General features: G+C 37.7%; 1 long non-coding RNA gene across 1 annotated transcript; it reads left to right on the top strand.

Moving 5' to 3' along the window:
- The first annotated feature begins 53,019 nt into the window (after nucleotides 1-53,019).
- On the top strand, nucleotides 53,020-142,930 carry LOC103890939 (uncharacterized). The gene is made up of 3 exons (XR_008526272.2): nucleotides 53,020-53,113; nucleotides 59,580-59,711; nucleotides 142,831-142,930. It is a non-coding gene; the product is annotated as an uncharacterized LOC103890939 (long non-coding RNA).
- Nucleotides 142,931-144,179: the final 1,249 nt, after the last annotated feature.

Here is a 144,179-nt window from a genome sequence, read left to right as displayed (position 1 = left end):
CCTCCTTGTACCTCTGGTAGAATTCGGCTGTGAATCCGTCTGGTCCTGGACTTTTTTTGGTTGGTAAGCTATTAATTATTGCCTCAATTTTAGAGCCTGTTATTGGTCTATTAAGAGATTCAACTTCTTCCTGGTTTAGTCTTTGGAGGGGTGTATGTGTCAAGAAATGTATCATTTATCAGTGATTTTTAAACAAGAGTTAGTGAGTTTTAATCATGATTTAGAGGCCGTAAAGAACTTTCCTGACAATTATGATGAGTAAAGCAAATGATGATAGTGGTGTAATTTTGTGGTTAAGCACAGGAGCTCTGAAGATTAAAAAAAAATAAATAAACAAAAATTCCTTAGATTTAATCATGACTGACAGAGTGACTAACTTACTAACCTATGACCATGTACCAATTATTTTAACCTCTCTATGTCTCAGTTTCCTTAGCTATGAACTGGGGTATAGATAAAATAGAATTACGTATATGTGTGACATATAAATAAATAAATAACATTATTAGTAGTAATAGTACTAGTAATTATTATTATAAACTATAAAGACAGATCTTCTGAGAGTTATGAAAGCAAATTTTTTATTAGATCAGATAAAAACTTAGTTTAACAACCAGAATATAATCTCAACTCTAGGATATTTTTCACCAATTTGGAAGAACAATTAACTTTGACTCTTTTGTTCTAATCACTTCCTCTTATCACTATCAGTGAGGGAGGGATTCCCACTTTAGATAAATGGGAATGCCCAAACACAACACCCAACATTGGAGAGATGAGATCAACAGCAGTTTGTTAGTCACATATACTCACTGCCAAGGGGAGGAAGACACCACACTTCCTGCAGAGCCACATGGCGGTTGCACTCAGGAACAGGATGAACAGCCAAAGGCTGTTTTGTAGTATCAGGAGGGTGAGATGCCCTCTGGTTTGTGCAGGAGGATGTGATTGACTTGTTTGAGTAATTCCTTAGACTGGCAAGGAATTGAAACCCACTACTCAGGAAAAAGCAGGAACTGTGCCTATTCTCCTTGATAAGGAGGATTGTTTGGCTAGGAGTCCTCATCTGTGGAAAGAGAGTACAGAGAGGACTTGCAATTAGGCCAGAAAAGGCCTTTCTGATTGTACCAGATGTCAAGGCAGCACATAACATTGGGCTTTAATTTTGGCTCTATTATACATCACATCTCTTCTCAATATAGTCTTTATTCTAAATAAAGTTTTTTTTTTTTTTTTTTTTAAGAAAACCTTAGAGATACTCAGTTAAGTTGACTGAGTGTTGTCAGGTTCAGGAGTTTTGAAGATCTGCTGAGATCACTCCTTTAGGCATTGCTAAGCCTGACTTATGGGATGGAAGACCATCCACAGTTATGTCAACATGCTTTGGAGTGAGATGGAGACTTGGCCGTTGTCTAGATATATTGGGGTGTGGTAAGGTAGCTGGGTCAGAAAACCCAGGTTCGCAGATAGGCAAATATTCTGCTTGCACTCTGATTAATTCAGATCACCTATCTTCTTGGTAATTACATGGTTACATAATCAATATTTATATCAGGACACAGAGAAGGAAACAATAGACACCAAAACCTACTAGAGAGTGGAGTATGGGAGGAGGGTGAGGATTGCAGAACTACCTATCGAGTACTATGCTGACTACCTGGATGACAAAACTATCTGTACGTCAAACCCCTACAGCACACAATTTACCCATGTAACAAACCTAAACATATATCCCCTGGACCTAAAATGAAGATTGGAAAGAATATATAAATATATAAATATTTATGTATGTATATTCTTATATATATAGTCTCTATATAGATATTCCTCTATATATTATATATAGTATAAATATTCTTATATATGTTATTTATATATTCTTACATAATTTATTTATATGTAAAAAAGAATATATATTAACTATATATAAATATTATATATAAATAAATAATACATATATCTTTCCAATCTTTAAATATTTATATATATATACAATTTTGTGGTTTACAGACTGGCTCTACCTCATTGGCTTCTCAGCCAGCTATTTGTAGATGGCAGAAGAGCAAAGAACTAATTGCTTTCTCCATTTTGTTATCTCATGACTTTAAAAATGTGCTTTCCCATAGGGAATATTCTCTGCTTCAGTGAGTCAAAGGTTGGGTGTCCTCATTATACTGTTATTTAGGGAGACATCCAAAACTAACCATACTTTTCCTAATGACCAGTACACTGTAGTTGTTTCTTTTATCAAGTATTTCCATTTTTAAAGGATGAAATGTTTTGAATGGCCAAGATATCATTGGGTGTTCATTTTTCTTGTGTAGGTATTGTTTCTCCTGGGTATATAAATATGGTGAGATTTTTAGCTTGTCCCAGAGTTCTTAAAAAACACAGTGTTTACATCTTAAGTATGAACACTAATTCTCCAATCCTCAGAAACTCTCCTTAAACCTTCTTTCAAGAGATCAACACAGAGCAGCTCAGTGTGCATGTATGCAGAGGCCATGCCTCATAATTTAAAAGCCAATGGGTTATATTCTTTCTGTTCTTTCTACTGCTCTCAAGATTAGGCTTTGGGAGTTTATATTTTTATTAGTATATCCATAAAAGATTTTGTAGGAGACATGAAGAAAATAAAAAATTAAAAACCATTAATTTTACTATTTTAGCAACCCTGGTTTACAAAAAAATGTAAGAAGAGAAAATTTAAAATGAAAAATGATGGATTATTGTGGAATTCAGTTATATGTTCTAACCCTGCATCATAAATATATGATAGAGCTAGCTCTATGGTACTCTGTCATTTATAAAGTGGCGCATGGCAGATAAGAAGGGGTAAGAATGTATATAGTGTTTTATTTTCAGATTGATTTAAGTTAATTGATACTAAAATTAATTAAATAATATTTCACACTAATATAATCACTATTTAGCACTAAAAATGTGTTGTGCTACATATACAACATTAGTTGTAGACTCTGTAGTTAAATATATATTATTTAACTTCAAAAATTTTGGTGTTATTTGACTAGGTATGCAACCTAATTTCTTTGAATCTCAATTATAATTCAAATGAGGGACTGTAGGATTCTACGAATTAACAAATAACCCAAAATGGCATATTTTAAGAGCTAAAATAATAGGAGCCAAACTAAATATTGTTTTCTAGCTTATAAATGCAATAGGATTTCAGATGAATATTCAAGAAAGGCCTCAATGAAAAATACTAAAACATCCTGGAATTTGAATGCTGTAACTTAATCTTTGTATCAATCACAGAGTAATCAGGGAAACAAAGAATTTTGAGTATTTACAACACAGGGGCTTTAATGTAGAGATTGATTCCATGGGTGATGGGATATCTGAGAAATTAAACAGGTGATGGCAAGGTAATCAAAGTTGGACAGTAGCAAGAAGGCATTACCATGTGTAGGCCAAAGACATAAAGGAAGGAAGGGCAATTAACGTTGCTCAGGACCAGGGACACCTGGTGAAAGATGGAATCATAACAAGGAGCAGGAGCTGGAGTTGATAGCCACTATGGAGTCACCATCAGAGGCACAAAAGGAGAAATAGTCTGGATTCTCCCTTCCTTGCCTTCCAATCTCTGATTCCGCTTCCTATTTGTCAAACCCCTTTAGAAACCAGCTTATATGGGAGCTAGAAATATTCCCTGAAAGAGCCGGCACTCTACTTCACCTACTCCATCTTCTCTCCCCTTCCAAATCCCACAATACAGAGGACAGCAGGAGAAGAACAAAAAAATGAACCTAATGACAAAGGTCTTAGGACTGAAACTAGCATAAGTGCTAAATTTTCATTCTCAAAAATCTAGTGTTCTCATCAGCACATAAAATGCCTAATTATGAACTTTTCATCAGAAAATTATATAGCAATATTATGTACATTTTTCTAGAAATAGCTGGAAAAAAATTTTCAAGCTGTATTGTCTTGAAGAAAATATTGTGAGTTACGTCATCTTCTGGGTGCTTGATGCAGGTCTGTACATTGTAATAGTGTTATATCATCCTAGTAGTTGGGAGAGGAGTGCATTATAATATTCTTTATTAAGTCTATTAAGTATTTTGCTTTATAAAGCTCAATTATTTTCATAAAAAGTAAGTATAATAATTTTTTAATTAAACATGCATCTTGACCATGACCCATTGCCTCTGAAATGCATGAAATTCATCAGTTTATTTCTGAAACACTAACCTCTTCACTTGACAGATATCTGTCTATCTATCTATCTATCTATCTACCTATCTATCTATCAATCATCTATCTATATATATCTATCGAGATAAAGCTCTCCATCTTTCTATATATTGTAAGACTCGTTTATTGAGATTCTTAAAAATTCTTTTTCATTGGGCCTAAAATGCTAAAAAGGATTTCTTTAGATCCAGCATGGAGCATTTGATGTCCTTTCACTCAATTTCTTCTCTTAACTGCAGAATATTATTTCACTGAATCTTTTACTTAATAAGATGTTTCATTATAGTTCTATAAACTAGATTACATCTATACATCCCTTTGCTGGACTGCTCTGATTTGTGTTTTGTAGTCTGCTTATATCAGAAATGCCATGTTGGGAAGCTTAAGTAGAAAAAGAGCTTGGAAGAAGAAGGCCACCAGTGAAAATGTTGAGAAGCTGTGTAATACAATGGAGAAAGAAAGTACAAACTCTGGGCTGGGAGTGAGGAAGCCCACATCAGGTGACAGAGTCTGGAAGCTTAAGCAAGTCACATATTTTCTCTTAGTTTCAGTTTCCTCATTTATAAAATAAAAAGAATGGAATATAGAAGACTGAGTTGACATATTTTATCAATGACCTACACATACTGAATAAAATATAACCAAAGACAATCTTATAGAACAAAACTGGAAATACTCAGGAACCAGAACTCAAAGCCTGAGTGATAAGTAGTGCTGAGTCAGTGGTCGCCCATGAGGTTGTATGACTTAGACATTGGGTGCAGGCTGGGGGCAGTTTTTAAAGCTGTAAAGGAGCTTCATCTATAAAGACAGGGCCTCAAAGGATTTCTTCTCTGAAAAACAGGGACTAAAAAACTCCACTCATAGTTCAGGATCTACAGGAAACTTCTACTAGAGCCCTAAGTAGAAATAATATATACATAAAATATCAGAAACCCAATTGTGACTCTTGAGTATATTCAAGATTGGTATTCATACTACTCCTGTGATACAGGAAGCCCATGAAGATAATTTAAATCAGAAACTTGTTTGGAACCAGCAACATTCCTAGGGCCCCATGGATGTAACCAGACTGCTACGAATAATAAAACTAACAAACAAATGACAATACTCTACCATGAGGGAGAGTCATAAGATGTTACAACCAGGAGAATCACAGCTCCAAAAATGGTAAATAATATAAAAAATACAAAAGGTAAGAATTACATAGTGCTGTTTTTACTGTATCCCATAAGATTTTATGTTGTATTTTCATTTCCAGTTGTCTCAGTATTTAAAAAATTCCTCTTTAAGTTTTGCTTTTTGCCCAATAATTCTTCAAGAATTATTTAAACTATTTAGTTTCCACCTACTTGTGAATTTCCCCATTTTCTCACTCTTATTCATTACAAGTTTCATTTCATTGTGATCTGAAAATACACTTGAAATTGTTTTTTTCTTAAATTTGTTAAGACTTATTTGTGGCCTATCATGTGATCAATCCCAGAGAATGTTCTGTGTGCACCTGAGAAGAATGTGTGTTCTGCTGTTAAATGGAATGTTATGTGTATATCTGCAGTTCCATTTGGTTTATATTTGTTTCCAAGGCAGTTGTTTATTAATTTTCTGTCTTAATGTCCTATCCATTATTGAAAGTAGGTTATTGACCGGGCATGGTGGCTTATGCCTGTAATCCCAGCACTTTGGAAGACTGAGGTGCCTCGATCATTTGAGCTCAGGAGTTTGAGACCAGTCTGAGCAACACTGTGAAACCCTTGGGAGGCTGAGGTGGGCAGATCATGAGGTCAGGAGTTTGAAACCAGCCTGGCCAAGATGGTGAAAACCCGTCTGTACTAAAAATACAAAAATTAGCTGGGCTTGCTGGTGGGTGCCTGTAATCTCCCTACTCTGGAGGCTGAGGCAGGAGAATCGCTTGAAATCGGGAGGCAGAGGTTGCAGTGAGCCGAGATCGCACCACTGCACTCTAGACTGGGTGACAGAGCAAGACTCCATCTAAAAAAAAGCAAAAAACAAACAAACAAAAAATTCAGCCAGTCATGGAGGCACACAACTGTAATCTCAGCTACTTGAGAGGCTGAAATGGGAAGATCACTTGAGCCTCAGAGCTTGAGGCTGCAGTGGGTCATGTTTACACCACTGCACTCCAGCCTGGGTGACAAAGTGAGATCCCAGTTTTTTTAAAAAAGTGGAGTATTAAAGTCTCCTACTATTTGGTATTAGTTTTATTTTCTCCATTCAGATAAGTCAATATTTGTTTTATATATTTAGATGATCTGGGTTTGGATGCATATTTATCTTTCTTTCTTTTTTTTTTTTTTTGAGACAGAGTCTTGCTCTGTGGCCCAGGCTGGAGTGCAGTGGTGCGATCTCGGCTCACTGCAAGCTCCCCCTCCCAGGTTCACGCCATTCTCCTGCCTCAGCCTCCCTAGTAGCTGGGACTACAGATGCCCGCCACCACGCCCGGCTAATTTTTTGTATCTTTAGTAGAGAGGGGGTTTCACCGTCTTAGCCAGGATGGACTCGATCTCCTGACCTCATGATCTGCCCTTCTCGGCCTCCCAAAGTGCTGGGATTACAGGCGTGAGCCACCACGCCCGGCCGGATGCATATATATCTTTACTTGGTAACACTTTCCTGTTGAATCAATACTTTTATCATTATATAATGATCTTCATCCCTAGAGACAGATTAAAGTCTATTTTGTCTACTATGACTACTGCCACTTTGCTTTCTTTTGGCTACCATATGTGTCAAACATATTTTTCCATCCCTTCATTTTCAGTCTATGTGTGTGAAATCTAAAGTGAGACTTGTGGACAGCAAATTGTCAGGTCTAATTTTTAAAAATCTATTCTACCACTCTAAGTCTTTTGCCTAAGGAGTTGAATCAATTTACATTTAAAGAATTATTGAAAGGTGAGGACTTACTACTATAAGTTAAAAATAATTTTCTGTTTTGCTATTGTTTCGTTTTCCACTAACTTTCTTGCTGCCTTCCTTCGTTATTTGATAATTTTTTGTAATGATTTTATTTCATTTTTTGCTTTTTATATTTTTAGTATCTATTATAGGCTTTTTCTTTGTAGTTTCCGTAGGCTTGCATAAAATATTTAGTAGTTATAATCATCTACTTTAAGTTGACAACAACTTGACTTCAATTGCATATAAAACTATACTTTTAATGCCCCTTCACATGTTGTTTTATTGTAGTTAGAGTATAATCCATTTTATATTGTGTATTCATTAAGAAATTTTTATAAATATAGTTATTCTTAATCGGTGATGATTCAGTATAATTCAAGTGGGGTAAAAACAATTTCTCCTTCATAATGGACTCAAAGAATGAATGGCTGGGTTTAGCTAAATACGTACCAACAAGGGGATTACATATGGAAATAACACTCAAGAGCATTTGCCTGGTTGGGAGGCAGGTTATAAGATTCTATAGGGGAGAATTTTAAATGACCAGTAGTCTTTGCCCAATTAGAGAACCACTCTAGGGTGATGGAGTAGGATGGAGTTATTGTTCACATAATGGCATGAATTCTCAATTCTCCAGTCAAAAAAACTGTCTCAACTCTTTCCTTCCCTTTGTAGTCTCTATCAGATGCATCTTCCTGAAAACTTTCAAAGTGAATAATTGGTTATTTTATTAATAATATTACCCAAATTGGTAAGGAAGGTGAACATGCAGAAAGATGATTATGAGGTCATGTCTACAAGTTACTAACCTACAAAACAAATAGTCTTTTGAATGCTATGCAGATGGGTTTATAGTCTTGGTAACATCAGATAGGAGAAGTTTTCCCTAAGCTCCAAACTCAAATGTTGGACATGTTAGTCCTAAAGTGTAGTGAATCTGTGAACTATAGCTGTCTAAGTGCAAATAGCTATAACCAGCATTATGTGGAAGTTAAATAAAAAGTTATTTTCAACAAGTGGTTTCAAGACTCTGAAAAACCTCCATTCATCCATCAAACTCTCCCATTACTGGAATATCTGATTGCTGAGATTGTACTATTAAAGATTCATTTTGTGGTTTGAGTTCCTTCACTGCCAAAATGCAAAAAGTCTTCAGGAAGTGAATTCATTAAGCATCATCAGTTATTTAAATCTTAATAGGAATGAGAGTGCAGGACCAGCTCTATACAGGCATACCTTATTTGATTGTGCTTTACTTTATTGCACTTTGCAGATATTGCATTTTTCACAAATTGAAGGTTTGTGGCAACCCTGGGTGGAGCAAGACTATTGGCACAATTTTTCTAACAGCACATGCATACTCTGTCTCTATGTCACATTTTCGTAATTCTTGCAATATGTCAGACATTATTATATGTGTTATGGTTAACTTTGATCAATGATCTTTGATGTTACTATTGTAGTTGTTTTGGGGTACCACAAAGCACACTCATAAGAAAACAGTGAAATTAATCAATAAATGTTGTGTGTTCTAACTACTCCACTAACTGGCCATTTCCCCATCTCTTGCCCTCTCTTCGTGCCTCTCTATTCCCTGACACACAAGAATATTGAAATTAAGCCAATTAATAATTCTACAATGACCTCTAAAGTTCAAGTGCAAGGAAGAGTTGCATATACTTCCTTAAATCAAAACCTATAAATGGTTAAACTTAGGGAGGGGAGCAAGTCAAAAACTGAGACAGGCAAAAGCTAACCCTCTTGACCAAACAACCAGGCTATGAATACAAATGAAAAGTTCTTGAAGAAAATTAAAAGTGCTATTCCAGAGAACACATGAATGATAAGAAAGCAAAACAGCCTTATTGCTGATATGGATGAAGTTTTAGTGGTCCTGAGGTAGGAAGCAGGTCTCAACTCTGGAGGTAGGGCTTGGACACTGGACCAAACTGAGGACTAGCTAAAACAGGACAAGGTAAAAGAAGCTTTCTATAAGACACGTGCCCCAGTATGCCTTGTCAGTTTACCATTGCTGGGGAGACACCTGGAAGTTACCACCACTTTCCATGGCAACAACACAATGACCCAAAAATCACCACCATTTCTCTAGAAATTTCTGTATAACCTCCCCCTTAATTTGCATATAATTAAAAGTGGCCATAAATATGACTGCAGAACAACCTTTGAGCTTCTACTTTAGGCACACTGCCTATGGGGTAGCCCTTCTCTGCAAGGAGCAGTACCTCTGCTACTGTTGTACACTGCTGCGTCAATGAAAGTTGCTAACACCAGCAGGGCTCACCCTTGCATTCTTTTCTGGGTGACGCTAAGAACCCTCCCAGGCTAAGTGACAGTTTGGGGCTTACCCGTCCTGCATCAGTATGGATAGAAGATCACACCAGCTACAATACTCTCTTAAGCCAAAGCCTAACGCACAGCAAGACCCTAACTCTTCAATCCTGTGAAGCCTGGGAGAGTTGAAGAAGCTGCAGAAGAAACACTGGACACTAGCAAAGATTGGTTCATGAGGTTTAAGGAAAGACACCATCCCCAAAATATGAAAGTACAAAGTGAAGCGGCAAGTATTGATGGAGAAGCTGCAGTAAGTTATATAGAAGATCTAGCTATAGTAGTTAATGAAGGTGGCTACACCAAACAAGAGATTTTTTAATGTAAACAAAACAACATTCTATGGAAGAAGATATCATGTAGGACTTCTATAGCTACAGAGGAGAACCCAGTGCTTGGCCTGAAAGCTGACTTTCTTGTTAGGGATTAATGCAGCTGGTGACTTTATTTGAAGCCAAAGCTCATTCCATTCCAAAAACCATTCCAAGAATCCTAGGGCCCTTAAGAATTATACTAAATCTACTCTGCCTGAATTATACTAAATCTACTCTGCCTGTGCTCTATACACAGAAAAACAAAGCCTGGATGACAGCACATCAGTTTAGAGCATAGTTTAATGAGTATTTTAAGTCCACTTTTGAGACCTGCTGCTCAGAAAAAAAAGGTTTCTTTCAAAATATTACTGCTCATTGACAATGTTCTGGGTCACCCAATAGCTCTGATGGAGATGTACAAGGAGATTAATGTTGTTTTCATCACTGGTAACACAACGTTCAGACTGCAGCCCATGGATCAAGGAGTAATTTTAATTTCCAAGTCTTATTATTTAAGAAATAATTTTGTAAGTCTGTAGCTCCCATACATAGTGATTACTGTGATGAATCTGGGCAAAATGCAACAAAAACCTTCTGGAAAGAATTCATCATTCTAGATGCTATTAAGAACATCCATGGTTCTTGATAGGAGTTCAAAATATCAAGATTAATAGGAGTTTGGAAGAAGTTGATTCCAAACCTCATGGATGACTTTGAAAGGTTCAAGACTTTAGTGGAGAAAGTAACTGCAGATGGAGTGGAAATAGCAAGAGAACTAGCATTAGAAATAGAGCACGAAGATGTAACTGAAATGCTGCAATTTCGTGATAAAATTCAAATGGATGAGGAGTTGTTTATTGATATGGAATCTCCTCCTGGTGAAAATGCTGTGAACATTGTGGAAATGATGACAAAGAATTTGGAATATTGCATAAGCTTAATTGATAAAGCAGCAGCAGAATTTGAGAGGATTGCCTCCAATTTTGAAAAGCTTTATTGTGGGTGAAATGCTCTCAAACAATATCGTATGCTACAGACAAATCTTTCATGAAAGGAAGTGTCAATCAATGCAGAAAACTTCATTGTTGTCTTGTTTTAAGAAATTGCCATAGCCACTCCAACCTTCAGCAACTTCCATTCTGATTAGTCAGCAGCAATCAACATTGAGGCAAGATTCTCCATCAGCAAGATTACGATTCACTGAAGGCTTAGATGATCATTAGCATTTTTTAGCAATAAAGTATTTTTAAATTAAGGTATGTACATTGGTTTTGTTAGACATAATGCTATTGCCAACTTACTAGAGTACAGTATGGTGTAAACCTAACTTTTATATGGATTGAGAAACCAAAAAATTCTTGTGACTTGCTTTATTGTGATATTAACTTTATTGCAGTGATTTGGAACTGAACCTGTGATATCTCTGAAGTGTGGCAATATTATACTTATAGAAATGATCAATTTTAAGGTCTTTAAAACTTAGGTATCCTATGTACTCAATAACTTCATTATTTAAAAGAAATTTGCTGAAAATTCTTTTTAGGGTTTTATTTTATGTATCGAGAACTCAGATAATATTTACATGTTCTAATCTGGCTTCAATATTCCTTTAGATTATTTGTTAATGAGGCAAATACTGGAAATACTAAAAAAATACACACGAATGTGGTTAGTCCTAGAGTTGCACACACATGCAAGATGCATTCCTGTGTTTACAGCAATTAAAGTTCATAGCAATTACTTTTAGTAAAGATTTTTTTTGCCTTTCATTACAAATTTGATTAGGTTGAACAAGTGAAAGTCGTAGATAATCTAGCTTTCTTAAATAGTTTGAGATTGAATGTTTAAATTCTGCAAACATAACATATTTGAAAACAAAAATCATCTTAAAATATATTTACCTGAACTTACTTTAGTATTAAGTTTAGCTTTAAATTAAAATTTTAGTTTGATTTAAGCATTATTCCCCATTCAAAATTAAAATATCTTATAGGAGATAGAACACCTTAAAACATATAATTGAGTTGAAAACAGAAAAAAATAAAGAAGAAAATTATGTATAATATCCTCACTAAAAAAAAAAAAATCAGTTAGCATTTTGCAGTACCAGTTTGTGTTCTTCTAGTTTTTCTCATATGCATATATATAAAAACATAGCTACAATCAAAGAGTAAATTGAAATTTTATATTGTCTTCACTGAATCTCCTAAGAAGAGCAATTTTGCATGTTTTACTTGGGCTTTGTATCTGTAATTTTAATTAATAACAAAATATTGCCGTGAATTTCTTAAAAATTCCCCTCTGGTTTTAATATATAGTATTTAAATGCCAACTTTCAATTTATAAATGGTGATGTGGTTATGTTCATGAATGTACCTTTTGTACAAATCTGTGATAGATTTTTAAGAAATAAAATTGAGTCAGAAAAATGTGTGCATCTCTTAAAACTCTTGATACATATTGTCAATTTTCTTTACAAAAGTTTAATTTTACCAACTTAGGCACAGTAATGTTTAAGAATTATCACCATATTAACAGTGTTCATTAAGTATAGTTTACTCTTTCTGATCACCACGATTATCAGTAATCTCTGGGAACAAAGGGTTAAAAGGTCAAGAACCTCTGAAAAAATTCTGGAACTTAATGATAGAGAAATGTTTTTTACCATTCCTTCCTTCCTTTTTCCTTCTTTCTTTTTTTTCCTTTTCTCTTCTTTTCTTTTTTGTGGCAATAAAGGATTGTAATTTCTCTTTTCCTTATTGAGGTGAATGAGATGTGATTAATCTATTAAAGAAATGTCTTGCTACGAAATCTGTCAGTCAAAGCTGAAGTAACCTCCATTTAAAATCCACCCTTTAGAAAATCAGCTTTTTTCATTATTGTTGTTATCAATGTGCTTTGAATTGCAGTGCCATTAAAAATATAATCTATGTTTACTAAGTGAGTCTACTGGTCTGCAGGCATTTTCTGTAAGCATATACCCAGGGTTCTGTCTGTTGACCTTAGTTTGCTGATTGAGCCAGATTCTAACTGAATTTCTCAGTATGGTACTGTCATTGTGTCAAAACAGAGCTACTGCTACTTGGTTGTTGCTTTTAGAAGGGCTAATAGATGCCATTAGCAGCTTCTGATCACTAATTGGGACTTTTTCTCCTAATCTTTAGAGTTTATTTCTTTTCCCTTAGGACACTAGATTTCTTTATCTCCACTTTCTGCCCTTTCTTGAAGAAATGCTTGCTATTCCTTTCCTTTTTTTTTTTTTTAATTAGTAGACAGCTGGCCTCTGCTACTCCTTTCCATGTATTCCAACCCCAGATCCATCATTTACTAATGGCATAATCTATGCAAGGTTAAGTTTTTCATTTAGGTTTCCCAATCTATAAAATAGAAATTATGTTATCTATTACATAGAGTTGTTGTGAGTGGAGAAGTTCTGCATCTTATTCTCTAAATTCATGCAAGAATTTAACTCTATTTTCTATAAATCATATTAATTTCTCACTCTAAGCCTCACTGCCTGGCTGGTAGTGAATCTCAACCCAGTTATTATTGGACCCACTCAGGCCAGAACTGCAAAGGCTTCCATATTGTCTGGAAAATGGGGAAGGCAGAATAGACCACTAAAGTCTTCAAGATTTCATCAGTATGTCTGATATCCTCTATGTATAAACCAACACTGATGCCTGGAACACAGCAGCCCTCTAGTTTCGTGCCAAGCTTATGATCCAGTAATCTTTGGCAAGCTAGGGACCCAGTACCTGCAGTCATCTTAGACGCAACCCAGAGCTATTTCTCCTCCTTGTGGCTTCTGACCTGGACAAGGTCCCTTTGTGTCTGGCATTGGTGGGTTCTTGGTCTCACTGACTTCAAGAATGGAGCCGCAAACCCTCACGGTGAGTGTTACAGCTCTTAAGGTGGCGCGTCTGGAGTTTGTTCCTTCTGATGTTCGGATGTGTTCGGAGTTTTTTCCTTCTGGTGGGTTCGTGGTCTCGCTGGCTCAGGAGTGAAGCTGCGGACCTTCGCGCTGAGTGTTACAGCTCTTAAGGCGGTGCGTCTGGAGTTGTTCCTTCCTCCTGGTGGGTTCGTGGTCTCACTGGCTTCAGGAGTGAAGCTGCAGACCTTCACGGTGAGTGTTACAGCTCATAAAGGCAGTGTGGACCCAAAGAGTGAGCAGCAGCAAGATTTATTGCAAAGAGCAAAAGAACAAAGCTTCCACAGTGTGGAAGGGGACCCAAGCGGGTTGCCACTGCTGGCTCGGGCAGCCTGCTTTTATTCTCTTGTCTGGCCCCAACCACATCCTGCTGATTGGTAGAGCTGAGTGGTCTGTTTTGACAGGGCACTGATCAGTGCATTTACAATCCCTGAGCTAGACACAAAGGTTCTCCACGTCCCCACCAGAGTAGCTAGATACAGAGTGTCGATTGGTGCATTCACAAACCCTGAGCTAGACACAGGGTGCTGATTGGTGTGTTTACAAATCTTGAGCTAGATACAGAGTGCCGATTGGTGTATTTACAATCCCTGAGCTAGACACAAAGGTTCTCCACCTCCCCACCAGATTAGCTAGATACAGAGTGTGGACACAAAGGTTCTCCAAGTCCCCACCAGAGTAGCTAGATACAGGGTGTTGATTGGTGCATTCACAAACCCTGAGCTAGACATAGGGTGCTGATTGGTGTGTTTACAAATCTTGAGCTAGATACAGAGTGCGATTGGTGTATTTACAATCCCTTAGCTAGACACAAAGGTTTTCCAGGTCCCCAGCAAACTCAGGAGCCCAGCTGGCTTCACCCAGAGGATCCCCCATGGGGGCTGCAGGTGGAGCTGCCTGCCAGTCCCGTCCTGTGCGCCCACACTCCTCAGCCCTTGGGTGGTCAATGGCTCAGCACTGGGCTCCATAGAGCAAGGGGCGGTGCTCATCAGGGAGGCTCGGCCACACAGGAGCCCACCGAGGCGAGGGAGGCTGAGGCATGGCAGGCTGCACGTCTCAAGCCCTGCCCTGCAGGAAGGCAACTAAGGCCTGGCGAGAAATTGAGCACAGCAGCTGCTGACCCAGGTGCTAAGCCCCTCACTGCCTGGGCTTGCAGGGTCGGCTGGCCGCTCCCAGCGCAGGGCCCGCCGAGTCCACTCACACCCGGAACTCGCGCTGGCCCACAAGCACCACACGCAGCCCCGGTTCCGCCCACGCCTCTCCCTCCACACCTCCCCACAAGCTGAGGGAGCTGGCTCCAGCCTTGGCCAGCCCAGAAAGGGGCTCTCACAGTGCAGCGGTGGGCTGAAGGGCTCCTCAAGCATGGCCAGAGTGGGCGCCAAGGCCGAGGAGGTGCTGAGAGCGAGGGAGGGCTGTGAGGGCTGCCAGCACGTTGTCACCTCTCACCTTGGTCCCCTTGCTTGGGAACCACTGACCCCTCTCTACTGTCTAATCCAGGGAACACATGTGTATGTTTAGAATGTTGAATTCCTATTATGTCTGCAAGAAGATTTTTACTCCTGAATCTTTTTGAAATCATAGCTTAAAGACTATTTTTTAAAATGGGTTTAGCTTTTTAGAAACAAATCTCGAGTCTTGTTGGCTTTCTTTCCTTACTACTGTTCCCTGAAGAAATGACACACAGAATTTGCTAAATTTATGAGTGAGGGCTATAGTTTGGCTGTTTGTTCCCTCCAAACTTCACTTTTTTTTTTTGACTTGACCTTTTTTTTTTAAATTTTATTATTATTATACTTTAAGTTTTAGGGTACATGTGCACAATGTGCAGGTTTGTTACATATGTATACATCTGCCATGTTCCTGCGCTGCACCCATTAACTCGTCATTTAGCATTAGGTATACCTCCTAATGCTATCCCTCCCCACTTCCCCCACCCCACAACAGTCCCTGGTGTGTGATGTTCCCCTTCCTGTGTCCATGTGTTCTTATTGGTCAATTCCCACCTATGAGTGAGAACATGCGGTGTTTGGTTTTTTGTCCTTGCGGTAGTTTGCTGAGAATGATGGTTTCCAGCTTCATCCATGTCCCTACAAAGGACATGAACTCATCCTTGTTTATGGCTGCATAGTATTCCATGGTGTTTATGTGCCACATTTTCTTAATCCAGTCTATCATTGTTGGACATTTGGGTTGGTTCCAAGTCTTTGCTTTTGTGAATAGTGCCACAATAAACATACGTGTGCATGTGTCTTTATAGCAGCATGATTTATAATCCTTTAGGTATATACCCAGTAATGGGATTGCTGGGTCAAATGGTATTTCTAGTTCAAGATCCCTGAGGAATCGCCACACTGACTTCCACAATGGTTGAACTAGTTTACAGTCCCACCAACAGTGTAAAAGTGTTCCTATTTCTCCACATCCTCTCCAGCGCCTGTTGTTTCCTGACTTTTTAATGATCGCCTTTCTAACTGGCGTGAGATGGTATCTCATTGTGGTTTTGATTTGCATTTCTCTGATGGCCAGTGATGATGAGCATTTTTTCATGTGTTTTTTGGCTGCATAAATGTCTTCTTTTGAGAAGTGTCTGTTCATATCCTTCACCCACTTTTTGATGGGGTTGTTTTTTTCTTATAAATTTGTTTGAGTTCATTGTCGATTCTGGATATTAGCCCTTTGTCAGATGAGTAGGTTGGAAAAATTTTCTCCCATTCTGTAGGTTGCCTGTTCACTCTGATGGTGGTTTCTTTTGCTGTGCAGAAGCTCTTTAGTTTAATGAGATCCCATTTGTCAATTTTGGCTTTTGTTGCCATTGCTTTTGGTGTTTTAGACATGAAGTCCTTGCCCATGCCTATGACCTGAATGGTATTGCCTAGGTTTTCTTCTAGGGCTTTTATGGTTTTAGGTCTAACATTTAAGTCTTTAATCCATCTTGAATTAATTTTTGTATAAAGTGTAAGGAAGGGATCCAGTTTCAGCTTTCTACATATGGCTAGCCAGTTTTCCCAGCACCATTTATTAAATAGGGAATCCTTTCCCCATTGCTTGTTTTTGTCAGGTTTGTCAAAGATCAGATAGTTGTAGATACGCAGCATTATTTCTGAGGCCTCTGTTCTGTTCCATTGTTCTATATCTCTGTTTTGGTACCAGTACCATGCTGTTTTGGTTACTGTAGCCTTGTGGTATAGTTTTAGGGAAGTTCTGGCCAGGGCAATCAGGCAGGAGAAGGAAATAAATGGCATTCAATTAGGAAAAGAGGAAGTCAAATTGTCCCTGTTTGCAGATGACATGATTGTATATCCAGAAAACCCCATTGTCTCAGCCCAAAATCTCCTTAAGCTGATAAGCAACTTCAACAAAGTCTCAGGATACAAAATCAATGTGCAAAAATCACAAGCATTCTTATACACCAATAACAGACAAACAGAGAGCCAAATCATGAGTGAACTCCCATTCACAATTGCTTCAAAGAGAATAAAATACCTAGGAATCCAACTTACAAGGGATGTGAAGGACCTCTTCAAGGAGAACTACAAACCACTGCTCAAGGAAATAAAAGAGGATACAAACAAATGGAAGAACATTGCATGCTCCTGGGTAGGAAGAATCAATATCATGAAAATGGCCATACTGCCCAAGGTAATTTATAGATTCAATGCCATCCCCATCAAGCTACCAATGACTTTCTTCACATAATTGGAAAAAGCTACTTTAAAGTTCATATGGAACCAAAAAAGAGCCCGCATTGCCAAGTGAATCCTAAGCCAAAAGAACAAAGCTGGAGAAAAACATCATTTTAAAAATTAATTCCCAGTGTGATGATTTTGGAGGAGGGACCTAATAGAGGTGTTTGGGTCGCAGGGATGGATCCCTCATGAATAAATTAATGCTTTCCCTGGGAGGTGGAGGGAGTGAGTTCTCAGTGTGTTAGTTTCCATGAGAGCTGGTTGTTAAAAAGAGCTGGGGACTTCCCCTCTCTCTCTTGCTTCCTCTCTTGCTATTTAACACAGCCAGGTCCCCTTCACCTTCTCTATGTGTGGAAGCATCCTGAGGCTCTTAACAGAGGCCCAATTTTGTACTTTTTCAGATATCATAATTATGAACTAAATAAACCTTTTTTCTTTATAAATTGCCCAGCTTGGGTATTCTTTTATAGCAACACAAAGTGGACTAAGACAGTGAGTGAGTAAAAAGACAGAGGAACAAATACAAGGAGAACACATCTAATTAATAATCTCAAAATATTATCTAGCCAAATGGGGATTTCATAAGATTTCTCCTCCTTTCTTTCTCCTCTTTGCATTTTCTATTTTTTGCTTCTTCTGTTGCCTGCTTGTTAGCTAACAAAAAAACTGATAGAAGTGCAAAATGGTCTTTTATCACCCTTGCAAGCCAATCATAATGCTCATTTAATTATAAGCAAATAACTGACTCATCACAGTGTATCCAGACTTTGGCTTTTTCTTTCCTGTCACTTATCAATTACTGAAAATTCGAGATGCCATCAAAATAGGTGTTTGTTCACGTTTTTTTAGAAGCCAGAGATCCTGGGTATCTAGCCGCTGGGAAGTTGAGGTTTTCTGTGTTAAACCGCTACATATTTTCTCAGGATGAATTGACCAAAAGGTTCAGTGTAGTACACACTTTTGCTCTGTGGGCACTTAGCAAATACTTATTAACTAATTGACTACAATTCCTGGTCTACTGGTGGGAAAATGGAGAGGTAAAATAAATTAGCTAGGCCTCCATGCTTCCTTAGTCACCCAAGGGAAGAGTTATTGGTGGCTACATAACAGTGACTAAAAGTAGACATCTGGTCGGGAAAATCTGAAGAGAAAGAGACTATCGGGGCTGCTTTTGGTAAACAGTTACACAAGATACTTCACAAGATATGTGAAGAGAGTGTTTGAGGTAAGTTTTTTTTTGAATTATCAGAAAAAGTCCTTATTACCAACAGAGAGGTCACTGAAATCTAAATTATTAGTTTACAATGGGATGCCAGAGAACTTTCTCTTTTCTTCCTTAACAAATGAACAGGAGGCTACCCCATGAGGTAGCCAATCTTATTTTATAGAACTTTAAAGCAATATTCAAGGAACAATGGTCAATGCTTATTTTTTGTTTGTTTGACAATGCTAATAAAGCTATCTCTAGTAAAAATAAAAATATAGCTAAACATAAGGTTACTTCGATTTCTCTTAGAGCCTAGAATTTTTGTTACTATAGAATATACATTATAAATACACTATAGAAATACATATTTCTATAGTGTATAGTATAGTGTATTTATACTATAAATATATATACTATATATTTATATATTATATATAAATGTATATAAATATATACATTATCAATACACATTAGAAATACACTATAAATACACGTGTATTTATAGTTTCTGGATAGAAAGTCTTTTCCTAAGATGAGGCTCTTGCCCTGATGCCTTTAGCCAACATTTGGGGTTCTAGCCAAAGCTCTCAGAAAAGCTGACAGCCTGATTTATCCCTATAGGGTATTAGTCACCCTATAAAACTTCAGAACTCTGTGTATCTGCTATATGAAAACATCTCTTCTATCTTAGAGAGAAAAAAAATCAAAAGTCAAACTGAGACAATGTAAACCTTCATGTATGAAAGATCACCTTAAAAATGATTTGAAAATGGCGGGCCTTCTGAGTTCCACATGCATGTGTAACCCATGAATCATATGCACTTTATTTCAGTTCTTTTTAGCTTTTACAACAACCAGAAGAGCTGTTCTGGGGTCACTAACTGCTTTCTGCAAACTACAGCTGATCAACAGTACTAATCAAATGAAGAGGGACAGGAAGCATAGAGAGGATGTCACTTGGAGGAGGGGTGAGCAGGGTGACTACAATCTCCACATTTCTACAGTTTGAGGAAATGTTTCATGCCAATGCATGCTTTATGTCAATCAAACATATAAAAGTTACTGTGGCTGCATAAGGCCATAAAGATGCACTTTTAAACTCTTAAAAATAAGGTACCATAATTACATCTTATAGAACTGTGCGTCCCTTGAGTCTCTTTGCTGTTTTTAAGATACCCATGGTGAATGAGGTAAACGAAAAGGGAGGGAGTAGATACAGAAATCCTTTGAATTCTGTGTGCAGAAAAATGCAAAAGCTGGACAATTTGCATGCAGGATCTCTCTCTCTCTCTCACTGATTTATTAACTTTAATAACTGTGGGATTTCTCTCAACTTTGGGTTTGAGAACTGAAGTCATTACCATTTAAGATTTTTTTTTTTTCCTGAAGTAATCTCTGGTGGTGTCAGTCATCTGGGAAAGTGAAAGAACTTTGTTTCTTTTTATTTCTTTCTTTTAACCCCTAACTTTCATCCTAGAAGTTTCTGCTTGAAATTGAACTTTGTGTACTCCCTGTTACAATATCTGTTCAGCAGTAAATAAACTTGGACATCAGAAATTTTTGTCATTGAAGTTTCTACTGTTATTGAACAGCTCTGAGGGTCTCATTTCAGATAAATAAGTTCATTAGAGCTAGAGCTCAGCAGAGATTAAGTTGTGGGGAGAAGGGCATTCCATCAGCCTTCGTGGTTGAGAGTCAAGTGATCTGGAAGTGGTGAGACAGTGTCCTCTTTCTGATGCAGAAGGATTATATGCTTGCCTTGCTCTGTTTTGTGGCTTCTAACTCTCTACTCATCTTAAGTTTGTCCAAAGTTTCATTAGGCAAGAACAATGACCTAGTCTCAAGAGTTTATGGAGAAAGTATTGGCATTGTCTATAACTAGTGATGTGTAAAAGATACTTTCTTCTGTTAGTTTCATTTGTATTTCATGTAAAAAGCTGAATTAAACTAGATGATTACAAAACTACTTTGAACAAACCTTCAGGTTCTAGTTGAAGACAAACGTGTGGGGAGGCCCAGTGGTGTGGGCTCTATTGACAGATCACTATACTGCTGCAGATGCAATGCTTCATGTGATTCCAAACGTGTCTCTCAGGGGGACAGAGTTCTCAGTTTGAGCATGTAGTGAATATGCTTAATCAGCATCTACCAATTCTTCAAGAGAGGGCCTGGCTATGGGGCACCATTGGTCTGATGCTACTGCTAAGAAAGGCCTTGGAAGTTGTGCTGTGATCTCTAAGCCATGAGAGATATCCACAATTCAACTAGAGGTCACTTGTATGGTCCTATTAACAGTTAAAAAAAATTAAATAAAATTTTAAAAAACCTGAAAAGCTTATTTAAATTTAAAAATCAAATAAACAACCTTCTCTGAGTTCAGTAGAGATGAAGACTACATCCCTAGTGAGGCCTATAAGACCAATTTAAGGAGTTTAGTTATGAAGCAGTTCCTGCTACAAACCCATCAGTGTCACCATCAAGAATCTAGTAGCATTTCTGGTCATCATACAACTCCAACTGGATAAGAAGGAACTCCCTAAAATTTGCTTGGTAAAATATAATGTTTTATTAGCAGGCTGGCATCTTTGTAAAGTATAAAAATTCTTAAAAGAATCAAATCCACAGTATTAACATTTTCTGCTAAATAATATGCACATATTTAATAACTTACATATTAAAATACATAATATAATTTTACCTATTAAACAGGTCAGTTTTTAAAAAATTTACATTTAGAATGAATAGTTGGGTAATTACTTTAGACTTGTGATTTTAGGTTGAAATCTTATTAAATTTATGTACAATGTTAGAACATTTAGGAGAAAGTCTCAGTATATTTATAAGTTTAAATTATTACATATATGAGTCCTGTCAGCATTTGGGAAAGTTTTGTGTAAGTCAACTAATTGAGCTATTCTCTGAATTCAAATATATTAAGTGTATATATGCCATTTAACAGATTTTTAAAAATTCTATTAACCAAATTTCTTTAAACAGTAAACATAAAGTCTCTTAAAAGTGACTGCTGAATATTTACTGGATTTCTAAATAATAAGATTGAAACCTAAACTTAGAAACTTAGGAAAGAGCTAGGTTTTGGATTTGTAATTTTAATAACTCAAACAATAATTTTAAAACAAAAGAAAATTTCACAAAGGTATGTTTTGGTTTTGCTGTTTTTTAGTGCACAAAACCTCCTAAAGAAAACTAAGAACACTTCACATTTGACATTTAATATAGCTTGAACTAACTTAAAACTGAATGCTGATGGTTTCACTCTCCCTCAAAGAAAAATAAGTATTTTGTAAATCTCCTCCATGGAAATTACAGTTCTACTTTAAAGCACAAACCCCTTTGTCCTTCCCAAAAGGTAGAACAGGCTATATAGTTGTAAAATATATATTAGCCAGCTAGCTGCTATTGAGAAACATTATTCTTCCAAAACCTCTGTGGCTTAAACAACAACAACAAATAATTCATATTTACTGACATAGTGAGCAGTTCTCTGGAGCTGGGAGGTGGAGTGGGGAGAGCTTTCCTCCAAGTCATATTTAGAACCCAGGTGGTTTCACCTGTAGCTAAGTTGTCAGGGTCATGCACATCCAAGATCATGGTGGATGAAAAAGAGATTGTGGTAGAGGTTTTGAAAGCCAAGTCTAGAAGGACATGCACCACCCCCTGCTTTCCCTTCATTGGCCAGTTGACCACATGGTCAGGAAATGAGCTACCCATGTATCCAGGAGGAACAAAGAAATGGTTTGCTGTACTTGTAGCGTTGTGTCTGCCATACTTTACAAGTTAATTTGTTTTCCCAAAACAAAGCCATGATATAAATGTATTATTTTCATATAAAATACTGATTGTGATTTGGGTGAAAGTAGATATTTCCACAACAATGTATGTAACTGAACAAGAATGCCAGCAGTGAATTTCATCTTCTTATCTTGGGGTTCTAAAGTTTTTAAAAGTATTGGCCATTGTATTAGTTTGTTTTCACACTATTGATAAAGACATGCCCAAGACTGGGAATAAAAAAGAGGTTTAAATGGACTTACAGTTCCACATAGCTGAGGAGGCCTCACAATAATGATGGAAGGCAAGGAGGAGCAAGTCACATCTTACATGGATGGCGGCAGGCAAAAAGAGAATGTACCAGCAGCAGAAATGCCAGATGCTTATAAAACTATCATATCTCATAAGAAATCACTCTTTAGCACAAGTACACTATGGGGGAAACTGTCCCCCATGATTCAATTATCTCCACCTGGCCCTGCCCTTAACACAAGGGGATTATTACAATTCAAGGTGAGATTTGGGTAGGGACACAGAGCCAAAACATATCAGTCATGTTAACACAGCAACAAGTGAAAGGGAGGCTTGGCAGTTATTAGTTAATGCAGGTATTTAGAAAGACACATGGCCAAACTGGATAATTTGGGTTGTGGACCCCCCTGAAATATCCTCTTGAGTTATCTCTATCACCTAAATTAAACAGACAATTGCTGTATTATCTTTGCACTTTGTGTTCAGTAATCATAGGATAGAGAAAGTAAAGAATGTCTTAAATTCCAGTACACATTTTGGAGATATTTTTCTAATAAATCATTTAGGATTGATTCAACTATTTCACTCCGATGGAAACTATTTCTTTGAAATGGAAGCTGTTGGGTATTTTTTGTTTTTAAAAAGGGGGAAACAATTTAGTTACATGTACAGAATTAATCATTTATTATTTTTTCAATAATGCTATTTATCTCATGAATGATGTACTTATTTGTTGGTTATTTTAAGCCATGGAAAGTTTTTCTTGACCTTTCAATAGTTATAATAATAAACATGTAGTAAGCACTTACTGTATGCAATTAAGCACATGTTTTATTTTGGCATACATTTTCATAAATTATTTCTAAACCAAATTAATAGTCTGAATAAGTCAAACCCAATTCTATTTTCTGTCTGACTTATATTCAAAAAAATTTTGCATATAGTTAAATGTTTATTTATTCACTCACTGAAAAAGCATTTCACGTGTAATTACTGGGTATTAAATCCAGTAAGGGTCAACGTGAGAAAGCAAGAAAAGTAGTCCTTATTCTTGAGAGGCTTAGTTTCAGAAAACCTCAGAACTAGAGGATCAAAACTAAAAAGCCCCATTTGTAGTCCCAAATTACCCATTATTCCATAGTGTTGACTGGCATTGAAAATACTTAAATTTCCAGTTCAAATTTGGGATAACTTAGCATTAACTTTGGAAACATAATTTTAAGCAAGTTAGTTGACCAAATTATGTCCAGGAACATTCAAAATAAGCAGTAGAACAAAACTTAAAAATTCTCACTGGGAAAAAACATTGTTTCTAGTTTTCTCATAAGAATTTCCATATTGCCAAAACACATTGCAATAAACAACTCCTACAACTTTCAAGAATCCATTCACTTGGGCTATTTTTCTATTTAAAAGTTATTTGTGCTTTATGTTTCAAAATATATTCTTTCCAGTATAATTTTAAAGACAAAAATTATTCTGCATTTATTGCTATATGCTGAAAACACAAAAGTGTTATAGAATAAGTTGGCAACGTCCTCTGAAAGAACTACAGTTATAAATAACTTCATGATAGGGATACATTCTGAGAACTGTGTTAGGCAATTTGATTACATGAAAATCATACTGTACTTACACAAAGCTAGATGGTATAGCCTACTACACACCTAGGCTACATGGTACAGCCTACTGCTCCTAGGCTACACAGTATAGCCTATCGCTTCTAAACCACAAACTTGTACAGCATTTACTCTACTGAATACTGTGGGCAATTGTAACACAATGGTAAGCATTTGTGTACTGAAACATAGAAAATGTACAGTAAAAATACAGGATTAAAAATATCATGGGACTACCATCATATACATGGTCCATCATTGATCAAAACATTGTCATGTGGAACATGACTGTATTATAACAATTATGCCTGGCTACTACTCAAGACAATTTGCAAATTAGTAGATTATTTTCCAGGAATAATGATTTTGTTATAAACCTAATAGTTGGTAATGTCATGTTAAGAGGGCCCAATAAATTCAAGCATTGATTTTCCAAATTCATGACAATGATAAGTAAAACTTTGAAAAAGAAAATTAAGGCTGGGCGCGGTGGCTCACGCCTGTAATCCCAGCACTCTGGGAGACCAGGCGGGCAGATCACGAGGTCAGGAGATCGAGACCATCCTGGCTAACACGGTGAAACCCCGTCTCTACTAAAAATACAAAAAATTAGCCAGGCGCCCGTAGTCCCAGCTACTAGGGAGGCTGAGGCAGGAGAATGGCGTGAACCCGGGAGGCGGAGCTTGCAGTGAGCCGAGATGGTGCCACTGCAGTCCGGCCTGAGCGAAAGAGCGAGACTCCGTCTCAAAAAAAAAAAAAAAAGAAAAATTAAAAAATACATAGGTTGACTCAAATATAAAACCAATATCACTGTGGATCAGAAATGGAACAACGTACCAAGTATAGAGCAGATAAGCCAAGAAATTTTAACCAGTGTTGACTAGGGGAGTTTAACCAATGTTGGCTAAAAGGAACCAAAACTGCTCCAAGTAAGAGAAGGACAGAGCCAGGTCCACTGATTGAAGCCAGGGCCTGGAAGCACAGAGCATAAGCCACGGCCCCTTCCCCAACTCTGTTTCACGAAAGGACATAGAAACAAAAAAAAGCCAATTACTGTTTGGGGCTATCTATGGCTTAGAACAGTCCCAGGCAGTGAAAGGTCAACACATATTAGACATCATCCTATAAACAGGAATTGAAACAAATGGCCTACTAGCTTGGTGACTCAGACATATCTCCAATGTTACCATGGGCCAAAAGCCTGGACATGCCACCACAAGATCTGATTCTGGACAGGTCTCTGGAGAGGTCAATGGAGGTGGAGAAATATTAGTAGGGAAAAAGGGAAACACATAATAACAAGGAATGCTTCACCAGGAATATGTTAAAATTATGTACCCTATATATACCATTGAGCTCTATAAAACAAAACAGAGAATCATAAGGAGATGTTGAAAAATTCATAGACGTAGAAATTTTAATATTTTTTGCTTTGTAGCACACATATGTCACATCAAGATATCTAGAATATTTGCTAATTCCCCATCACTGGGTTCAATCAGCATGATGTCATCAGTATAGATGATCAGCATAATGTCCTGCATGATAGATGATGCCATAGAGATGGACAGATTATGAAAAACAGTAAAAAACTGGCATGGCTCTTAGATGAAACTGCGGAGGGTGCTGCTGTCCCTGGTAGTTGAAAGTAAAGGGTGTCTGGTAGAATTTTTTAATAAATAAAGAGAAAAAAATTTCTCTAAATCAATTTCTGCAAACCAAGTACCACAGCAAGGGTTGATTCTATTCAGCAGAAGAAGACTGCATCTGGAACAGCAGCTGTAATTGGAATTACATCTTGATTAACCCATGATAACCCATGTCATGCTCCAAGGTCCTCCTGTTTCCTACACAGCCAAATAGGCTAGCTTAATGAAGATGTAATAAGAATTGCAAACTCTGCATTTTTAAAATTTTTGATAGTGCATTAACTTCCTCAGACATGTGGTGTTGATTTATTTATTTTTTGTTACTTTGATAGAGAATGGCAGCTTTAGAGGCTTCTACTTGGACCTTCTACCAGAATAGCCATTTCTCTGCAGATCTAGCAACTAATATGGGCATTCTACAGGTAGCTGGATATGTCTACTCCAGTTATGCATTCAGGCATTGAGAAAACAACCTTGGTCTGGATTTGGGACGCCTGGACAGACCTAGGCCAAAAATTCATTTGTTATGTCACCTTTTGACTATTGGTCCACCATGTGATTTGTGACCCCTGGGAATTAGCAACAGTTCAGAGCCAGTATCCAGTATTCACTGAAAGTCTGAAAATGTACATTTTTTCAAAGACAAGTTACCTTGGTAAACAGCTACAGCTAACTTTGAGAAAGGCTAGGAGGAACAGTCATGGTATAAATTTTCGGAAATTTAACTGAATTTTTCCTCAAGAAGACCCTGCCCTTTCTTCATCCAAAAGGGTCTGGCTCAGGCCTGAGAATTAAGTGAGATCATGGTTTTCCACTACGGTGATACAGAACAGGTTTCTATTTACCAGACTTAAGAGTCTTTGCCACTTATTAACATCCTGTAAGACTTGTACAGGCTGCCTATCTATTTCAATCAAAGGGACACCATGACCAATTAACCACAGGAAAGCTCTGTGTGAGTCAAACTATTCTAATTGTTTCTCCAGCCCTAGTACCGATTAGAGTAACCACACACACTTTGTTTCTGGTGGTTAATTGCTGCTGACATCATTGAAGAAAAGATCCAGTTATCCCCAAACAATTCAGGGAGACTTTTTCAATGTCAACACCTGCTACTGTCATCCATAACCTGCACAGAAGTGTCACTACAGGGCCTTTCAAGGATGCTGGTGCTCTTTTTCCTAATGTACTTTTCAAAGTTTAGGTGAAAGGAATGCCTACTGGACCCACTAGAAAACAATTAAGCGGGGGCGACCTTGTTACATCCAATATATCCACATTATTTCTAGCGCTCTGCAACAGAAATGTTATAGAGAGCTGTTTTGCCTCTTTATGCTATCTATGGTTTTCTTTCTTTATAGTTTGTTAAGGAAGTTGTAGTATCTCGCTCTTTATTTATTTAATATAGGCAATCATTTAATATAGCCAATCAACCCATCTGTTAGATACTAGGTCTGAAAACAGGGTAAGGTGATATGAGTTCTTGAGGATAATCCACTTTCCCTTGCAGGAAAATTAGTCTAGTGGGTGTTGTTGATACTCTTTAGATAAGAGTAGGTTAGTGGCCCTCAGGGGAGCAAACACAGCTCATAGTAACAAGGGATGCCAGTGGGATATGTGATTCAGTGATTCAAGTTACACAGCTTCACCAATATCTACTCAAATGTCCCAAAATCAATCCTCAGAGTTTCACTCTATCTGAATCAATGCCATAACTTTAACATAAGAGGCATAGGAAGGTTGTAAATTCATTCAGTGTTGTGATTTGGTCACCTATGGTAGAAGGCCTTCCTTTTTAGAAATTTCAGCCATACAGCTCCAGGAAATAAGGATTCTCTCATATCATTTATAGAAGTTGTCCAGTTTTTCTGTTTGTGGTTTAAACTGTAAATTCAATCACCAAGCTTGTCTTTTTATTTTGCATCTGCAGTGCAGTCGTAAGTAGCCAGTCCAATGCACAGCCCTACCTTTTTTTATCTATATTTTATTTAAATGATACATGGTTTCTCAAATCCTAAACTTCTTTAGTGATTCAACTCTGACAACTAGTGAAGAAAGTTTTTAATGTAACAGTTTTATAATACATACACAACAAGTACACAAATTATAAGCAATCATTTTGATGAACTTTCACAAAACAAACACACTCTTGTAATCAATACCCAGGTCAAGAAACAGGACATTATCAAAACACCAGAAGCCACTCGTGCCCTGCTTTAGCCAATAAAACATTCCAAAATAAAAACTATCTTGACTTTTACACCTATAGGCTAGTTTTACCTATTTTTAAACTCTTTATAAATTAAGTATACAGATTATTTTTAAATTTTCATTTTTATTTTAGATTCAGGGGTACATGTGCAGGTTTGTTACAAGGGCATATAACGTATGGCTGAGGATTGGCTTCTACTGGTCCCATCACCCACATAATGAACATAGTACCTACTAGGAAATTTTTCAGCCCTTGCACCTCCTGCCTCCATCCTCCCTTTTGGAGTTCCCAGTGTCTATGGTTCCCATCATTATGTCCATGTGTACCTACAATTTAGCTTCCACTTATAAGTGAGATCATGTGATATTTGGTTTTCTGTTTCTGCGTTAATTCGCTTAGGATAATAGCCTCCAGTTGTATTCATTTTGCTGCAAAGGACACGATTTCATTTTTTTGTGGCTGTGTGGTATTCCATCATGTACATGTACCACATTTTCTTTATACAGTCAACTGTTGAGGGGCACCTAGGTTAATTCCATGTCTTTGCTATTGTGAATACAAGTATGCACATTTTAAAATCACCTTTATAGTCCTAGAATAAACACTCATTTGGTTTCCTAATTTTTTATTACTTTTGAATTTATGTTCATGACAAAGACTGGTTTCTAGTTTCCCTATATTTTATTGTCCTTCTGAAGTTTGGGCATCACGTAAGAGGCATAGGAAGGCTTGGCATCATGGTCATGCTGTACTTATAAAATTAATTGGGAAACAATTCTGCTTTCTTTCTATTATCTAAAAGAATTTGGATCAGACTAACATTATTTCTTCCTGAAATATCTGGAAGAGCTTATTAGTGAAGCAATCTAATCCTGGAGTTTTCTTTGTAAGAAGATTTTTGTTAACAGCTTTAATCAATTGGAAACATATAAGGTATAATAAATTTCTGTTGCTGCCACAACAAATTACCACAAATTTGGTGACTTTAAACAACAGAAAATTTATTCTTTCATAGTTCTAGATACCAGAAGTTTTCAAAATCAATGTGTCTTCGTGGTCACACTTCCTCCGAAGACTTCAGGCGTCAGTCTTTGTCACTGGATTTTGGGCTTACTCAGATAATCCAAGATGATTTCATCTTGAAAGCCTTAATTTAACTATATCTATAAAGAACCTATTTCCAAATAAGGTCACACTCACAGATTCTAAGTAAACATATCTTTTGGAAGAGGCCAGCATTTAACGCACTACATAAGGCTAATCAGATTCTTCTACTTATAAATAAATATATATACACACATAATTTTTTTAAAAAATGTCTACATCACAAGATATCAAGCAAATAATTTTACAATTTTGACTCTATTCTTAGAGTTTTAGTAAGTTTTGTTTTCTAATGGAAACTTCTATTTTGGCTTAGAGTTCAAAATATATTGATAGAAAAACATTTATTATTATCTTTTTAATGTCTATACAGTCCATACTAATGTTCCCTTCCTCTTCCTGTTGATGGTAATTTGTTTTTCCTCTCTTTTTCTTTTATTAGTCTTGCTAGAGGTTTATCAATTGTATTTATCTCTTCAATGAACCAACTATTGTCTTCAATGATTTTCTCTTCTAAATTCTTTCTGTCTTATTGATTTATATTCTTATCTATTATTTCCTTCTCTTGTTATTTAACTTTTCTGTTCTTTTTCTAACTTCTTGAAATAAAGCATAAATTATTAATTTTGATCTTTTAGAATCTTCTACTATATGCACTTAAGCCTATATATTTTTCTTATACAACTCATTTGATACCATTCTCCCACTTTCAATATTACACATATGAATCATCTTTGATTTCAAAACATTTTAAATTTGCACTGCCATTTATTTTCGGATCCATGTGTTATTTAGAAATACATTATTTAATACCCAAGATAGCAGGAATTTCCTAGTTTTTAAAAATTATCTATGTATAGCTTGATTCCATTATGTTCAGAGAACATACTCTGAATGATTTTAGTCCTTTGAATTTGTTGAGGTTTGCTTTATAACCAAATATTGAATCTATTTTGACAAATGTTCCATGTGTACTGAAAATAATATATATATTTTATTGTTGAGTGTAGTGTTGTATGTATATCAATTAGATCAAGTTTCTTATTTATTCAAATCTTATATATCTCTACTGACTTTTTATCTGCTTGTTTTATTAGCTATTGAAGGAAGTATGTCAAAGTCTTAGCAAGGAATATGTATTTAAAAATTTTTCTTTTCGGTTTTCTTTATTTTTTCATGTCTTTCTTTTACGTCTATATTATTTATTCATAGAGGTTTAAAATTCTCAAGTGGAATGATTTCCTTATCATTATATAATATAAACATCCCTTTTATGTTAAGTAAATGTTCTTGCCTTAAAGCATACTGTATCCAAGATCAACATAATTTTACCTAATTTTTTATTAGTATGTTTATGATATACATGTTTTCATTCATTCATTTACTTTCAACTGTACTAGCTCATAAGCATCATACAGCTTTTGATAATTCAATATAATAATCTCTATTATTATTTCAACTCAATTTATATTTAATGTAATTATATATTTTTATTTATTGTAGGCTTTTCCTTTATCATTTATTCATCTACCTTATACATATGTATGCATAGGCACATAATAATTGTAGATATTTATGGGATGCAGTGTGATGTTTTGATACATGTATACATTATCTAAAATTCAAGTCAGAGTATTTAGCATATCCATTGCCTCATACATTACTTTTCATGTTATTTTTCTTCTCAGTTCTTGCATTATTTGAATGAATAATATGTTTTTATTATACCATTTTTCTTTTCTCAACCTTATAGTTATATGTTTTTTAGTCTTGTTTTAGTGATTTCCATAGAAGTTACAACATGCATTTTGACTTACTGTGGTCTATTATAAATTATTATTTCTACCACTTCCCTGATAATGTGAGAATTTCAGAATAATTGAATTCCATTTATTTTCATCCTCGCCTCTTGCATTCTTATTGCTATGCATTTTAGTTCAGCGTACACCTCAGGCCCCACAGGCCATTATTATTATTGGTGGAGCCAATATTTAGTCAATATTTATTTAAAATTTTTATTGCTCTTTACTCTTTTTGAAGTTTTCTGTTTTACTCTCAGATAACCTTCCTGTTCTTTAAAAATTCCCTTTATTGTCTATTTTAGTGTATGTTTGCTAGTGACAAATTATTTTTGTTCATTTGAATATATTTATTTCACTTTCATTATTGAATGATACTTGTGAATATAGAATTCTAAATTAAAGGTTATTTTCTTTCAGTATTTTAAGTATGTCAGTGTCTTTTATCTTTATTCTTTTCTATGAGGTCAGTTCTCAGTTTATTATTGCTCCTTTGGAGGTAAATCAGTAGACCAGGAAAAAATCGCCCTTCAGTGTCACTGGGCATCATCCAATTCATTGAGGGCCCAAATAGAACAAAAGGTGGGGGGGGAGGGTAAATTTGCTCCCTCTGCTTTAGCTGGGACATCCTCTTCTTTTGCCTCAAACATTGGCACTCCTGGTTCTCTGGCCTTTGGTCTTGGACTGAAGCTATACCACTGGCTCCCCTTGACTTCCAGCTTGTGGACAGCAGATTGTGGAATTTTTCAGTCTCCATAAACATATGAGCCAATCCCTCATAATAAATCTACTTACCTATCTATATCTATCTATCTATCTATCTATCTATCTATCATCTATCTATCTATCTATCTATCTATCTATCTATCTTATCAGTTCTGGTGGGGAAAAAAAAAACACCACTCTGGCTAGTCCAGAAGATTATGTGTCTTTTTTTTTTCTGGTTGCTTTAAAAATATTTTCTCTGTAACTTTTGTTTTTAGCAGTATTATTATAGTTGATCTAATATAATTTTATATACTCATGCTTGATTTATCTTGTTTGGGGTTCACTGAGTTTCTAGAATCTGTGAGTTGAGAGACTTCATTGGTTTTAGAAAATTAATGGCCATTATCTCTTCAAATCTTACTTCCTCCCTGTCCTTCCTATCATTTCCTTTTGGAACTCCAATTTTATATATGTTAGACCATGTTGTCTTATTGCACTGTTCTTTTCTGTGGTTTATTATTTTCCCTGTGTACTTCAATTTGGATAATTTTTATTAAGCTCTTTTCCAGTTTAATTTTTCCTTAAATTAATCTCTTTTCCATCTAATTTTCTCTTAATTTAGATATTGCATTTTCCAATTCTAGAATGTCCATTTAATTTTTGTATATCTATATTTTTGTTCTTTAGTTACTTTTATCTTTCCATTCATTTTTTTGTCCATTTTTCCTTCTTTTCTTGAACATGATAATAATAGTTATTTTGAAGTCCTTGTCAGATAACTCCAATTCTTGGATCGTCTTTAGTTCAGTTATTACTGTTTGTTTTCTCTCTCTCTCTATTTTTTTTTTTTTTTTTTTGGTTATGAGGTCCTGTGTTTGTAACAAGTTTCTTTGTTCTTTTTGAATGCCAGTGGTATATCTGCAAAATTGTAGACATCTTAGCTAATAGATTCACCCGTTCAATCCCGGCATATCTACTGGTGTCTGATTCCCTCTATAAATCAGGGATTGTGTAAGTCAAGGCTGAATTGAAGATGTGGTACTAATCAGTCTACCCTTAACTAATCAGAAAACTGAATGTTCCTGGTTATTCAGTTTTCAACTCAGAGCTGGATGGATCCTAAACCATAATTATTAGCTTGCAAGACTTTTGAAATCTCTGCTCTGCTTTGCAGATGCTTTTCACTTTGACAAATGTACTGAAGAGAGCAATTGTATTTGAGTTTGAAACCTCCCAAATTCCTTCTGGGTTCCTTGTCAATATGCCATATATTAAGGTAGTATTGCTACTTAGTAAGCATAGCATTCTTATGGATTCTGCTTGTAATTTTGAGGTCTCTTCACATTTCTCTTTTGTCAATTGGCAACCTGCTAATTCTTCTAATGGAGCCAACAGAGGGTGCTATAAATCTAGGGAAGCAAGTGCTATGAACAAATCAAGAGAAGAGTATGTTATACATCTAGAGGGAGTGGGCAATACTGGGGGAGGATAAGGAATTTGTTTATTCCTGTTTGCTTTATGTGAACTTCCTGTTTGCTTCTCATTCCTGCTTATAACATCTCAGGTTCACTTCTTGACACCAACTATGGCAATTCATTTCAGTCACAATAGTTGAATCCAGCTTGCAGTTTTTTAATTCTTGGAAGAACTAGCCTGCTTGTGCCCCCTCAGAGACACCAGAACCAGCCAGCTGCCACCCTTTTCTCTGAAATTGGGGTTACAGGCTCAAGGGTACCTTCCTTCAAACTCAGAGACATTAGCACCAACTGAGCAGCATTCCTTTCTCAGAGGTCCGAATTTTGATGTCCTGGGGTCACTCCTCTAAGCTTTTACATCTTATAAATTCTAATCTCTTCTGTTTAGTACCCCCAAGTCTTGGGTGTAGTAGGTGCTATTTTTTAAAAAAAATTATTATAAGTTGGCAACTTATAATTGTATAAATATATGGGGTACAAAATAATGTTATAATTTATGAACACAATGTGGAAACATTAAATAAACTAGTTAACACAACCATCACCTCAAATACTAAACATTTTTGTGGTGGGAGCTTTTGAAATTTACATTCTTACTAATTTTAAAATACACAATAAATATTATTAACTATATTCACTATGCTGTGCAATGGATCTAAAAATAAAATATATTTCTCCCGTCTAGTTGAGATTTTGCACCCTTTGACCAACATCTCCCCATTCTTTCCTTCCTCAAACCTTTGCAACTACCATTCTATCCTCTGTGTCTATGAGTTCACTTGTTTTACATTCCCGCTATTGTTATCTTTACCATGCATTAGTGCTCTATTTTTTGTCTTTCAGATCTTCCATTCATAGTGTATGTATACTTTTATTAAAACAATTGGTATGGGTTCTGTTTCCTGACTCTACTCTAATATGGCACATTTATGGATTTGCAGACAAAATGATTGTGTACGTAGAAAAATCTGAGCAATCAATAGAAAAGCTGCTATTATTTTTAAATGAATTTAGCACAGTCACAAGCTATCAGGTCAAAATATAAAAATTATTTTATTTTTATATACTAGTACTGAAAAAAATGGAAGGAAAAATTCATGTGTAGCAGCATCAAAAAACCCAAAATACTCAGGCATACATTTACCAAACTATATGAAAGTCTGTGCACTGAAAGTTACAGAACATTACTAAGAGAAACTAAATACCTAAATAAATGGAGAAATATACCTTGGTGGTTTTAAAATATGTCTACAAATTTGTTGATATTCCTCCCTTCCAGAGTTGAATTCTATTTCCTCTTCCTTTGGATGTGGGCTATATTTGTGAGAATCATGCGATGACCATGAGGACACTGAAGTAGCCCTATTGAGAGATTGAGAGGTCTACATGGTGAAGAACTAATGTCTCCTGCCAAGAGCCAGCGAGGAATTGGAGGGCTCTTGTCAACAGCCACCGATGTGCATGGTAACAATTCTTCAGTCCCAGTCAAGCCTTTAGGTGACTTCATCCCCAGCTGCCATCTTGATTGCAACCTCATGAGAAACTCTGAGCCAGAACCATCCCTCAAAACCACTCCCAAATTCTCAAGCCACAGAAAACATAAGGTGATAAATCCTCATTATTTCAAACCACTAAATTTTGGGGCAGTTATCTACACAGCAATAAATAACCAATACTCATGCTCATGGATTGAAAGTCTCAATATGTTAAAGTATCGATTCTCCCCAAACTGATCTTTAGGGTCAATTCCAATCACAATCCATTAAAAAGCTAAAGACATGGTTTTTTTTTTTTTTTGTAGAAATAAAGCTGATTTTAAAATTTATTTGGAGATGACAATAACCTAGAATATCAAAAAAAGCAAAGTTGGAAGATTTTTCACTACCTGATTTGAAGACATTTGATAAAGCTATTATAATGAAGACAGTGATGAGGATATAAGAATACATATAAAACTTAACGGAACAGATGGAGTCAAGAAATAGATACACACATATATTTTACCAAGATAATTTAAAAAGGAGGAATATGTAATATTTTCGACAAATGAAGATGGAACACCTAGAATTCCATATGGAAATAAAATTAAAACAAGTCTCAATCCTTATCTCATACCAAGTAGAAAAATTTACTTGAAAGCAATCATGTAAATTTGTTGGAGTTCATTGTAGATTCTGGATATTAGCCCTTTGTCAGATGAGTAGGTTGCGAAAATTTTCTCCCATTTTGTAGGTTGCCTGTTCACTCTGATGGTAGTTTCCTTTGCTGTGCAGAAGCTCTTTAGTTTAATTAGATCCCATTTGTCAATTCTGGCTTTTGTTGCCATTGCTTTTGGTGTTTTAGACATGAAGTCCTTGCCCATGCCTATGTCCTGAATGGTAATGCCTAGGTTTTCTTCTAGGGTTTTTATGGTTTTAGGTCTAACGTTTAAGTCTTTAATCCATCTTGAATTGATTTTTGTATAAGGTGTAAGGAAGGGATCCAGTTTCAGCTTTCTACCTATGGCTAGCCAGTTTTCCCAGCACCATTTATTAAATAGGGAATCCTTTCCCCATTTCTTGTTTTTCTCAGGTTTGTCAAAGATCAGATAGTTGTATCAGACAGTTGTAGATATGTGGCATTATTTCTGACGGCTCTGTTCTGTTCCATTGATCTATATCTCTGTTTTGGTACCAGTACCATGCTGTTTTGGTTACTGTAGCCTTGTAGTATAGTTTGAAGTCAGGTAGTGTGATGCCTCCAGCTTTATTCTTTTGGCTTAGGATTGACTTGGTGATGCGGGCTCTTTTTTGGTTTCATATGAACTTTAAAGTAGTTTTTTCCAATTCTGTGAAGAAAGTCATTGGTAACTTGATGGGGATGGCATTGAATCTGTAAATTACCTTGGGAAGGATGGCCATTTTCATGATATTGATTCTTCCTACCCATGAGCATGGAATGTTCTTCCATTTATTTGTATCCTCTTTTATTTCCTTGAGCAGTGGTTTGTAGTTCTCCTTGAAGAGGTCCTTCACATCCCTTGTAAGTTGGGCGAAGGACATGAACAGACACTTCTCAAAAGAAGACATTTATGCAGCCAAAAAACACATGAAAAAATGCTCACCATCACTGGCCATCAGAGAAATGCAAATCAAAACCACAATGAGATACCATCTCACACCAGTTAGAATGGCAATCATTAAAAAGTCAGGAAACAACAGGTGCTGGAGAGGATGTGGAGAAATAGGAACACTTTTACACTGTTGGTGGGACTGTAAACTAGTTCAACCCTTGTGGAAGTCAGTGTGGCGATTCCTCAGGGATCTAGAACTAGAAATTCCATTTGACCCAGCCATCCCATTACTGGGTATATACCCAAAGGACTATAAATCATGCTGCTATAAAGACACATGCACACGTATGTTTATTGCGGCATTATTCACAATAGCAAAGACTTGGAACCAACCCAAATGTCCAACAATGATAGACTGGATTAAGAAAATGTGGCACATATACACCATGGAATACTATGCAGCCATAAAAAATGATGAGTTCATGTCCTTTGTAGGGACATGGATGAAATTGGAAATCATCATTCTCAGTAAACTATCGCAAGAACAAAAAACCAAACACCGCATATTCTCACTCATAGGTGGGAATTGAACAATGAGAACACATGGACACAGGAAGGGGAACATCACACTTCGGGGACTGTTGTGGGGTGGGGGGAGGGGGGAGGGATAGCATTGGGAGATATACCTAATGCTAGATGACGAGTTGGTGGGTGCAGCGCACCAGCATGACACATGTATACATATGTAACTTACCTGCACGTTGCACACATGTACCATAGAGCCTAAAGTATAATAATAATAATAATAATAATAAAAAGAAAAAAAAAAAAAGAAAGCAATCATAGACCTAAACATAAAAACTAAAATTTTTAAACTTTTATTTTGGGCAGGCAAAGGTTTTTTGTTGTTGTTGTTTGTTTGTTTTAACATATCATAACACAATTATGCATCTAGATGTTTACCCAAAAGAAATAAAAACAGATATACACACAAGGAGTTTTATACAATGTTAATTTCAATTTTATTAATAATAGTTCAAAGCTGAAGCAGTCCAATTGTCCTTCAACATTTAAGTACATTTAACAACATAAAAGATGTTGAGTAAATAAATGGATAAATAAATATGGAAGAATATACTATGTTTATTAAATAGAATGCTTAATAATGTAAATATATTAATTTTCCTAGAGTTGATCTTCAGATTCAACAAAATCTCAACATATGAGTAATAATGTAGACTTCTCACTTTGAAAGTTAAATATATGATTATGATATCTACTGGCATTAGAAAGGCGGTTTGTACAGATTTTGAATGACTATTGAGGAGGTGGGTTTTCTTGCTGAACAAGAAATGATGACCTCTGAGTTTAGATTTACATCTTGCTACTCAGGTAATGACTAGTGAGCTAATTCAACAATTGTAGCATAATTTATGATCAATGGCTAATTACTATAAACAAATTAGTTGTGCAACAGCCCACGCTAGTTACTAAACTGGCAAATTAAATCCTAGCAGGGCTAGAAATGATGCATTTCCAAAAGTCTGAAACACAGGTGCTCCAACTAGTTTGCCTTTTACTTACTGGTGAATTACTTGTAGCATATACAATATAATAATTATACTGGTTGTTTATGGCAAGATGGGAGCATGAAAACTTTGGATTTTTACTGTATTGTATTTAAGGAGACCTCTTGGAAAAGACAACCTTCCTAAAGATGAAAATGGTTATGGATCATTTGAAGACTATGACAATTATTAAAATGCTAGCATATTTTTATTTTCTTTCTTTCTTTCTTTTTTATTTTTTCTTTTTTCTTTTTTTTTTTTTTTTTGAGACTGGAGTATTGCTTTGTCACCCTGCTGGAGTGCAGTGGCGCGATCTCAGCTCACTGCAACCTCTGCCTCCTGGGTTCAAGCAATTCTCCTGCCTCAGCCTCCCAAGTAGCTGGGATTACAGACATGCACCATGTCTCTTTCTTTTCTTTTCTTTCTTTCTTTCTTACTTTCTTTCTTTCTTTTCTTTCTTTCTTTTTTCTGTCTTCCTTTTTGCTTCTTTCTTTCTCTTTCTTTCTTTTTCTTTCTTTCTCTCTCTCTTTCTTTCCCTCCCTCCCTCTCTTCCTAACTTCCTTCCTTCCTTCCTTTTCTTTACTAATTTTTCTTTCTTTACCCGTCACCTAAATGTAAGTATTCACCAGGGTTTATCTTGAATACTTTTATTTTCTCAATCTATACCCCTTCCTAGATGATCCTATTCATCCTCTTGCCTTCAACTTTTGCCTATATCATGATAGCTTTCCAAACTGTTTCTGACATAGACATTGCCTGGAAATCAAATTGCCTACTAAAAATTTCCACTTAAATGTCCTATTAGTTGTCAAATTCGACATGTCCTAAACAACTCATTATCTATTCCCTTCTCCCCCAATGACTTCACCCGATTTTCTTTAACACAATTGGCAATTCAACATCCACCCAGTCTCCCAAACCTGGAAAGCAAAGATATTTCTAGTCTATTTTCTCCCTCCCTGGTCATATCCAATTAAACATTAAATCTTATCTATCTCATCTCTCAGATATCTCTTAAATATAACTCTTCCTGGTCATTTTGATTGCCACTGTCCTACTTCTGTGTCTTTCCATCTCTGGCATGGACTTTGGTGTTAAAATCTTCTCCCACTCCCATCTTTTCTTATCTGTTAGGCGAATTGTCTTATTAAAATGCAAATCTGATCCTTCTCTACTTTCAGTGCTACTATGTTTCCTCATTATCCATGTCCAAGCTCAAGCTCCTTACATCCTCATCTGGCCATGAGTGTCTCTCTAGCAGTATTGATTTTTTCTCTGTTTTTTTTTTTAATTTTTAATTTTTGAGGGTACATAGCAGGTGTATATATTTATGGAGTACATGTCATATTTTGATACAGCCTTACAATGTGTGATAATCACATCAGGGTAAATGAGGTATGAATCACCTAAAGCACTTATCATATTTTGTGTTACAAATAATACAATTATACTCTTTTGGTTATCTTAAAATGTATAATAAATTATTGTTGATTATAGTCACCCTGTTGTGCTATCAAATGTGAAATCTTATTCATTCTAACTAGATTTTTGTGCCCATTAAACATGCCCACTCCCCTCCACCACCCAACTATCCTTCCTTCCCAGATTCTGATAACCATCATTCTACTATCTATCTCCATGAGTTCAGATGCTTTAATTTTTAGCTCCCATAAATGAGTGAGAATAAGTGTAGTTTGTCTCTCTGTGCCTGGCTTATTTCATTTAACATAGTGACCTCCAGTTCCATCTGTGTTGCTGCAAATGACAGGATCTCATTCCTTTTTATAGCTGAATAGAATTGTGTATATGTACCACATTTTCTTTATCCATTCATCTGTTGAGTTGCTTCCCAATCTTGGCTATCGTGAATAGTGCTGCAATAAACATAGGAGTGCAGCTATCTCTTCAATATACTTATTTTCTGTCTGTTGGGTATATATCTAGCAGTGGGATTGCTGGATCATATGTGATATGGTTTGGATCTGTGTCCCCACCCAAATCTCATATTCACTTGTAATCCTCAGTGTTGGAGGTGGGGCCTCGTGGGCAGTGATTGGATCATGGGGGTGGATCCTTCATAAATGGTCTAGCATCATCCCCTCAGTGCTACTCTTGTGATAATGAGTGAGTTATCATGAGATCCAGTTGCTTAAAAATGTGTAGCGTACACCTTCCTGCCACCTCTTGGTCCCGCTCCTGTCATGTAAGATGCTTTCTCCCACTATGCCTTCTGCCATGAGTAAAAGCTCCCTGAGGCCTCCCCAGAAGCAGATGCTGCCATGCTTCCTGTACAGCCTATAGAAGTGTGAGCCAATTAAACCTCTTTTCTTTATAAATTACCTACAGTCTCAGGTATTTCTTTATAACAGTGCAAGAATGGACTAATACAATATGGTAGCTCTATCTTTAGTTTTTTGAGGAACACAGACAGTTCCCCATAAAGGTTGTACTAATTTATATTCCTACCAGCAGTGTACGAGGGTTCCCTTTCCTCCACATCCTTGCCAGCATTTGTTATTGCCTGCCTTTTGAATAAAAGCCATTTTAGCTGGGGTGAGATATCTCATTGTAGTTTGGAGTTGCATTTCTCTGATGATCAATGATATTGAGCATCTTTTCTACACTTTTTGCCATTTATATGTCTTCTTTTGAGAAATATCTATTCATATCTTTTGCCCATTTTAAAATTATAATATTAGATTTCTTTCCTATTGAGCTGCTTGAGCTTCTATATATTCTAGTTATTAACCCTTGTCAGATGGATAGTTTGCAATATTTTCTTCCATTTTGCTGGTTCTATTCACTTTATTGATTGTTTCCTTTACTGTGCAGAAGCTTTTTATCTTAATGTGATTCCATTTGTACATTTTTACTTTGGTTGCCTGTGCTTGTGGAGTATTACTCAAGAAATCTTTGTCCAGTCCAGTGTCCCAGAGAGTTTCCCCAATGTTTTCTTTTAGTAGTTTCATAGTTTGAGGTCTTACATTTATGTCTCCAATCAATTTTTACTTGTTTGGTGTTCTTTGTATATGGCCAGACATAGGAGTCTAGTTTCATTCTCGTGCATATGGATATAAGTTTTCCCAGTAACATTTATGAAAGAAATTTTTCCCAGTGTATATTCTTGGCACCTTTGTCAAAAAGGAGCTCAGTGTAGATGTATGAGCTTGTTTCCAGGTTCTCTATTCTGTTTCACTGTCTATGTGTCTGTTTTTACACCCAGTATTTTGTTATTTTGATTACTATAACTCTGTAGTATAATTTGAAGTCAAGTAATGTGATTCTTCCAATTTAATTCTTTTGCTAAGGCTAGTTTTGGCTATTCTGCATCTTTTGTGGTTCCATATAAATGTTAGGATTTTTTTCTATTTCTATAAAGAATGTCATTAGTATTTTGACAGGGCTTGCATTGAATCTATAGATTGTTTTGGGTAGCATGAATATTTTAATAATATTGATTTTTCTAATCCATCAACATGAAATGTCTTTTCATTTTTTTGTACGCTTCCATTTCTTTCATCACTGTTTTACAGTTTTCTTTTTTTAATATTTAATTTTAATTTTGTGGGTGTATAGATATATATATTTATGGGGTACATGAGATGTTTTGATATAGACATGAAATGTGTAATAATCATATCATGTAAAACGGGGTATCTGTTCCCTCAAGCATTTATCCTTTGTGTGACAAACAACCCCATTATACTTTAAGGTATTTTAAAATGTACAATTAAATTATTATTGACTATAGTAACCCTGTTGTAGTATCAAATACAAGGTCTTATTCATTCTTCCTATATTTTTATACATTTTAACCACCCCCACCTCTCCACCACCACCCACCCACTATTCTTCCTAGTCTCTAATAACCACCCTTCTACTCTCTATCACCACACATTCAATTGTTTTGACTTTTAGATCCCACAAATAAGTGAGAACATGTGATGTTTGTCTTTCTGTGCCTGGTTTATTTCACTTAGTATCATGACCTCCAGTTCTATCCAGGTTATTGCAAATTACAGAATCTCGTTCTTTTTTTATGACTGAATAGTACTCCATTGTCTGTAAGTACCACATTTTCTTTATCCATTTATCCGTTGATGGATTTTATAGTTTTTTTTTTTTTTTTTTTTTCTCTTTTTTTTTTTTTCTTTTATTATTATTATTATTATACTTTAGGTTTTATGGTACATGTGCACAATGTGCAGGTAAGTTACATATGTATACATGTGCCATGCTGGTGCGCTGCACCCACCAACTCGTCATCTAGCATTAGGTATATCTCCCAGTGCTATCCCTCCCCCCTCCCCCCACCCCACAACAGTCCCCAGAGTGTGATGTTCCCCTTCCTGTGTCCATGTGTTCTCATTGTTCAATTCCCACCTATGAGTGAGAATATGCGGTGTTTGGTTTTTTGTTCTTGCGATAGTTTACTGAGAATGATGATTTCCAATTTCATCCATGTCCCTACAAAGGACGTGAACTCATCATTTTTTATGGCTGCATAGTATTCCATGGTGTATATGTGCCACATTTTCTTAATCCAGTCTATCATTGTTGGACATTTGGGTTGGTTCCAAGTCTTTGCTATTGTGAATAATGCCGCAATAAACATACGTGTGCATGTGTCTTTATAGCAGCATGATTTATAGTCCTTTGGGTATATACCCAGTAATGGGATGGCTGGGTCGAATGGAATTTCTAGTTCTAGATCCCTGAGGAATCGCCACACTGACTTCCACAAGGGTTGAACTAGTTTACAGTCCCACCAACAGTGTAAAAGTGTTCCTATTTCTCCACATCCTCTCCAGCACCTGTTGTTTCCTGACTTTTTAATGATTGCCATTCTAACTGGTGTGAGATGGTATCTCATTGTGGTTTTGATTTGCATTTCTCTGATGGCCAGTGATGGTGAGCATTTTTTCATGTGTTTTTTGGCTGCATAAATGTCTTCTTTTGAGAAGTGTCTGTTCATGTCCTTTGCCCACTTTTTGATGGGGTTGTTTATTTTTTTCTTGTAAATTTGTTGGAGTTCATTGTAGATTCTGGATATTAGCCCTTTGTCAGATGAGTAGGTTACGAAAATTTTCTCCCATTTTGTAGGTTGCCTGTTCACTCTGATGGTAGTTTCTTTTGCTGTGCAGAAGCTCTTTAGTTTAATTAGATCCCATTTGTCAATTTTGGCTTTTGTTGCCATTGCTTTTGGTGTTTTAGACATGAAGTCCTTGCCCATGCCTATGTCCTGAATGGTAATGCCTAGGTTTTCTTCTAGGGTTTTTATGGTTTTAGGTCTAACATTTAAGTCTTTAATCCATCTTGAATTGATTTTTGTATAAGGTGTAAGGAAGGGATCCAGTTTCAGCTTTCTACATATGGCTAGCCAGTTTTCCCAGCACCATTTATTAAATAGGGAATCCTTTCCCCATTTCTTGTTTTTGTCAGGTTTGTCAAAGATCAGATACTTGTAGATATGTGGCATTATTTCTGACGGCTCTGTTCTGTTCCATTGATCTATATCTCTGTTTTGGTACCAGTACCATGCTGTTTTGGTTACTGTAGCCTTGTAGTATAGTTTGAAGTCAGGTAGTGTGATGCCTCCAGCTTTGTTCTTTTGGCTTAGGATTGACTTGGCGATGCGGGCTCTTTTTTGGTTCCATATGAACTTTAAAGTAGTTTTTTCCAATTCTGTGAAGAAAGTCATTGGTAGCTTGATGGGGATGGCATTGAATCTGTAAATTACCTTGGGAAGGATGGCCATTTTCATGATATTGATTCTTCCTACCCATGAGCATGGAATGTTCTTCCATTTGTTTGTATCCTCTTTTATTTCCCTGAGCAGTGGTTTGTAGTTCTCCTTGAAGAGGTCTTTCACATCCCTTGTAAGCTGGATTCCTAGGTATTTGATTCTCTTTGAAGCAATTGTGAATGGGAGTTCACTCATGATTTGGCTCTCTGTTTGTCTGTTATTGATGTATAAGAATGCTTGTGATTTTTGCACATTGATTTTGTATCCTGAGACTTTGCTGAAGTTGCTTATCAGCTTAAGGAGATTTTGGGCTGAGACAATGGGGTTTTCTAGATATACTATCATGTCATCTGCAAACAGGGACAATTTGACTTCCTCTTTTCCTAATTGAATACCCTTGATTTCCTTCTCCTGCCTAATTGCCCTGGCCAGAACTTCCAACACTATGTTGAATAGAAGTGGTGAGAGAGGGCATCCCTGTCTTGTGCCAGTTTTCAAAGGGAATGCTTCCAGTTTTTGCCCATTCAGTATGATATTGGCTGTGGGTTTGTCATAAATAGCTCTTATTATTTTGAGATACGTCCCATCAATTCCTAATTTATTGAGAGTTTTTAGCATGAAGGGTTGTTGAATTTTGTCAAAGGCCTTTTCTGCATCTATTGAGATAATCATGTGGTTTTTGTCTTTCGTTCTGTTTATATGCTGGATTACATTTATTGATTTGCGTATATTGAACCAGCCTTGCATCCCAGGGATGAAGCCCACTTGATCATGGTGGATAAGCTTTTTGATGTGCTGCTGGATTCTGTTTGCCAGTATTTTATTGAGGATTTTTGCATCAATGTTCATCAAGGATATTGGTCTAAAATTCTCTTTTTTTGTTGTGTCTCTGCCAGGCTTTGGTATCAGGATGATGCTGGCCTCATAAAATGAGTTAGGGAGGATTCCCTCTTTTTCTATTGATTGGAATAGTTTCAGAAGGAATGGTAGCAGCTCCTCCTTGTACCTCTGGTAGAATTCGGCTGTGAATCCATCTGGTCCTGGACTTTTTTTGGTTGGTAAGCTATTGATTATTGCCACAATTTCAGCTCCTGTTATTGGTCTATTCAGAGATTCAACTTCTTCCTGGTTTAGTCTTGGGAGGGTGTATGTGTTGAGGAATTTATCCATTTCTTCTAGATTTTCTAGTTTATTTGCATAGAGGTGTTTGTAATATTCTCTGATGGTAGTTTGTATTTCTGTGGGATCGGTGGTGATATCCCCTTTATCATTTTTTATTGCATCTATTTGATTCTTCTCTCTTTTTTTCTTTATTAATCTTGCTAGCGGTCTATCAATTTTGTTGATCCTTTCAAAAAACCAGCTCCTGGATTCATTTATTTTTTGAAGGGTTTTTTGTGTCTCTATTTCCTTCAGTTCTGCTCTGATTTTAGTTATTTCTTGCCTTCTGCTAGCTTTTGAATGTGTTTGCTCTTGCTTTTCTAGTTCTTTTAATTGTGATGTTAGGGTGTCAATTTTGGATCTTTCCTGCTTTCTCTTGTGGGCATTTAGTGCTATAAATTTCCCTCTACACACTGCTTTGAATGCATCCCAGAGATTCTGGTATGTTGTGTCTTGGTTCTCGTTGGTTTCAAAGAACATCTTTATTTCTGCCTTCATTTCGTTATGTACCCAGTAGTCATTCAGGAGCAGGTTGTTCAGTTTCCACGTAGTTGAGCAGTTTTGAGTGAGATTCTTAATCCTGAGTTCTAGCTTGATTGCACTGTGATCTGAGAGACAGTTTGTTACAATTTCTGTTCTTTTACATTTATTGAGGAGAGCTTTACTTCCAAGTATACGGTCAATTTTGGAATAGGTGTGGTGTGGTGCTGAAAAAAATGTATATTCTGTTGATTTGGGGTGGAGAGTTCTGTAGATGTCTATTAGGTCCGCTTGGTGCAGAGCTGAGTTCAATTCCTGGGTATCCTTGTTGACTTTCTGTCTCGTTGATCTGTCTAATGTTGATAGTGGGGTGTTAAAGTCTCCCATTATTAATGTGTGGGAGTCTAAGTCTCTTTGTAGGTCACTCAGGACTTGCTTTATGAATCTGGGTGCTCCTGTATTGGGTGCATATATATTTAGGATAGTTAGCTCTTCTTGTTGAATTAATCCCTTTACCATTATGTAATGGCCTTCTTTGTCTCTTTTGATCTTTGTTGGTTTAAAGTCTGTTTTATCAGAGACTAGGATTGCAACCCCTGCCTTTTTTTGTTTTCCATTTGCTTGGTAGATCTTCCTCCATCCTTTTATTTTGAGCCTATGTGTGTCTCTGCACGTGAGATGGGTTTCCTGAATACAGCACACTGATGGGTCTTGAGTCTTTATCCAGTTTGCCAGTCTGTGTCTTTTAATTGGAGCATTTAGTCCATTTACATTTAAAGTTAATATTGTTATGTGTGAATTTGATCCTGTCATTATGATGTTAGCTGGATATTTTGCTCGTTAGTTGATGCAGTCTCTTCCTAGTCTCGATGTTCTTTACATTTCGGTATGATTTTGCAGTGGCTGGTACCGGTTGTGCCTTTCCATGTTTAGCGCTTCCTTCAGGAGCTCTTTTAGGGCAGGCCTGGTGGTGACAAAATCTCTCAGCATTTGCTTGTCTGTAAAGTATTTTATTTCTCCTTCACTTATGAAGCTTAGTTTGGCAGGATATGAAATTCTGGGTTGAAAATTCTTTTCTTTAAGAATGTTGAATATTGGCCCCCACTCTCTTCTGGCTTGTAGGGTTTCTGCCGAGAGATCCGCTGTTAGTCTGATGGGCTTCCCTTTGATGGTAACCCGACCTTTCTCTCTGGCTGCCCTTAACATTTTTTCCTTCATTTCAACTTTGGTGAATCTGACAATTATGTGTCTTGGAGTTGCTCTTCTCGAGGAGTATCTTTGTGGCGTTCTCTGTATTTCCTGAATCTGAATGTTGGCCTGCCTTGCTAGATTGGGGAAGTTCTCCTGGATAATATCCTGCAGAGTGTTTTCCAACTTGTTTCCATTCTCCCCGTCACTTTCAGGTACACCAATCAGACGTAGATTTGGTCTTTTCACATAGTCCCACATTTCTTGGAGGCTTTGCTCGTTTCTTTTTATTCTTTTTTCTCTAAACTTCCCTTCTCGCTTCATTTCATTCATTTCATCTTCCAGGGCTGATACCCTTTCTTCCATTTGATCGCATCGGCTCCTGAGGCTTCTGCATTCTTCACGTAGTTCTCGAGCCTTGGTTTTCAGCTCCATTAGCTCCTTTAAGCACTTCTCTGTATTGGTTATTCTAGTTATACATTCTTCTAAATTTTTTTCAAAGTTTTCAACTTCTTTGCCTTTGGTTTGAATATCCTCCCGTAGCTCGGAGTAATTTGATCGTCTGAAGCCTTCTTCTCTCAGCTCGTCAAAGTCATTTTCCGTCCAGCTTTGTTCCGTTGCTGGTGAGGTACTGCGTTCCTTTGGAGGAGGAGAGGTACTCTGGTTTTTAGAGTTTCCAGTTTTTCTGCTCTGTTTTTTCCCCATCTTTGTGGTTTTATCTACTTTTGGTCTTTGATGATGGTGATGTACAGATGGGTTTTTGGTGTGGATGTCCTTTCTGTTAGTTTTCCTTCTAACAGACAGAACCCTCAGCTGCAGGTCTGTTGGAGTACCTGGCCGGCCGTGTGAGGTGTCAGTCTGCCCCTGCTGGGGGGTGCCTCCCAGTTAGGCTGCTCGGGGGTCAGGGGTCAGGGACCCACTTGAGGAGGCAGTCAGCCCGTTCTCAGATCTCCAGCTGCGTGCTGGGAGAACCACTGCTCTCCTCACAGCTGTCAGACAGGGACATTTAAGTCTGCAGAGGTTACTGCTGTCTTTTTGTTTGTCTGTGTCCTGCCCCCAGAGGTGGAGCCTACAGAGGCAGGCAGGCCTCCTTGAGCTGTGGTGGGCTCCACCCAGTTCAAGCTTCCAGGCTGCTTTGTTTACCTAAGCGAGCCTGGGCAATGGCGGGCGCCCCTCCCCCAGCCTCGCTGCTGACTTGCTGTTTGATCTCAGACTGCTGTGCTAGCAATCAGCGAGACTCCGTGGGCATAGGACCCTCTGAGCCAGGTGCAGGCTATACTCTCCTGGGGCACCGTTTCCTAAGCCCGTTGGAAAAGCACAGTATTCGGGTGGGAGTGGCCCGATTTTCCAGGTGCCGTCTGTCACCCCTGGAAGGGGAACTCCCTGACCCCTTGCGCTTCCCGAGTGAGGCAATGCCTCGCCCCTGCTTCGGCTGGCGCACGGTGCGCTCACCCACTGACCTGCGCCCACTGTCTGGCACTCCCTAGTGAGATGAACACGGTACCTCAGATGGAAATGCAGAAATCACCCGTCTTCTGCGTCGCTCGTGCTGGGAGCTGCAGACCGGAGCTGTTCCTATTCGGCCATCTTGGCTCCTCCCTCTATAGTTTTAATTGTAGAGATCTTTCACTGTTTTTGGATAAGAACTTAAATCCTAAGTATTTTATTTTATTTGTAGCTATTGTAAATGAGATTACTTTCTTGATGTTTTTTCAGATTGTTTGCTCTCCAGCAACATTGAACTGCTTCTTCCATGAGCTTGCTATGTTGTTTGGGTCCCTCTGCCTGTATACATAATGTTTCTTTTTCCTACTGTGCTTTTCCCCCACTTTCCATCCAATCAACTCCTATCTGTATATACTTTAAAACAGCTTCTGGGCAGCTCCTCCTTGACAGCACCAATAGGTAGTTTTTTTGTTCAGCCGCTTATCATCTCCATACTTCTATTATTAGTGTTATCATAATGACTAATAGTTACTTTTTACATTCAGCCTCAGACACCATATTGCAAACACCTTGAGGACAGGAGCCTGCCTTATATATTATTTTCTAGTATCTATCACAGTGCCTAGTACAGAGTAGGAACTCTAAAATATTTATTAAGTTGAACTAATTCTATGTAGATCTCTAGCAAGAGCATGATCTTTCATAAATGATTAATAGATGAAACTGACTGATTAATTTAACAAAAGTTTACCGACATGTGGTGTGTGCCAACTGTGCTGGCTTCTGAGGACACGGAGCAAATGAGAATCATAGTCCTTGCCTGCATGGCACATAGTCTCCAGGTCCTATCAGTGTCATCCTTGCCACCCTGCCAAGACCTTGGCTTCCTGCTCTCCAGGTTGTCCTGATTTCTCTCTTCCCTGATTCTTGTGGTTTGTTTGTATTTTTTGCTAATCTAAATTCCTCACGAACACCTTCCATCACCTGTTCACTGAACCATGACCTGTTCTTTCGACTGAATTGCATTTTAAAGGTCCCTGGCTTGACTTTGCTGGTCCTAATGCTGACTGCCGTGAAATGACCTCCGTCCCAAGTGACTATCATTCATTTTTTTCCCTAAAAAATACAATGTACCTACAGTGTTAATGCAAATAAGCCCCATGTCATATTAACAGATATCGTAACTTCAAGACCAGTAGACCAGAAATAGCATGCCTCTTGTTATCTTATGCAGTCATGTGCACCATATTGGAATATTTCTTTCCTCAAAGGTGGGAACTGAGTCAGAGGCCATCTGTGTGGCCCTTGCTCACCAGTTCTGAGCAGCCAATAATTAATTTAGGCTGAATGTAATTACTCCCTTGTTAACGGTAGTTTTTCTGCACTTTCCTCAATCAGCTCTGGAGACACACCATTGAGAGTGATGTATAACTCCTGGCACAGAATGAAATCTGAGCCCTATGAAAAGACACAGGGAGAATCTGCTCTGTGCCTTGCTAATGGACTCAACACTCTTATCTAAAGTGCATTGGTGAGGTGTTCTTAAAGAAGATGCAGCAGCCCAGGCTGCAAAGAAGAAACAGAACAGCTTCACTTTTCTTTGACTTTGAATCCTATTACCTCCATATGCATATTACAACAATTTACACCACTCTAAGGTGTAAATTGAAAGAGGTGTGTTTGTTTAAGAAAGGAAGAGCCTAAAGGAGAGGCTAGTTTTAGTAAACCAGTATTTTTTTATTAGAAGTTATAAAACCAAATAATTGAAAGTTTTTCAACATACATTTTTTAAATGATGAGAAATCATTCAGCTACTCTGCTACCAAATCACATTTGTATATTTTTTTGACTTTTTGTACATTATTTGTATATGGATTTTATAAAATGGGCTTTTTTTTTTTTTTTTTTTTTTTTTTTTTTTTTGAGACGGAGTCTTGCTCTATTGTCCAGGCTGGTGTGCAATGGCGTAATCTCAGCTCACTGCAACCTCTGCCTCCCGGGTACAAGCCATTCTCCTGCCTCAGCCTCCCAGAGAGCTGGGAATACAAGCATGCAGAAATGGGCATTTTTAAAGACAAAAATTGACAGTGTTTCATAGCATTCATTCCCTGGACTGTAAAGGCATATTATAAAGGAAAGGGGAAAGGGGAAGGAAGTTGGAGAAGGAGAGAGGAAGGGAGAGAGATAAAGATAAAAGATGGAGGAAGAAACAAAAAAGGAAGAGAGGGAAGGAGGGAGGGAGGGAGGGGGGAAAATAATTTTTACTATGTACCAAAGTTAGGAAAAATGAAATCCTCCTGCCCCACCCTGCTATGCAAATGTCTACATTAGGACCATGGATGCTTGTACAACCAGGTCAATCCCTCCTCTCCTGAAGATGGTTGGAGGCATTCTTTTGGACTTTCAAATAGTCCATGTAGGTTCACCTCATCTTTGCCCACATATCTGTGGGGCACTTCTCACAGAGATCTAAACAAGGGTAAAAAGGCCTAGCTAGTATGAGGTCCTGGTTCTCTTTTTCATAAAGAGTTATAAGAAATACAAGTTTTTCATTAAACTATCATGAATTGATTAGAAGGATTCCAACACGGGATTTGGACTTTTTCCACACAGTGTAACTGCTGAAAGTTATTTCTGCCTAAAGTGAAGCTGTTTTAAAACATATTCTGGAGCTAAGGTCTTGCTTGTGTTAATGCCCTCCAGCCTAAGGCCACCAGGCACACCACTGGAGTTGCATAGGCTGTTTTTTGACTTGTTGCAGTGAGGAAGAGCATACACCAAGGAAATGGTGGGCCTCTGAGCAAGAAGGTGTTAGACATTACCAGAGTATTTGGGCTTGTGTTAGGTGACTTGGAGAAGAGTTCTTAGAGGCAGGACTTTGCTTTGAATTGGATGAATAATGTCAGAAAGTTGGTATAATCCTATAGTTAAGCATCTTAGTAAGTTTGATCTAGTGCGGGGAAGACTAGAGAGGGCAAGGGTATAACTGGCGAAGAAGCAGTATCCACTCATGTGGTACAGATAGGGGGATACTTTGTCACTTTTGAGGTTTGAAACTATTCATGTCTTTTTTCTGTGTTCAGACAAGACCAAGGAGTGGTCTCGTTTTTGTATTTATTCACTATAGACACAGTGTATCTTACAGGATGTTGGTATTTTTGATACTGTTTATGTACAACAGGAGAAAGGCAAGGCTTAGCTGCAAATGCCAGGCCAAATCGAAAATTTCAGGGACCATTTTTTCTTTTTCACTTGGAAGCCAGAATTCACTGAAGTAAAGGCAAAATGATAGAATTTTGGTTGATAATTTAAAGGTTAAAATAAACATGCATCTTTATTCTCATTTTTCAAAGGCATATAAAGGGAATATAAATTTAAAAGTGAAAAGGAGGTGGAATAAACTAGAGAAGCTAGTTATCTTGAGATATATCTAACTTAAACATTTTAAAAAGTAATCATTATCTAATTTTTTAGGAAATGCTTAGAATGATTTTGCATATTCACATTTTTGTATTGTTATTACATTTTTAACCTATGGTGATTTATTAAGTTGGCATGTTTTGTTTTGTTTTGTTTTGTTTTCAATAAAGTTCCTGAAAAAAGTCAGGGCCCTATGAAAATACCTTTGTGTAAATATTGCAGTTATAATTAGACTTGAAACACATCTACTGAAAATACAAGAGAATCTTAGTTAGCATAAATAATTTTAAGTGAGACAGAGCTTGTCATATTATACTAGGATTTAGGGCAGGTCTCCCTAGTGAAGTCTGGATCAAAACTTGAACATCAAGTTGAGAACTTAGAAAATCAGAGATTATTTATCTATAATATGTAAAAGCTAGTAACTAGAAAAATATTTTTCCTTTGAAATTATCCCCCGAAGAGCCTTACTTTTCAACTTCAATTTGCTGTTATAGACTTGGCCTTAGTTTTGTAAATTAAAAAATGTTTGAAAAGTAGTTAGAGACTAGAACAGTGATAAGACATAAACCATGAAAGTAAAGCAAATTTAAAAACTCAAGTGAATACTGTGAATACTTCTAGACTAAACTGATCAAGTGAATGAGTTTGGAACATATTTGATATTACATTTAAAATAGACATGTTACTTCTTAATTGTTTAAATTTGAGGTTGAAGGAGTTCCTCAAAGATTCCTAAAATTACTTAAGCTTTCATGAGTAGGAAAAAAAAAATGTTATTCCTGAGAATTTTGCTGAAGTCCTTGACAATGGATGGTCAGAAAATATTTCTAAACTCTTTCTAAATAATTTCATTTTTGAACTTGGCAAATTACTTCATCGTTGTGGAACAAGAAAATATTGTTTCTTGTGTATTGAAATCTCCCTTCATATGAAAATTCTACAATTCTTCTGCAGTAAATTTAGTCCTCTTTAGGGACATTTTACTTCAAAAATGACCTCAAACATGAACTGCCTACCATAGACTATTTTCACCTGAAGACCATGGTCCTACACAAAAAGGTAGTTCGCTTTAGTAGGTTGAGGAGGAACTGACATTTAGTCTTTAAAAATGATCATGAAAAGGAGGCTGACTTAAATCAAGTTAAGCTGTTTTGGCACAAATTTCTAGTGTGTTCCTTTGTAGACTTTCCCAGGCCTGAGTGGAAAATAAATGGGACATTGTGGTAACCCTGGCAGAAAAGCTGTTTTCAGGATTTCTGCACACTGTTCAAATGCTGTTGGCAGAGAAGATTGTGTGTACATTTATGTAATTGTGACATATAAATAAAGAAAAGTAGATGGGTACGATACTATATACCATCAGAATGATTTTACTTTCATTTTAAAGGGAACACTAAAGCCATAGAGTAAACTGCTACAGATATAAAACACGGGAACACACAGACATCTCCATGATCCCAAATTTGAGAAAACATTCAAGTTAGTGAATCTAAGTGCCAGTTCGAATCCAGATTGACTACATTTCATCTGAAATTTTTCTTGGAGTCCAGGAATGGTGCTTTCTAATCTTGTTGAGATTACAGAGCCTTCTCATAGCTTTTTAAACTATGGTTACAGCTCCATAAGGGTGATGAGTGGGGAGGGCGGGCCCTCAGGTGATGGAAAGGTTCTATTTCAAGAACCATTAATAATGCCTTTGAAAATCTGTGGTTATGGGGGAGGAGCAAAGATGGCCGAATAGGAACAGCTCCGGTCTACAGCTCCCAGCACGAGCGACGCAGAAGACGAGAGATTTCTGCATTTCCATCTGAGGTACCGTGTTCATCTCACTAGGGAGTGCCAGACAGTGGGCGCAGGTCAGTGGGTGAGTGCACCGTGCGCCAGCCAAAGAAGGGGCGAGGCATTGCCTCACTCGGGAAGTGCAAGGGGTCAGGGAGTTCCCTTTCCAGGGGTGACAGATGGCACCTGGAAAATCGGGCCACTCCCACCCGAATACTGTGCTTTTCCGATGGGTTTAGGAAACGGTGCCCCAGGAGAGTATAGCCCGCACCTGGCTCAGAGGGTCCTACGCCCACGGAGTCTCGCTGATTGCTAGCACAGCAGTCTGAGATCAAGCAGCAAGTCGGCAGCCAGGCTGGGGGAGGGGCGCCCGCCATTGCCCAGGCTCGCTTAGGTAAATAAAGCAGCCTGGAAGCTTGAACTCGGTGGAGCCCACCACAGCTCAAGGAGGCCTGCCTGCCTCTGTAGGCTCCACCTCTGGGGGCAGGGCACAGACAAACAAAAAGACAGCAGTAATCTCTGCAGACTTAAATGTCCCTGTCTGACAGCTTTGAGGAGAGCAGTGGTTCTCCCAGCACGCAGCTGGAGATCTGAGAACGGGCTGACTGCCTCCTCAAGTGGGTCCCTGACCCCTGACCCCCGAGCAGCCTAACTGGGAGGCACCCTCCAGCAGGGGCAGACTGATACCTCACACGGCCGGCCAGGTACTCCAACAGACCCGCAGCTGAGGGTCCTGTCTGTTAGAAGGAAAACTAACAGAAAGGACATCCACACCAAAAACCCATCCGTACATCACCATCATCAAAGACCAAAAGTAGATAAAACCACAAAGATGGGGAAAAAACAGAGCAGAAAAACTGGAAACTCTAAAAAGCAGAGTACCTCTCCTCCTCCAAAGGAACGCAGTTCCTCACCAGCAACGGAACAAAGCTGGACGGAGAATGACTTTGACGAGCTGAGAGAAGAAGGCTTCAGATGATCAAATTACTCCAAGCTATGGGAGGAAATTCAAACCAAAGGCAAAGAAGTTGAAAACTTTGAAAAAAATTTAGAAGAATGTATAACTAGAATAAGCAATACAGAGAAGTGCTTAAAGGAGCTGATGGAGCTGAAAACCAAGGCTCGAGAACTACGTGAAGAATGCAGAAGCCTCAGGAGCCGATGCAATCAAATGGAAGAAAGGGTATCAGCCCTGGAAGATGAAATGAATGAAATGATGCGAGAAGGGAAGTTTAGAGAAAAAAGAATAAAAAGAAATGAGCAAAGCCTCCAAGAAATGTGGGACTATGTGAAAAGACCAAATCTACGTCTGATTGGTGTACCTGAAAGTGACGGGGAGAATGGAAACAAGTTGGAAAACACTCTGCAGGATATTATCCAGGAGAACTTCCCCAATCTAGCAAGGCAGGCCAACATTCAGATTCAGGAAATACAGAGAACGCCACAAAGATACTCCTCGAGAAGAGCAACTCCAAGACACATAATTGTCAGATTCACCAAAGTTGAAATGAAGGAAAAAATGTTAAGGGCAGCCAGAGAGAAAGGTCGGGTCACCATCAAAGGGAAGCCCATCAGACTAACAGCGGATCTCTCGGCAGAAACCCTACAAGCCAGAAGAGAGTGGGGGCCAATATTCAACATTCTTAAAGAAAAGAATTTTCAACCCAGAATTTCATATCCTGCCAAACTAAGCTTCATAAGTGAAGGAGAAATAAAATACTTTACAGACAAGCAAATGCTGAGAGATTTTGTCACCACCAGGCCTGCCCTAAAAGAGCTCCTGAAGGAAGCGCTAAACATGGAAAGGCACAACCGGTACCAGCCACTGCAAAATCATACCGAAATGTAAAGACCATCGAGACTAGGAAGAGACTGCATCAACTAACGAGCAAAATAACCAGCTAACATCACAATGACAGGATCAGATTCACACACAACAATATTAACTTTAAATGTAAATGGACTAAATGCTCCAATTAAAAGACACAGACTGGCAAACTGGATAAAGACTCAAGACCCATCAGTGTGCTGTATACAGGAAACCCATCTCATGTGCAGAGACACACATAGGCTCAAAATAAAAGGATGGAGGAAGATCTACCAAGCAAATGGAAAACAAAAAAAGGCAGGGGTTGCAATCCTAGTCTCTGATAAAACAGACTTTAAACCAACAAAGAGACAAAGAAGGCCATTACATAATGGTAAAGGGATTAATTCAACAAGAAGAGCTAACTATCCTAAATATATATGCACCCAATACAGGAGCACCCAGATTCATAAAGCAAGTCCTGAGTGACCTACAAAGAGACTTAGACTCCCACACATTAATAATGGGAGACTTTAACACTTTAACACCCCACTGTCAACATTAGACAGATCTACGAGACAGAAAGTCAACAAGGATACCCAGGAATTGAACTCAGCTCTGCACCAAGCAGACCTAATAGACATCTACAGAACTCTCCACCCCAAATCAACAGAATATACATTTTTTTCAGCACCACACCACACCTATTCCAAAATTGACCATATACTTGGAAGTAAAGCTCTCCTCAATAAATGTAAAAGAACAGAAATTATAACAAACTATCTCTCAGATCACAGTGCAATCAAGCTAGAACTCAGGATTAAGAATCTCACTCAAAACCTCTCAACTACATGGAAACTGAACAACCTGCTCCTGAATGACTACTGGGTACACAACGAAATGAAGGCAGAAATAAAGATGTTCTTTGAAACCAACGAGAACCAAGACACAACATACCAGAATCTCTGGGATGCATTCAAAGCAGTGTGTAGAGGGAAATTTATAGCACTAAATGCCCACAAGAGAAAGCAGGAAAGATCCAAAATTGACACTCTAACATCACAATTAAAAGAACTAGAAAAGCAAGAGCAAACACATTCAAAAGTTAGCAGAAGGCAAGAAATAACTAAAATCAGAGCAGAACTGAAGGAAATAGAGACACAAAAAACTCTTCAAAAAATAAACGAATCCAGGAGCTGGTTTTTTGAAAGGATCAACAAAATTGATAGACCGCTAGCAAGACTAATAAAGAAAAAAAGAGAGAAGAATCAAATAGATGCAATAAAAAATGATAAAGGGGATATCACCACCGATCCCACAGAAATACAAACTACCATCAGAGAATATTACAAACACCTCTAAGCAAATAAACTAGAAAATCTAGAAGAAATGGATAAATTCCTCAACACATACACCCTCCCAAGACTAAACCAGGAAGAAGTTGAATCTCTGAATAGACCAATAACAGGAGCTGAAATTGTGGCAATAATCAATAGCTTACCAACCAAAAAAAGTCCAGGACCAGATGGGTTCACAGCCGAATTCTACCAGAGGTACAAGGAGGAGCTGGTACCATTCCTTCTGAAACTATTCCAATCAATAGAAAAAGAGGGAATCCTCCCTAACTCATTTTATGAGGCCAGCATCATCCTGATACCAAAGCCTGGCAGAGACACAACCAAAAAAAAGAATTTTAGACCAATATCCTTGATGAACATTGATGCAAAAATCCTCAATAAAATACTGGCAAACAGAATCCAGCAGCACATCAAAAAGCTTATCCACCATGATCAAGTGGGCTTCATCCCTGGGAGGCAAGGCTGGTTCAATATACGCAAATCAATAAATGTAATCCAGCATATAAACAGAACCAAAGTCAAAAACCACATGATTATCTCAATAGATGCAGAAAAGGCCTTTGACAAAATTCAACAACCCTTCATGCTAAAAACTCTCAATAAATTAGGTATTGATGGGTCGTATCTCAAAATAATAAGAGCTATTTATGACAAACCCACAGCCAATATCATACTGAATGGGCAAAAACTGGAAGCATTCCCTTTGAAAACTGGCACAAGACAGGGATGCCCTCTCTCCCCACTTCTATTCAACATAGTGTTGGAAGTTCTGGCCAGGGCAATTAGGCAAGAGAAGGAAATCAAGGGTATTCAATTAGGAAAAGAGGAAGTCAAATTGTCCCTGTTTGCAGATGACATGATAGTATATCTAGAAAACCCCATTGTCTCAGCCCAAAATCTCCTTAAGCTGATAAGCAACTTCAGCAAAGTCTCAGGATACAAAATCAATGTACAAAAATCACAAGCATTCTTATACATCAATAACAGACAAACAGAGAGCCAAATCATGAGTGAACTCCCATTCACAATTGCTTCAAAGAGAATAAAATACCTAGGAATCCAACTTACAAGGGATGTGAAGGACCTCTTCAAGGAGAACTACAAACCACTACTCAAGGAAATAAAAGAGGATACAAACAAATGGAAGAACATTCCATGCTCATGGGTAGGAAGAATCAATATCATGAAAATGGCCATCCTTCCCAAGGTAATTTACAGATTCAATGCCATCCCCATCAAGTTACCAATGACTTTCTTCACAGAATTGGAAAAAACTACTTTAAAGTTCATATGGAACCAAAAAAGAGCCCGCATCGCCAAGTCAATCCTAAGCCAAAAGAACAAAGCTGGAGGCATCACACTACCTGACTTCAAACTATACTACAAGGCTACAGTAACCAAAACAGCATGGTACTGGTACCAAAACAGAGGTATAGATCAATGGAACAGAACAGAGCCCTCAGAAATAATGCCACATATCTACAACTATCTGATCTTTGACAAACCTGACAAAAACAAGAAATGGGGAAAGGGTTCCCTATTTAATAAATGGTGCTGGGAAAACTGGCTAGCCATATGTAGAAAGCTGAAACTGGATCCCTTCCTTACACCTTATACAAAAATCAATTCAAGATGGATCTAAGACTTAAATGTTAGACCTAAAACCATAAAAACCCTAGAAGAAAACCTAGGCAATACCATTCAGGACATAGGCATGGGCAAGGACTTCATGTCTAAAACACCAAAAGCAATGGCAACAAAAGCCAAAATTGACAAATGGGATCTAATTAAACTAAAGAGCTTCTGCACAGCAAAAGAAACTACCATCAGAGTGAACAGGCAACCTACAAAATGGGAGAAAATTTTCGCAACCTACTCATCTGACAAAGGGCTAATATCCAGAATCTACAATGAACTCCAACAAATTTACAAGAAAAAAACAAACAACCCCATCAAAAAGTGGGCAAAGGACATGAACAGACACTTCTCAGAAGAAGACATTTATGCAGCCAAAAAACACATGGAAAAATGCTCACCATCACTGGCCATCAGAGAAATGCAAATCAAAACCACAATGAGATACCATCTCACACCAGTTAGAATGGCAATCATTAAAAAGTCAGGAAACAACAGGTGCTGGAGAGGATGTGGAGAAATAGGAACACTTTTACACTGTTGGTGGGACTGTAAACTAGTTCAACCATTGTGGAAGTCAGTGTGGCGATTCCTCAGGGATCTAGAACTAGAAATTCCATTTGACCCAGCCATCCCATTACGGGGTATATACCCAAAGGACTATAAATCATGCTGCTATAAAGACACATGCACACGTATGTTTATTGCGGCATTATTCACAATAGCAAAGACTTGGAACCAACCCAAATGTCCAACAATGATAGACTGGATTAAGAAAATGTGGCACATATACACCATGGAATACTATGCAGCCATAAAAAATGATGAGTTCATGTCCTTTGTAGGGATATGGATGAAATTGGAAATCATCATTCTCAGTAAACTATCGCAAGAACAAAAAACCAAACACCGCATATTCTCACTCATAGGTGGGAATTGAACATTGAGAACACGTGGACACAGGAAGGGGAACATCACACTTCGGGGACTGTTGTGGGGTGGTGGGAGGGGGGAGGGATAGCATTGGGAGATATACCTAATGCTAGATGACGAGTTGGTGGGTGCAGCGCACCAGCATGGCACATGTATACATATGTAACTTACCTGCACGTTGCGCACATGTACCATAGAGCCTAAAGTATAATAATAATAATAATAATAATAATAATAAAAAGAAAAAAAAAAAGAAAATCTGTGGTTATTTGAAACAGATAAAAATTATTTTTTTTAATTTAACAAGCCCTTACATTGTGCCACTCTTTTAAGTGTTTTATAAATATTAAGTCACTTACTATTCATAACATTCATGCTATTCATAACAACCCTATATTTCCCCATTTTATATATGGAGAGAAACTGAGGCACAGCTAAGTATTTTGTGCAAAGTTATGTGTCTCATAAATGTTGGAGTCAGAATTCATACCCAGGCATTCTGGCTCCAAAATCAGAACTCTTAACTATTATGGTATGCACACCGGGTTTACCATTTGTGCATAAATTCTGCATCAGGTAGTTAGACTGCTCAGGAGCTAGAGTGCACCAAGCAGAGCAGGCATTTCCTTACATTTTAGTTAAATGAAAAAAAAATGAGTGACTTATTGGGAATGATATATGTTGAGAATGAAAACTTATAATATATTAGGAATTCCTCCCAATCCTTACGTTGTTCCCTTTCTTGCAATGTTTCTTTGTATTTCAGGTAAATTCAAATCCCTATTAGGATAAATGATTGTTCCTGTAAAGAATTTTTCCCCTGGTTCAAGCAACCAGATTTCATTCCCAGATGATCAAAAACGGACTTGATGAAATGGAAAAGCACAGATAGAAACAGGTATGTGGAAGAGTATATTTCAAACACTTTTATAATAGTATCTGGAAAGACTAGAAGAGGAATGTGTCATTAATGATGCTGATACATTGCGGATGGAAGTTATAGATTAAGTTTCAGTTGGTCTATGTTCTAGACTCTTGCATGGTAAATGACTATACCTATCTGACATTTGGCTGAGGAGATTCTCCACTAGAGGTTGGGACAATTCTACTACCTGTTTGAGTTAATGGCTGACACACAGTAGGATTTGATAAACATAAATAAAGGAACTTAGTACCATATATGATATATAACACATGTTCAATAAATGGAAGAACATTTTCATTATTCTTTTTTAAATTCTCAGATATTTGGGTTTAATAAAACTAATTTTTTAAGTGAATGGGGAAAACTGGATTTTCATAACGAAACAATCAAAACCCATTTTATTCATTTACTTAACTTCAAGGAAATTGTGAATCAGATGTTCATATTTTATTTTGAAATTACACCTTTAAAGATTTACTCTGAAGAGTAAAGTCCCAGGCTTCCAAGGTAAACCAGAAAATACCGTGAAAGTGCTGCTATATGAAATGAAAATGTTCTTCTATCTCATGGAACTTCTTTCTGAACCCAAAGGCAGAGATAGTGATTTTGTAATCTAAAAACAGGACAACATTAGTAGGAAAGGTTTTCCCATCTCCTTTCAGTGTGGATAACGTTGTGGACAGTGGCAGTGGAACTGCATAAATGGAGAAGTTATGTCTCAGGAGCCAAAAGAAGAAGGTTCTAAAGAACTATGTGCCTAAGTGCCCACATAGATTCTTCCTCAAGAAGACAACAAATAGCATCTTTAGTCCTTTATGCAATAAATAGCCTTGATAATAATTTGGAAGTAACTCTGATTGTATCACCTCTCCATGTCAATATTCTCATCACTGTTTGGCTAAACTCAGAAATCTTCAAGACTCCAGGGCCTGGCGTGATCTGGCCCCAATCGCCCTTTCTTCTTCATCACTCATCGTGTTGCCCAGGCACCCTGCTCCAGCCTGTCTGAAGATCTCTCAGTTTCTTAATTCGAGGATGCGGTCTCTTGTCTTAGGGAACTTCTCAGTATTGCTTCTGACTTGAACACTCTCCCACTTCTCTTATGGCTGATTTTCACTTCTATGCATGCCTCACATTTCTAATTCTAGCTCATATTTCTCCTCAGAACTTGTGACCCATATATGGAAGTGCTGCATCAACTTCTGCACTTGAATTATTTCAAATGATTTTACACTCAGCCTGTTCAATGCTCAGCTCATGATCATTCCCTTTAAACCTAATCCTCTTCCAATGCACATATTTCAGAGCAAATTCACTTTTCCATCCAGTTGGGCAAGTCAAAAATTTAGGACTCATTTTGCCCCCTTCTTTTCCTTCACCATTTCCCATATCTAATCTATAACCAATATGTTTGACTTTACCCTCTATGTATCTCTTGAGTCCACTCCTTTCTTGTTTGAGACTCTGTGGTTGATAACTCATATATCACATAGCTATTTTATTTTTAAAGCAACCTAGATTTTCCCATATTCCAAATTGTTAAGGACAAAGATTTCTTAAACATGATAAAATTCTGTACCAATTCCCACATGTTCTATGTAGCTCATATAATCATTTTCCTTTTGTCTTAATATTTTGCATCATTCACATTGAAAATGACTATTTCATAGGAAACAAATGATGGCTACTTTCCCAGACATTTTCCAAATGTTTTGCAATCACTGATGGGTCAACTGCTTACTCTGTGAATCTGCACAGAATCACTAATGATAAGGTTAGAGGCCACAGAGAGCCTCAGTGAGAGGGCAGCATTTGAATATTCAGTGTCACAGAAGCAGGAGTTTTCTAATCTTATAAAAATATGATGATAGGATCATTAAAATTCTCACTGCAGTCATATCTAGTCAAGATGCATTACTTTCAAATGAGAATCTTTTTCTAACAGGACAATAATGACAACCAAACTTCTTCCAACTGATTTACCTACTATTAAAACCTAATGTCAGGAAAGAGAGTCACTCCTACACTGGAGAAATTCTAGATCTTCACGAAAGCAGATATATAATCTCTGGAGAAAAAGACGGATAAATCTCAGGATCTAGGGGTAATATTTAAGAAGAGAGCACCTTATAAGGATAAACCAGTCACTTAAGTAAAACATGGAAACTCCAGAGGAAAGGCACAGGGAATCCCCAGGGCTATATTTCCCTCTCTTTACCTTTTTGCTCAAGGACTGCCGGACCTCTTAGTCATAGCTCTCTTGACTGCCTTTTCAATGGAGAAGTCAACCTGGTGAAAATATTCCCTGGCAAGTTTTCATCACTGCTCACCCATTCTACTCCTCTCCTCTTGAGGATCATACCTTTTATTCCAGAAACATCTGGCTGTTCTGCTGAGCACAGGTAAGGAATGCCATCCAACTGGTCTAAAGTAATTGGTCAGAAGGAAACTGGAAAATGGACTCTTGTTTCTAGCAGGCAGCTGTGTCAAACACTGAGGAAACTATCCCCTCTCAATAGCTAATTTTGTTTTCTTATCTCACTCTGGGTATCTGTGTTCAAGTAGGTGCTGTCCAAACCTACAGACTGGGCCTTAACATGATACCAATGACATAGACATTCTTATCCCATTTAAAAAAGTGTGAGTCTTTGAAATGATAGGTACATTTCCACTTATAGTTAGTTTCTTCTAAGGCCTGCATTTATGACATGGGGCCTAAAGCCTGGATTACTAAGAAATCTCCAATCAGCTTCAAAATCTACCCTATAATGTTTCCCAGATTGCTCATCGCAAAATTTGATATTCATCATGTAATGGTCCACTCAAGAAGTTTTAATGGTTACACATGACTTACACAATAAAATCTATACTCTTCCCTTTAATAAATTTTTACCACAATTTACATTCATTCTGACTTTCCAACATCATATCCCAGTACTTCCCAGTGCAAATTATTTTACCTACCTGAAAAACAGTCTATTCATCATCATTGTTCGTTCATTCATTCAGCAGGCATTTATTAAGCACCTATTATGGTTCAGGCATCATTCCAGGCACTGAGAAGTATAGCTCTGAACAACACAAATGAAGTTCATGACCTTAAGGAGTGTATACTCTAGTGGAAAGAAACAGACATTAAACAAGCAAAGAAATATTTAATGGGGCAGGTGGTGGTAAGGGCTATGATGATAAATAAATCACTGAGAGACCTAGAGGCCCGAGTGTTGTCTTCCATAGGCGGGTCCAGTAAGTTCCTGAGGAGGTGACACTTCAACAGAGACCAGAAGAAGTCGGGCATGGTGGCTCACGCCTATAATCCCAGCACTTTGGGAGGCTAAGGCAGGTGGATCACCTGAGGTCAGGCGTTCGAGACCAGCCTGACCAACATGGCGAAACCCCGTCTCTACTAAAAGTACAAAAAATTAGCCAGGCGTGATACCAGGCACCTGTAATCCCAGCTATTCGAGAGGCTGAGGTGGGAGAATTGCTTTAACCTGGAGGTTGCAGTGAGCTGAGTTCACGCCACTGCACTCCAGCCTCGGCAACAAGAGCAAAACTCTGTCAAAAACAAAAACAAAAACAAAAACAAAAACAAAACAAAACAGAACAAAAAAAACAAAAAACCAGAGACCAGAAGAAAGTGAGGTTGCAGGCCATGTGGGCAGACAGGTATGGAGTTTTCCAGGCTGATGCAACAGCACATGCCGCGGCATTGCAGTAGGAATGTGCTCATTGTATTCGAGGGGAGCAAGGAGGCCAGTGTGAGCAGCTGGGGCAGAGTAACAAGAATGAAATGATAGGAGATGAGTGAAGAAACAATGGGGGGACGTACGCTCAGGTAGGACCAATGAGGCCGTGGTAAGGATCTAGGCTGCTCTGATGAAGGAGATAGAAAGCCATGTGAGGATTTGAGCAAAAAAAGAGAACACATCCTGATATTCATTCTAAAATCATCTTCTGGTTCAGTGTGAGAGCACCCTATAAGAGGGTTGAGGGTAAAAGTAAAGGAACCAATTATGAGGTGATTGTAATAATCCCAACAAAAAACAATGGTGGTGGCTCAGGATGGTGGCAGTCGGGGAGATGAGAAGTGGTCAGATTCTGGATATATTTTGAAAGAGGAGAGGGCAGGACTGTTGATGGGTTCAATGCAGGATAAAGGAGAAAAAGAGAAGATAGGCATGTTCAATGCAGGATAAGGGAGAAAAAGAGAAGATAGGCACAACTTTAAGATTCTTTTATCTGAGCAACTGAAAGAATGGAATTTCTATTAAATGATCTGGGGAGTAATTTTTAGAGGTGGGAGGTGGGAAATCAAAAGTTCAGTTTGGTATCTATATTGTATAGCTTTGAGATGCTATTAGACGCACAAAGAAAGATGTTAAATAAGCAATTGGCCATGATCACACCAGTGCACTCCAGCCTGGATGACAGAGCAAGACCCAACCTCCAAATAAATAAATAAATAAATAAATGGAATTGGGTGTCCAAGTCAGGGGAGTATTCTAGGTTGGCAGGAAAAATTAGGGACTTTCAGTATATAAATGACATTTAAATCAGTGGACCTGCATGGCATCACCTAGGATATCAGGATATATAAAGTACAGAAGAGAAGAGATCTGAATATTCAGCCTTTAGAAGTCAAGGAGAGAAAGAAGAACCAGGAGACTGAGACTGGGAAACCAGTTAAATGAGAGGACAACCACCCTCCTTCTTGCCGTAGCTCACGCCAGTCTGTCTACCAGAAATGTTCAGAAATGTAGTCCTTAATCCTCTCCATTTGTTTACATCTTACCAATTTCTCATAGTTTAGCACTTAATTCTGTGCTGTGTGACTTCTCATCTTGAGTTTAATTTTATTATTTAACTTTTGTTTATGTTTTAGCTCTTTCTGGATGTATCATTTTGTCTTAATCAATCAATACACTTTTTATACCCAATACTATTCTTTAATTTTGTTACTTGACTCCTCTCTGAGTGTGTCTAGGCAGGTCAGTCCTATAACATCCCACCTATCCTGAACCCCAAGTGCAAATACTCAAGAAAATCATTGGTAACACCAGCCTATTGACAGACGACAAAAGAAACTGGGAGTGTTGGGGTCTGGGATTCAATTCTGATGTGGCTGTAGTAACTGGAGATATAAAAATGTTTGGCCGTTACGCTATGGTACAAACTAGGTGGCACTTAAGATAATCTATCAAGCCAAATCAATAGAGAAATGTGTTAAGAAAATTATTTCACAAGGAAACAAATGTATGAAAAGCAATTCCTGCCTTCATGGAGTTCATTCTCCAAAACAAGCAAATAAAGCAGGAAAAAAGCATGGGGGAGAGGGGTTGTAGGGGGAGGGAGAGCATCAGGAAGAATGGCTAATGGATGGTGGGCGCATACCTAGGTGATGGCGTGATCTGTGCAACAAACCACCATGTCACACGTTTACCTATGCAACAAACCTGCACATCCTGCACATGTACCCTGGAACTTAAAAGTTAAGGGAAAAAAAGAAAAAAGAAAACTGACTCTGATTTTCACTCTGTGGAAATAAGGAGGCAGGGATGCTCCTCTGCTGACCAGGCACTGCCCTTCAAAGACCAGGGACAGCCTGCAGGTGGCAACCTTTGCAGCTCTGCTTTCCTTCTCTCCCCAGCGACACGCCACCATTATGTGGAGTTTAATTCTGGTTTGAGTTAATAACGCAGGGAGAACTGTTTTACACATTTTGTCTCTCTGGTAGATGACATTAGTACAAATATTAAAATGATGTTTCCCATGCGGGCAAAAATGTGGAAAAAAGAGAACCCTCATACACTGTTGGTGGGGATGTAAATTAGTACAATCACTAAGGAGAACAGGTGGGAGGTTCCTCAAAAAACTAAAAATAGAGCTAACATATGATTCAGCCATCCCACTTCTAGGTATATACCCAAAAGTAAGGAAATCAGTATATCTAAGGGATATTTGCACTCGCATGTTTATTGTAGCACTATTCACAATAGCCAAACTCTGGAAGCAATCTAAGTGCCCATCAACAGACAAACAGATAAAGAAAATGTGGTACACTCACAGAATAGAGTACTATTCAGCCATAAAAAAGAATCATACTCTGTCATTTTCAACAACATGGATGGAACTGGGGGTCATTATATTAAGCGAAATAAGCCAGGTACAGAAAGACAAACTTCATATATTCTCACTTATCTGTGGGAGATACAAATTAAACAATTGAACTCATGGAGATAAAGAGTGGAATGATAGTTACCAGAGGCAGGGCAGGATAGCCAAGGGTGGGTCTGGGAAGGGAGAGGATGGAAAAGGGTACAAAAAAATAGGAAGAACAAATAAGACCTGGTATTTGCTAGCACAACAAGGTGACTATAGTAAAAAGTAATTTAATTGTTTATTTAAAAATAACTAAAAGAGTATAATTGTATTGTTTGAAACACAAAGGATAAATGCTTGAGGTAATAGATACCCTATTTACCCTGATGTGATTATTACATATTGCATGCCTGTATTAATGTATCTCATGTAATCCATAAACATATATATCTACCATGTACCCACAAAAATTAAAAATAAAAATTAATGATGCTGTTCCCCAAGACTGGCATTTTAGAAGAAAGAGTGATTTTGAATCTGTGCTTGTGATAACTACAAATGTACTAATCATAGTACATATGATCACATAATACAGGTGTGAATCCGACGCCTTTTTTTTTTTTTTTTTTTAATTAAGCAATGGCCCTGGTATTGCCAATAGGAAGCAAAATGACTTGAGCTAGTTTCATTCAGAACAGCCAGGTGGGCATGTTTTCTAAGAACAGGAATTAGCTATGATGAATGATCTGATTAAGCTTTTAAGTAGCAAAAGACAAGGCTTGTTTGTTTGGCTTAAAGCTAATGGCTTAAATGCCCTTTTTAAAAAAAATCAGTATTCAGATTAAAGTTACCCAGTGGAAAGAAAAATTAGGCCGGGTGCCGTGGCTCACGCCTGCAATCTCAACACTTTGGAAATACGAGGCAGACAGATAACCTGGGGTCAGGAGTTCGAGACCAACCTGGTCAACATGGTGAAACCCCATCTCTACTAAAAATACAAAAATTAGCAGAGTGTGGTGGCACGTGCCCTGTAATTTTTGTAGTCCCAGCTACTCAGGAGGTTCAGGCAAGAGAATCACTTGAGCCTGGGAGGTGGAGTGCAGTGAGCAAGGTCATGTCACTGTACTCCAGCCTGGGCAACAGAGAGAACGTTTGTCTCAAAAAAAAAAGAAAAGAAAAAAATTAATAATGATTTTTTAAAAGTCAGATAATGTTGCTCTGTGGAGTTAATGTTATCTCACAATTAATCCAACTTCTCTAAGTCACAAATGAAGCAGGTAAAAAGTTGAGAGATTAAAGCAAAATTTCCATTCAACAATGGTTGTACAGGTTGCAATACTGGTAAATAATCCCTTATGTAAGAAAAATACAATGAGAGATAGTAGACTGTAATTACCAATCAATATTCCTGTAAAACCAAATTCTAGACAATATTATCAAAAACTTAGTAATTTAATAATTATCTTCCATAGTAAAAAAGAGTCATTTATTTACACTTATTGCTGTAAACTTTATTCCACAGAATTATAACCTGATTTCAATAGGGTAGTCAAATTCAGGATGCTTTTTAGTTAATGAAAACTGCAAACCCAGAATGGCATTAAAATATCACTATTTTAATTTTTTAATCTTCCTTTATCTTCTTCATGAGAGCTACAGACACCAGATAAATCAACTTGTTTATGGGTAATGCCTTATTTTGTTTGTTTTTTTTCCCTTGAATTTTTTTATTTAAATAAGTCTTTGTCTTAAAAGAGTATATCATCAGTCAAAATAATGCTATCACTTCTGAAAATATTTTCATTTTCTGACATGCACCGAGGTGCCATAAAGTAGTGTTGACAACTCCATCTTTAGCATTCCACAAATCTTACAGAGATATATCATCAGAAAACCACACAGTCTATATCCAGGCTCTGACAAAACTGAAACATGGTCTGCCAGCCACAGATAAGGTTTTGAAATGTTAGTCACTGAAAAGGTGATAACAGAAACAAGGATCAAATGCATGCACACCTTCACCTTTGGACGCCTGCGGTTTTGAGCCGTGCCACTTTGGTAAAAGATATTGCCATTTGGCCTCTTGGCAAAATCAGTGGATATACCGAGTGTGATACAACATGAAAACACATGATGAACTTGGAGTTAAGTGTGTTGGAATTAAGAGGTGCTAAGAAGCAATGACACACCATCTTTAGCAAATAGGAGAGTGAGAGGCTTAGGGTAGGAGCAGCTTGGGACAGAGCTGGAGGGATCAAAGCAACATGCCATCGTGCAGCCGCCAGCAGTGGCACAAATGGAAACTAGGAAACACTTCAGAGAAAGTGGAAACTTCTTCCTCATCAACTTCATCTTCATTGTCTTCTGTTTTAGTCACTAAGTGTTGTGGGATTTCATGCTGTTCTCAATTTTATATGGAAATTTTAATAGATAGAAGGGGACAAAAACTCATTAGACTAGACCTGGACATGAAATACTAAACCAAAGGATTTTTGTTTAGAAAAGACTCTTAAAAAATATAACCAGAATAATCACAAATATTACCTTTAAGATAGAATTTATAATCATTCGCTTCTTAATGGTTCTTCCTCCATGCCATCTATTTTCAAACAAAGCTGAGTTTATGGCCATCATACGAGATTACATTCCCGTGCAGTTGCGGTATTTCTTCTATAATGATTTATTTAAAAGGGCTTCACCATGATAGCTCTCCAACTTTGTTCCTTCCTGTATATCACTGTTCAGGGTCAAAAGCTGGGAAAAGGGCTGGTCCCTAAGGCCTAACATATTTCACCAGTGGAGACTCTGGCTTTTCACTTCTCTTTCTCTCCTCATCACTTTATGCTTAAAGAGGAACAGATGTGGAAACGTTTAGAAAAAGACTAATTGAATTTCACATAACACAATTTAGCATTGTTTGAGGAAGTACCTAAATCAACAGCACATTTTCCGAAGTCCCAGACTCGCCTAATTAGAACACCAAACGTGTGACTAATTGGCCACACTTCCACCAAAGGCTCTGCTGCAGATGAGCTGTCGCCGGTTCCCCTCGCCCCAGCTGAGCCTGGCAGTCTGGCTATGAGGCAAAGTGGTTGCTCTAAATGAGCTGGGCAGAGTATAATGGAGAAAGGAACTTGGAGAACAAATCCACATGAAGTGGGAGAGGAACTGGAATGTGTACGCTGTGGCAGCATCCAGAAAATTACCAGGAGATTATCAGTACATAAATTAAGAGATACTTGGGGCTCTGTAATTGGGACCATTAATAGCCTGCTCTTTATCATTTCAGCTTCATGGTCTTAGAACTTGACATGTAATTAAAATATAATCTGATATTACCAGCAAAGGCTCCATTAACCTAACCCTTCACCACTGGCAGATCTGTTTTTTGCATGCAACAGGAGGCTTTCTTTTTTTCTCACTTTATTTCCTGATGGTGTGCAGGAAAGTGTGTGGGGAAGAAGGAGCACAATTAGAGGAAAGAGAGATGATTCTGGGGTTGTTTCTATTGTAAAACTCTGAACATTTTGCTTTAGGGAGTCTATAATCCCGGCTTTGTCCCCTAAGTATAAAACCCATGGAACTAGAAGTGACTTTAAAAGTCATTTGGTGCAACTTTTACATTTTATAGATGAGGATTCTGGGGCCAAGAGAGGTAAAGTAATTTGCCTAGGGCCACACATCTCTTTGGTGACCAATTTAGGAAGAGAAATCAAATGTATGACACTCCATATCTAGTGCAATTTATACTTCCTCTTTTGTGCTTGAGCTGATGTTGAGAGTAACATTATGTTTCACAATTACCTAATGATGTGCCTCTTCAAGCCCAATCTTTTATTATTATTATTATACTTTAAAGTCTGGGATACATGTGCAGAACATGCAAGTTTGTTACATAGGTATACATGTGCCATGGTGGTTTGCTGCACCCATCAACCCATCATCTACATTAGGTATTTCTCCTAATGCTATCCCTCCCCTAGGCCCCCACTCCGCAACAGGCCCCAGTGTGTGATGTTCCTCTCCCTGTGTCCATGTGTTCTCATTGTTCAATTCTTACTTATGAGTAAGAACATGCAGTGTTTGGTTTTCTGTTCCTGTGTTAGTTTGTTGAGAATGATGGTTTCCAGCTTCATCCATGTCCCTGCAAAGGACATGTACTCATTCCTTTTTAAGGCTGCATGTATTCCATGGTGTATATGTGCTACATTTTCTCTATCCAGTCTATCATTGATGGGCATTTGGGTTGGTTCCAAGTCTTTGTTATTGTGAAGAGTGCTGCAATAAACATAGGTGTGCATGTGTCTTTATAGTAGAATAATTTCTAATCGTTTGGGTATACACACAGTAATGGGATTGCTGGGTCAAAATGTATTTCTGGTTCTAGATCCTTGAGGAATCGCCACACTGTCTTCCACAATGGTTGAACTAATTTACATTCCCATCATCAGTGTAAAAGCGTTCCTGTTTCTCCAAATCCTCTCCAGCATCTGTTGTTTCTTGACTTTTTAATGATCATCATTCTAACTGGCATGAGATGGTATCTCATTATGGTTTTGCTTTGCATTTCTCTAATGACCAGTGATGATGAGCTTTTTTCATATATTTGTTGGCTGCATAAACATCTTCTTTTGAGAAGTGTCTGTTCATATCCTTTGCCCAATTTTTGATGGGGTTGTTTGATTTTTTCTTGTAAATTTGTTTAATTTCCTTGTAGATTCTGGATATTAGCGCTTTGTCAGATGGATAGATTGCAAAAATTTTCTCCCATTCTGTAGGTTGCCTGTTCACTCTGATGGTAGTTTCTTTTGCTGTGCAGGAGCTCTTTAGTTTAATTAGATCCCATTTGTCAGTTTAGGCTTTTGTTGCCATTGCTTTTGGTGTTTTAGTCATGAAGTCTTTACCCATGCCTGTCCTGAATGGTATTGCCTAGGTTTTCTTCTAGGGTTTTTATGGTTTTAGTTCTTATGTTTAAGTCTTTAATCCATCTTGAGTTAATTTTTGTATAAGGTATAAGGAAGGGGTCCAGTTTCAGTTTTATGCATATGGCTAGCCAGTTTTCCCAGCACCATTGATTAAATATGGAATCCTTTCCCCATTGCTTTTTTTGTCAGGTTTGTCGAAGATCAGATGGTTGTAGATGTGTGACATTATTTCTGAGGCCTCTTTTCTGTTCCATTGGTCTATATATGTGTTTTGGTACTAGTACCATGCTGTTTTGGTTACTGTAGCTTTGTACTATAGTTTGAAGTCAGGTAGCGTGATGCTTCCAGCTTTGTTCATTTTGCTCAGGATTGTCGTGGCTATATGGGCTCTTTTTTGCTTCCATATGAAATTTAAACTAGTGTTTTTCTAGTTTTGTGAAGAAAGTCAATGGTAGTTTAATGGGGATAGCATTGAATCTATAAATTACTTGGGGCAGTATGAACATTTTCACGACATTGATTCTTCCTATCCATGAGCATGGAATGTTTTTCCATTTGTTTGTGTCCTCTCTTATTTTCTTGAGCGGTGGTTTGAGGTTCTCCTTGAAGAGGTCCTTCACATCCCTTATAAATTGTATTCCTAGGTATTTTATTCTCTTTGTAGCAATTGTGAATGGGAGTTCACTCATGATTTGGCTCTCTGTTTGTCTATTATTGATGTGTAGGAATGCTTGTGAATTTTGCACATTGATGTTTGTATCCTAAGACTTTGCTGCAGTCGCTTACCATCTTAAGGAGATTTGGGGCTGACATGATGGGGTTTTCTGAATATACTATAATGTAATCTTCAAACAGAGACAATTTGGCTTCCTCTCTTCCTATTTGAATACCCTTTATTTCTTTCTCTTGACTGATTGCCCTGGCCACAACTTCCAGTACTATATTGAATAGGAGTGGTGAGAGAGGGCATCCTTGTCTTGAGCCAGTTTTCACAGGGAATGCTTCCAGTTTTTGCCCATTCAGTATGATATTGGCTGTGGGTTTGTCATAAATAGCTCTTATTATTTTGGTATATGTTTTATCAATACCTAGTTTATTTTTTGCATTTGCCAAGGAGTGTTTTACTTCCAATAATGTGGTCAATTTTAGAATAAGTGCAATGTGGCGCTGAGAAGAATGTATATTCTGCTGATTTGGGGTGGAGAGTTCTGTAGCTGTCTATTAGGTTCGTTTCATCTAGAGCTGAGTTCAAGTCCTGAATATCCTTGTTAATTTTCTGTCTCATTGATCTGTCTAATATTGACAGTGGGGTGTTAAAGTTTCCCACTATTATTGTGTGGGAGTCTAAGTCTCTTTGTAGGTCTCTACGAACTTGCTTTATGAATCTGGGTGCTCCTATATTGGGTGCATATATATTTAGGATAGTTAACTCTTCTTGTTGCATTGATCGCTTTACAATTATTTAATGCCCTTCCTTGTCTTTTTTGATCTTTGTTGGTTTAAAGTCTGTTTTATCAGAAACTAGGATTGCAACCCCTGCTTTTTTTTGCTTTCCATTTGCTTGGTAAATCTTCCTCCATCCTTTTATTTTGAGCCTATCTGTGTCTTTGCATGTGAGATGGGTCTCCTGAATACAGCACACTGATGGGTCTTGACTCTTTATCCAATTTGCCAGTCTGTGTCTTTTAATTTGGGCATTTAGCCTGTTTACATTTAAAGTTAATATTGTTATATGTGAATTTGATCCTGTCATTTTGATGTTAGCTGGTTGTTTTGCCCATTAGTTGATGCAGTTTCTTCAGTGTTGATGTTCTTTACAATTTGGTATGTTTTTGCAGTGGCTGGTACCAGTTGTTCCTTTCCATGTTTTGTGCGTCCTTCAGGAGCTCCTGTAAGGCAGGCCTGGTGGTGACAAAATCTCTCAGCATTTGCTTGTCTGTAAAGGATTTTATTTCTCCTTCTCTTATGAAGCTTAGTTTGGCTGGATATGAAATTCTGGGTTGAAAATTCTTTTCTTTAAGAATGTTGAATTTTGGCCCCAATCTCTTTTGGTTTGTAAGGTTGCTGCAGAGAGATCCACTGTTAGTCTGATGGGTTTCCCTTTTTGGATAACCCAACCTTTCTCTCTGGCTGCCCTTAATATTTTTTCCTTCATTTCAACCTTGGTGAATCTGATGATTATGTGTCTTGGGGTTGCTCTTCTCAAGGAGTATCTTTGTGGCATTCTCTGTATTTCCTGAATTTGAATGTTGGCCTGCATTGCTAGGTTGGGGAATTTCTCTGGATAATATCCTGAAGAGTGTTTTCCAACTTGATTCCATTCTCCCTGTCACTTTCAGGTACACCAATCAAATGTGGGTTTGGTCTTTTTACATAGTTCCATATTTCTTGGAGGCTTTGTTCATTCCTTTTCATTCTTTTTTCTCTAATCTTGTCTTCACATTTTATTTCATTTAGTTGATCTTCAATCTCTGATATCCTTTCTTCTGTTTGATCAATTTATCTGTTGATACTTGTGTATGCTTCACGAAGTTCTTGTGCTGTGATTTTCAGCTCCATCAGGTCATTTATGTTCTTCTCTAAACTGTTTATTCTAGTTAGCAATTCCTCTAACCCTTTTTCAAGGTTCTTAGCTTCTTTGCATTGGGTTAGAACATGCTCCTTTAGCTCAGAGGAATTTGTTATTGCCCACCTTCTGAAGCCTACTTCTGTCAATTCATCAAACTCATTCTCCATCCAGTTTTGTTCCCTTGCTGGTGAGGAGTTATGATCCCTTGGAGGAGAAGAGGCTTTCTGGTTTTTGGAATTTTCAGCCTGTTTGCACTGGTTTTTCCTCATCTTCAGGGATTTCTCTACCTTTGGTCTTTGATGTTGGAGACCCTGTTTTCCCAGGTATCACCAGCTGAGGCTGCACAACAGCAAAGATTGCTGCTTGTTCCTTCCTCTAGAAGCTTCGTCCCAGAGGAGCACCTGCCAAATGCCAGCCAGAGTTCTCCTGTATGATGTGTCTGTCGACCCCTGCTGGGAGGTGTCTCCCAGTCAGGAGGCACGGGGGTCAGGGACTCACTTGAGATGGCAGTCTGTCCCTTAGCAGAGCTCGAGCACTGTGCTGGGAGATCTGCTGCTCTCTTCAGAGCTGGCAGGCAGGAATGTTTAAGTCTGCCGAAGCTGCACCCACAGCCGCCCCTTCCCCCAGTTGCTCTGTCCCAGGAGTTTTATCTATAAGCCCCTGACTGGGGCTGCTGCCTTTCTTTCGGAGATACCCTGCCCAGAAAGGAAGAATCTAGAGAAGCAGTCTGGCTATAGTGGCTTTGCCAAACTGGGGTGGGCTCTGCCCAGTTCAAATTTCCTGGTGGCTTTGTTTACACTGTGAGGGGAAAACCACCTACTCAAGCCTCAGTAATGATGGATGCACCTGCCCCCACCAAGCTCAAGTGTCTTAGGTCAACTTCAGACTGCTGTGCTGGCAGCGAGAATTTCAAGCCAGTGGATCTTAGCTTGCTGGGCTCTGTGGGGGTGGGATTTGCTGAGCTAGACCACTTGGCTCCCTGGCTTCAACCCCCTTTCCAGGGGTGTGAACGGTTCTGTCTCGCTGGCATTCCAGGTGCCACCGGAGTATGAAAAAAAGTTCCTGAAGCTAGCTTGGTGTCTGTCCAAATGGCTGTCCAATTTTGTGCTTGAAACCCAGGGCTCTGGTGGTGTAGGCACCCAAGGGAATCTCCTGGTCTGTGGGTTGTGAAGACTGTGTGAAAAGCATAGTATCTAGGCCAGAATGCACTGTCCCTCACAGCACAGTCCCTCATGGCACAGTCCCTCATGGCTTCCCTTGGCTAGGGGAGGGAGTTTCCCAACCCCTTGTGCTTCCCAGGTGAGGCGATGTCCCACCCTGCTTCAGCTTGCCCTCCATGGGCTGTACCCACTGTCTAACCAGTCCTAATGAAATGAGCCAGGTACCCCAGTTGGATGCAGAAATCACCTGCCTTCTGTGTTGATCTCACTGGGAGCTGCAGACCAGAGCTCATCCTATTCAGCCATCTTGCCAGCCACCTGCATCCCAATCTTTTAAACAACAATATAACCTGTTATGTAATAAACACGTTTGAGAAACTTGTACAATATTCTAATTTGTTAGTGTAGGTCCTGGCTTCTAGTTTGCATCCATTGGGGCACTCCACCTGTTAGGGTAATTGACTATCTAAATATCTGGGTATTTGCCTTAATTAAATCTTTGTATTTTCTTTTTCTGTCTGATGTGAAATGGTAGTGAATTTATTTTTCTTTAATAGAAATGTGTTTCTGAAAGAGCCAACTGTTTCTCTATACTCAAGCTAAATAGAAAGATCTTTCATATTGATTTTGGCTGTCAAATTTGTTTTATGCTCATTATGAAAACCAATCTGATTATAAAGTATAAACCATAATTAGAAAAATCAGCATTCCATGGAGGTTCACTGATCATCAATGTGTATTACCTTGAAAGAATTTTTAAGCCCTCATTTGCCACCCAGGATGTGATTTTTATACTCCTTTTTTCACAGTTGGTTATTGAAAGCTCAGGGGATAAAAAGTAATATAGCACCTTCACAAGAAAAATATGATTATTAGAGAAAACATAAAATTTTATTTGATAATTTACCACTTAAAATAACCCTTACTCTTATGTTTCTCTGAGAATAAAGGCAACCTAGAGTTGAATATATTTACTTAGAAGTGATCTCTTACTTCCACATCCACTGAAAACAAAGCCATAGAACTCCTCTTTCTTAAGTTTTAATCAAAATTTTAGAAAACTAGGAACTAAGTTAATAAAATAAATTAAGATCAGATGTTGGCAAAACATTTCATGCACTAACAATCTGGTCAGTTTCCTGTTGATAAATAGCTTGGTTCAGACAGAAGAACACTGTCCTGGGATTATTTTTTTCCTTGATGAGAGTGTGCAAAGAAGAGTGATTTTGTGACACTGAGGTGTGTCACTGAGGGACTGATCAGACAACAACACAAGGTGAAGTTGTTTTGACTTTTTCACAATAAAAGTTTAATCAGTTGTGTGATTTAGCCAAATAGTTTAAGAAGTAAATCTATCATTAAGGGAAAATCAGCCTTGGGGAAAGTTCCTTAAACTCCATTTGCTTCAGACTGTAAGCACAAATGAACAAATGGACTGTGGCATGACTGTGTGTCAGCACAGTGGGTTTCAGCCATTTCTCTTCTTCCCTCTGCGTTCACCACAGCCAAATGGGCTGTTGGGTGGTCAGAATTTGTCATGAAGATAGACAGCCACTGGGAAACAGCACTAATCGCTCTCAGGCTGTGATCCAGTGCTTTGCTTTATGTGCAGAGCAGTGCTCAGTGTCACTGTGTGTAACATGGTAGCAATCATTTCTTTCATTAAAAATTATCTCATTGAGATAAACTGAGAACACCTAAATGTTAGAAAAGTGTTTTGACCTCTTGAAAAGAAGGACCTTTTCAATGCAAGCATTTATTGATATATTTCCCCATCAAGCAGAAGCGGTCAGTACCTATCTTTAATGTTGTTGAAGTAGGTTGATTTTAAAATCATTTTTAGGCATTATAGAAGCTGCTTGACTAAATAGGGTCACTTTTAATTCAGAAGTACAAGCAGAAAATAAGAATAAAAACAAGAAACTATGGTATCATGAATCAAACTAGATTTTTATAAGTTTCAAGGAAGATATACCTGCCTTCTACTTAGACTGTTTTGATATTTTCCCTTATTTCACTGTTTTCAGGTATTATGATTATTTCACTTATTATTTATTTTTCACTTATTTTCTTGGGTTTTTGGAATCATTTACAAAGAACTTTATTAAATAACAGGGTTTCTAAAGTCAAGACTTGGCAGATCTTCTCTTGAAAAATCAGAATATCTTAAAAGGAATTCCAAATTGATGGAGAAAGAACAGAATATTGGGTACTTTAAACCACAGAACCATGTATTTGTACTATTCGTTGTCTTACTTGTAACATGACTTTTAGCAGATTAAATAACAAGAAAAAACAGTAAATGATAAAATTTGGATACAGAAGAACAGTACCAATTACTTTTGGTTCCCAAAGTATTTTTCTGAACACTTGAATGAGGAGACTGGATTCTAGTCTCAGATGACTACTAATTAGATGCCTAACCTTGGGTAAAGCATTTCATTTCTCTGGATTTCACTTTCCTCTCTGAATGATGAGAGGCTGAGACTGGAAAGATTAGTTGTTCTTAGCCTTACTTGTGTATTAGAATCACATAGGAAGCTTAAGAAATACTGATGTCCAGGCTCCACTTCCAATCAATAAAATCAAGGCCTATTTTTAAAGGGCCAGGAATTGGTATTGTTTTTTCAAGTTCTGAAGCTGATTCTAATGTGCAGCAATGTTGAGATGCAGATGGATGCTCTATAATAGTATTTGCAGTGCTATAAAACCATCTGTGGCAAACTCAATACATTTTAGTGATAAAAAATGTTTGGAGTGATTTTTATCCATTGTATTTAGCTAATAATCCAAAGTCACATTTTAAAGAACTACAGCAAGCCCTGAAAATTAATCACTGAGAAGTATGCTCCTCAAATAATATGTAAACCCTTTACATTTTTAATGAATTATCTGGTTTATAAAATAAGTTGAAGTGGCACTAATGGGCCAAACATGTAAAACAAACACTTTTCTATTGAGAGTGTGTCAACAGAACACCAAATGGTCAGATGAAAATGCAGGAAAAAAACTGAATGTTCTGTGTGTAAGATGTGTAACTGGACTTCTTTTTCTTCAAGTCTGTTTCTCCTCCCATTTTCCTTACCCTTACCTACCTGATTCTGTGCACTTTCTTGTAATTTTTCATTTCTTTCAAAGAATGTACCTCTTTTTGTCGGAGTAACAGGAAAAAGACATTGCCCAAATACACCTTTTAATAGAAACGCACATTTCCCTTTGTTTACTTATATTCAGAGATCTCAAAATATATATCTGAAAGTTTTATATTAAAGCAAGTAGTCTTAATTAAAGCTCTGGTCTCTTCTGAACTATGAAGACTAGACCAGACCAAGGACTGCCACATCATTTTTCTCCTCATTATCACCTCGTTAAGATCCCAGAACATGCCTCAGAGGCAGGGGGTTGAGACATGCAGCTTAACAAGGTGATAATGAGGAGAAAATGTCTCCAGTCTATTTGGGGCACAGCCCGTGCCAGGTAGAATGATAGCAGACAAGGCTGGACAAGAGCAGGACACACTAGTTACTAAAATGTTTTTCTCTGAACGTTTTGGCTATTTTAACATAAATTCTGGGATTTTTTTCCCATTGATGAACTGAGATGAAAAAAATGATGACTTGCACCTAAGACTTTGACATAGAGACGGCAAGTAGCTTCCCAATATTCATTTGTTTATCCTGAGAAGTATGGACCTTGACACATAACTGGGCGTTGCCATCTAGTTAAACTGGATTCTCTAATATTCCATGATCTAGAAGCCCCATGTGACTCTGCTTTGGCCAATGACATTTAAATGGAAGTATTTCTGCTAACTCCTAAAAGTGTCTTAAATTAAGGGAATTGCCTTTTCTTCACCTATTTTCTCCTTTCCACTGATTGCAAAGTAGATATGCAAACTGGAGCTCAGGCAGCCATCTTGGACCATGAAGTGGTAAAACATAAAGATGAAAGGAACCTAGGCCTTTGTTACCATGTAGGTATTACACTATAGCAGCCTGGACAGCCTCCCTCTGGATTCTCTTACCTGAGAGAGAGACTATCCTGTTTAAGCCAATAGTTTTTGTTGTTGTTGATATTGATACATGACCTGAATCCAATACTACTACACATATTTTTTAAAAATTAACTGCTTTTCTGATGTTGTTTTAAATCTAATCCAAGGTGTACATCTTTCATCCTTAATTTTCAGGTGTCAAATCCAGAGCACCTGGGAACAGTGGTGTGCTGGAGCTAGCTCACACAATCTCACAAAAGCCCATTTTTAAATGCAGAATTTTGCAAACCAATTGTTAAACACAGTCATTATTAAAACATATAAAATTATAATTTTATAAATTATATTAAAATCAAAGGTAGTAAACCATTAAAAATTACCATTTCCTAATGATTTTACTTTTTTCTATGATCTTGAATTTATATTGTACCAGGATGCTGGGAATATTATCTAACGGGGCTGTAGTGTACGTTTCTTCACGATTCTCTGTTTAACAGCATGACAAGGGCAGCTTTAAATCAGTCATAGTGGGAGCATTTCCACCATAAAAATTGGCTATGCTACAAATCTGGGCTTGATGTTTGTTTTGTTCATTTTTTAGGCTTAAGAAAGTGATATGGAGAATGAGTTAATAAATCAAGTTACACTAAACGTGAGTAATGGCTAGTGATGAAGCGAAAAGATGTTTCAATTTAATGGATAGTAATTTTTATGGAAGACAGAATAGTTTGACAATAGGCTTTCTGTCAGATTTAATGAAAATGATTTTATTGGGTAAAGATTAGGCTGCAACTTCATTTGTCAAATCATGGTTGAATTGCAATCACAGGTTGGCCACAGAACAGGAGCTCAGCAAAAATTAATAAAAGCATTCTGTGAGAATCAATTGGCTATGGAATTTCTAATGAAAATATTGCATTTTCATTATTTATAAATCATATAGTACACACACTTTAAATCAGTAAAATTTATGATAAACTTATGTAATGACATATATAGGCATACATGTGTTTTTTTTCCAGAGAGCCAGTTAAAAATTTACCAGCACACCACTGTCCAAGATCATCTGCTATTTATCCACTTTCCCCATCCCAAACATTCAATTGAGTATTAAATCCTCTACATTTTGGTTCAGAAATGCTATTTGAATCATATATTTCTATCTACCTCATAGGTAATGTTGTAGGTTAGGTATTCATTTTCACTCTGGCTGCTCCCACTTTTATCTCCACCATTACTCTCAGTTAATATTCCACACCATCTCCATAAGGGTCCTTCAACAAGGTGGGTGTGGTCCTGCCACTTCCCTGCTTAAAGTCACTCAGTGGCTTTCAATGACTTAGAGGATAATACTTCAGCTGCTTGGCATGGCTCAAGCTACTGACACATCCCTTCAGTCATTCTGAACTCCTTGCTCTTCTCTTCCTTTATTCTACCATCAAGTGAGGGGGATTCAATACCATGAGACAGGGTGGCAAGAAAAGTGAGGGAGTTACCTTCAGCTGAGGAAATTCTTTGAGAGGAATGCAGCTGCGAACCATCAGCAGTCAACATTCTCAGCATCTGGGAAAATGACGCATGCCCTGAAATAAGAGAGAATCTGGGGAGATGCACCACAGTGTTAACTACAGATAGTCTAAAGGAGATTGATGGTTTCATATCAAAGGACCGGAGGTTTCTCAACTATCCCCTTCTCCCTTTTTAAGTGTCTCCCTTCCCTCTGTCAATGTGGGATGATATTATTCTCTGATAAGTGTTTGAGATCCTACAGCACAGAGTTCCTTTCCCAAGTAATATAGAAAGATCCTAGGAAAGGTCTTAGACCAGCTCACAGAAATGTCCATGCCTTAATGTGACTGCAGAGCAGTAGAATTTTTCCTAGATATCTGATGTCTAGCTGCAAAAATAGCTGAGAAAATTATCAGAATAAGAATCCTTCGAGTTAGGAATGTTATCTATTGATATTGGCATTCACTAAGATGTCTATCTATCTTCATTGATAGATTTCACATGTTGCTGCTGAGTGATTAAGAGCTCTGTGAGAGATTGTCTCAAAGATGGTCACCAACAGTTCTTCCCATCTCTTAAACACATCCTGCTACTCCCATCAAGACATGAAATCTATTCCACTTCCCCTTGAATTTGAGTTGGACTTGTTTTGAGCACTAGAAAATAGCAGGAGTGATGTTCTGCCTCTTCAAGGGCACCTGCCTGGAAGCTTCCACAGTCACTATTTTGGGACCCGGTCACTACTCTGTGAGGAGCTGATCTAGACTACTGGAAGGAGAGAGGTCAAGTGGGGAGACCTGAGATGCTAGGCCAACAACCAGGACCCCTTTCAGTCAGTCATATGTGTGTGACCATCTTGTATGCTCCAATCCAACCTGAGCACCCAAATGGCTGCAGCTACATAAAGAACTGCAGTTGATGCTGTGTGGAGCAGAAGAAAAACTCAGCTGAACCCAGCCAACATACAGAATCTTATACAATGACAAATCATTTTAAAACAGCTTATTGAGGTGTAATTCACATACCACACAATTCACCCATCTAAATATATAATTAAATGGTTTTTAGTAAACCATTACATTCACGGAGTTATGTACCCATCAGCACGATCTAATTTTAAAACAACAATTTTATTCTCCAAAAAAGAAACTCCATGCACATTAGCACTCACTCCCCATTTTTATCCATCCCCCAGCCCTTGGCAACCACTAACCTACATATACTCTGAATAGATTCTGGACATATAATTTAAAATAATTATGTAACATTTAGTTGTGACTGGTTTCTATCACTTAGCATAATGTTTTAATGTTTGTTTTGTTTTGTTTTGTTTTGAGACAGAGTCTTGCTCTGCCACTCAGGTTGAGGACAATATGTGTGTGCCACCATGCTCAGCTAATGATCTCAAGTGATCCTCCTGCCTCAGCCTCCCAAAGCACTGGGATTATATGTGTCAGCCAAAATGCTTGGCATATTACGTTCTTGAGATCCATTTTTGTTGAAGCAACTATAAGTATTTCTTTTATTTAAATGCATAATAATACTCTATTCTACAGATAGACCACAATTTATTTAGCCATTCATTAGTTGATGGACATTTTTATTTTTTCTACTACTATTATAAAAAATACTTCTATGAACATTCATGTACAAAATTTTGCATGACAAATATTTTAATTTATTTTGAGTGTATATCCAGGAGTGGAATTGTTGGATCATATGGTAACTTTATGTTTAACATTTTGAAAAAATACCAGTTTCTTAAAGTGGCTTTACCATTTTATATTCCCCCCATCAATGTATGAGTGTACTAATTTCTCCATATCCTTGTCAACAATTTTTTTACTTGTTCTTTTGATTATAGTAATCTTAGTGAGTATAAAGTGGTATCTAATTGTGGTTTCAAATTGCATTTTTCTAATGGCTACTGACATTGAGCATCTACTCAATGTTTATTAGCCATTTGTATATTTTCTTTGAAGAATTATGTATTCAGATACTTTCCCCATTTTCTCAGCTGGACTATTTGTTTCTGTATTGTTGAGTTGTAAAAGTTCTTTATATAGTCTGAATACAAGTTTCTTATCAGAAATATAATTTGAAAATATTTTCTTCTATTCCATGGATTACCTTTTCATTCTCTAGATGGTTTCATTAGAAGCACAAAAGTTTTAAATTTTGATCTACAGCTTACAATATATAGCTTAGATCATCAGAGTCTGCTTCAGATTTATACTGCCTTAGTTCTAGTGAAATATAGAAACTTTACTCTCATATAGCTATCTTCCCTCCTCCTTCATTTTCTAAACTATTCATTCTTATACCTATTATGTTTACATTTTATAAACTCAGCAATATGTTGATATAGTTATTACTTTATATAATCTTACATCTTTTAAAGCAGCTGACAGAAAGAACAAGTATCTATTTAGAAAGTCTGCTATATTAATTTTCATTTACTTTCCGGTTCTCTTTGTTTCTTTCTGTGGATTTTGGTTACCATCTAATACCATTTCTTTGCTCCAACACAGCTTTGCTCCCACCTGCCTCCTTTGTGTTGTTAATATCAAATATATTACATTTCTATATGTTATTGGCCCAACAATAAAATTATATGCATATTGTTTAATGCAATTATGATTTAAATCAGTTAAAAGAAGACATGAAATATGCAATTATGTTGTCTCTCACAATTACATACATAATTACTTTTATTAGCACTCTTTGTTTTTTCATATAGGTGTATATTACTGCCTGGTGTCACTTGCTTTCAGCCTGAATAACATCTGTAAGCATTTCTTGTAAGGGAAGTCTGCTATCAATGAATTATTTTAGTATTGTTTATCTTTGAATATTTTTATTTCACTGTTCTATTTTAAAGGCCTTTTGCTTGATATAAGATGTTTAGTTGGCATTCTTTTTCTTTCAATGCTTAGAATATGTCATTTCACTTCCTCTGGCCTGTGTTGCTTTCATTGAGAAGTCAGCTCTTATTCTCACTGACATTCTCTGATATGTGAAGCATTGTTTTTCTCTTGCTACTTTTAAGGTGTTATTTTTATCTTTGATTTTAAACATTTTTAATCAAAATGATTTTTCTGTGTGTAGTTCTCTTTGCTTTTAACTTGTTAAGAGTTCATTTATCTTCTTGGTTGTATAGACCAGTGTTTTTCATCAAATTTCGGAAGTTTTCAGCCATTATTCCTTTAAATAATGTTTCTATCCCTTTCTCTCTCTCTGTTTCTGGTACTCCTATTAAATGTATGTTTGTGCGCTTAATGTTGTTCCACAATTTTCTGAGTTCTGTTCATTATTTTCATTCATTTTTTTCTCTCAGTTTCAGCTTCCATAATCTCTGTTGACTTATCTTTAAGTTTGCTGATTCTTTCTTCTGCCAGCTCAAATCTGTTGTTAGGCCCCACTAGTAAATTACTCATTTTATTTTACTTTTCAACTCGAGAATTTTCATTTTGTTCTTTTTCTAATTTCTATCTTTTTATTGCTATTCTCTATTTATGAGACATCATCATACCTTCCTTTTGTTCTTTAATCAGGATCTTGTTTGTTTCTTCAAACATATTTATAACAGCTGCTTTGAAGTCTTCGTCTTCTAAGTTCACTATCTAGGGTCCCTTAAGAGTACTTTCTATTACCTGTTGTTTATTTTCCCTGAGTATGGGTGACACTTTACTACATCTTTGAATGTCTCATAATTTTTATTGAAAACTGGATATAAATCTGGATACTGAGTCTCCCCATCCCCACCAGGGTCATTATTATTCACTTGGTCATTTTGGTTATTTGTTTAAAAACTTAGCTGAACTAATTCTGTGCAGCCTATTATTTTTCTGATCTTTTCTTTCTTTTATTTTTATCTTTTATCTTGGCTACTTAGAGATTGCCCCTGAGTTGGCATAAGCCACTTATTGTTAAGTGATTATGCTTACGCCCCTCAGCTAATTAGAATTTTATCCTTTACCACTATATATGTGTATGGCTTGGAGGCTGCTATTAAAGTTCAGGGAGTATATATATTTTTCCCTATTCAGCCAGAGATTAGTAGCTTGAACTTTTCCTTCCTTAGAATTTTTGAGAATGTGCAGTCAAGAGCATACATACATTCTTCCAGAATGCCAGAGATTACTGTGATTAAAAAAAAAATCTGACTTTTTATTAGTCATGTCATGTCACAGTAGTTTATTGTTCGATCCGTGTTCAATCAGAAGTTGTGTTTAAGCCCCTCACACCCATGAGGCTTCCACCTTGTGTGAATGGGTCTGTGTGGGGTTTGGGGAATGCTTTAAAATGTGTACTACATCCTGCTGGATTGATCCTGTGAGAGTGCACCCTATCACATGCACAAAGTCTTCCCAAGCCTCATACTTGAATGTGAACCCACAAGGGCTCTTCATTACTGTCACTCAAATTCTCTGGTCCTCTCTGTAAATTTTATGGTGCTCTGACATTTTGATTTTATCAAGAAACTAACAGCCTCCTCTTATTTGCTCACCACCAAACCACCAAAATCTCTGTTGTTTTTGACATTGCTCTTAGGCATGGAGTTCTCCATGCTCTGTTCTAAATAAAAGTCATTCCTTTTGGCGGAACTGTAGAAATCTTTGTCCGTATAGCCTTTCTTTTCCTCTGGGCAGAACTCCTGTACCACTGCACTAAAGCTGGTGGTAAATATCTTCTTTTCCCAGAGTGGCCCTCTCACTGAACAAGTGGCCACTGGCAGACCTTTGTCTTCTTAGCTCATCCTTCCTTGGTATGGAACATTATATGCAAACTGGGCTGGAAGCAATTTTGAGCCCTAGTATTTTTGGTTTGCTGTACATGGAGTAGAGCTTCTGCCCTACAAGTGATCACTGGGTAGGGGAGAGGAGAGTCCATCTTCTTGGGTGCATTTGACTGGACTAGAGTGTCTGCAATATAGGGCTGGGTTGGCATATGAGAAACACCAGCAGCTCACCCTTATCAGAGTGAAACCTACCTCAAACTGGAAAGGAGGATACAGAGAGGGAGCCCCTGTATTTTTGGTAACTTCTGTATGGAGTAGAGTCCCTGGGATAGAGTTTGGAGAAAAAAGAACTGGGGAGGGGTAAGAAAACAGGTCATGGCTCAAATGTCACAGACTTTCATTATTCCTACTGAGCTTTAGTAGAGTTTCTTTAATAAAGATTTCTCCATTTGCTATATGCCGTTGGAATAATTTCCAGATGCTTTAAATGATTATTTTTATAACTATCATTCTAAGCTCTTTATTCTGCCATTCTAGAAGTTCCATACAAATCATTTTTTTAAGCCACCAAGTTTTGAGGTAGCTTGTCTTGCAGCAATAGACAACTGAACCAGACTCTAAACCCAGATAGAGCTACATGGAAATCCCTGCTCTACTACTAGTTGTGATTTTGGACAAGTTTTCTGAACTCACCAAACTTCTGTTTTCCTGTGTATAAAATTAGTAATTCTTACTACATACATTGCAAGGAATAATTGAAATAATGTTTATAAGGCATCTGATAGCATAAATCAATTACTTAGTGAATGGTAGGGTGTTAGTACTAATAGTAAAGGTAACAAAGAGTATAAAAACTCACAAGAAAGATAAATCTAGACAACTGACAATAAGTTAGTTGCTATACATGCAGAAGTGTATCATGTTCTGTGGTTTACAGAAGAACTTAAAACAGAGGCAAGAACTGGAGAAACAGACTTGAGAGGTCATTGCTTTCTGAGAAAAGAAGAATTGTAATTGAATATAATTCACCAAAAAAAAACTTTTATAGAGAGAATACAGCAGATGCAAAACTTTTGGAAACAAATTCAACCAGAGAGCAGGAATGAATAGAGGAATCCTAAAATGACAACAAAAGGAAAGTTCAGATCATTTGAAGAGTCAAGAGAATACAGGCACTTCAAAGCCCAAGGCAGAAAAAGCATTGAAAAGGTGCTTATGTGGGAGGAAAAAGATGATGAGAAAAGATCACTGGAATCTTTTGAACACACACTTCTCATAGAGGGGTGATGGTAGAAGCTGATTGCTAGAAGTAATTGAGAAGTATGGAAGCAGGGGTGGTGGAAAGACCTAGAAGTACTAGCCACTTGAAAGAGGAGCTTGAAGGATACTTCCTCTTGTTTTGTTTTTGTATGTTTGGTTTTTAGGGTGAGGATGTGCTTTTATACAGAGGGAAATTAGAGTGTTTAGGGGTAGAAGATGCAAAAAGAGGGTGCTGTCACTCACTTTCTCTGGTGATAAAGGGTAGTAAAGCTAGCACAAGGGATGGGACTGTTGCCACAGGTGGAAGGTCAGTCTGCTATAGGGCTTTGAGGAGTGATGCATATGAAAACACTGTATTAATACATAGCTGTTCGGGGTAGAAAGGAGTGAGGAGCTACATCACATACTCTCAGGCCTTCCTGAAAAATATAAGACAAAACCATATGCAAAGACACTCAGGAAAGTGAACATCTGATTTAATGAGGAGGCAGAGCTTGGGAAAATGTGTAAAGAAAACGTCGGAAATGTAATGAGTCAAATGTTAACAATTGTTTCCCAGGTGGTAGGATTATCAAAAATTCATATCATGCTCTTCTTCTCCTTTTCATCCTTCCCCTCCTCTCCCTTCTTCTTCTTTGTAAACTCCATATTTTCTATAATGTGGAAGAATAATGGCATGGAAAGAAAAATTTTATTTAATGCTTACTTTGATTAGAATAAGGTACTAAAAAACACACAGTTGCAAATTCTTGCAGAAGGGTAAAGATAAACTTGTTCTAAAGATAAAATCTTGTCATGGGCTGCATTTTTATGCCAATCATGCTTCTTTCAAAACTCTGACTTTGATTGACAGCAACAGGTGGTGAAGCAAAACATTTGCTCACTTTTGAAATGACAAATCAAGGTGTATATATTGGCAATTTTACAGGTTGGTATTATGTTAGGATAAGCTAAGAGTATTCTAGCAAGTATGGCAAAATCTTCAGAGGATCTCTATTAACGTCAAGGTTACTAAGAAGAGATTAGTATTCAAATAGGAAGTCATGGGTATCTATCTTTTGACAAAGTAATCTTAGAATAAAAATATGTGTGTAAAGTAAGGTGAGTCAAATGGTTCAGAGAGAAAAGAGAATGGGGAATCTAGATTAATTGCCTTCCAGATTAATAAAGAGCAGTCTATCAGAGACTCTCAGATGATGTGGCTGATTTTGATTATTACCTCTTTCCCTCATTCCTGCCAGGCCCTCTGTCAGCACCCTCTATAAGACTAGTCAAAAGCCCATCAGATATAATCAACTTATATCAATTTTATAATCAATAATACAAAGCATTTGTGGGGTTTTATATGTTTCATTTGTTTGTTTTCAGGTTTATAGAGTGCCACTATACCAGATATTGAACAGAATTTGTAGACAAATTTAAAAAATGACTAATCTGGATTGGTAAATATTCATTGGATGACTAAATAGATATTTGGGGACCAAGTTGGCATAAACAAGGTTTAAGAAGTTGAGGTTAATCAACAATGGGAAAAGATAAAAAACAAAGACTGGGGAGGCAAGAGTGGGGTCAGAAAATTCAAGCATCTGGGGGTGGGATAGGGTATGGGACAGAGTGAGGAAGAAGCAAAAGGAATAATAATTCAGATAAGTTTTGGACAACCACAGCCAGGCTCTCAGAGATTTTTTTCTTGTAACTCAAAGCTATTCCATGTCACAAAGGGGACATCTGGCAATGAAGACTTCTAATAGCTGGATTTATTCTGTTTCCCCCACTTCTCACTCCTGATGAGCTGTTCAGTTAGCAGTTTAGCAGTTCTGACTACAATCTGACTCAAATATTTTTGACAATCGTTACAATTTTTTTATCAAGTCTACTTAACTACCTCTAAAAGTAGTTATGGTGAGAGAAACCTCTGTGGCTTACAATCTTGGACCTAGTGACTCTATTTGCATTATCTGAAGAAATTAAAAATGTTCACCTGGACAAAAGGATAAATAACAAAAGAACAAATATCTGTGTCAGGGAAAATTAAGGCAGAAACAGCCACTTAAGTTTAATTGCTCTCATAGCACCAGTTTGGCCATCAATGGAGGTATGGGAAGAAGAAATATAGTTGAAGTAGATACCAAGGCCAACTTCCTTGGGGACTTTCCTCTTTTATTCCCCATAGACAGGGCGTATAGACAGATGAGAAACTGCCAACTACCCTATATTTGGCAATTAAACAGGGTGTTGAAAAAGTACCAAAACCAGATTTGCTACCTGTTCAAGAGAAACTGTAATTCAAAGATATTTCTAGCAAACAACCCCAAATTCCTGCTTGATAAAAAAAGGTACTTCCCCAAAATTATCTGATCTTGACTCAGATCTACTCCTGAACTCATTCATTTACTTCCTGTTATTGGTTTCTGGTGTTATTCCATTGCAGTCTGAGAGCTGACATTGTATGACTTCTATTCTTCTAAATTTGTTAAGGTGTAGTTTATAGCTTAGGATGTGGTCTATCTTGGAAAATGTTTCATGTGAGCTTGAGAAGAATATGTAATCTGCTTTTGTTGGATGAAGTAGCCTATGGCTGTCAATTATATCTTGTTGATTGGTGGTGCTATTGAGTTCAACTATGTCTTACTGATTTTCTGCCTGCTGGATCTGTTCATTTTTAATGGAGGGTGTTAAAGTCTCCAACTGTAACAGTAGATTCATTTATTTCTCCCTGCAGTCTATAAGTTTTTGTCTCATTTTTTAATGATCTGTTATTATTCATTCATTTACTCAACAAATATTAGTTTCTTTTGTGAGCCAGCACTGATCTAGATGCTGGGATACAAGGGTAAATAAAACAGACAAGATCTTTCTCTTTTGCAACAGCTTGTGGGTCTAGTGGAGGGATTTAAACAATGAATATGTAAAACAGAATTTCCTATTCCAATGCTGACTGTTCCCCTGAAAGGCTATCATCAGGCCAGCTATTAGACAGTTTTCCTCTGGAAAGGAAAAACATGTAGATTGCCCAGCCAGTGCACAAGTGTCAAACTTAATATTAGAACAAGTTTAATTCAGCTGATGATGCAAGTGATCAAAAGGTGACCCAGTAAGAGGAGAGCAAGTCCTGTCTCTCTTACTCAAGTCATTGATAATGTGCTTCCGTTCAAAACAATCAGTCCCAGCTGCTCTGTGTGGCTTCCAGGATTCTTCATGGTTCTGGCCCTGCCTACCTCACTAATCTTATTTCCCACCACTGTTACTTGCCTCCTGTGCTCCATGGTTGAACACAATTTATTACTGCATATTTTGTTCTCTCTGCCTGAAGTGCAACCCCCTGATACTGCTTGTATGAAAAATTCACATTCATAAATTAGGACCCTTCCTTAGTTCTACCTTCTTTATGACTTTTTCTCTGACCTTTTTACACATTAATGACTAGCCCCTTTATGCCACCATGGTCCTTGTATTACTTATCACAATTGTTCACTTCTCCCAACAAGACTGTACCCTCTGGAGGTAAGAATTTATAGTATTCACTTTATGTTGCCCAAAGGGTCTAAATCACTGCTTAGAACTAAATGGGCGTAACAATTATTTATTGAATAAACAAATGGATGAATTAACTAACTAATGAACAAATGAAGGAATCCTGGGTAGGATTTTAAATGAAGACAAGAAATTGGCAAATAATTCTATAAGAATCAGTCAGCAAATTAATCTTATTGTTTATATTGTATGTTGTATATATATGTGTGTGTATGTACTACATATATACATTATATATATGTATATGTGTGTATATATAGTGTTTAACATCAAGGAAACTTATAGAAGCATCAAATAAATGGTCCTTTACCTTCTGGACTATCCAATGTACAGTATTTAAGAAAACAAGACTAATAAAAAATAGGAAGTGACACAAATAAATGGAACATCAACTCACACACCCAACCCAATTTCTGCAGACAGATCTGCAGGCTAGAAGAGTAATTTTGAAGATGGCCATGTCTATCATGAGGTAAAGAAATCTCAGACAGGCTTTTAAAAGGTTATTCCTGTTAAGTCAAGATAAAAGTGTATTTTAGAGGTAAGATAAACATCATAAGTAAAGGTAGGTGGAAAGGGAATAAGTCTACAATAGAACTGGCCTGATAATCCCCAATTGCCCATTGGAATACAAATCTCTTGGTAAAGGATGATCCCAGGGGCTGCTACAGTGACTTCAGTGGCTTTCAGGGTCACATGGAATGAACTCAGCTGGCTGCAAAGTGTTTCAGGGGTGATGCTGAAATGAATCCGACCTGTCTCCAAAAGTCAATCAGATTCCTAAGTCAAAGTCGAGTCATGCTTGTGAGTCAAACCAGGGCAGTGTAGTGTCAAAGTGCATGGAACAGGCATGGTCACCATTCTACATGTTAACAACACAAGGGCTTAACCATGCTAATTTAGGATGGTTTTTGACAGAAAGCCCTTTCCAGATCTGCATATGTGTTATATATTTATCTCGGGCAAAGTATGTGTTTACTCTTCTTCTTAGCTTAATTGAACAATGAAGATCTATTTTTAAAGAAAATTAGCGATTTATAATGAGAAAGTTCTCCCACAAAAGTTCCTCTTGGATAGAAAAAGGAAATAAATATTGACTTTGTGCCCCTCTTGTGCCAGGAATATATGAGTTTCAAAACCATCGTAGAATGTGATATCATTAGACCCACTTTACAGATGAAGAAACCGAAACTCAAAGTAGTGACTTCCTCAAAGATTCATATGCTAGGATTCAAACCTTGGGCCTTGTGACTCCAATGCTCAGACTCTTCCCACTGAACCTCCATTACAACTGTTGCTCACAGAAAACACACAACCCCCATCACACATGTGTGCATGCGTGCACACACTGTTTTAAGATGTGCCAATTGTGCATTTCTCAAATCTAAGAAAACTCATTTTCTGTTTTATGGTCTTAATATTTAACAGGGAGAAACAACTTTTTAAAAGCTTTAGCTAGAGGTTTAAATACGTTCATAAATAAATGCCTGAGAATTTGGAGCTAAGCAAGGGAGTAAAATGCTCTAATCTTCCACCTAGTGAAAGGTCAGGACAAAGTAAGATAAAGAAAACAAACTCTATACAAATGGACAACATAGAGCTGCCTGCATAGTAAGATTAGAGCTCCGAACAGGGTCTATCTGGCCCCGACTATCTGTCTTTCTTACCTGTTAAGGTAAGTAGGTCCATATCAGGAAAAACTTCCCTGGGTTAGACATTTCCCCAAGAAGCCTATGTTAAAGTGTTCAGATTGTTTATTACAGTTATTTCAAATATAACTCCAGACAATTGTATTTGACTAGAGGCTGGAGAAGGTGAGAAGTGGAAGTTCTAATGGGGAACCACAGTGCTGAGAGAGACCAATCATGCCTCAGTGTGGGACCCTGGATTGCTAAAGAAAGGAAACTGGCTACACCATTGAGTATAAAACTCAACACAAAATGTTCATTAATTCTCTCAGGGGATTCCATTTAAGTGGAGACAAAGATTACATGAGTTAAATCAAACACATGTGTGTTAGGGTCAGAACTCACCATATGCAAAACAAGGCTATCCTATAAGGTGGTGAGCTCCTTGACACTGGAAATATTTAGGGAGGTTGGATACACCCAATGGAAGGGATGTTGTGGGAGACTGGAGTAGCTGTGTTTAGAGTCCCTTCCAATTACAAAATGCTGGGAAGATTCTATAAATAATTTTGCTAGATTTCAGAGATTCCTGGTACCATTTTATTGTCATTTTCATTCATTCATTCATTTAGTCCACAAATATTCATTTAATTATTAAATGCACAATTGGGAAAACTCTATTATCTGATCTAGGATTTATCTATAATATGCATACAGAATCATATACGGTACTAATTCTATGGATAGTTCTTTGTGAATAAAACTGAAGGCTGTAGGTCCATACTTATAATACGCATTATACAACGTTAGCTTAAAGTGAATGTTATCAATCAGTAGAAGCTAGGTTATGCAGTGCAGTAACAAACCCATCCTGAAGCCTCAGTAACAGCACAACCAATGTCTGTTTTGGATTTTTCTCCCTTATTCATGTGCCATGTTCAGTTACAAGCTCTGCTCTCTCTAGTCACTCAGAGACATGGAAGATATAGTACAAAGAGTGATTTAGAAAGATTGGGCAATACTAAAAAATAAAAGAGAGAGAGAGAGAAAGATAACAGATTAGAATAGTTAGTCCAAAACACAGGTATCAATTAGGTCATTTAAAAAAGTTTAGTTCAAATGGGTTCAGAATGTTATCTGAATACTTGAAGGTAGAAATGATAATCAAAACATGTAGCAACAAGTATTATATAAACACTACCCAGTCAGGTAAGTCATCGGCATATACCTGATTAGGCTCTACCAGAGCATACCTGCTGAAGATCAGCCCTACCTAAAGGGAGAAAGAGCCTGAGAATGGAGATGTTCACAAAATAGGTAGAGACCAATGCTAGTCAAATAGAATCAGCATTCCCTTAATTTTACAGTCCAGTTCAGTGTTAAATCAACTGGACTGCAAGATTAATTTGTGTTGACCATAATTCAGTGAGAGTGGATTAATCCACTCTGTTATACTGCTGCCCTTGCATCCCTGGATTTCTTCTTTTCAGACTGCCTATGGCCTCTCTTCTTGTCTTTACTCTGTTCCAATGATTTGCTCTCCCTAATTGTGTATCCCCCATCTTTGTCACATGCTTTGATAAATGTGGACACTTCTTCTTTGTTTTCTGCACATTCTGTTCCTCTCATGAGTCATTTCTTAGGGCACTGAATCATTTTCATCATCGCTCAGCCTCCTCCTGTTTGAAGTCCTTTCCTGGATACAGGCTTATTCATCACCACTCTCTCTACAACCCACATGTGTCCAGCACACTGTTTACATTGGGCTTTAATCTGTTGTTAGTGGCCAACTCTAGTGTCCCCTTCTTCCCCAAGGGGCCCATCCCTGTTTCTCCTGCCTGTACAGCTCCCAGTGGGAGAGCGCAAAGAGCAGGAGTTCTGGCCCTTAACCTTGGCGTATGGACTCTTGCCCAAATCTTCATTCCAGACCTCCCCCTTTGCTTGTCTTTTATAGCAGCTTCTTCCTTGGCATTGTACAGCCAAAGAAGCAGAAATGGGGTCCCCTCCAAGGTGGGCTCAGAGATCATCCTGGGATAATAGGCTGAGATGGGGGCTTATATTTTCTTTCATTCTACTTGTCTTTTAATGTATGTTTTCCTCTTGCTACAAATGCCCATGTTTTCTCTTGTTTTGTTTAAGTGCACTTCAAAGTGCAAATTAGATAATCCCCACTGGTCCATGGAATGCACTGTTTTATGACCCTGAACACTGGGATTTTGCATGAACACGTTGATATTTAGTAATTGGTAATAGATCTTGACATTTCAACAGGCTCCAATGGGTTATCCTCCATTCTCCTTTCACCTCCCCCCAGCTAAGTTGCTGTGGAATTGATTTATGAAACTAGCTTGCTTTTTACTTATTTTATTCCTCATCATTCATATTTACTGTTACCCACACTTGACCTTGTGACTCTAATTCCTTAAACTGAATAATGTACACACATTGACTTTGTTCTTCTTGACAGGTCTTATCATTTTTTATCTTTGCCCTCCCTCTTTCAGCCTTTTAAAGATCTAGGGCTTTCTGAGTCTCTTATCTGTTTACATTCTTCTTCATTATTTAGTATTAATGTTCTTCTTTCAGTCATTATTCTCTAGGTTGTTATTTTCCCTCATTTACTGATTTTGGTCTTTCTGTCACTAAGCCAGATCTCTCACTACCACATTTGAGAGGCCAATTATAGTTTCCTGGCTGAAACTAATTCAGATGTTATAAAGAAAAAACTCTGTAACCAAGGATTCAGCAACAGTTCAATCAGATCTTGCCTGAGACTTTTAGTGTCATTTAAGAACATCATTTGTGAGTTGTTGCTCCGAGTATCTGTTTAATCAGGGAAGGAAGATCACTTGGTAGTTAAAGAATAGGATACAAATTTGGCCCTTAAATAATTATCAGGCCACAGATACACCAAAGGACACATGTGGCAGTGATTTGTTCAGTGGTGTTACACAGGAAGAGTATGCTGTCCTTTGGGAATATTTTTCACAAAGTCATGAATTGGTAACTAAGCATTAGTGTGCATCCAATGATCTAGGTACAAATGATATTCCTTTTCTTAACTTCTTATGAAGTATCATAATGAAGGTTGGCAGGAAAATCAAGTAAATACTAGTGATTCTGCATATGTACTTTTTACAGTTTGAATGATTAGTTCCATTATTTAGATTTTTTTTTCTGCTAAAACTAAATGCAGGCCAGTTTCATATGATCCCCCTGGCTGGGGGAAGAGTCAAGTGTCTCCCAACTGCACATTATAGAGGGAACTAAGAGGAACTATTACCCTGGTGCAAAACCAATCTATTACCTGACTAGAAAAATGATGTTAAACTTTTGAGACACAAAGAGTAAGTTAGACCCATGCTTTTGAGATGAAAGGACTCCTTTGTTATTCCTATAATATCATTACTATTATTAGCATTACCATTATTGTTATCATAACATGTCACATACCAGGGTCAGTGTAGACAGCTCAAAGACACATAGTTCTTATCCTAGCTTAAAGGTTTTTTAATACTACTATATGGACTAATACTGTGTTTCTACTGGCTGGCAAAACATCACTGTGATACAACAAAATAATTAGAGTCATCGGGAAGTGATGTCTGCAAAATAGGGAGTTAAGAATTTAGAAAAGAACTATTTAATGATTTTTGATATCAAAAAATTCCCACACATCTTAGATTTTTCAGTGTTGCTTTTTGTCCCAGGGTCTCTAAAAGACATTCTTACTGCAGAAGCCAGGACAGCATCAGCAAGCAGTTTCTATTTGTACAGCCCTCAGTTTTTCTTCCTTCATCTATTTGTTCCCCAACCAATAAATGATAAAGGATAAATAATGCCATAACATTTTCCTCATGAAGAAAATTTTCTTTGAAAACTATCTTTTGTTACCTGATTAACTGCCTTCTGCTGCAAGTCACCAAGATTGACCAGAGCTATTTGCACCTTAAAGCAGGTCAAGTCTTTGAAGCTATAAATATTGATTAGTCATTCACAGCAAGGGCCCTACCCCTAGGTTCGATGTGATTACCTGGATCCAAGTAAGTTGCTGCAAACAAAATAAAGACAAAAACATAAATGGAATGGCTCAAAAACTGTAGGCTCAAAAGCATTTTTTCCATGTTACAGTCCATGGAGTAGGCAGGTAAATGCCTCTTGTCTTCAGTGTCATCCAGGGACGTAGGTTCCTTCTGTGTGGCTCGTTCTGTTTGCAAATTCCTAGGATTATAACCTTGCTTATATGGTTGAAGTAGGGTCACTATCCTAAATCCAGCCTGTGGGAAGGGAGAAAAGAAATGGAGGCAAGCAGCTTTCTTTCCAAGGACATGACCAGAAGTTATATACACCACTTGTGCTCCCATTTAAATGACAAGAAATAAGTCACCTGGTCACACATGGCTATAAAAAGGGCTGGAAAGGCTTGGTGGCCATGAGCCTCACTTAAATTTGTGGGTAGGTTTTCTCTAACTAAAGAGATGAAGAGACAAATGGATCCTGGGGGCAATTAATGGTCTCTGCCACACTTACTGTAATTGGGAAAATACTATTATTGTAAATGTAAATGTTCAGAGAAATCCAAGTGTGTGTGTGTGTGTGTGTGTTCTATGCTCTGAGATTTTCCACACATTCACTAATAAGTGTTTCCTCAATACATTTAATAAAGGAGAAATTGAACATGGAAGTAAATTTAAGGCAATCTACTTAAGGTCATCAAGTAATCACAGAAAAATGTCTTGATATACCAAATTTTATCTACTTAATAAGTCAGATCTGCTTTTCTATTATTCATTAGAATAGATGAAAACTCTAGTCTTAAAATTTAACTTATTGTCCACTTCACACCCTCCAAGCCCCCAGTTTAAATTAAGTGTAAACTGTTGAAACACTCTTTGAATCAACTTTTTTTGTTTTTATTTCCTGTTGCAAATTAGAGTAGTGCATTTTACTGATTTTAGTAAACAAAACAGACAAAAGAACCCAAATGTCAGGGCTTACTACCATTGTTTGGACCCTGTTTAAATGCTATGTTTTAATTAACCTTTTTACCACCCTGTGAAATAAGTATCCTCATGCATTCTATAGATGAGTGAATTGATACTTAGCACAGCAAGTCCCTTGCACAAGGTCACCTGGCTAGTGTGCGTTCCATTATAGCCCGGGCTCTAAATAATAACATTGTACCCTAAAAGGAAGATTAAATCCATTATTAAGCAATTGAGACATAAGCTAAAATCTGCTCATATGGATGTATCAATACAACCTGTGCCATGTATAATCTCCAATATTCAGAGTGACCTGGATTCAACCCTTTGAGTTCATGGTATTTTGAAAAAAGATGTAAAAAGAGATATGTGCTTTCCTCAGCTTTGGTTTACTCATCAAAAATCACACCACCCTTCATTGAAAGAGTAAAATTAGTGAGTTAGAACAGTCTTTTTTAATGTTTTCATAAAAATGAAAGTCCTTTTGATTCTTTCCTTATTGCCAAGTGCAAAGTCACCATCCAGCCTGTTTTCTTACTAGAAAATGACTATAAAAATACAGCCCTTCATCTCTCAGCAGTGATAGATAAGACGTACTGAAACAGCATTAATAATTAATGGGCAGACAAGATGAAACTCCAGTTGCTCAGACTGCTGTCTCCACATAATCTGTATTTTATACAAAAGGAGAAAGAACTCAATGGAATTTCAGCTGTGACCGGATAAAAACTGCCAGCAAAATGTGATAAGGAAAGTCTAATGTGTATATTAATCATGTTTATAGCTCCTCATTTGTTGATATATTACCCTAAACTCCCTTTAAAAATATATTTTTGATCACCAGTAGATTCATTTAATGCAACCAAACTCAAATAGAGTCCAATTAAAGGTTCTAATTTTTATTAATCAAAAATAATTAATCTATCTCATAAATCAAGAAACAAATGAGTTAAGGATTTTAGTGCAGGATGAGAAGCATTAAGAAAAGAAATCTAGAAAAGTTTGATGTATGATGTAAATATGCCATTGTATGTTTATAGCTTGAGTTAACATTTGGCACTTTTATTATTCAAATTGTTTTTCTAGATATAATGAACATATAAAATGACTCAAAGTGAGACATAGTTTACCCTTGAATAGCGTAGACTTCAAACATGAGGCATTTTTATTTTCTCTGGATCAGTTATAACAAAACAGATTACAAAGTTAGGGCTGGGAATGAAGTGTTTCTAGAGAGGTCTATATTTTTGTGGTTAAAAGCCTAAGAAAATAAGTCTCAGTTTAACCTAGAAGAAAAGGAGTTGTTACGTACAACTTAGTAAATTTTTTGACATTGAAAAAAGCATAGACACTAAAACTTAGGGGAAATTTGTTAAATAATTCCTGAAAGTAACACCTACCTATAGTCATAACTCAAATTTGACACAAACATCAGAATTGAATGGCAGGTGATGGGTGAGAGAGGACAGGGGAAGATACATTAAATGTAGGAATGTGACATTTAGCCACATTATCAAGGATGTTGAAGAGTCAGAAAGCTTTCCCAGGTACACTCAGATGTGTGTTCACTATTTAAAATAGTTTGTTACAGATGTAGTTAATTATTTAGTCTTATAATTTAGATATTAATCTAAATATTTTTGTGGCAGCCATGCTAGTGAGGGAAAGTCCATGAGTCTTGGGACTAAGATAAATTAGAATGAGCTTTAGAGAAGTCAGGCTGTGGAAAAGTGTAGGGGAAAAAAAAATGTCATAAAAATTTTAAAAAGTAAGACCAAAGTACTAGGATAGTAACTCTAAAAGCCCATATGTTGTATTAGCTAAAGGATTATATTAGTGGAATATGTTAACTAATAGGATCAAGGCATAGTGTAGGAACAATTTTATGAGTTCATTTCTTTAAAGGGTCAAATAAAGTTACATAGATAAAAATAATTCCTCAGATACAAATTCACCCCCAGCCATGGCTACATGTAATAACTAAGCCACTGGACCCCACTGGGTGCAGGACAGATGAAGCAGAGTGTATTAGGCCATTCTTGCATTGCTATAAAAAAAAATACCAGAGACTAGGTAATTTTTAAGGAAAAGAGGTTTATGTGGTGCACAGTTCTGCAGACTATACAGGAAACATAACTCTGGCATCAGCTTCTAGGGAGGCCTCAAGAAGCCCACAATTACAGCAGAAGGCAAAGGGGGACCAGGCACCTCATATGGTGAAAGAGGGAGCAAGAAAGAGAGAGTGTGGCAGGGAGGTGCCAAACACTTTTGAATGACCAGATCACACAAGAACTCACTCACTATCATGAGAACAGCACCAAGGGGTTGATGCTAAACCATTCTTGAGAAATTCTCCCTACAATCTGGTCACTTCCCACCAGGCCCCACCTCCAATGTTGGGGATTACAATTCAACATGAGATTTAGGTGAGGACAAATATCCAGACTATATCATCGAGGTACCTGAGTTTAAGTCAATTCATCAACACTTTTGGAAAAGTAATTCACAGCTCTTTCTACCAGTGGCCAATCAGTATAATCATTATTCCCATAAAGGAGATAATACATTATTAGTAAATTTAGCAAAAATCTCATAAGCTGAGGTATTGTTGGAATCTGAGCTTCCAGGTCATCTAAAGCTTGGATGTATTATGTGATGAATAATGCACAAGATGTAGAAATGCATGACTTACCAAGGCAAACTCTCTGGGTTTGTTTATTCACTTGTAATAAGAGTTTGTTTATTCACTCATATAGCGATAATAATAAGCTTCATCTGTATGGCTCACAGGAATTGAGTCAGGATTTTATTTTTAAAGTGAAAAAGTGTGAAAGGGGGCCTACAAAATTACAAAAGCCACACAGATATGAGGTGTCATTATTAAATTACAAAGTTTTTCACCTTTCTATAAAGATTCCTAAGTATTGGGGATTAAAGCTGGGACTCTGGGTCTCTAAACCTTGTTCATCTCCTTTAGAAAGTCTACCACTGGCTTGCAATCAGAATTTCCCAAATGAGGCCTGCAGAATACTAGTTCCATAGAAAATTAGTAAATCTCATCCCCAAAACAAATTCCTATGGTGAAATCTCTTTGGAAAGTAGGTTTCTTTCCTGCAGTATTTCTCAGAGCCTTTAATATGCAAATTAAGGATTTCTAACAGGAAGTATATTAGATGGTGCTTTCCCAAACTTATTTGACCATGGAAATTGTTTATTACAGCTAATCTCTTCTGGTTGTTATTCTGCATAAATTGCTTTAGAAAACACTGATGAAATTTTTCTTTATTTCTCAAAATGTATGCACTGAAGACACACTGGCTTCTAATTTTCTTAAAGTTCGGAGTGCTAATATTGAGTCCAGCATTTCTCAAAATGTGGTCCCTTGAGATCCTTGTTTAAAACATGAATTCCAAAGGCTGGCCCCAGATGTCAAGCAAAATCACAGGAATCTGCATTTTTATAGGCTCCTTGGGTAATTCTAAATCAAGTTACCCCAGACCATGATCTGCAAAATGCTGCAGAAGTGGGCAGTGGTGTGGATCCTGTGATTTTAATGGCTCATTAGCATGAGATGTCTGTCATCTGTGACAGACCTGTGCTTTTTGAACCGGGAAAACAGAAGTTCATCCTCAAAAATCTCGGTAGATTGCCTTAAGTACCCACTAGTGCCTACTTCTGCTGATTGACCAGCAGGCTGTCAGGACCATTGTATTACGCACATAATGCCCCCTGATGTAATATACTGACTTTCTAAAAAAATAAAAATAAAAACTAAAAAAAATTAAAAAGGCATACTTTCATCCTGCCTGAGTAAGGGTGCAAGTATTTTCCTACACGAATTCTTTTGAAAAATCCAAATTTATATGTCTGGGAAAGAAGTTTAACATTTGCTAGCAAAGCTACTATAAATAGAAATAGAAAAACTGGACACTCTTTGATTTTGAACATAATAAAGTAAAGTAATACTGTCTAAAAATATTCAAGGTGCCTACATAACATTATCAACATAGCAAGCTCTGGATAAGAATACATTTTGATATTAACCTGGAAAGTCGATCTTAGGCTATTTTTTCTGTAAAACCCACCTATTCTGCAGCTCATATTAACGAGCAGAAGTGCTATGTTAGTGTGTATGTGAGAAGGTGGGGGCACATTTATTCTCTCTGTAGCACTAAAAGTCTTTGGTGCAGGACCCTTTTTGTGTATTTCTCAAAATAGTACGAGATTGCTGTGCATCCACGAATACCCAAATGACAAAAAAATGCCTATTCACCTGGCTCTGGGCAGCATTTGTCACTGGCTGTTTGGTCCATCAAACGGCAAACTCATAAGTTAATTTCTCATCACATTTTTGTAAAATGAAGGAAAGAGTGAGCTCTGGAGTCAGCTTGCTTGAGTTTGAATCCTAGCTCTTTCATTTACTTAGGCTCTTAAACCCTTTAAGTTTCAGGGTTTTCATCTGTAATATGAGACAACAATAGCACCTACTTCTCAAAATTGTAATGTGACTCAAATGAGAAATCCATAATGCCTGGCATATATAATCAGTGCTCAGAACCACTAGTTGCTATTTTCTCAGTCCCCTTCAGTGCAGGGATTATATTTTATAGCTCTTCTATATTCCTCACTGAGCTTAGAAAAGAGCTTCACACATAGAAGGGAACCATTAATGATTTCTGGAAGTTGAAACAATGAACATGTTTTGCTGAACTGAGGACTTTAAAAAATATCCGAATGTTTTCTTTGGACATTAAGAATATTGTGAGACAGTTTACATTCCCACCACTAGTACAGCCACTATGTAAAACAGTGTGGATATTCCTAAAAGAACTAAAAGTAGAACTACTATTTGATCTGTCAATCCCACTACCGGGTATCTACCCAGAGGAAAAGAAATCATTATTCAAAAAAGATACTTGCACATGCATATTTATAGCAGCACAAATCACAATAGCAAAATTGTGGAACCAACCCAAATCCCCATTAATCAACGAGTGAATAAAGAAACTCTGGTGTGTGTATATATACACACACACATATACATATATATATATGATGGAATACTATTCAGCCATAAGAAGGAATGAATTAATAGCATTTGCAATGACTTAGAAAAGATTACAGACTATTATTCTAAGTGAAGTAACTCAGGAATGGAAAATCAAACATCATATGTTCTCCCTGATATGTGGGAGCTAAGCTATGAGGATGCAAAGGCATAAAAATGATACAATGGACTTTAGGGACTTGCGGGGAAGAGTGGGAGGGGGCGAGGGATAAAAGAAAACAAATATGGTGCAGTGTATACTGCTTGGGTGATGGGTGCACCAGGTTCTCTCAAATCTCCACTAAAAAACTTACTCATGTAATCAAATACCATCTGTACCCCAATAACTTATGGAAAAATAAAATTTAAAAATATAAAAAAATAAAATTAAAAAAAATATATTGTGAGACAGGTGGGATGCTGTGGCTCATGCCTGTAATCCCAGCATTTCAGGAAGCTGAGAGAGGAGGGCAGCTTGAGCACTAGAATTCAAGACCAGCCTGGGCAACACAGCAAGACTCTGTCTCTATTAAAAATTTAAAAAATTAGCCAGGCACGGTGGCACACACCTGTAGTACTAGCTACTTGAACTCAGGCAGCTTGGCTCCGAAGGCCCACACTTGACAATTATTAGAAATCAGTCTTAGTTCATTTGGGCTGCTCTAACAAAATATCACAAACTGGGTGGCTTATAGACAACAGGAATTTCTTTCTCATAGTTCTGGAGGCTGAGAAGCCCAAGATCAGAGCTGCAGCAGAGTCCATGTCTAGTGAAGGCCCGCTTCCCCATAGATGACATCTTTTCACTGTGTCCTTACATGGCAGAAGGGACAGTGGAGCTACCTTGGGCATCTTTTATAAGGCAGAGGCAGAAGGATCACTTGAGTCCGGGAAGTCCAGGCTGCAGTTGGCTGTGATCATACTACTGCACTGTAGCCTGGGTGACAGAGTGACAGAGTTTCTGTCTCAAAAAAAAAAAAAAAAATATTGTGAGACAATTCCAAGAAGAGTAAGATACGTGGTAACATGATGATTTTGTCTCAAAATCCTGCTTCTCCATTCTGAAGGCAGGAATCACAGTGGGCTTCCCACTCCTACCCCTGTCTTGACATCATGCCTTGTGTGTGTGCTCCTTTTAACACATTTTTTGAAATGATCCTTTTGAAAGGTGGAGATAATTTTCATGGAGAACTTGAAGGTGAAACATGCTATCAAAATAATAATGATTTATTGGTGAAATTACCATACTGCTATCTGCACTTTGGTCTTTAAGAAATTATCTTTTTGGTCCTACCCAAATAGCAAGGCAGTAAAGTACTTCATAAGGTAAAAGTAAAATTGCTACTATGAAAAATGTAGTGTGTGCTGACAAATATCTCTTACATGCTGGTGTGTGGTAGAAATGTTGCAAGACAGAATGCCAGGAAAAGCTACATTGGCTGATTGCACTTTTAACCCAATGATAAGTGGACACTGAAAATCCAGTAAAAGAACCACAAATATTTAAGCTATCATTTCAACCCTACATGTGATGATGGAAGGGTTTATATTAAAGTCTGTATAAAAGTGAAATGATTAGCCTGTATATACACATTAGAATTTTGCTAAAGCATAACTAGTATTTTCCTTGCAGCTGGTATGGCAGGGATATGGATTTTGGGAAAGGGGGACCAAGAGACAAAACACTGGCTCTTTTAGAGCTGGAGGAAAGCTCAAAGTGGTCTCTTATCCATGAACACTACCTTGTGAGCCTGTTCCTAACTCTATTGAACCAAAATACATTTCTTTTTACTTAAAGCTAAATGTGACCTATTGGGCTGAGACTCGTCACTAGGTCATAAAATCAATTTAGTGGTTAGAAGGCAGTACAAAGAGAATAGAATAGAAAAGTGCTGATCAAAGTGCAAAGTACAAAGTAAAGGTTAGATTTGTTTTGTGAAATTTTCTTTCAGTTATGTGCGTATATAGCAGTTCATGGTGTAAATCGTATTTCTGACTTTGGGTCTCAGTTTTAAAAATTCTGAAAGCTACTAGCTAATAAGCAATATTCCTGTATGAATTTGTAATACAGGTTACCAAGTAGCAAGGAGAGATGTTTCCACTATATCTCTCAGGATGGTGGTCATTGCATATACCTTTCTGTGCACTTTGCTGAGTTGCCCACCCAGCGGCTAATGTAGCTAATAACTAACATTTACTGAGCACTTATCTGCTGTCAGGCAGTGTGCTAAGTGTTTTACCCGTATTTCAGTCCTTAAAACAACTCTACTAATAAAGTAGTATTATACAACTATTTCAGTTTCACAGGTGAGAAAACTGTAACCCAGAGATGTTAAACAAGTTGCTCAGCTTTACACAGCTAGGATTTGAACTCAGGCAGCTTGGCTCCAGAGGCTCACACTTGACAATAATTAGCAACCTGTCTTAGTTCATTTGGGCTGCTCTAACAAAATATCACGAACTGGGTGGCTTATAGACAACAGAAATTTATTTCTTACAGTTCTGGGGGCTGAGAAGTCCAAGATCAGAGCTCCAGCAGAGTCCATGTCTAGTGAAGACCCGCTTCCTCATAGATGCCATCTTTTCACTGTCCTTACATGGCAGAAGGGGCAGTTGAACTTTTTGGGCATTTTTTATAAGGACACTAATCTCATAGCCCTCATGATCTCATCACCCCTAAAGGCCCCACCTCCTAATACTGTCACCCTTGGAGGTTAGGATTTCAACATATGAATTTGGGAGGTGGCGGTGGGGCGGGAAGGGAACACAAACATTCAGACCATAGCAGAGTCTGAACCTCAAGAGGCCAGCCCCTCTCCCATTTTATTTCCAATATCTTCTTCACTGTCCCAAATAAAGGACTTTAAAATCGGCGCCTTCCACGGCAATATCCCTGATTATCTCAATTCAACACAACATTCATTAGGTTAAACCATGTGAAATTGCCAATATTTGCCCATATTTGAGCTAGAGGAATGACAGTTTCTTTCATATAGTTCAACCTAATAGCCCTCCCTATGTACAAATGGGTAGTAAAGGATGAATAATGTATTTTCTCCAACAGCAAAGTGGGCAATACATTTATTATCTAATATATTTATTATCTATGGACTGAAGAAAACAGACATTTAAGAGCTTTTCTATTTCACTTTTTATTCCATTCAACTTGGATTTTCATAGAAATATGTTTGCTGGACTCTGTATAATTGTATGGTACAATGTTCGACCTGGGAAGGGCTTTGTCAACTATTCAAACTGAACACTTTTTTTTTAACATATGAGGAAACTGAGACCTAGTGAAATTAAATAACTAATGTCAAGAGTTAATTACTGGCAGAGCTGAAATAAGAATTTAGGTTTGTATGCTATTTTATTTCTAGTATACTTTTGTCTACATCAAAATAACTGCCTAAAGGTAGATTAAAAAGTCCTAGGATGTGTGGATCTTATAAACCCCTCCCGCTTTGATTGCCGAGAAGCTCCAAGCTCAATTTAAAACCCACTATTTGTAGTTTCAATCCAATCTTTATTTTCTCTTTGCTTTTGTTTGTTATGTTTTATTAAATGTTTTTGCCCTGACATTTTAATCTTTTAAAATTTTGCCATGTTGCACAATTTGGGGAGATGTCTCATTTTATTTTTCAAATGACAGAAAGTTAAATTTCAAAAGTATTTCAGTTATATAAAAGTATTCAACCATATCCATTTGAATTATCAAATGGGCTGTGAGAGGGGAATCAGGATGCTGAATGAGGCTAACAAGAAGAGGCAATGGGGGCACGAAGGAGCTGGGAGACAGAGGGGAGGTTAAGAAGCAATGAAGAATCTGTCCTGAGGGAGCAGCATGCTGGACAAGCAACAGGACTGCGGTAGCGTCATGGTGCTGCCCATCGCCCCTCAAGTGAAAAGTAGCGCCCATCAGATTGGTAACTACACCCTGACCTCAGCTGATGCTTCCTCCCACCACTCTCCTACATAAATCCCTACAGCAAGGCTGGGCCCTTTTACTGTCCCACTTACTGCAGGGTCTCAACCTCCAGTTGTAACTTGTGTTATTGCCCCCCAGTCACCTCTAAATATATTAACTTTTCAAGGAATTCATTCTTCATTGTGAAACTTCCTGAACACTGACTCCTCAAGTAATCTCTTCTTTATATTAATTTCTATACTAGGTGTAGTTACCAAAATGCTCATATTTTACACCCATATTTTATATTGTGAGCTTCTTAAGGAATGCAGTGTGTGTGTCCTCAAAACATGCATCAATACTTTACACAAAGGAGATGACCATAATGTATATTAAATAAAAAGAGACAATGGAATTTAACCAATCCTATGTTTCCACACAATATGTTCAGAAATTAAAAGATGCATTAACGTATGAAAGTTTATCTCACTTTTTGCAGCTCTTATTTCTGATTTCCCACAACTATTAGGAAAGTCCTTATACTGACAAAGACAAACAAATGCCAAGATGCTTTTAACCATTTCATGGAGCCTTAATGATCAATAGGTACTGTTTGCTTTTACCATTTCCAAGAAGTTTAATTTTATATATTAGCTAATTCTCCTAAATCTACTAAAAAGGCATAGGCATTTCAACTTATTGGAATGCTTTTGTTTCCCTAAAATATTTGGTTTTTCATGAATTTTTCATTCTGCCACTGAAGTGGAAAGGGCAGGGATACTTTAAGGAATGTGCTACCAATCATACTGTTTATTCTGTCATCAGAAGATTGTGAAATGAAAGCAAGATGGCTTCCAGAAGTTTCCTTAGATAGCTGGTACTTTAGTGACCCACAGCTGTGTAACTTTTCAAGTGATAACTCCCTCATTAGTTGGAGCTTTGGTATCCTCTGCCTACATCTTGTTCTCAGCCCAAATCTTCCCTTATCTCACCCAAAGTGCTACATGACATCTTTGTTGTTTTAGGAACCCACAGTTACCATTCCCAGACTGCCCCCACACTATCTCAGTTATGTGTTATATGACACATCTTCAAATTCAGAGAAGGGTACAGAGGAAAAAAAAAGTATTATTAGTTTGAATTGTTTTGCTAACAATGTAAAATAACTCATTCTCAAGATAGATTTTTATTCTACATGTGGCTGGGTCTCAGTTTATATATACAAACTTATGGCATGCAATTGTTTTGCACATACTGCACAGTGAGAAGTTGAAAGAATTCAAAATGAGACAGCAGCAACAATATGAATATGAGTAGTAGTTCCCACATGGAAAATACAAATGTTTAGCCTCTTAGAATTTCAAAATATAAAGGACATTTTGGAAAGGGAAAGGAGAAAATATCATACAGAAGAGGGCCAGTGATTGAAAAGGCATCAGACTGCATTTTCTGATAAAAATTATTGAGGGAGAATGAAAGCTCCTCCCAGTGAATTAGGGGAAGCTGTAAGTATCCAAAATTTAGGAATAAGTAAATATATAGAGAGGGTGTAGGCAGTATGAATCATGAGTCAGGATGGCCAGTATTGTTGTAGCTTAGGGTAGTCAAAGGGGTGAGTGAGGTAATAAAAGAAATGACCAGTGATTTCTTTAATGTGTTGATTATGAATTCCAAGCTGAGGCCTTGAGAAGGCTAATAGGTTTGGTCTTATCCTTAGAGTAGGAACCAAGGTGAAAGATAAGTGAAAAAATAAGGGAACATAGCCTAGGACAGAAAGTAGCATAGGGAAAGTGAATTTGATGTAAATTTTAAAAGGTAGCAATTGCAATTGCATGTATACTGTGTACACACAAAAACACACACACACACACACACACACAAACATATGTATCCCCTATTCTATGTGTTTGTTTCTTTGGAGAACCCCGATATAGTCCACCATCCAGGAAAAATAGCTCCTGAGAAAGTCCAGATTTTGGACTTACCAAACAAAGATTTTAAGTAATCTATTTAAGATATGCTCAAAGAACCAAAGAAAATCATGTCTAAAGAATAAAATGAAAGATTAAAAACATTGTTATACCAAATAGACAATATAAATAAGGAAATAGAAATTCTTGAAAAGAACTAATTAGAAGTTGTAGAGTTGAAAAGTACAAAAACTCAAATGAAAAATTCAGTAGAGAACAACAGATTTGAGTTGGCAGAAGAAGAAAATCAATGAACATGAAGACAGCTCAATTAAGATTATATGGTCTTGGGAATGAAATGAAAAAAAATTCCAGAGTCTCAAAGACTTGTGGCACATCACCAAGCATACCAATATATGCATAATGGGAGTCCCAGAAGGAGAGGTGAGAAAGAAAAAAAAAACAGTATTTAAAGAAATAGTAGCCAAAAACAATACCAAATATGCTGAAAATCATTTATCTATGTATCCACAAAGTTCAACAACTCCAAGTAGGATAATCTCAAAGACATTCAAACTTAGACACATCATAATCAATCTCTAGAAAGAAAGGCAAAGAAAGACTCTTGAAAGCAGGACAAGAACAACTCATTAAGTACAAGTAATCCTCAATAAAATGAATAACTAACATTTAATCAGAAAATATAAAGGCCAGAGAGCAGTGAGATAAAATATTTAAAATGCTGGCAAATAAAACTTCTCTATCCAACAAATATATCCTTGAAAATAAAGGGAAAACTAATACATACTCAGATAAACAAAAATGGACAGAATGTGTTGCTAGCAGAACTGCCATACAAGAAATACTCAGGAAAGTCCTTCAGTCTGAAATGAAAAGACCCCTGAAGAATAATTTGAATCTATGTGAAGAAGTAAGGAGAACTGGAAAAGGTAAATATAAAAGACATAGAAATTTATTTTTTGTTTGTTACTTTTTTTAAAAATTCTATCTGATTTTAACAACAGCTGCAAAAGCAATAACTATAAATCTGTGTTGATGGCTATATAATGTAAGAAGATGTAATTTGTGTGCAACAGTAGTACAAAGGAGTAGAGTTGGAGTGGACCTATACATATTTTATATGCTATTAAATTGGTATTAATCCAAAATAGAGTATTTAAATTTAGATACAAATTGTAATCACCATGGAACTAATAATATAATATGTAAAAATACAGTAAAAGAAACAAGAAAATAAATAAGTTAATTATTGATGACTCATGATGTGGAGCATCGTTTCATATGCTCATTTGACATCTGTATGTCTTCTTTGGGGAGGCATCTGTTAGGTATTGGGGCCATTTTTAATTTGGTTGTTTGTTTTCATATTGTTGAGTTTGAAGAGTTCTTTATATATTTTGGATAAGGGTTCTTTATCACATGTCTTAGTTCCCAGAGAGTGACAAGAAGACCTGCTGAAGTTTGGTCTCAGTCAAACATTGCTAATCTTTAACTGTTGGCCCACTGTCTGAGCCACAGAACCTGCTCAGTTCAGTTTGTCTTAACAAAGTGTATTCATCTATTTTCACACTACTGATAAAGACATACCTGAGACTGGGAAGAAAAAGAGGTTTAATAGACTTACAGTTCCGCATGGCTGGGGAGGCCTCACCATTATGGCAGAAGGCAAGGAGGAGCAAGTCACATCTTACATGGACAGCAGCAGGCAAAGAGAGAACCTGTCTAGGAAACTCCCGTTTTTAAAACCATCAAATCTCAGCCAGGTGTGGTGGCTCACACTTGTAACCCCAACCCTTTGGGAGGCTGAGGCAGGTAGATCATAAGGTCAAGAGATTGAGACCATACTGGTCAACTTGGTGAAACCCTGTCTCTGTAAAAAAAATACAAAAATTGAGGCATGGTGGCACACACCTGTAGCCCTAGCTACTTGGAGGCTGAAGCAGAAGAATCACTTGAACCTGGGAGGCAGCAGTTGCAGTGAGCTGAGATCGCATCACTGCACTCCAGCCCGGGTGACAGAGCGAGACTCTGTCAAAAAAAAAAAAAACCACCCAATCTCATGAAACTCAATCACCATCATGAAAACAGTGCAGGAAAGACCTGCTCCCATAATTCAATCACCTCCCATTGGGTTCCTCCCACCACATGTGGGAATTGTGGGAGTTACAATTCAAGATAAGATTTGGGTGGGGACACAGCCAAACCATATCATTTCACCCATGGCCCCTCCCAAATCTCATGTCCTCACATTTCAAAACCAATCATGCCTTCCCAACAGTCCCCCAAAGTCTTAACTCATTTAAAGTCCACAGTCCATCTACGACCATCTGTTCTTTGACAAACCTGACAAAAACAAGAGATGGGGAAAGGATTCCCTATTAACAAATGGTGCTGGGAAAACTGGCTAGACATATGTAGAAAGCTGAAACTGGATCCCTTCCTTACACCTTATACAAAAATTAATTAAAGATGGATTAAAGACTTAAATGTTAGACCTAAAACCATAAAAACCCTAGAAGAAAACCTAGACAATATCATTCAGGACATAGGCATGGGCAACAACTTCATGTCTAAAACACCAAAAGCAATGGCAACAAAAGCCAAAATTGACAAATGGGATCTAATTAAACTAAAGAGCTTCTGCACAGCAAAAGAAACTACCATCACAGTAAACAGGCAACCTACAGAATGGGAAAAAAATTTTGCAATCTACTCATCTGACAAAGGGCTAATACCCAGAATCAACAAAGAACTCAAACAAATTTACAAGAAGAAAACAAACAACCCCATCAACAAGTGGGCGAAGGATATGAACAGACACTTCTCAAATATGACATTTATGCAGCCAACAGACACATGACAAAATGCTCATCATCACTGTCCATCAGAGAAATGCAAATCAAAACCACAATGAGATACCATCTCACACCAGTTAGAATGGCAATCATTAAAGTCAGGAAACAACAGGTGCTGGAGAGGATGTGGAGAAATAGGAACACTTTTACACTGTTGGTGGGACTGTAAACTAGTTCAACCATTGTGGAAGACAGTGTGGCGATTCCTCAAGGATCGAGAACTAGAAATACCATTTGACCCAGCCATCCCATTACTGGATATCTACCCAAAGGATTATAAATCATGCTGCTATAAAGACACATGCACACATATGTTTATTGTGGCACTATTCACAATAGCAAAGACTTGGAACCAACCCAAATGTCCATCAATGATAGACTGGATTAAGAAAATGTGGCACATATACACCATGGGATACTATGCAGCCAAAAAAAAGGATGAGTTCATGTCCTCTGTAGGGACATGGATGAAGCTGGAAACCATCATTCTGAGCAAACTATCAGACATTTTTTTTTTAATTATACTTTAAGTTCTAGGGTACATGTGCACAACCTGCAGGTTTGTTACATATCTATATATGTGCCATGTTGGTGTGCTGCATCAATTAACTCATCATTTACATTAGTTATTTCTCCTAATGCTATCCCTCCCTGCTACCCCCACTCCACAACAGGCCCCGGTGTGTGATGTTCCCCTTTCTGTGTCTAAGTGTTCTCATTGTTCAATTCCCACCTATGAGTGAGAACATGCGGTGTTTGGTTTTAGTAATATGGTTTGGCTGTGTTCCCACCCAAATCTCATATTGAATTGTAACTCCCACAATTCCCATGTGTCCACATGGACACAGTCCAAAGTCTCATCCGAGACAAGGCAAGTCCCTTCTGCCTATGAGAAGGTAAAATTAAAAGCAAGTTAGTTAGTTACTTCCTAAATACAATGTGGGTACAGGCATTGGGTAAATACAGCTGTTCCAAATGGGAGAAATTGGCCAAAACAAAGGGGCTATAGGCCACACACAAGTCCAAAATCTGGCGGGGCAGTCAAATCTTAATTCCAAAATTATCTCCTTTGACTCTATGTCTCACATCCAGGTCATGCTGATGCAAGAGGTGGGCTCCCACAGCCTTGGGCAACTCTGCCCCCATGGCTTTGCAGGGTACAGCTCTCTCCCAGCTGCTTTTACAGGCTGGTGTTGAGTATCTGAAGCTTTTCCAGGCAAATGGTGCAAGCTGTTGGTGGATCTACCATTCTGGGGTCTGGAGGATGGTCGCCCTCTTTTCAGAGCTCCATTAGGTGGTGCCCCAGTAGGGACTCTGTGTGGGGGCTCTGACCCCACAATCTCCCTTCTGCATTGCCCAGCAGAGGTTATCCATGAGCACCACACCCTGGCAGCAAACTTCTGCCTGGGCATCTAGGTGTTTTCATACATCTTCTGAAATCTAGACAGAGGTTCCCAAACCTCAATTCTTGACTTCTGTGTACTCACAGGCTCAATGCCGTGTGGAAGCTGCCAAGGCTTGGGGCTTGCACCCTCTGAAGCCAAGGCCCCAGCTATACATTGGCCCCTTTTAGTCAGGGCTGGAGCAGCTGGGATGCAGGGTACCCAGACTGCACACAGCACAGGGACCCTGGACTTGGCCCACAGAACCATGTTATCCTCCTATGCCTCTGAGTCTGCAATGGTAGGGGCTGCCGTGAAGACCTCTCACATGCCCTGATGACATTTTTCCCATTGTCTTGGAGATTAACATTTGGCTCCTTATTACTTATGCAAATTTCTGCAGTGGCTTGAACTTCTCCTCAGAAAATGGGATTTTCTTTTCTTTTGCATTGTCAGGCTGCAAATTTTCCAAACTTCTATGTTCTGTTCTCTTATAAATCAATTTTTTTAACAGCACCCAAGTCACCTCTTGCATGCTTTGCTGTTTAGAAATTTCTTCTGACAGATACCCTAAGTTATCTCTCTCAAGTTCAAAGTTCCACAAATCTCTAGGGCAGGGGCAAAATGTTGCCAGTCTCTTTGCTAAAACATAACAAGAGTCACCTTTTCTCCAGTTCCCAACAAGTTCCTCATCTCCATCTGAGACTATCTCAAGTCTGGACCTTATTGTTTGTATCACTATTAGCATTTTTGTCAAAGCCATTCAACAAATCTCTAGGAAGTTCCAAACTTCCCCACATTTTCCTGTCTCTTCTGAGCTCTCCAAACTGTTCCAACCTTTGCCTGTTACCCAGTTTCAAAGTCACTTCCAGATTTTCAGGTATCTGTTCAGCAACACCCTACTCTGCTGGTACCAATTTACTGTATTAGTCCATTTTCATGCTGCTGATAAAGACATACCAAAGACTAGGAAGAAAAAGAGATTTAATGGATTTATAGTTCCACATGGCTGGGGAGACCTCACAATCAAGGCAGAAGGCAAGGAAGAGCAAGTCACATCTTACATGGATGGCTGCAGGCCAAAGGAGAGCTTGTCCAGGAAACTCCCATGTTTAAAACCATCAGATCTCATGACACTTACTCACTATGACGAGAACAGTGCAGGAAAGACCCACCCCCATAATTCAATCACCTCCCACCAGATTCCTCCCATGACACATGGGAATTGTGGGAGTTACAATTCAATATGAGATTTGGGTGGGAATCCAGCCAAACCATATTACTAAGAGTGTATAACATGGAAGTGTAGAGGGCAATACAACCCGCTGCTTGCACAGGTCTGTCACTGCTTAGCCAGGACCAAGACCAAGTAAGGAATTTACAGACCATTTTTCTCTTTTTCTTTTCTTTTCTTTCCTTTTCTTTCTTTTCTTTCCTTTTCTTTTCTTTTCTTTCTTTTCCTTTCCTTTTCTTTCCTTTGCTCTTTCTTTCTTGCTTTCTTGTTGAGGAGGTTACATGTACAGGACTGTTATGTGGATATATTGCATAGTACTGGGGTTTGGACTTCTATTGAACTCATCACCCAAATAGTAAACATAGTACTCCATAGGTAGCCTTTCAAGCCTTCATCCCCTGTCTCCCTCCCCATTTTTAGAGTCCTCATTGTGTTCCCATCTTTACATCCATGTGTACCCATTGTTTAGCTCCCACTTATAAGTAAGAACATGTGGTATTTGATTTTCTGTTTCTGTGTTAATTCACTTAGTATAAATGCTTCCAGCTGCATCCATGTTGCTGCAAAGGACATGGTTTCATTCTTTTTTTAATGGCTGCATAGTATTCCATGGTATATACGCACCACATTTTCTTCATTCTCTCCACCATGGATGGGCACATTTATTGATTCCATGATTTTGCTATTGTGGATAGTGCTAGATAAACAAACAAGTGCAAGTGTTTTTTTTGTTTTTTGTGTTTTTTTTTTTTGTAGAATAATTTCTTTTCCTTGGGGTAGATGACCAGTAATAGGATTGCTAGGTCAAATTGCAGTTTTATTTTCAATTATTTAAGAAATCTCCAAACTGCTTTCCACAAGGCCCAAACTAATTTACATTTCCACCAGTAGTATATAACCATTCCCTTTTCTCCACATGCTCACCAGCATCTGTTATTTTTTGACTTTTTATTAATAACCATTCTAACTGTTGTGAGATATCTCATTGTGGTTTTGATTTGCATTTCTCTGATTGTTATCGATGTTGAGCATGTTTTCATATGTTTGCTGGCTCTTTGTACATATAGACCATTTTTACCGTTACATTGAGAAGTGTCTGTGGTAGCTCTCAGTAGGAAGCAAGAAATGGAGTGTGCACACAGAAGGATCTTTGTGGTTCCAATTTACAGGCAAATCTCCTTCTAGCAGCATGGGGAGCCTCCACATTGTAACCTAATCTAGAGGTGTGTTAAGCATTAACATGGCAAGGCTTAATCCGCAGGGGGGATTCCCTAGCACATTGAAGTCTAAACCCTGGGGAAATTGCGTATGAGCTCCAGCTGGAAAACACATATGGGAGATGAACAAGTTTATCTTTGTAAACTCTGTTTACAAACAAGGTGCATTTGTTCTCCACACAGTTTGTCTTTGCCACTGGCACTTGAGGAATCCAGTTTCAACTTTAGAATGACAACTTTGAGTTACCCCCAAAATTGTATTTGTCTCTTGCCAGGGTTCTTCCTTTTAAGGCAATCTCCTTGGCCCAGAATGATACAACTGGGATACATTCATTCAGTCAAAAACATATTCTAATACTTATTGGATGAGCTCTTATGGTTCAGGATATGTACAAAGGGCACACAAAATTTAATCAGACATTCTGTCTACACCCAAAAGTCATCTGATAATACACAGAAAGCAATAATGTTAGTACAAGACATCTAATGCTAAGAAAGGAGGATTATCAGCAATAGCATCAGAAGAGTTGTGGGGAATCAGAAAAAACTTGATGAACACAGTAGCTTGTGAGCTGGGCTTAAAAAAACAAACAAAATTTCAGCTGAGAGAAATTACAGCCCAGTGAAGGCTGATGAAACTAATAGTAAAGGCTTGAAAGACAGGAAAGTAGAGGAAGTGTGAGAGAAGGATAAGTCATTCAATTTTACTAAAACACAGACTACAAATAGAGTGTGAGGAAAATCCATCAAGGAAAGGGGACTGGGATCAAATCAGATAGGTCCAAAAATGTCAAGCTATGGATGTTATAACAGTGACCTGGGGATACGGGAGTAAGCCAAGCAGACACAATTTCCTGCCCTCATGGAGCTCATATTCTAGCGGAGGGATAGGGTGTCTTAAGGAAGCCAGTTGAGATGAAGGGTACAGAAAACACAGTGGCGACAATAGCTGTTGCCTATTGTGTGGTGTGCAGAGTGTTAAGCATTTTCCATATGGTACAACAAGCTTTCACAGAAGATTTTAACTGCAGGATTCAAGTAAGGAAACTGAGGCTTTAGAAAGGCTGGTGACTTACCCAAGAGTGTCCTGATGGCTGGACCAGAATCCAAATTCATGTCTCTCTGGTACCACAGCCCATATCATTCTGCTCCAGTATGGATGAGAGAGAGAGAGAGAAGACAAGAAGCTGGGAAAGTAGTTGAATTTCTACTCTTAATCCAGGAGAAACTGGTGAAATTTGGTTGGATTCTCCTGGTTAAGAATCCAGGAGAAAAATAGGGTGAACTCAGGTGAATGAAAAGAATGAAAAAGAAAGGGTGGCCATGGTTGATGTGGTGGAGGTAGATGGATAAGATTTAGTGACTCACTGAATTTGAGAGGAAAATAACAAGGAGTATTTATAGACAAGCCTATGGGAGTGATCCTGGGGAAATGAGAGAATGCATGAATAGAATCATGGAAGAAATGGAAAATTTCTAAAGATTTGGGGGCTAAGGGGGATTCAACAAGTTCATCCAAACAATATTTGTTATTCATCTGCTTATTTAACAAATATATAATGGAGCATGCCATACGCCAGGCACTGGTTGGACACCAAGAACAAACCCAAAGTAAAAGCCACTCTCCTTGGGCTTGTGCTCTGGTGAGGGATGGGGCACTAAAACTGTAATCACACTAAAAATGCATAATGACAAACAGGGAAAAGGCTCAACAGCACAGATTTCCTAAACTTTTTGCATAGTGGATTCACCTGATACCTATGTCCCCCTCTTTAGAGTGCATGGTTTAAATGTTCTGGGAGTGGCCTGAACTTTGGAAGTCTCAGAACCTCTCTTGGTAGTTCTAATATGCAGACAAGTAGACAACAGCAGAACTAAGTACTTGTGACCTAGATCGCATGGCCTGCAAAGCTGAAAATATTTGCTATCTAACTCTTTACAGAAAAATTTTGCTGACCCCTGCTCTAAAGGAAAAGAATATGGTCTCAGAGAGCATATAACAAAGCAATAGGCGCTAACATGAATGGAGGGGCACTGGGGATGCAGTTAGGAGGCTCCTTTGATATTTCAGTTTGTGAAGGAAAGTTATCTGGGAGAAGGGGACAGTAAGAGCACTACAGGCAGAAGAAACAGAAGGAGCAAAAGTCCTGTTCCAATTATTCATTGCTGTTTAATGGACCAGCCAAAAAACTTAGTGGCTCAAAACAACACTCAGTTTAGGATTATCTTACAATTCCAGGGGTAAGTGGGCTCCCTGAGGCAGTTCTTGCTCAGGGTCTCTCCTGTAGTTGCAATCAGACTGGCAGCTGAGGCCAAAGTCACCTTGAAGGCTTCTTCCCTTCCTGTTTGGAGGATGATGTCGCTGTAAGCTTGACCTTCAGCTTGGCCTGGACTGACAGAAGCACCTATCCATAGAAGACCTCACCACATGTTCTCTGTGTTCTCACCACGTGGTGGCTGGATTTCAAGAGTTAGCCTGTCAGGAGAACCAAGTGGAAGCTCTGTTGCTTTTTGTGACTTTTGTTTGTAAGTCTCTAAGAGCATGGTTTCTACAGTAACCATAGGACCACTCAGAATCAAAGAGAGAGGGCATAGGCCTATGTCTGCTTGGGAGGCTTGTCAATGTCACATTCTAAGAAGGGCCTATGAGCTGGGACCTATTGTGATGACCCTCTTTGGAAAATACTATCTGCTGCAAACACAAAGAAGCATGGAATGCTTCAGCATCTCAAAGAAAGAGCATGTGGGAGAGATGAGGCTAGACAGATGGTGGGTCGAGACGGGGCCTGTTTGCCCATGTGAAGAATTTTTATCTTCTTCATAAGCCATGGGATTTTAATGGATTTTAATAATGCTGGTATTTAATACAGTGGTGAGGCTATAAGCACAAACTGGACACAGACAACTTGGGTTCAAATCCCACCTCTGCCATTTGCTTGCTATGCAATGTTGGATGTTATGCAATCTGTCTGCACCTTGATTTCCTCATCTGTAAAATGAAGGAAGTTGTTATTTTCTTTACTTTGTCTTTTTGTTTGTTTTTTTTTGTTTTTGTTTTTTGTTTTTTTAGTTTTGACTAGGCTGTATCTTTTTTTATTTTACTTTAAGTTCAGGAATACATGTGCAGTACATGCAGGTTTGTTACATAGGTATACATGTGCCAAGGTTGCTTGCTACACCTATCAACCCATCTAGGTTTTGTTTTTGTTTTTGTTTTTGTTTTGTTTTTCTTTTTCTTTTATTTTTTTGAGATGGAGTTTCACTCTTGTCATTCAGGCTGGAGTGCAATGGCGCGATCTCGGCTCACTGCAACTTCCGCCTCCCAGGTTCAAGCAATTCTCCTGCCTCAGCCTCCTGAGTAGCTGGGATTACAGGTGCCCACCATTACACCTGGCTAATTTTTGTGTTTTTAGAAGAGACGGGGTTTCACTAAGTTGGCCAGGCTGGTCTTGAACTCCTGACCTCAGATGATCCACCCACCTCGGCCTTCCAAAGTGCTGGGATTACAGGCATGAGTCACCGTGCCCAGCATGTTGCTTTTTTTTTTTTTTTTTTTTTGAGACAGAGTCTCACTGTGTCATCCGGGCTGGAGTGCAATGGTGCAATCTCAGCTCACTGCAACCTCCACCACCTGGGTTCAAGTGATTTTCCCGCCTCAGCCTCCCAAGTAGCTGGGATTACAGGTGCCTGCCACCATGCCTGGCTAAGTTTTTTATTTTTAATAGAGACAAGGTTTCACCATGTAGGCCAGGCTGGCCTCAAACTCCTGACCTCAGGTGATTTGCCCACCTTGGCCTCCCAAAGTGCTGGGATTACAGGCGTGAGCCACCACACCTGGCCCATCATCTAGGTTTTAAGCCCTGCATGCATTAGGTATTTGTCCTAATGTTCTCCCTCCCCTTACCCCCCAACCCCCAACAGGCCTCAGTGTGCAATGTTCCCTTCCCTGTGTCCATGTGTTCTCATTATTCAGGAAGTCGTTATTTTTGACAGTAAGTACCTCATAGAGAAGTTGGGACAGCTAAATGGTTTAGTACAAGTTAGTACTTACAAGTTAGTGTCTAGTCCTTAGTAAACATGACAAAATGGTTATCTAATGTTATTACTCGATATCTGCTGAGTAGTTAGTGTTCCATCTCTGGCTTAAAGTGGAATGCTAGCTCTCAGGATAAGCTCGGTGCCTTTCTTGCACTCCAATCAGGGGTTGCAGGCAACTCGAACCCTTGTTCCCTTCATTCTAGATTTTAATACTGTTTCCCAAGGACCTGACCAGCATCCCCGTGTCACCATCACATCTTCTGCCTGCAGGGGGAGAAGTGCTAAAGATTTGACATCCGTCATTACCCAGTGGGCTGTAGAGAAGAGATTCCTCACATTCCCCAACCCACCACAGCTTCCCAAGTCCTTTCTCCTGTAAGGAAAACCCCTGAGGCTAGCCAGTTTCCTTAGTCATCTTCCCCAGACCAAGCTCTGTTGGGCACCTGCAAGGCCCTCAGCCTGCAATGAGGTGGAGCTCCCTGCCCCAAATAACTTTTTTTTTCTGGCTAACTCCTTATGTTTCAAGATTAAGCTTGGGCAGCACTTCTTCTAAGACCCTCTTTCTAACCCTTTCTCTGCTCCATGCCCATATTATACCACTTCCATTTGTGTCAAGACCAGGACCTGCTATGCAATTTGTGGGACCCAGAGCAAAATGAAAACGCGGGTTTCCTTGTTCAAAATTATCAAGAATTTCAAAGTAGCAGTAATGCAGCATTATATCAAGCATGGGGCCCTTCCAAATACTGGGTACAGCAGGACTGCACAGGTCACAGGCCCAGGAAGTCAACCCTGGTCAAAACACTTACCAGGCTACACTCTAATTGTCTGCATCCTTGATTGCTTCTGCCATTGAACTAGAAACCACTTTAGGGAAAGGACAGCCTCTTTGTATCTCTGCTACTTAGTACAATCAATCTTGAAGAAAATTATGTGAATACACTAACTGATAACTAACACCAAAAACAAAGCAATAACAAAAGAGGATAGAAGAGACACGTCTTGAATCTCCTGCAGACCCTGATAGGAAATGGATCAGATCAGAGACTTTGGAATCAGATGTCATGACACTAACCCACCAAGACCTCTCAAAACCTTGGGACATCTTCCTAACACTCACCAATCCTCAGTGGCTTCATCTGTAAAATGCACAAAATCACAAAGCCTACCTCTTAGAGCCGCTCCAGGGATGGAATGAGAATAATGCATGCTCAGCTATGCCTTGTACTTACAAATTTGTTGATTAATAATAATTATCCCTAATGAACCAAGGTGGTTAAACTAGGAATTGTGTTTTCTGCTTTGCAAAGTACTTTTATATTCATGATCTCATTTGACTTAAAATTCACTATTATTATTTTAAAGATGACGGAAAGAAAACAAGCTTTAATTTACCCATCCAGAAGACAAGGGTAGAATAAGCCAGGCTTAGATCTCTTTATCCTAATTCATATTCTTTCAATTGCACCAGGGGTGATATTGCTTTCAATGAAATAGATCTATGAAAATTTTCTGCCCAGGGCCTTTTAAATAATATAACTAAAATTTGATTTTTTTTTTCTGACTACAGTACATGGTAAATAGCTGCCATATGATTTCACACACTCAGAATTAAGGAACTAGTGGGGGTGATTTTGATCTTACAGATTGCTTCCGGCTCTTTAAGTGCAGTGAGACACACACTGAGACATTCATTCTTTAATTTGGTGCCACTTAATGGTTCACTGCTTTTGCTGATGTTGGGTATAAAATGTAGATCTACAAATAATTGTCTAGAGAGGGAGTAGCTTCAACTTAAAGATAAAAGTTTCACTGAACCTTCCTCCCTAGGTCAGTGGGATGGTCTTTAAATCTTATGATCTTGACTTCTTGCTGACTGATAAGGCAATTGTAGTTTTTTAGGGAAGTTGAAATATTTTAAAAGAATATAAAAGCTTTCACATTGGAGTGACAGTGAATAGACTTGAGAAGAGAGAAATTTTGACATGGTTGTTTTGTAGAAATTATTTTTTCCTTGAAAAAGTAAAGGTCTGGGAAAACAGATAAAGAGAGTGACCTCAAGTTTTTCTCCATTTTGTCAATCCTCGACCGAAACTCCCATTCTTCAAATGTTAGGCCTCATGAATTATTCTATATCAGTATTTTCTCTAATGTTTTTAACCTGATTTCAGTAAAGTCTTCTCTAGTCACTTAGCAACCCATCACCCCCATAACTAGTCCCCATTTCCTGGTTTATTTTTATTTTTCTCCTAACAACCGATCTTTTTCTAGCTTACTTTATTAGCAAAGTTTAAAATACATATCCATACTACTTTTTCTTCCACTCCTAGAGTACACTGTGCAGTCCTCTTGATCAGAGCTGAATGTGGCCCTTTGCAGACCATAGGCCACTGAAAAAAGGAGTTTAAGGAAAAAAGAAGAAAGGAGTTTAAGGAACTGTAAGACCCAATTACCTGAAGAATCATCAACCTGGGTAACACTGTAAAAAACACCAGCCAGAAAAATGTTTAAAGGAAACTACTTTCATTACTCAGGTGGACCAAGAGCCCAAGTATATGTAGTAAGGCACAGCATTCAGAGTGCTTGATCATGTGTTTCCTAATTTATATAAAAAGAGGTTCATCTAGGAAAAAATTCATGCGTACATTTACTCTCTTATAGTTTTGTTTCACTGAAAAATTATCTAGCATTCCCTGTCTTTCAACATTAAGCTTTTGGAGACAGAGATGTACAGTACTCCTACCTTTTTCATTTTGGTGTCCCCAGGCTTAATACAACAGTAGACATTTAATAAACATGTGCTTGGAACTGAATGTAAGTTCATGAGAAAAGAATGTCACTAGCAACTTTGAAATCTTCATTCTAAGAAATTTAGGCCAAGGTAATCTAATGTGAGAACATGAGGATTTTAGAAAGACAATGTCAGAGGAGATATTCCTCTAGTAATGGCTATGTGGACTGGAAAGACTTTCACATTTACATTAATTTGTTTTGAACATACTTTCTCTGTATTTAAAACAGTTCTGAAATTTTCAAATACATAAATCCATTTCCCACAATAACCAGTGTTTTGAAATGTCATCTGATTCCAACATGTCTTACTCTTACTTCAAAATCAGAAGAATTTGACCTTGCTTTAAGGACAAATGATGCTTGTTTTGATATATTTATTTTTATTTCTAGGCAGGGTGTGTCCTTTGGTATCAGAATTTTGCTAGTGCGGATGCAGTTGATTTCAGCAGTGCCCTGGTCATCCTGTGAGAATGCTGCAGAAGTTATAGCATCCATCTTTTATGTGCTTATAGAACCTGGCCTGTCATACACCTGGCTCCTCTTTTTACCATTCTTGCTCTGCCTACTCAGACATTCTTGGTCTTTCTTGAAAAAGTAGAATGGAAATATATCTTTCTTAGCCTTTCTCTGCCTCATTTGTTTCATGGTGAATTCCTGGCTTCCCCAATATTTTACAATAATCTCCACAAAGTAGAAAGGGATAGCTGGGAAGTCCAGGTTAAAATATCATGCTGGGCAATCTAGATTTTATTTTCATTTTCATGGCTGGAATTACATAATTTCACTGTTAATTATCTTCTTCACACTCTAAAATATCTATCTAGCCTCAGAGTCCAATGCTTTTTCCATCATATTAGTCATTCTTCAAGATACCTGCAGAAGGAAATTTTCCATCTTTCCTAATGTGTAGCCAATGTGAGCCCATTGTCTAGGGTTATGTAGGAATCACTGAGCTCAGCCTGTTCGAGGTGGTTGGCCCTTGGCAGTCATCTGTTTTGCTCCCTTCATTTAGCAGATGAGGGAACCAAAGCCCAAGAAAGATAGTGAGCTTATTCTCCATCACATAACTGGTAAGTACTGGAGTTGGAACCTTGACAATGCTACTTCTTCAAGCAGGCTTAAAATATTAAGGTTCAGGACTCTAAGTGGGCCCCCCTGGGAACCTGAGGACAGTTCCTAGTTGTTTAAATGGCCTTTCCGTATTTCATTACCAACAGCTACAGCCCAAGTCTGAAAACTCATCTACAGCTATCTAACCTGCAGCATGCTTTCCAGGCCCTCTCTGAGGGGGTTAGGGGAAGCTGGGGAGGGCACTGCACAAATAAACACAACAACACTGGCAGACTTTGGAGCTCTGCCTGAAGCAAAGCACTGCCAGGAGTGAAAGTCATTAAAGACCCTTTGCAAAGGCTGTTAAGAAATGTGCAAACAGCCGTATAAACAACACCAGGTCAGGTCATGGAAGGAGACTAGCAACTGGGGAGGCCCGAGAGAGCCTGCCGAAGTGGGAAATTCCCAGCAGGGAGAAGACATTTGGAAAAACAACTCCATCAGGATTTATCAACACACATCATTTCCTAACTGCTATATTTTATGTAGAGTATGTGTGGCCTAAATTTAACAAGAGAAGCTTTTATCAATTGCAGTTTTTATCACTTCCAGATATCTCCATTTCTGAATTACTGGCAACATTGATGCTGTGTTCATTTATCCGGGCTTTCCTGTCCAAACACACCATGGGTGATGCTCTCGGAGAGATCATCTCGGTGGAGAGCAGCGATGACCTGCACACACACGCTTCCTGTTGGACATGCTGTGTGGTTCGGGCCCTACACATGCTGACACATGCTGAATTGTAAACAAACCTAATTAGGCCTGGTGTTCTAATTTTAAGCCTTAGAGGAAACAGACATACTAATAGTCACAGTGGTAGAGAAACTCCCGCATAAAGGCCGTGTTATGAAATACCAGTTTCTCTGCCAGAGTAAAAACTTTGGCACTTCCTTCTTGAGGAAGCTGATGCTGGAGGAAAGTGATTTCACCCATAATTCTCTTGACCTTCTTGGGAATAGCATCAGTGGTCACAAACCTTCAAGGGAGTTGTGCTGAATGCAGAAAAATGATTTCTCCATGTCTGTGACTTTACCTACATGCGGAGAGCAATTATGTGAAGACGAGAGGGAAGACTTGTGCAGATGACCGCCAGTAGCCTAAAATTTTCTGCTTCTGCTTCTCCATCCAGATTCTTTCCTCTCTGGCCATTCAAGAAGCTCTTTCTGACTGGCCTACCTTCTATTTTTCTCCTGCCAAGATTTTCTTCTTTGCCTTCTTTGCATACACACACACACACACACACAGCCGTTTTTTTAGCCTGGTTGTTCAGCTTTTGCTCTAATTTAGGAGGACTGACTCTCTGAGTACATTCATCTGGACTCCTGGAGCCTCAGACATATACATGGAAGTTTCTTCCACAGCAGTTTCCTTGTTGTCTGTCATATTAAATAAAAGCAAAAGCCTTTTTAAAATATAAATAAATAGTATTAAACTTTGGAATGTCCTGAAAGTAGCTGGAGAAATTTGCACTGAATTTAGATGGTATGTTTGAGCTGCTCTGATTTAAAATCTAGACCGTGTACCCCGTGAGAAATTTCCCTGTGGATAGACCTCAGAGAGACATGCCATCACCCTCCAGGACAGCTGAAAGCAGAGTTCATTGAGGGGCCAGGCTGTTATGGATGCTCTTGAAAGAGAAATAAATCAGGGGTCTTCCCCATGAGTCCTGACTGAAAGTCACAACAGATTTTCAGAAAAGAAGGCATTACTTTGTAATCAAGCTGCTTTTCGCAAGTTCAACTCTCTGTGGCTTTCACCAGGGGTGTAGAATTAGGGTTTAATTTGTTTAGCAATGAGTTTTTCTTCACCTGTGTAATGCAAGGTGGGATCAGCATTGGACAAGTATAGCCTGCGTGGCACATCATGTTTTTCTTCTCGTTCCACTTGGCACAGGAACTGGTTACTCTTCCAGAGACCCACATTATCAGTCAAACACTCTTAATTATCTTGTCTAGAAAAAATTTAGGGCTGGATGCAGTGGCTCACACCTGTAATCCCAGCACTTTGGGAGGCTGAGGTAGGTAGATCACCTGAGGTCAGGAGTTCGAGACCAGCCTGACCAACATGGCGAAACGCTATCTCTACTAAAAATATAAAAATTAGCCAGGCATGATGGTGGGTGCCTGTAATCCCAACTACTTGGTAGGCTGAGGCAGGAGAATTGTTTGAACCCAGGAGGTGGAGGTTGCAGTGAGCCAAGATCTCACCATTGCACTCCAGCCTGGGTGACAGAGACTCTGTCTCAAAAAAAAAAAAAAGAGAGAGAGAGAGAAAATTTAGATTTTTCTGCCATTCTTAATGACATAATCCTCTATTCCTATTAATGGTAATACCAACAACTAAGGTTTGCAAGCACTTAATATTTATCAGGCAGTGCCAAGCACTTTCTTAGTTCTCATTTATCCCTTCTAAAGTATACAATTCAGTACTTGTTTGCATGTTCACAGAGTCATGTCACCATCATTACTACCTCATTTAAGAATGTTCCATCACCCTAAAAAGAAACTAATATGGTCTGGCTCTGTGTCCTCACCAAAATCTCATCTTGAATTGTAATCCAAATTATAATCTCCACGTGATCGGGGAGGGAACTCATGGGAGGTGATTAGACCATGGGGTTGGGATCTTCCTTGCTGTTCTCATGATAGCGAGTGAGTTCTCATGAGATCTGATGGTTTTATAAGGGGCTCTTCCCCTTTGCTCTGTACTTTTCTCCCCTGCCACCATGTGAAGAAGTACATGTTTGCTTCCCCTTCTGCCATGATTGTAAGTTTCCTGAGGCATCCTCAGCCATGTGGAACTGTGAATCAATTAAACATCTTTTCTTTATAAATTACCCAGTCTTGGGGTATGTCTTCATATCAGGGTGAGAACAGACTAATACAGTAATTGGTACCAGGAGGTAGTGGGATACAGCTATAAAGATACCCAAAAATGTGGAAGCAACTTTGAAACTGGGTAACAGGCAGAGGTTGGAACAGTTTGGAGACTCAGAAGACCAGAAGTTGTGGCAAAGTTTGGAACTACCTAGAGACTTGTTGAGTGATTTTGACCAAAATGCTGATAGTGATACGGACAATGAAGTCCAGTCTGAGGTGGTCTTAGATGGAGATGAGGAACTTCTTGGGAACTGGAGCAAAGCTGACTCTTGATATGCTTTAGCAAAGAGACTGGCAGCATTTTGCCCCTGCCATAGAGATCTGTGGAACTTTGAACTTGAAAGAGATGACTTTGAGTATGTGGTGGAAGAAATTTCTAAGTGGCAAAGCGTTCAAGAGGAAGCAAAGCATAAAAGTTTGGAAAACTTGCAGGCCGACAATGCAATAGAAAAGCAAAACCCATTTTCTGAGGAGAAATTCATGCTGGCTGCAGAAATTTGCATAAGTAACCAAGGAACCAAATGTTAATTGCCAGCACAATGAGGAAAATCTCTTCAGCACTTGTCAGAGGTCATCACAGCAGCCCCTCCCATCACAGGCCCAGAGGCATAGGAGGAAAAAATAGTTTTGTGGGCCTGACTCAGGGCCTTGCTGCTTTGTTCAAGTTTAGGACTTGGTACCCTATGTCCTAGCCATGGCTAAAATGGGCCAATGTACAGTGCAGCTGTTGCTTCAGAGGGTGTAAGCCCCAAGCCTTGGAGGCTTATACATGGTGTTGGGCCTGTGGGTGCATAAAAATCAAAAACTGAGGTTTGGGAACCTCTGCCTAGATTTCAGAGGATGTATGGAAATGCCTGGTAGTCCAGGCAGAACTTTACTGCAAGGGGGTTGGAGCCCCCACACACAGTCCCTATGGGGCACTGGTTAGTGGAGCTGTGAGAAGAGGGCCACTATTTTCCAGACCCCAGAATGGTAGATCCACCAACAGCTTGCACCATTTGCCTGGAAAAGCTGCAGACACTCAACACCAGCCTGTGAAAGCAGCTGGGAGGGGGCTGTACACTGCAAAGCCACAGGGGTGGAGTTGCCCAAGGCTGTGGGAGCCCACCTCTTGCATTAGCATGCCCTGGATGTGAGACATGGAATTAAGTGAGATTATTTCATAGCTTTAAGATTTAATTACTGCCTCATTAAATATCAGACTTGCATGGAACGTGTAGGCCCTTTGTTTTGGCCAATTTCTCCCATTTGGAATGGATGTATTTATCCAATGTCTGTACCCCTATTTTATCTAGGAAGTAATAAACTTACTTTTGATTTTACAGGCTCATAGGTGGAAGGGACTTGTCTTTTCTCAGATGATACTTTGGACTTGCACTTTTGGGTTAATGCTGAAATGAGTTAAGACTTTGGGTAACTGTTGGGAAGGCATAATTGTGTCTTAAAATGTGAGAAAGATGAGATTTCCAAGGAGCCAGAGGTGGGATGCTATGGTCTGGCTCTATGTCCCCACCCACATCTCATCTTGAATTGTAATCTCAATTGTAATCCCCATGTGCTGGGAGAGGGACATTGTGGGAAGTGATTGGATGCTCCTACTCCCATAACCCAGTGGTTGGCAAGTACTAAACATCTTTCTGTCTCTGTGGACATGGCTATTCTGGATGCATCACAGAATTGGAATCATACAATATGTGGCCTTTTGTGTCTGGCTTCTTTCACTTAATGGTTCTAAGGTACATCCCTTTTGTAGCATGTATCAGTACTTTCTTATGGGTGAATAATATTCTAAAGTTTGAATTTATCAAACCTCATCCATTAATTGAGTGATATTTCATCTATTTCCACATCTTGGCTGTCTGGAATACTACTGTTATGAGCATTCATGTACAAGCTTTTTGTGTGGACATGTGTTTTCTTTTCTCTTGAGTATATACCTAGGAATGAAATTGTTGAGTTATATAATAATAATGCTGTTTAACTTTTTTTAAAAAAATGGACTTTATTTATTAGAGTAACTTTAGGTTCAAAGCAAAATTGAGCTGAAGGTACAGAGATTTCCCACATACTCTCTGGACCCACACATGCACAGCCTCACTCATTATTGACATCCCCCATCAGAGTGGTACATTTGTTATTATACAATTGGTAAATCTACATTGACACATCATTATCATCCAGAATTCATTGTTTACATTAGGGTTCACTCTTGGTGTTGTACATTCTATGGGTTTAGACAAATGTATAATGAAATGTATTTACCATTATAATATCACATAGAGCAATTTTGCTGACCTAAGAATCATCTATACTCTCCATATTCACCCATTCCTCCCTCTTTATCCCTGGCAATCATTGATATTTTTACTGTCTCTAAATATTTTCCAGAATATTATATACCTGGAATCATAAAGTATCTAATCTTTTCAGAAGTGGCTTCTATCACTTAGTAATATGCATTTAAGCTTCTTCCATGTGTTTCTCATGGCTTGATAGCTCATTTCTTTTCAGCACTAAACAATATTCTATTGTCTGTATGTACTACAGTTTATCCATTTACCTGTTGAAGTACATTTTGGTTACTTTCAAGTTTTGGCAACTAAGAATGATGCTACTATAAACATCCTTGTGCAGGTTTTTGTGTGGACATAAGTTTTCAAGTTCTTTACATAAACTCTAAGAAGCACAATTGCTAGATTGTTTGTTAACAGCATGTTTAATTTTGTAAGAAAGTGCCACACTGTCCTTCACAGTGGCTGTACCATTTTGCCTTACAAACAATTAACAAGATAATTCCTGTTCCTTGCCAGCATTTGGTGGTGTCAGTGTTATAGATTTTGACCATTCTAATAGGTGTGTAGTAGTATCTCATTGTTGTTTTAAGTTGCATTTTTCTGATGACTTATGATGTGGAGCATCTTTTTATATACTTATTTGTCATTGTGTATCTTCTTTGATGAGATGTCTCTTAAGGTCTTTGGCCCATTTTAAATTGAGTTGTTTGTTTTCTTATTGTTGACTTTTAAGAATTATTCATATATTTTGGATAACAGTCATTTGTCAGATATTTTCTCCCAATCTGTGATTTGTCTTTTTAATCTCTTCACAGTATGCTTCCCAGGGCATAAATTTTTAATTTTAATCAAGTGCAAGATATCAATTCTTTTTGTCATGGATGTTTAATGTTATATCTAAAAAGTCATCATGAAACCCAAGGTCATCTAGATTTTCTCTTTTGCTATCTTCTGGGAGTTTTATACTTTTGAGTTTTACATTTAGATCTGTAATCCATTTTTAGTTACTTTTTGTGAATGGTGTAAGGTCTGTGTGTAGAGTCATTATTTTACCTGTGGATGTCCAATTGTTTCAGTACTATTTGTTGAAAAAATTATCTTTTCTCCATTGTATTGTCTTTGGTTCTTTGCCAAAGATTAGTTGACTATATTTATGTGAGACTATTTCTGGGCTACTATTTAACTTTTTAAACACTGCCAGTGTTTTTTCCAAAGACGCTTCACCATTTTACAATCCACCAGTAATATGTAAGGATTCCCATTTTTCTGTTCCCTCTCCAATGCAAGTTATGGTCTATTTAATTATAGTAATCCTAATTTATGTGAAGTGATATCATATTTGTAATTTTGATTTTCATTTCCGTAATGATTGAAGATGTGGAGCAGATTTTCATGTGCTTATTATCCATTAATGTGTATTTTTTTTTTTTGAGAAATGTCAGTTCTAGTTCTTTGCTTATATTTTAATTGGGTAATTTCCGTTGAGTTGTAAGAATTCTGATACATTTTGAATACAAATTCTTTATCAAATATATAATTTGAAAATATTTTCTCTTCTTCCATTGATTGTTATTTCTGTATCCTGATGGTATAATTAGCAGCACAAAAGTTTTGAATTTTGATAAACTATTATTTTTTTCCTGTATTGCTTGTGCTTTTGGTGTAATGTCTAAGAAACCATTGCATAATCCAGTATTAGAAAGATTTACTTTTGCATATTCTTTGGAGTTTTATAGTTTTATGTCTTATAGTCTTATATTAATAGACCTTATTATTAGATCTATTTTAGGTTAAAATAGGTTTATTTTAGATTAATTTTGTGTAGGTTTGAGGTAGTGGTCCAAATTCTTTCTTTTACATGTGAATATTTAGCTGGTTCCGTGATATTTGTTTAAAAGACTAATCTTGGAATCGTCCTCATTGAGAGAATTCCATTGAATTGTCTTGTCACCCTTTTTGAAAATCAATTGATCATAAATGTCAGTGTTTAATTCTGGACATTAAGTTCTATTGTATTGATCTATATGTTTATCCTCATTCCAGTATCATACTTTTTTTTAATTTCTGGAAGTGTATTTCTTCCAACTTTGTTCTCCTTTTTAAAGATTGTTTTGGCTATCCTGGGTCTCTTGCATTTCCATCTGAATTTTAGGATCATCTTGTCTGTTTCTACGTAAAGTCAGCTGAGATTTTGATAGGAACTGGTTTGAATCTGTAGATCAACTTAGTGAATGTCATGATCTTAACAATATTGAGTTTTCTGATCCATGAACATGGAATGTCTTTCCATTTGTTTAGGTCATCTTTGATTTCAACGTTTTATCCCTTTTCGTATAAAGTCTTACGTTACTTTTATCAAACTTATTCCTAAGTATTTTTTCTTTGTGATGCTATTGTAAATTGGGTTATTTTCTTAGTTTCATTTTCAGATTGTTTGTTGCTAGTATATTGAAATACAATTACTTTTTGTATATTAATCTTGTGTCCTGAAAACATAGTGATCTGATTTATTAATAGGTTATTATAATGAGTCCTTAGAATTTTCCATATACAAGGTCATATCGTCTGTGAATAGAAAATAGTTTTATTTCTTCCTTTTTAATCTTTTTTTCTCTTTCTTTTTAAAAAATTTTTCCATAAGTTATTGGGGTACAGGTAGTATTTGGTTACATGAATAAGTTCTTTAGTGGTGATTTGTGAGATTTTGGTGCACCCATCACCCGAGCAGTATACACTGCACCATATTTGTAGTCTTTTATCCCTTGTCCACCCACCCCCCAAGTTCCCAAAGTCCATTGTATCATTCTAATGCCTTTGTGTCCTCATAGCTTAGCTCCCACATATCAGTGAGAACATACAATGTTTGGTTTTCCATTCCTGAGTTACTTCACTTAGACTAATAGTCTCCAATCTCATCCAAGTCACTGCAAATGCTGTGAATTCATTCATTTTTATGGCTGAGTAGTGTTTCATCATATATATATGTGTGTGTGTGTATGTATATGTGAGTGTGTGTGTGTAGATAGATATATATATATATACACACCACAGTTTCTTCATCTACTCGTTGACTGATGAGCATTTGGGTTGGTTCCAAAATTTTGCAATTAGGAATTGTGCCGCTATAAACATGCTTGTGCAAGTATCTGTTTCATGTAATGACTTCTTTTCCTCTGGGTAGATACCCAGTAGTGGGATTGCTGGATCAAAGAACTTTTAGTTCTTTAAGGAATCTCCACACTGTTTTCCATAGTGGCTGCACTGATTTACATTCCCACCAATAGTGTAGGAGTGTTCCTTGATCATCGCATCCATGCCAACATCTACTGTTCTTTGACTTTTTTTATTATGGTCATTCTTGCACAAGTAAGGTGGTATCGCATTGCGGTTTTGATTTGCATTTCCCTGATCATTAGTGATGTTAAGCATTTTTTCATATGTTTCTTGGCTATTTGTATATCTTCTTTTAAGAATTGTCTATTCATGTCCTTAGCCCACTTTTTGATGGCATTGTTCATTTTTTTCTTACGGATTTGTTTGCGTTCATTGTAGATTCTGGATATTAGTTCTTTGTCAGATGTATAGATTGTGAAGATTTTCTCCCACTCTATGGGTTGTCTGTTTACTGTGCTGACTGTTCCTTTTGCTGTGCAAAAGCTTTTTAGTTTAATTAGGTCCCAACTATTTATCTTTGTTTTTATTGCATTTGCTTTTGAGTTCTTGGTCATGAAATCCTTGCTGAAGCCAATGTCTAAAAGGGTTTTTTCAATATTATCTTCTAGAATTTTTACAGTTTCAGGTATTAGATTTAAGTCCTTAATGCATCTTGAGTTGATTTTTGTATAAGGTAACAGATGAGGATCCAGTTTCATTCTCCTACATGTGGCTAGTCAATTATGCCAACACCATTTGTTGAAAAGGGTGTCCTTTCCCCACTTTATGTTTTTGTCGGCTTTGTCAAAGATCAGTTGGCTGTAAGTATTTGGGTTTATTTCTGGGTTCTCTATGCTGTTCCATTGGTCTATGTGCCTATTTTTATACCAGTACCACGTTGTTTTGGTGACTGTGGTCTTATAGACTTGATCATGGTGGATTGTCTTTTTGATATGTTGTTGGATTTTGTTAGCTAGTAGTTTGTTAAGAATTTTAGCATCTATGTTCATCAAGGATATCGATCTGTAGTTTTCTTTTTTGATTATGTCCTCTCCTGGTTTTGGTATTAGGGTGATGCTGGTTTCATAGAATGAATTATGGAGGGTTCCTTCTCTCTCTCATGCAATAGTGTCAAAAGGATTGGCACTAATTCTTCTTCGAATGTCTGGTAGAATTCTGCTGTGGATCCATCTGGTCCTGGACTTTTTTTGTTGGTAATTTTTAAATTACCATTTCAATCTTGCTGCTCATTATTGCCCTGCTCATGGTATCTAATTATTCTTGATTTAAGGAATAATTGTATTCCTTAATACAACAAAGGAGGGTTGTATTTTTCCATGAATTTATCCATGTTTTCTAGGTTTTCTAGTTTATATGCATAAAGGTGTTCATAGTAGCCTTGAATGATCTTTGTATCTCAGTGATGTCAGTAATAATATCTCCTGTTTCATTTCCTAATGAGGTTGTTCAGATTTTCTCTCTTTTCTTGGTTAATCTTGCTAATGGTCTATCAATTGTATTTATCTTTTCAAAGAACCAGCTTTCTATTTCATTTATCTTTTGTACTGTTTTTTGTTGTTGCAACTTCATTTAGTTCTGCTCTGATCTTTGTCATTTCCTTTCTTCTGCTGAGTTTGTATTTGGTTTGTTCTTGTTTCTCTAGTTCCTTGAGGTGTGACCTTAAAATGTCAGTTTGTGCTTTTTCAGTCCTTTTGGTGTAGGGGTTTAGGGCTATGAACTTTCCTCTTAGCACCACCTTTGCTGTATTCCAGAGGTTTTGATAGGTTATGTCATCTTTGCCGTTAATTTTGAAGAATTTTTTAATTTCCATTTTGATTTTGTTTTTGACCCAATGCTCATTCAGGAGCAGGTTATTTAATTTCCATGTATTTGCATAGTGTCGAAGGTTCTTTTTGGAGTTAATTTCCAGTTTTATTCCACTGAGGTCTGAGAGAGTGTTTGATATAATTTCAATTTTCTTAAATTTATTGAGGCTCATTTTATGGCCTATCATATGGTCTGCCTTGGAAAAAGCTCCATGCGCTGTTGAATAGAATGTGTATTCTAAGGTTGTTGGATGAAATGTTCTGTAAATATCTATTAAGTCCATTTGTTTACATCCATTGTTTAAATCCATTTTTTGTTTGTTGACTTTCTGCCTTGATGACCTGTCTAATGCTGTCAGTGGAGGATTGAAGTCCCCACTATTACTGTGTTGTTATCTATCTCATTTATTAGGTCTATTTGTAATCATTTTAGAAATTTGGGAGCTCCAGTGTTAGGTGCATATATGTCTAAGATTGTGATATTTTCGTTGGACAAAGCATTTGGCCATTATATAATATCCCTCTTTGTCTCTTTTAACTGCTGTTGCTTTGAAGTTTGTTTTGTACGATATAAGAATAGCTACCCCTGCTTGCTTTTGTATCCATTTGCATTAAATGCCTTTTTCCACCCCTTTATTTTAAGTTTATGTGAGTCCTTATGTGTTAGGTGAGCTCCTGAAGGCAGCAGATGGTTGGCTGGTGAGTTCTTATACATTCTGTGGTTCTGTATCTTTTAAGTGGAGCAGTTAGGCCATTTACATTAATGTTAGTATTGAGATGTGAGGTACCATTGCATTCATCATGCTATTTGTTGCCTGCATACTTTGTTTTTTGTTTGTTTTTGCTTTTTAACTTGTATTTTTGTTTTATAGGTCCTGTGTGATTTATGCTTTAAAAAGGTTCTCTTTGATGTGTTTCCAGGATTTGGTTCAAGATTTAGAGCTCCTTTTAGCAGTTCTTAGAGTGGTGGCTTGGTAGTGGTTAATTCTCTCAGCATTTGTTCACCAGAAAAAGACTGTATCTTTCCTTCATACATGATGCTTAGTTTTGCTGGATACAAACTTCTTGGCTGATAATTGGTTTGTTTGAGGAGGCTGAAGATAGGGCCCAAATCCCTTCTAGCTTTTAGGGTTTCTGCTGATAAATCTGCTGTTAATCTGATAGGTTTTCCTTTGTAGGTTACCTGGTGCTTCTGTCTCACAGCTTTTAAGATTCTTTCCTTCATCTTAACTTTGGATAACCTGATGACAGTGTGTCTAGGTGATTATCTTTTTGTGATGAATTTCCTAGGGGTTTTCTGCTTCTGTATTTGGATGTCTGGGTCTCCAGCAAGGCCAGGGAAGTTTTCCTTGATTATTCCCCCCAGTATATTTTCCAAGCTTTCAGAATTTTCTTCTTCCTCAGGAACACTGATTATTCTCAAGTTTGGTCATTTAACATAATCCCAGACTTCTTGGAGGCTTTGTTCATATTTTCCTATTCTTTTTTCTTCATCTTTGTTGGATTGGGTTAATTCAAAGACCTTGTCTTCGAGTTCTGAATTTCTTTCTTCTACTTGTTTAATTCTACTGCTGAGACTTTCCAGAGCATTTTGCATTTCTATAAGTGTGGCCAATGTTTCCTGAATTTCTTATGTTTTTTCTTTAAGCTATTTCCTTGAATATTTCTCCCTTCACTTCTTGTATCGTTTTTTGGATTTCTTTGCATTGGGCTTTACCTTTCTCTGGTGCCTCCCTAATTAGTTTAATAACTAACCTCCTCAATCCTTTTTCAGGTAAATCAGGGATTTCTTCTTGGTTTGGAATCATTGCTGGTGAAATAGTGTGATTTTGGGGGGTGTTGAAGAGCCTTGTTTTGTCATATTCCAGAGTTGGTTTTCTGGTTTCTTCTCATTTGCATAGGCTCTGTCAGACGGGGTTCTAGGGCTGAAGGCTGTTGTTCATATTCTTTTGTCCCACAGGATGTTCCCTTGATGTAGTTCTCTCCCCCTTTTCCTATGGATGTGGCTTCCTGTGGGCCAAACTTCAGTGATTGTTGTCTCTTCCAGCAAATCTACCCAGCCCCAGGCTAGTACTGGGGGTTCTCTGCACAAAGTCATGTGAACTGTCTATGGGTCTGTCAGCTGTGGATATCAGTGCCTGTTCTGGTGGAGGTAGCAGGGGGGTAAAATGGACTCCATAAGAATTTTTAGCTTTGGTGATTTAATGCTCTATTTTTGTGCTGGTTGGCCTCCTGCTGGGAGGTGGCACTTTCCAGAGAGGATCAGCTGTGGTAGTATGGAGAGAAACCAGCAGTGGGTGGGGCCCTGGAACTCCCAAGATTATATGCCTTTGTCTTTCACTAATAGGGTGAATAGGGAAGGACCATCAGGTAGGAGCAGGACTAGGCGTGTCTGAGCTCAGACTCTACTTGGGTGGGTCTTGCTGTGGATGCTGTGGGAGCTGGGGGTAAGGTTCCCAGGTCAATGGAGTTGTGTACCTAGGAGGATTATGGCTGCCTCTGCTGAGTCACACAGGTTGTCAGAGAAGTGAGGGAAAGCTGGCAGTCACAGGCCTCACCCAGCTCCCACACAAACTGAAGTTCCCATCGTGTCCCCCCAGTAGCCCCAAGTCTGTTTCCAGGTGGTGGGCAAGCTGGGCTTGAGAACTTGCCCCAGGCTACCCACCTCCCAGCTGCGAAAGAAAAGGGCTCAGTTCTTCCCTTACCTGTGGAGTCTGCATACTGGATTCACATCTTCCCCTGAGTTCTGGCCAGGAGGCTTCTCCTCCCATTCAAATTGCTATAAAGTTCTGTTGGAGATTACTTTCTCCCTTTGGTTTTCCACCTCAAGCTCCTCTAGCCAACCTCCAGATGGACCCCTGTGGTGCCAGGCAGGAATGGCCTGCTTGGGGACCCAGCGAGATCCCAGGGCCTTTCTGCTGCTTCCTCTACCCCTGTATTTTATGCGGCTCTCTAAATTGACTCAGCTCCACGTAAGGTAGGAAACTTCTCCTGGAAGCAGACCTTCAGTTCCTCCAGTGGCGGTATGTGCTTGGGAAAAGAGGCTCTCCCTTTCCCACTTCTGCAATTGGGGCTCTCACAGTATTTGGGGTGTCTCCCAGGTCCTGCAGGAGCAGTCTGCTTCCTTCAGAGGGTCTATGGATCCTCACAAGATTGCTGGTTTGTTCTTGCAGTCAATCTGGAGCTAAAATTCACAATGCAAGCCTCCACATGCTGCTCTGTCCATCTGAGTCAAAGCTGCCATTCAGTCCTGCCTCCCATCTACCATCATGATTCCTTTTCAATCTTGTTGCCTTTTTTTCTTTTTCTTTCTGAATTTCCCTGGCTGAAATCTCCAGTATAATATTGAATAGAAGAGGCAAAAGTGGACATATTCATCTTATTTCTGATCTTAGAGAAATTTCTTTTCATCTTTTATCATGAAGTGTGATATTAATATTATTTCTTCATAGAAGCCCTTTATCAAGATGAGGAAGCTCTTTTCTAGTCCTAGTTTGTTGAAAGTGTTTATCTTGAAATGGTGTTGGAATTTAAAAATGCATTTTCTGCAACTATTAGGATGACCACATGGTTTGGAATTTTATTTTATTAATATAGTGTAGTATATTTTGGTTTTCAAATTTTAAGCAAATTTTACATTCCTGAGATAAATTCCACCTGGTCATAGTTGTATAATCTTTTGCATATGTTATTGAATTTAGCTTGCTTGTACTAAGTTGAAGATTTTTGTGTCTTATTTTCATAAGAAATATTGGTCTTTTGGTTGTTTTGCCCCCACTTCCACCTTTTTTTCTTGTGATGTCTTTATCTTGTTTTGGTTTTAAGATAATACTGGCCTCAGACAATGTGTTGGAAAGTGTTCCCTCCTCTTCTGTTTTTTGGAAAAGTTTGTGAAAAGTTGATGTTAATTTTTTGTTAAATGGTGGAATTCACCAATAGAGTTATTTTCTTTTTGGAAAGAGTTACTGCTACTAATTGAATCTATTAGCTTGTTATATGTCTTCAGATTTTCTACTTCTTTTTCAGTTAGCTTCAGCAATGTATGTATTTCTAGAAATTTATCCATTTCATCAAAGCGATCTAATTTGTAAATATATAGTTATTCATTTTATTCGCTTATAATTCTTTTTATTTCTATAAAGTGGGTAGTAATGTTGCCTCTGTTGTTTATGATTTTAACAATTAGGATTGTCTCTCTTTCTTCTTGGTCATTGTAGCTAAAGTTCAATCAGTTCTGTTAGTAATTTCAAAGAACCAACTTTTTGTTCCATTAGTTTTCTGTTGTTTTTCAATTCTTTATTTATTTCTGTCAAATCTTTGTCATTTTTTTCCTATTTCTTCTTTTGGATTTAGTTGTTCTTCACATTTTAATTTTTTAAGGTAGAAGGTTAGGTCACAAATTAAAATCTATTCTCCTTTTTTTTATTATACTTTAAGTTTTAGGGTCCGTGTGCACAACCTGCAGGTTTGTTACATATCTATACATGTGCCATGTTGGTGTGCTGCACCCATTAACTCGTTATTTAGCATTAGGTATATCTCCTAATGCTATCCCTCCCCTCTCCCCACACCCCACAACAGGCCCCGGTGTGTGATGTTCCCCCTTCCTGTGTCCATGTGCTCTCATTGTTCACTTCCCACCTATGAGTGAGAATATGCGGTGTTTGGTTTTTTGTCCTTGTGATAGCTTGCTGAGAATGATGGTTTCCAGCTTCATCCATGTCCCTACAAAAGACGTGAACTCATCATTTTTTATGGCTGCATAGTATTCCGTGGTGTATATGTGCCACATTTTCTTAATCCAGTCTATCATTGATGGACATTTGGGTTGGTTCCAAGTCTTTGCTATTGTGAATAGTGCCACAATAAACATATGCGTGCATGTGTCTTTATAGCAGCATGATTTATAATCCTTTGGGTAGATACCCAGTAATGGGATGACTGGGTCAAATGGTAATTCTAGTTCTAGATCCCTGAGGAATCACCACACTGACTTCCACAATGGTTGAACTAGTTTACAGTCCCACCAACAGTGTAAAAGTGTTCCTATTTCTCCACATCCTCTCCAGCACCTGTTGTGTCCTGACTTTTTAATGATCGCCATTCTAACTGGTGGGAGATGGTATCTCATTGTGGTTTTGATTTGCATTTCTCTGATGGCCAGTGATGATGAGCATTTTTTCATGTGTCTGTTGGCTACATAAATGTCTTCTTTTGAGGAGTATCTATTCATATCCTTTGCCCAATTTTTGGTGGGGTTGTTTGATTTTTTCCTATAAATATGTTTGAGTTCTTTGTAAATTCTGGATATTAGCCCTTTGTCAGATGGGTAGATTGCAAAAATTTTTTCCCATTCTGTAGGTTGCCTGTTTACTGTGATGGTAGTTTCTTTTGCTGTGCAGAAGCTCTTTAGTTTAATTAGATCCCATTTGTCAATTTTGGCTTTTGTTGCCATTGCTTTTGGTGTTTTAGACATGAAGTCATCACCCATGCCTACGTCCTGAATGGTATTGCCTAGGTTTTCTTCTAGGGTTTTTATGGTTTTAGGTCTAACATTTAAGTCTTTAATCCATCTTGAATTAATTTTTGTATAAGGTGTAAGGAAGGGATCCAGTTTCAGCTTTCTACATATGGCTAGCCAGTTTCCCCAGCACCATTTATTAAACAGGGAATCCTTTCCCCATTTCTTGTTTTTGTCAGGTTTGTCAAAGATCAGATAGTTGTAGATATGCGGCATTATTTCTGAGGGCTCTGTTCTGTTCCATTGGTCTATATCTCTGTTTTGCTACCAGTACAATGCTGTTTTGGTTACTGTAGCCTTGTAGTATAGTTGGAAGTCAGGTAGCCTGATGCCTCCAGCTTTGTTGTTTTGGCTTAGGATTGACTTGGCAATTCGGGCTCTGTTTTGGTTCCATATGAACTTTAAACTAGTTTTTTCCAATTCTGTGAAGAAAGTCATTGGTAGCTTGATGGGGATGGCATTCAATCTAGAAATTACGTTGGGCAGTATGGCCATTTTCACGATATTGGTTCTTCCTTCCCATGAGCAAGAAATGTTCTTCCATTTGTTTGTATCCTCTTTTATGTCATTGAGCAGTGTTTGTAGCTCTCCTTGGAAAAGCTTATCCACCATGATCAAGTAGGTTTCATCCCTGGGATGCAAGGCTGGTTCAACATATGCAAATCAATAAATGTAATCCAGCATATAAACAGAACCAATGACAAAAACCACATGATTATCTCAATAGATGCAGAAAAGGACTTTGACAGAATTCAACAATGTATCATGCTAAAAACTCTCAATAAATTAGGTATTGATGGGACATATCTCAAAATAATAAGAGCTATCTATGACAGTCCCACAGCCAATATCATACTGAATGGGCAAAAACTGAAAACATTCCCTTTGAAAACTGGCACAAGACAGGGATGCCGTGTCTCACCACTCCTATTCAACATAGTGTTGGAAATTCTGGCCAGGGCAATCAGGCAGGAGAAGGAAATAAAGGGTATTCAATTAGGAAAAGAGGAAGTCAAATTGTCCCTGTTTGCAGATGACATGATGGTATATCTAGAAAACCCCATCATCTCAGCCCAAAATCTCCTTAAGCTGATAGGCAACTTCAGCAAAGTCTCAGGATACAAAATCAATGTGCAAAAATCACAAGCATTCTTATACACCAATAACAGACAAACAGAGAGCCAAATCATGAGTGAACTCCCATTCACAATTGCTTCAAAGAGAATAAAATACCTAGGAATCCAATTTACAAGGGATGTGAAAGACCTCTTCAAGGAGAACTACAAATCTATTCTCTTTTTTGATATAAAGATTTACAGCTACAGATTTCTCTTTAATAAGTCACTGTTTTAGCTGCATCCCACAAGTTTTGTATGTTTCGTTTTCATTTTAATTCATCTCAAGTTAGTTTCTAAATTCTCTTATAATTTCTTCTTTGACTTATTAGTTATTTAAAAGTATGTTGTTTCAGAGGCAGGATGACACAGTGTGAGTAAAACTTGACCAGCCATTGTTGACTTTGAGACAGAAGGGACCAGCCAAGAAATGTGAATAATGTATAGAAGCTCTAAAAGGCAAGAAAATGGATTTCCTTTTAGAGACTTCAGAAAGAAAGCAGCCTTGGTGACACCTTGATTTTAGTCCAGTGACACTAATTTCAAACTTCTGACCTTTAGAACTGTTAGATAATAAATTTGTATTGCTTAAGAAAGTGTGTTGTTTACACATATTTTTGAATTTCCAAATTTTCTTCTATTATTGATTTCTAATTTCATTCCCTGTGGTCAGAGAACATACCTTTATAATTTCAATCCTTTCAGATTTATTAAGACTTGTTTTATGACCTAACATATGATATATCCTTAAGAATGTTCCATGTGCATTTGAGAAAAATTTTGTATTCTGCTAGTTAGTATTTATTAGATGACTGTTATGTCTCCTTCATTTATAGTGCTGCTCAAGTCTTGTATTTTCTTGCTGATCTGTTAAATTGTTTTATCTATTATTGAAAGTGGGGCATTGAAGTCTTCAACTGTTATTGTGAGTTGTCTATCTCTTAAATTCTGTTTTTGCTTTAAAAATTGGGGGCTCTGCTGTTAGGCACATATTTGTTTATAATTATTATATCTTCTTGATGGATCATCTCTTTCATCATTATAAAATGTCCTTTATGACTTTAATAACAATTTTTGTTTCAAAGTCTGTTTTGTCTCTATTGGTTACTGTTTGCATGGTATATCTGTTTCTGTCCTTTTGCTTTCAACCTATTTGTGTCTTTGAATCTAAGGCATATCTTTTATAGATAGCACAGAGTTAGGTCATAATTTTTATTTATTCCATCAATCTCTGCTTTATTATTAAAGCATAATTTACATTCAATATAATGAATGATAAGGTAGACTTTACATCTGCCATATGCAATTTGTCTTCTACATATGTTTTGTGTCTGTTTTGTTCCTCTATCTCCATTAATGCTTCCTTTTTCTTAAATAGATTTGTCTAATTTATCATTTTTATTTTCTTGTCATTCTTTTGCTATATTTTTATTTTCTTGGTAGTTGCCCTAGTGATTAATATCACCCAAAAATCTAGTTCAAATTAATAACAATGTAATTTCAATAATATTCAAAACTGGCTTTATGTAATCTTCTCTCCTATTTTGCCTTTTCACTTTCTGTTGCTATTATATTTATACAAATAACATCTTTATATGTAAAGCATCCAGCTATACAGATTTATAATTATTGGTTTTTGCAGTTGTCTCTTAAATCAGATAGGAGAAAAATAAGGTTACACATTTTTAAAAATACATTTATGTTGTTATTTATATTTGTCTATGTAGTTACTATTATTGTTGTTCTTTATTTCTTCATGTGGATTTAACTAACTCTCCATAGTCCTTTTATATCAGCTTGAAGGACTCCTTTTAGTATTACTTGTCAGTCAAGCCTGTTAGCCATCATTTTTCTTAGCTTTTGCTTGTTGTTTGTTTCTGTTGAATGTCTTAATTTTTCCTTCCTTTTTGGAAAGATATCTTTGAGGCATATAAAATTCTTGGTTGACAGTCTTTTTCATTCAACAGTTTGAATAAGTCATCACACTCCATTCTGACCCCCATTATTTCTGGTAAGAAGTCACCTATTAATCTTATTGAGGATTCCCTATATATGAGGATATATTTCTCTCTTGTTGTTTTCAAGAATCACTCTGTCTTTGGCTTTTAAAAGTGTAATTATGATGTAGCCAGGTATTAATCTTTTTGAATTTATCCTACTTGGAATTCATTGAGCTTCTTGGATGTGTAGATTAGTATTCGTCATCAAATTTTGGGGGTGGAGGGTTCTACCATTATTTTCTCATTCTTTGTCCTCTTCATCTCTCTGCTTACATTCTGGAATTCCCAGGATGTGTTTAGTATGCTCAGCACTGTCTCACAGATACTGTTCAATGCCTCACCATTGCTCTCTTAATTTTTTTCATTTTTAATTCTTTCTGTTATTCAGACTTGATAATCACAATGGACCTATCTATAAGTTCATTGATTATTTTGGCAGTTCACATATGCTTCTCAGAAAAATTTTTTATTTGAATTACTGTTCTTTTCAATGTCACCATTTCTACTTTATTTATTTTCATTTCTTTCTATTTATTGTTATTCTCTATTTAGTGAGACATCAGTTTGCATACTTTCTTTTTATTCTTTCAACAGTTTCCTTTGGTTCTTGAACATATTTAAGATACTTGATTTAAAGTCTTTGCCTACTAAGTCCAATATCTGAGCTTCTTGGAGAAAGTTTCTATTTACTGCTTCTTTAAACGTATTTTCCATTCTTTCTTGTTTTCTTGCACTTGTAGTTTTTGGTTGAAAACTGGACATTTAAAATAATATAATGTTGAAACACTAGAAATCTTATCTCCTTTTCCCTGAGAGTTTTTTCTTACTGCTGTTTATTGTTGTTGCTTCTGTCTATTTAGTCAATTTCCTGAACTCATTCTGTAAAGTCTATACTCCCTTTGGTGTGTGGCCAGTGCAGCCCCCACTCAGTTAGACTATTGGTCAATGAGTGATTGGACAAAAATTTCCCTAAATCTTTAAGGATCTAGAATCAATAAATGTTCTATCCTTTGGCAAAGGGTTCAGTGTGTTTCAGGATTCAGGCAGGCAGTCACAACTCTGCTTTGCCTTTCACTTCTTGCTTATATTATACCGCAGACCTCAGGTCAGAGAGAGCTGAGAGGTTAGGACTTTCTCAGATTTTTTTCTGGACATGTGCAGAAAAAAATGTATGTGGCTTACTAGATTCCCAGGAATAGTCAGACATTATCAAAGCCCTCTATGGACATCTCATTTCCCAACTTTTCCTTATAAATATTTTGGTCAGCTTTTTGCTTGCTCCAACTCATATCACTGCCTTAGATAGCTGCAACATAACACAATTGTTGCTGCTTATTTTTGACACATGCTTCCAGGGAAATGCATAATTTGCACTGAGAAAGGACAAATTTTTAGGGTTGGAGTTTCCAAGGAACAAACAGACAAGTCAAATAGTGACAATTTTCTGAGACTGTTGTTTGTATTAGTTAATTTTCACATTGCTGATAAAGACATACCCAAGACTGTGCAATTTACAAAAGAAAAAAGTTTCACTGGACTCACAGTTCCACATGGCTGGGGAGGCCTCACAATCATGGTTGAAGGCAAGGAGGAGTAAGTCACATCCTACATGGATGGTGGCAGGCAGAAAAAGAGACTTGTGCAGAGAAACCCTCATTTTTAAAACCATCAGATCTCGTGAGACCCATTCACTATCATGAGAACCACACAGGAAAGACCCACCCCCATGATTCAATCATCTCCCACCAGGTCCCTCCAACAACACATGAAAATTATGGGAGCTACAAGATGACATTTGGGTAAGGACACAGAGCAAAACCATATCAATGTTTCTGGGGAGCTCTAGACCAGTGCTTTGTCCCTCCAGTGGCTGCTAGGCTACTGTTTTTCAAAGCTATTATGGTTGAGAGACTGCTGGTTTTCACATCTATGTCACAGAGTTGGAGAAAAAGTGATAGGAATAGGATAAGTGCAAACATCACAAAAGTAATGTTTTTACTCAGATTCAACTTAAAAAAAAAAGAAAGAAAAAAACCTCTCCTTGGATTGTTGCAAGTGTTTAATGCATAGGGTAATGAAAAAAATTGATTCTGATAATTTTTGTCAGTATTTCCCTTGCTTTTACCATGGAGAATTTCTTTGTGAAGGTCCTTACTCCACCATTTGCATTGATGTGATTTTCCTACTCTATTCCCTATTGCCTTGAAAGAGAATATTTATGACCTGAAATAATCATTCAAAAAAATCCTGACCATGAATCTTTTCAGTTATTTGCAAATAATTAAATGATTTACATTTTCCTTTAATAGATCTAACTGTATTATTATTTTCTACTAAGTTGCTCTTTTTTCTCTGTATAAAATATGTTTTCTTTTTATAGTCCTCGATATATAGCTAAGGATGATAACAAGCACAACAAGGACTTACAGCATTTGCTTTGCACCAGGCACCATCTGAAACACTTCACAAATATTAACTCACAGGAATCCATCACGTAAGTGTTGTTATCCCTGTTGTAGACATGAAAAAATCCAGGCACAGCAAAGTTAAAGTTAAATAATGCACCCAAGGTCAGACAGCTAGTAACAGGCAAAGCTGGGTCTTACACCACAGCAGACCTAGCTCTTAGGTCTTAACCGGGACACTATACTAATAACAAATTAACCAGTCTTAACGTTGAGAGTTACATTTTTTAAAAATACAATGCTATTAATTTTTGTTAGTTTTAGAGCTACAACAACTTTTGCTGAACAAAGGAAAGTATATACCTATTTGCTGTCTTCCACATCACAAATGTATAAAAACGTTCATTGTGGAAAATATCATGAAGGAGTAACATTAGCCAACTGATGTTACCTAAGAGGTGATAGTGTTAGGTAATATGGTAGTAAGCATATATTATATACATTTCTTAAAACAATAAGAAGTCAAAGGTACAGATACAAACCTTGGCATTTGAATCTTGAATCTATTCCAAATCTTTTCACTCTATAAAGATGTATAGTGCCAGACCTATTCTGAAGCTGTGTGTAAAATTCTACATGCTGCAATGAGATTAATATTTTTTAAAGAGTGATTTTATAGAAAGTTGGCACCAGAAAATAAGGTTCTGTTTCATTATTTTGACATATAAAAGTTTATGCAGGTCACAACGTATTCTTTTTTGGAAAAAAAAATCATTAGCACATGGGGAAATACACAATTTGTTGGCAAAGCCACAGTAGCACTTTTTTGGTGTAAATTTCTCACAGTCCATCCAAAATGTATTTGAGATGACTTCTAAATAGAGCTAATTGATGAACAGATTAACATGAATAAAGTTCTTCACGCCAGTCTTGAAGTTACTAGTTCTCAAATAACATCGCTGATCATTTAGCCTCATAGGGCCTGCTTTATTTTTGAAATTCCTCTATACATGCTTGGCAATCAACACTTCCCTTTCAAAGGCCTTGTTCTACCTTCTTTATTAAAACACCCTTTGTGTGACAGCTCACCAAGCACCTTTCTACCTCCCAAGCCTGACCTCTTTAGGAGAGGTTCCACTGTGCTTTTCTTCCCCCATTGATACTAACGACATAATGGAGGTGTTGATGTTTTTCAAACACTAAAATTGAGCAAGTCTTGAAATAACTGACCTACAGTTGATTTGGGCCAACTAAGTAATTTACAGCTTGCCTCTCTACCTTGGTGTTAACTCACTGTAAACTTCAAAGTTCTTTTGGGTACAGA

Source organism: Pongo abelii, chromosome 5 (assembly GCF_028885655.2).
Source record: "Pongo abelii isolate AG06213 chromosome 5, NHGRI_mPonAbe1-v2.0_pri, whole genome shotgun sequence".
Classification (NCBI taxonomy): Eukaryota; Metazoa; Chordata; class Mammalia; order Primates; family Hominidae; genus Pongo; species Pongo abelii.
The sequence above is the reverse complement of the archived record's forward strand: the minus strand, read 5'-3'. Positions and strand labels throughout refer to the sequence as shown.